Raw genomic sequence first — 144,179 nt, forward strand, 5'->3', positions numbered from 1 at the left:
TGTAGGGAGTTAACAGTGATTTGTCAGGATCAGCTGCAAAAATCCTGATCCTTTTTTGTTTTTTTTGGTAAATGTTGTTCCTTGGTATTCTGAAATCATACCAGCAAAGTGATTTAGGGAGCAGTTTGGGAAAGGGAGCTAAGCTTTTAGAGCTGATGTTAAAATCCTTCAAAGCCTGTATAGATTTGGGCTTGAAGAGAGCTGGCATGCAGCCAGAATGACCATTTAATATCCATCACATGTTTTCTGTTTATATTTTTACTCTTGTTAGGATCTGTAATATCCGAAAAATCTACAGAGAGAAAGACACCAAAGTGGAGGCTTTGAGAGGTAAGGCTTCCCACCTGTATCCAAATCGTGGCACTTCTGTATTTATGAATGAGCAATATACTTCCTCTTGGTCCGTATTTATGGATCTTAGGACTAAATTGCTTCTTGTATGCTGCAGGTAAAATGACAAAAAGCCATTTGCAATCCATTTTACTTTTATAGTACTAAATGTCATAGTACACTTGATTGGTCCTAGTTTTCTTATGACTAGAGACTTCTGGTTTTGACGTGTAGGTGAATGTTTTGTGTTCTGCTTGTCATCTAAAGGTTTGACTTTTGACATCTATGAGGGTCAGATCACAGCCCTGCTGGGTCACAGTGGAGCAGGGAAATCCACCCTCATGAACATCCTGTGTGGCATCTGCCCTCCTACAGAAGGTCAGACATGTGATGCATAGATGCAATTTTCTTGAAAATTACTTTTTTATAAACTCATTTTCCTCTTCTTGAGTACCTAGGAAAGATTAAATATTGTACTGCTGCCACACACTCTGTTATTGTGTGATTTACGCATAGGCACGGCAACCATCTATGGCACTCCAGTGGCGGAGATCGCAGAGGGGGCCGAGATGAAACAGCTGGTTGGTATATGCCCCCAGTTCAACATCATCTTTGATGTGCTCACCGTAGAGGAACACCTGAGGATCTTTGCTGCCATCAAAGGGATCCTGCCCTCTGATATTGACGGTGAGGTAGGAACTCCCAGTAGATCTAGAGACATCAGCTGACTTCATGTTGACTCATTATATGGGAAGTTCAAAAGCAAACCAAGGACCTATCAGCTCTCTTGGTGCGCATTTGACATCAAGTCCACCCCCTGCATATTTAATTACGTCTATTATAGAGTGCAACAGTGACCGTACACTTTTCAGTGTTCTTGGTTCTAGAAGTGTTTTTTTTCACCATAGATGCATTACTGTTCAAAAGTCAGTACAATTAGTTGTTGTTGTTTAAAAAGAAGTCTCTTACGCTCACCAAGGTTGCATTTTTCTTCCCTCAAAAATACAGTAAAACGGAAATATTGTGAAATATTATTACTGTTTTCTATTTTAATATATTTTCAAATATATTTCTTGTGATGGCAAAGCGGAATTTTCAGCATTATTACTCCAGTCTTTAATGTCCTTCAGAAATCATTCTAATATGCTGATTTGGTGCTCAAGAAACATTTCTTCTTACCAATGTTGAAAACAGTTGTGCTGTTTAATATTTTTGTGAAAACTGTGGAACAATTTTTCCAGGATTATTTGAATAGAAAGTTCAAAACAACAGCATTTATTTGAAATAAGAATCTTTTGTAACGCTATAAATGTCTGTACTGTCACTTTTGATCAATTTAATACAGCCTTACAGAATAAAAGTGTTAATTTAAATACTGACAACAAACCTTTGAACAGTAGTGTATTTAAAAAGAAAAATTCAGCTCCATCCAGTTAGCTTAATCCTTGTGTTTTGATGTCATTTCTGTTTTAAAATATTTCTCTTTTAAAGGTGAGGAAGGTTCTAAAGGATCTGGATTTGGAAAAGATTATGGATGCCCAGGCGAAGAACCTGAGTGGAGGCCAGAAGAGGAAGCTCTCTGTGGGCATAGCAATTCTTGGAGACCCAAAGGTAAATGTCTGACCGCATATACCTTTTGATTTCTTGATCCGTTTGTTTATTTATCCCGCTCCCTCAACGTCTGTCTTTTTGCTAATGAATCAGATCCTTCTTCTGGATGAGCCTACGGCTGGTATGGACCCTGTGTCTCGACATCAGGTTTGGTCCTTACTGAAGAGCCGTAGAGCAGGCAGAGTTACTGTACTCAGCACTCATTATATGGATGAGGCAGATATACTTGCAGGTACTTTTCTCAATTTTCTCTTCTCTTCCATCAGTCATCTCCATCTCAGTCTTACACACCTCTGTGTGTTTTCTCTCATGCAGATCGTAAAGCTGTCATCTCTCAAGGACAGCTGAAATGTGTTGGCTCCTCTATGTACTTGAAGACCAAATGTGGGGTTGGCTACCATCTTAGGTCAGTTCTATTTTAAGAAAATTTTATTTTTTTCCTGTCACCCAGGACATTACTACATTTAACATTGTTGTTCCAAACCTCCTGTAGAATGTCTGTGACCGAAGGCTGTGAGGTGGACAACATCACATCACTGGTCAAGAATCATGTTCCCAAGGCTCAGTTGTCAAGGCAGCAAGAGGCTGAGCTTACATTCACGTTGCCTTTCGAGAGCATGGACACTTTCCCAGGTCTTGCTTCTATTTGCCCTCATGTCACCATCTGCTATGTGTCATGCTGCCATATGCCCTGCGGAGCAACAGATTGTGTCATGCTGTCACCAGGACTATGTTGGCGTTTTATTGGGGCAGTTTTATTTAATTTTATATAGGTTTGTAGTCTGTAGTGTTATTTGGTTGAGTATTTACTTCAAGCTAAGTTTGATGTACTCTCCTTCATGTCATTCCAAACCTGCATTACTTACTTGCTTTTGTCTAGCACAAGGTGTGGGAGGTTTCTTTCTCATTATATGAACCTGAATGTTCTTCAAAAATCCTTTTTTGTTCTGTTAAAGAAACTATATGGGTTTTAAATGACATCAGGGTTAGTAAATTATGACAGAATTTTTTATTTTTGTCTGAACCATATTCAAAAAATCTGAACAATTTCTATGGTTACTAAACTCTTCTCGCCTCTCACTCACGTTGCACTCCAGGGCTGTTTGCGGAGCTGGACTGTCGACCTGACCTGGGTGTCATTAACTATGGCGTCTCCATGACAACGTTAGAGGATGTATTCTTGCGTCTAGAGGCAGAAGCAGAGGTGGATCAGGCTGGTAAGAAAACCACCTACCTAAACCGATTCAGACCATTTCACTTCAAAATGAAATGGGGAAAAACTGAACTGTGTTACAATGAACCAGCATAGTGAAGTGCTCAAGATGTATAACACCCACTCTATGTGTTATATTTTTTTTTTTCACTGGTAGACTACAGTGTGTTCAACCAGGATAAGGTGGAAGAAGAGGCAGACACATGCTCTCTGGATGACACGGACCAGAGGCTGCTGACGTTTTCAGACAGTAGGCAGGATGCAGTAAACGGTCATGCCCTCTGGAGGCAGCAGTTTTGCACGGTAGCCTGGCTGCACATACTCAACCTGCAGAGAGAGAGAAAACCTTTCATATACAAGTGAGCAAATGCTAATAAGTACTAGGCTGCGTTCCACTCCAGTTTTAGACACGCACTCGCAAACTTCCCTACACACTTCCCCTCGGGGGAATCCCTGCCGCCATTTTGAAGTGCGTTCCACTTCGTGAAGTGGACGAGGGAAGTTTACATGGACAGACCCTCGCTCCCTCGATTTTAACCGAGGGAGCGAGTCTACTTCACATGTACACTTCAGGCAGCTCCATAACCCACAATGCAACACGATTATGACGTCACCGCATATCGCGTTTAATTTACCCTACCACAAACAATTCTATGATATATTAATTATTTTTTTAAACATTTAAAACACACATATATGCATATAGAATGCTGTATTAAACAAATTTGTAAGGGGAAAAAATAAATAATAAATCAGCTCCATTGCGGATTCCAAGTGATCAAGGGCTTAGGACGTTCCAGTTCAGCCCATTGCAAAGGTTCCGCCAGAAGTGGGCACTCGTGCAACGTAAGCAATGACGTACATCCGAGTCAACGAGACCGAGGGAAGTTAGCGAGGGAAGGGCATTTAAAAACCGAACTGGAACGCAGCCCTAGTTGATCATGTTTGCATTTCAGTAGTACACATGCATTCACTGCATGCTCTTATATTAGAGTGTATGAATAAAGCCTGTACTGTTTAATTATTGCAGCAGAGCTGATACATATACACCTATGATTGTGTATTATATTTGTAAAGATATATGTAATGTTACTAAACGTTTCTATTTTAAATAAATGCTGTTGTTTTGCTGTGATCGTATGATGCTGAAGACTGGAGTAATGGCTGCTGAAATTCAGCTTTGCCATCGCAGGGATATAGTGTTTTTTAAAATAGACAACACTTATTTTAAATTGTAATAATAATTCAATATATTCGATTCAATATTACTGTTATTACTGTATTATGGATCAAATAAATTCACCGTGGTGAGCATAAGAGATTTCGTTTTTAAAACATTAAGGCCCGGTTTCACAGACAGGGTTTAGTTTAAGCCAGGATTAGGCCTTATTTCATTTAGGGTTTATAAGTAGCTTTTATAAACGTACCCTAGAAAAAAACATTACTGGTGTGCATCATGATACAAAACAATGGCTCTGACATATTTTAAGATATGTCAGTGCAAGTTACTTTCAGTTAAAACGGCACAAACATGCATTTTAGTCTAGGACTAGCTTAAGCCTTGTCTGTGAAACCGGGGGTATAAGATCTTACTGAGCCCAAACTTTTGCATGGTATATGGAACATGACCCTAGACCATACTCAAACCCATACAATTACAATTGATGGCGTCTGGGGGAAATAAATGTTGCAAATGAATCATAAAAGTAGGTTAATTATCCATATGACTCAGGTGTTATACATAGATATAAGTCACACTTTTGTCTTTTCTCTTTTGCTCAGTTTGACGCTGTTCCTGGTTTTCTTGTCTGCAATGCTGATTCTGTCCGTGGCCACAGGAAACATTCAGATTCATTCTCCTGAAAGACTGTTTTCACCTATATACCTGCTGCGCCGCAATGAGGCTCCTCATAAATACACCACCAGCCTGCTTGTGCAAAACTCCACTGGTCAGAAATACTTTATGTATATAATTTTATTTATTTATATTTTTATTTATTTTTAATTTTATGTTTGTATTTATTTAGTTGTTGTTGTTGTTGTTGTTGTTGTTATTGTTATTGTTAATAATAATAATAATAATAATAATAATAATAATAATAATAATAATAATAATTATTATTATTGAGCTGCAAAGCTTGTTTGAGGACATTTGAAGGTGGTGTTTGTTCAAGTTGATTTGATACCGAATTGACTTGGTTAATGTGAAATATGTGTGTTGTGGTAGATTCTGACCTGTCAGGGTTTATCCACAATCTGGAGTCTCAGGACATTAAAGTGGAAATGATGAAAAAACCAGACTACATGTCTGCTGCACCTGTCAGTGCCGCCATCAACGTGACAGGATTCGGTAAGGTGAGTGAGAGAATTTTCTTACCAGTATAATTGGTTATTCCTCTCTACACTTTTGAGTTATAGTAATGGATTTGTTTTATTTTTTTTTCCTAATTTTTTTTTTTTTTTTTTTTTTTTTTTTTTTTTGAAAAATAATTTAAACAATTGCTGTTGTTCAAAATCTTTCTTTCTCTCTTTCTCTGTGTGAATTCCAGGATTTTACCTACATTTTAGCATTTAACAGTACCACTGTGCACTCCTTGCCCATGGCTGTCAATGTACTCAGCAACGCCCTCCTCAGGGGCTTTAATGGCACTGGACACATTAGAACATGGACTAAACCTTTTGACTATGTAAGTGCAGTGCATTAATACATCGAAGTCACTGCACATACATTACTGTTGTTTCTTACGAGTGTCTATAGCTGTATTCTGTCTGCATTTTAGCAAATCCCAGATAAGACATCCTACGCCCTGGTTTACATTGAGGCTGTGATTCTTGGGATGCTGGCTGCTGGGATGCCAGCATACTTTGCAATGGACCACACAAGAGACAGAGAGGTACATATGTAGATTGTAACTTCATATAGTGATGGTTTGGCTATAAAAAGTTTAGGGTCATTGTTTTACTTTTATTCAGCAATGAAGCATTAAAATGACAGACTTATGCATCGTTTCAAATGAATTCAGCTTTTCCATCACAGGAATACATTTTCTACTTCTTAAAATGCTATTTTAAAATGCAGTTATTTTAAATGGTAATACTATTTCACAATACTACTGTTTTTACTGACCAAATAAATGCAGCTTACCAACCCCTTAAATATAATCTCCTTAATGAGCGTGCTGTAAATGCTCAATTTTTTTCAGAATGTCCCCATTTCAGAGTTGTTAAAACAATGTTTACATTGAATGCAACCAGTCTGTCTTTCCTGTATTTTTATCAGTTGAAGTGTCGCTCAACCCTGAGGATCTCTGGTCTTGTTCCTTCGGCGTACTGGTGTGGTCAGGCAGCTATTGATGTCCCTTTCTATTATCTCATCTTAACCTGTATGACAAGCACCCTGTTTGCCTTTCATTCTACAAACCTGCTAACCTCCCATAACATCATGTCTGTGGTAAGAAAATGCTTCACCTTACAGAGATTGGCTGCCACTAGACTTTTTGTAACAGAGAAGTTATTTAAGCTTAAACAACAGAGCAGACAATAACTAAAAAACATAATGGCTCTCTTTTCTTCATTTTCAGGCTCTGTGTCTGATTGGCTTCTCTCCAGCCATGGTTCTCTTCACATATTGCGTGTCCTTCATGTTTGTCAGAGTCCAGAGCAATAGGGACTTCTTCTCAGTGGTCTCTATGATGGTAAGTAAAAAAAAAAAAAAAATAATAATAATAACAATTTCACATTCGTATGGAAAACCTGGAAATATCAAGCCATTTTGAAATTGATGATTAATCAACTAAAAAAATATATGTAGTAGTATTGAAGTATCTAGCTCTAAAAGTCATGGAAAGTGTAGAAACATGGTGTAGAAACCCTGAAAACTATCTTTCATATTCAAACGTGACTGTAAGAGGGTATTAATGCTTTTTTTTTTTTTTTTTTTTTTTTCCCTTCTTCTTTCATATCTTTTGTTTTTTGTCCATAGTTGTGTGTGGTTTCTGCATCCATAGTCCAGCTGGCTCTTGTGAATGAAGATGCTGGTATTGCTCGTCTCCTGCACAATGCACTGTGTTTCTTCAGTCCACTCTACCCTCTTATGGGCTGCCTTAACTGCATTACCATGGTAACACTTTACTGCTCACAGGACTCCATCTATTCGGTGTTTGAGAGCATGGATGAAATGCAGTCAATCAGCTGAAGTGGAATTTACCCTAGTATATGTTGAAATGTGTCTTTTTCATTCTAGGCCACATTCCTTCAGTCCCCTCATGATGATTTCCTGTGGAAGAACCTCTTCATCTCTGTTGTGGCTGTAAGTTAAATATCATTTTGCTATATCAAAGTCCATTATACTTTTGTCTTTTATGCTGAATCTTTGTTGTGGTTTCCATAGCCGTACATCCAGTGTATCCTGCTGCTCTTCACCTTGAGATGGCTGGAGATCAGATATGGAGGGAAGACCATGAAAAATGACCAGCTCTGCAGGTCTGACTTCATAAACTAAATGTTGAAGTACATTTTTACAAAAGCCTCCAATCAGGAGTAACGATTGGAATAAAATGACAGACCATTTGAATTACATCTAGGAGCTCATGTTTTATCTGATTCATGAAAATTCTTTATACAAATATTTTTTTTTTTTTTTTTTTTTTTTCTTTCCCCCATTGATACAGTTCCAGAATATTAACATTTTAAACAGGATAAAAAAAAAAATCATTTTACTGGTTTGTTGTACAGTTGCACTACCATTCACAGGTTTTGGGTCAATAAGATGACTCGTTAAGTAAACTTTTATAATGTTACAAAAGATTTCTATTTCAAATATTTTCTTTTTTAACTTTATTTTCATCAAAGAATCCTCAAAAAAGTTGTATCAATGTTTCCACAAAAATAAGAATTATTATAAGAATAATAAGAAATGATTCCTGAGCGACAAATCAGCATATTAGAATGATTTCTGAAGGATCGTGTGACACTGAAGACTGGAGTAATGATGCTGGAAATTCAGCTTTGTCATTGCAGAAATAAATTACATTTAAAAATGCATTCAAGTATAAAATTTTAAAATTTTTCACAATATTATTGCTTTTACTATATTTTTCATTAAATAAATGCAGCCTTTGTGATCTGAAGAGGGGGGGGAAAAAAACATTATAAAAAGTCTTACTAACCCCAAAATTTTCAACTCTAGTGTACATGAAGCAGAAAACATTTGCATATTATTAGCACATAATTTAAACATTAACCATAATTTCAAACCAATGCACAACTTTTCAATATTGCTTCCTCTTAAAGGTCTAAAATGGTCTTTAAAAGGATTTAAAGTCTTAAATTTACCTTCATAAAACCTGCAGAAACCCTGATTCAGAATGTGGTTCAAACAATTTCAGTACCAAGTCAAAGCAGTTACTAAGCACATAGTGTGAACTGTTCTAATTTAAGTGAGACCTCATGAATACATACGTCACTAACAAATGGAATGTGATCTCTGTGTTCTAAAGGATTTCCTCCCAAGCGAAGAGCAAAGCTCAGCGGAACCCAGAGGAGAATGTGAGTGAGGATGAGGATGTTCAGATGGAGAAAGCTCGAGTGAAGGAGGCGTTGACCTGTCAGTGCTGTGAGGAGGTACACCCCACTTTCCTATAAATCTCTTGTCACAAATCACATAGTTGTCTAACAACATTAAATATGGAAAAATAAAACTCTTTTATATATATTTATTTTTATTTTACAGAAACCAGTGGTGGTGGTGAGTAACCTCAAGAAACAGTACAAAGGCAAGAGGGAGGGCTTCTCGCTCAACAAGAGAAGGAAAGTGGCCACTAAGAACATCTCCTTCTGTGTTCGCAAAGGTAGTATTTTCCTTGACTTGCTGTACTGTAAATGATGTTAGAGAGAACGAGCAGATGTTAATGAAAATGGCATGTTCTCAGGTGAGGTTTTGGGTCTGCTGGGACCAAATGGTGCAGGAAAGAGCACCATCATGCACATGCTGTCTGGAGACACTGAACCCACTGCTGGACAGGTTTGTGCTCAATCTGTCACGTGTCAATGTTTTGTTTTGTTTTTTGTTTGTTTTTTCTGCTTATGAGTTATTTTGAACACATGAGGCTTGGTCAGTGTGTTCTGACTTTAGTTTGATACTGATTTTTAGATTCTGATGGGAGATTATAGCACAGACTTCCAGCCAGTGGAGAACCCCTTGGATCATATAGGGTACTGTCCTCAGGTGAACCCCCTGTGGCCTAGAATCACTCTACAGGAGCACCTGGAGATCTATGCTGCCATCAAGGGACTACGTCAACGTGATATCCCAAACATCATTAAGCGGTACAAAATCTTAAAAAAAAAAAAAAAAAGCTACTTTTGCATATTTTTTTTTTTTTATGTTTTAATGTATCTTATTATGTTCACAAAAGCAGCATTATGCTGCGTTCACACCGAACTAGACGAATTAGACGCCCCAGACTCGTCTAGTTGGACGCTTGAACATTTTGAAGTCAGACGCTTCAGACACGCGTAAAATTCGCTCAATTCGCGCGTCTAAACAAAGTGTGTTCAGATGCGAATTTGCGTCATGGGAGGGGCTTTCATCTCTTTCTGCACAGATCCTCTGAATAAACACATAATCTCGTCAGTTGGAAACCTGTAGCGGCAATTTAACTCGGTTATGCCGGCTGACTTTTGCTTGCTAGAAGGTGGGCTAGTATCAACGGCTAAAATCATGCAAAAAGTTTTACAACTAACCAGATTGTCCGATTTCTTCGCTTATTCTCTTCCAGGCAAGGTCCTTTTTATTCCTGTCTCGATAAAAATATAATGAGACATAGAGCTCAGGGTGGCCACACACAGCGACATCTTTGTTCTGGTCTCCACCACTGATCACATCATAAACACGTTACTACCAAAGCAGAGTCCCTGATTGGTTAACGCGCCGCGAATTTACGGCAAAGTTCAGATTTTTCAACTCGGGCGTTTGGGCGTCAGACGCTCAATTCGCGCGTCAGCCGCGTGAACGCTCAATTCGCGCCGCGCTATTCGCGCCGCGCTATTCGCGCCGCGCTATTCGCGCGTCAACGGCCGATTCGCGCCGCGCTAGACGCTTGATTCGCGCCGCAGGGCACCTAGACGCGCGTTTACATTGACTTAACATGTAAATCAGACGCCTCAGACGCGCCAGACGCGTTCGGTGTGAACGCAGCATTAAGCAGCATTTATTTGAAAAAAAAAAAAAGAAAAAAAAATAGTTTTAAAGAAATATGAAGTTTAAAGTAACTGTTTAGTTGTACTATTTTAATATATTTAAAATATAATTAATTCCTGTAATGGCAAAGCTGAATCATTACTCCTCTTCCTCCTCTAATGAATATAAAGTTCAAATGAACATGAAATAAAAATCCTTTGTAACATTTAGAAATGTCTTTACTGTCACTTTTGATCAATTTGCTAAAAAAAAAATCTTACTGGCCTCAAATGTTTTACTCTAGAAAATCAGGGTTAAACGTTGCATATACACTGTGTTCCAAATTATTAAGTGACATCAGTACGGTTTTAGTACAATAAACATTCAGATTTTAGTTTTTCAAAATAAGTGTTTATGTTTTAGTTCTCATATCTTTTTAAATAACTGGTATCAGTCTCAGACAGGTTTAGGTAGTTTGCCAGGTCTTCTTAGGTAAATGGAAAACATGCTTTAAGAGGTTGTTCCACATTATTAAGCAAGACACAGTTCTCATGCAATATGAGGAGGAAGAAAGATCTTTCTGAAGATAAAAAGCATGAAATGGTGCAATGTTTTGCAAAAGGCATAAGAACAACTAATAATTAGCAAAAACTGAATAGAGATTGTTGAACTGTCAATAGATTTGTGAGTGATTTAGAGCACTGAAGAACCCGATCAGATAAAGGCTTATTTAGGGAAGTTTTGTCAAACAAATTACTACATTTTTTTTTTTTTTTTTTACTAAAAAAGTCCCAAAATCCTCTCCATACAGGCTGGCAGTTATGCATAAAGTTAGATTTCAGCCACCTCTAACCAAAGCTCACAACAAAAAATGTTTACAGTCGGTTTAGAAATACATGAAGCCTCATTTGTAAATAGTTTTATTCACTGAATGCCGTACTACAATGGATGGTCAAGATGGATGGATATCTAAAAAGATATGAGAAATAAAACAAACAAACATTTTCTTTAAAAAACTAAAATCTGAATGTTTATTGTACTAAAATCCTACCCATGTCACTTGCATAATAATTTGGAACACAATATATATATATATATATATATATATATATATATATATATATATATATATATATATATATATTATTATTATTATTATTATTATTATTATTATTTATATATATATATATATATATATATATATATATATATATATATATATATATATATATATATATATATATATATATATATATAATTTTTTTTTTTTTTTTTTTTTTTTTTTTTTATTTATCACCACAGCTCCAACGATTTACAAATCAAATTAAAGCATTTTTTTATTGGCAGTGTAGTGTAATTCTACAGGTGACCTGGCCATTGCTGCAAATATTCAAAGGGAGTAAAATGTAAGAGAATTACATTGTCATGGGGGGAAAAAAAGACTATAAATGCACTTTTGTTGCCCATTAAAGGATTAGTTCACTTTGAAATGGAAATGAACCCAAGCTTTACTCACCCTCAAGCCATCCTAGGTGTATATGACTTTCTTTTTTCTGATGAACATAATCGCAGAAATATTAATAAATATCATGATGCATCGATCTTTATAATGGCAGTGATAGGGATCAGTGATATGAGCTGAAGAGAGTGCTTTCATCCACATCTATCCATCATAAACATGTGCTCCACATGGCTCCGGGGGGTTAATAAAGGCCTTCTGAAGCGATGCGTTTGTGTAAAAAAATCCATCATATGTGAAGTAAAACATCTAGCTTCCGCACAAGCCTCTTTCCGTATTCAACATGACACCAGTTTACACTTTCTTCGTAACTTCGATACGGAAGGCGGTCTGGCATATTTATGATGGTTGGATGTGAATGGAAGCACTTTCTTCAGCTCATATCACTGATCCCTATCACTGCCATTATAAAGCTCAGATGCATCAGGATGTTTATTAAAATTTCTACGATTGTGTTCATCAGAAAGAAGAAAGTCATATACACCTAGGATGGCTTGAGGGTGAGTAAAGCTTGGGCTAATTTTCATTTCAAAGTGAACTAATCCTTTTAAAAACAATTTTATTTTATGGCTGGAAAATGTTCTCAAAATTACTGTGGTGGTCACACTGTATAATGTGAGGCTGGTGAATTCAGTTTTTAAAGATTGTGTGTGTTGTCTTTATAGTGTTGTGAGTGCTCTAGAGCTGAAGGATCATCTTTACAAACAGGCAAAAAACTTGTCTGCAGGGCTAAAGAGGAAGGTAAATCAAAAATACATATAATTTAATATAGAAAATTGAAAACTGTACTTTGTCATGTACTTTAGGTGTTTTTTTTTTTTTGTTGTTGTTTGTTTGTTTTTCATGCTAGTTGTGCTTTGCACTAAGCATGCTGGGAAATCCTCAGATAGTTCTGTTGGACGAACCATCTACAGGGATGGATCCCAAATCAAAACAGCGCATGTGGTAAAATTTACTACACTACATGAATGTCCATGACTTCTGTTCACTGTTTTTTTTTTTTTTTAGTTTTTGTATGATGCATACTATGATATACAGACATTTAATAAAAGTGTAGATTTAAAACAGAGGGCTGCAAAAATGAACATTTCAGTGGTTCATTCCAATAGGAGGGCAATCCGTGCTGCCTTTAAGAACAAACAGCGAGGGGCCCTTTTGACCACCCACTACATGGAAGAGGCGGAGGCTGTGTGTGACCGTGTGGCCATCATGGTTTCTGGTCAGCTGAGGTGAGAGGCTGGGACAGATAAATTTGTCAATTAAAAACTAGCTTGACAAGCATTGTCAAGCTAGTTCCTCGCTTTAACATAGATATATTGAGAATTAGGAGCAAGCAATTAAAGCAGAAAAAAAAGCATATAACATTTTTTTTGTCGCCCCCTGCAGGTGTATTGGATCAATTCAGCACCTGAAGGGGAAGTTTGGAAGAGGCTACAGCCTAGAGATTAATCTCAGGGAGGAGCTCACAGGTCTCCAGCAGGTAGCACTTTTGCACAAAGAGATACTGAAGATATTTCCCCATGCTGCTCGTCAGGACAGGTGAGACGTGTATGCATTGGATTTGAAATTAAATGGGACTCTTGGGAGAAAGAAAAAATGTGAAGTGAAGCACTAAACTGCAAATGTATGAAATAAAAGTATGTAAAACATCTGGGAGTTAGAGATTTATATATAAACAAACAAATGTTTTGGATCTTTGCAGTTTTGCCACTCTGATGGTGTATAAAATCCCAATGGAAGATGTGAAGTCACTAGCCAAGTCCTTTGCCCAGTTGGAAAGTGGTAAGAAATGGACCCATAGCAACCAGAGTTTTTGAAGAGTTAAAAATACTATTTTGATCATTCACCTTTGTCTTCACAGCTAAACAGAACTTTAACTTTGAAGAGTACAACTTCTCCCAGTCAACCCTTGAACAAGTATGTCACTATTGGATGTCCTTTAAAAATACTGCAAAAAATGTTTATTTGAAAAAAAAAAAAATACTGAATTATGGCTTATTTAATTACAAACTTCCAGTGTAGGGATGTCACAGTGAGGAAATTCACACCATTAAATAAACTTGCAACACCAGTATTACCAATAACACGGGGGTGAGGTGGGGGGGGGGATATTGTATAGTTTACGGGCATCAGGGCACCACTATCGGTGGCTACGTTCACACTGCAGATCCAATTTATTTATTTATTTATTTTTTTGGTATAACTGTTCACGTTGTTTTTAATGTGACCAATATCAGATTCCATTGTGAACAGATCATGGTCCTGGACTGACTCAAAAGAGCAATAAAAAGAAATCACGTAAAGTGATTATGCATTTATTTATAGTGTGATCTACCGCCAAAGCCAGTGAATCTAGGTGCAGACAACATAAAAACCAGAGGAGTATGCGAAAAAAGAGCTGTTTTTTAAACATTTATGATACGAGCCCTCATATTTTGCTTTTATATAGAGCTGTCATTGTAATACTAAGTTCTGACACATCACTGTCCTTCCACTGACTACCTTTTGCAACTGTCTTGATAACGTAAACTAGGGCTGTCTAAATGGCTGAAAAGCTAAATTCGAAATTCTTTCTGAAATATTTGCAAAATTCGAATTATATTCGAATTCTAAAAGGCAATACTTAATGTTAGAGGAAAAAGTACTTTATTGTCTGCTATGCCCACAAGAGCGCAAGTGAGTGCAATAAGCAAATATAGACCAAATCAAGCATCGCATCTTTTATTGAAATGAAATGACATTCACTTTTTTTGAATAAAATGTCATTAATGTGCATGCAAAGTAACAAAAAGTGCATAAAAACTGTAAGTACATCGCAACACTAACCTGAGAAAACGCGCTTCAACAGACAGCGTAATGTTAATGTACAATCCGCTCACTACACATATTGCTCGTTTTTTTTTTTTTTTTTTTTTTTTTTTTTTTTTTTTGAGACAATGTTTCCAGTTGATGAAAACACGCACTCAGCTCTGGGGTGTGTTTCCCGAAAGCATCGTTAGTCAGCTATGGCCGTAAGTCCCACTGAACTCTTTAGGAAACGACGGAACTTGCGACCATAGTTCCCTTTGGTAAACACACCCCTGACCGATGTGGCAGGTATGGTCAAGTATCTTCGCCAGCAGCGCAATATGTGGAAACAAACATACCGCACGGTTTTTGCCACCAACTGAGAGGGTTTTCGTCAGCGGGTAGCGTAGCTTCTCTTTCATACATATCCATCTGCTCCAAAGGCCTTCTTCAGCACTGCTTGGGGTCTGACTGCATATGCAGTCGAACTGGTTGGCCATAGCAGACAGCGCCTTTTTTTTTCTTGCGTCAGCATCAGCGCGCTCACTTTTTGACTCCTCCATTTTATTTATCACATTAATGCACCCTGCACCGCGCTGTACTGGATAACATAAACAAGCCGCGTCAGTTACGTCATCATGGCTCTTGACACTGCAGAAATTCGAATGTGCCTTTTTTTTTTTTTTAAAAATTCGACGAATATTCGAAATTCGAATATTTTTTTTTTTTTTTTTTTTTTTTTTGACAGCCCTAACGTAAACTAGGTAAAATCTTTGAAGTGACTCCCATGAGAGCAGAATTGTGACAGATGTTGATCTAGAGTGACGTAAAAGTCACATGAGTTCCGATACTGACAGTTCAGACTGAGGTCACATTGCAAAACATTGGATTTACTACCACTTATGGAAGTGGAACAAATCGGAACTAAAAGATCAGATTCCATGTGGTTTGTGCTGTTCACACTGTCATGAGAAAAACAGATCTGAGTCACATCTGAGCAATTTGGGCCACATTTACCTGCAGTCTGAACGTAGCCCTATAATTTACAGGCATGGTACGTAGGGTATTGAAATCTCTTTTGAATGCACGCTCGCTTTTTACGTTTAGTGATAATGCGTACTCTGTGTATAGCGAGCGCCGTTACCGACCACACATTTTACACGATGAGATATTTGTCAGTGATGTTCAGGGTCTCTTGCTCACCAAATCCTCTTCCGTCTTGTCTCTGCAGCTCGTGCTGTGTGGAGCAGAGCAGATCCTTTCAGTTTGTAATTGTAGCATCTGTAGTCCAAATGAACTAAATGATTTTTATTTTAATAATGAAGAAATGGCATATCGTTAGCCTCATAGCATAATTGCCTAAGTCATTCATTTTCAAATGATACTTAGGCAATTATGCTATGAGGCTAACGATATATGGATGGCAGTGGGGGCGGGGCGGGGCAAGTAATGTAATCGGTGTATGTCCAAACACTATGTAGTAAAACAGGTAACGCCAACTTCCGCAGCAAGCCTATGACAGTGAAGTGTATTAGATGAATTTAAGGCTCATTTCCAGAGAATACAGTTAGGTTTTTGTGGCCTGTCTATCTACATGCCATGGCCAGATCATAGTTAATTGAATTTTATTTGAAAGTGTGTACCTGTTTTGCAGGTTTTCATGGAGTTTGCTAAAGAGCAGGAGAACGAGGAAGAGGAAGTCGGATCGCTCAGCACGACTTTTCAATGGCAGAGACTGAGACAGGACGGCCCTATATCCATCAATCACGCTGACAGCATAGTGCACCAGCTATGAGCCAATCCTGTCCTGCCTTCCCTGAAGCAGTGTGCCCTTTTCTCTCTGTCTCTCTCTCTCTCTCACTCCGCATGTGCCGTCCTTTGCCTTAAGAGCCATTAACTAATGGGACTCACGGGACAATAGAGTGTGGAGACTCCAGTGGCCGCTAGCACACATACATGTGTGGGCTGTGATACTCGCTTTGGCTCTTGTACTGGCACTCGCTCAGATATGATCTGACACACGACTGGCGTGTCGGCTGTAGATGCCGAGCTAGACTTGGCGGTTCTTTTTTTTTTTTTTTGTTATTTGTTTTTTATGAAGATATTTTATTTTTTAAATTCTCACTCTGTAACTTCTTATACCTTCTTTTCACCTGTTGTTGCTGTTGTTGTGCATTGTGCTCACATTCTGTTGTTCATATACACTACGTCAGTCACTGGGAAATTAGTTGCATGGAGCAGGTTCCACATTATCGAAACGGTACCAAAGTCTCACTCACATCGGCGCCAAAACAGTACTTTTTGGTGTCTGTAGCATGGAATATAAACTTGTGTCTGTGTGTGTACAGCTATATAACGTTATTATCTATGTGTACTGTTGTAAGTTCTCAGACAGGAGAATCTCATAATGGCTGTGTGCAAACCTTCAGGCAGCAAAACGCTGAGATTTACCAGCATGTAGTGGGCTGCTCTCGGTTCTTGTAAGCCTTTTTAGGGCGAAGCGGCCCTGCAGGTGCATGAAGCCTCTTCTGTCTCTGCTGCACCCGGGAGATCTCCAAGACTCCTTTCTAAAACACCAGCACGCATTTCAGGCTTTCACACTGAGCTCTCCAAAGAAAAACAGGGCTAAGCACTCAGTCAGTAAGCGAGTGGGTTGAAATCAAGACAATGAAGAGCTTCTCTCTGTCATCCTTTTTCCATCCCGTCGTCAGGTGGCCTTCCTTTAGGAGCAGTTTAAACGTAGCTTCTTACAATCCATACCAAACCATGTAGCACTCCATATTAGTTGCATACTTCTGAGTGGTCTGTATTTTATTGTTGTCGTTTTGTTTTTAAATGAAAATAACAATGCTTAATGAACCGTGAGCTTTGAATGTACAGTGGTACTTTTTGCTGACGTTTCATGGTGAGCCATGTGGTTTAAGTCTTCGCTTTTGGAAGATTTTGGGCATCAGGATGAGATTAGCATTCAGCTTGGGCTCATTTTAAGTTGGTTGGTTCTATCTTTTGTATCTTTTCTATCTAAATTGATTTCTCTGTAGTGCAAAGGGCCGCATTGGAGAATACTGTACTTTTCAAGAATAAATCATTTACAAAAATGTCTAAACTACAGGCACAGTATTTTATTTTGGGGGGTTATTTTCTTTTCTTTTTTTTCTTTTTTTTAATAGGTAATACTTTAAAATAAGCTTCTATAGATTAGTTAATGCAATAGCTAGTACGGAATAACAGATACTTTATACTTTTTTTTTTTTTTTTTTTTTTTTTTTTACGTTTAATTAATTTAGTTAATATCTTATGACCGAACATGCATTAACTAATGATAACTAATAGAAGATTATTGTAAAGAATTGCCAATTAAAGCTATTTTTTTTTATTAGCGAGAGTGAGTCGCCTTTCTCATTTCTCTTTATGTTGGTTGAAGAAGCTATTACACCAATGTATTCTACTCTCAACCGAAAGTGTTTTCATTTCTGAACTCTGATTTTTCCTCATCCAGCTCCAAGCGAAGGTGATGCAGAACCGTACGTTGTTGGCATAAAGAACTCTGCCCCAAGTGCTGGTTCTCTTGTTGGTAGAACTTCTGAAAGATAATGTTTGCTAGATGTTTCATGGATACTCTTGAGCAAATCTGTTGTAGATGGTTAAGTTTACTGATTATACTCAGTTGGAAATGGGTACTTGGACATTTAACCTTAGTTGAATGTGAAAGGGTATATATAGCGTTGTGTGGAGCGGTCCTCAAAAATTGTAATCGATGCCAAGTTGGCATGTTGTTATATGGACTATATGCATTTTATTTTTTGGTTTCATCTTCCTAACAAAGTTTGATTTACAGCAAATCAAACTCTTGTCTTGTCTACTTTTAGAGACACACAATGCAACTTCTGTAGCATCTGGGTACCGCAAAGTTTTTAAATGAACAAAAATATGTCTTTATGATTGAAATGGATTTAATGGAATAATTATGGCTGACAGAGCAGACACGGTGAATTTTTAGGGGGAGATAAATGTAATTTTTGCACAAATATAGCCTGTCATGTCAATAATGTATAACATTTTTCTGTAATGTTTAACACTGACCAGTTTAGTCTTTGCTGGACTGGGTTGGAATGGGATGATTATGTTGAACACTATCTAACATCTATTTAACCAAGACCTTTATTTACCTCCAAAGTGCAATATACGAATACTTGTGCGTGTGAGTAATTAATGCATTATGTAGACGGTGTCATTGCAAACTGCAATATTAATGTTGTCTCTCTTGTGAACTCAGATGTGTTTTGCAGTACAATGTAGCCACAAATATATAATCATTTAGAATGCTTTGCACTCTCTTCCTCTAGTGCCCATTTCCTGCCGTTTGTATGCAAAGATTCTGTTTGAAAATAAATTGTATTCAGGATGTTAATTTTTGGATGTGAATAAATTGCACATATTTCACTTGAGATATAAGATTAAATGCACTGATTATAATAATTTTTTATTTTTTTATTATTATTTATTTAAGCCTGTTTTACAAGTGTTTTTCACCACTCGGATGGTTAAATCTCCTACGGTAATTCTTCACCCTGAGTGTTGAAATAAATGGGGTAAAACTTAAACAGCTGCTGATGCTGTTTTCCTCATTTAACCTTGAGATCTCAGTGAAAAACAAAATAAAAAATACGTTTCATTCACTACCCAAAATGCAGCGTGTGAGCTGAACGGCTGTAAATCCAAACATGAAGAGTTACAAGAGTGCTCTGGTTGTTTCTCTTTCCTTATCTTGTACAGAACAAGCTGTATTTAATGTCTGGTTTAAAGGTCCCGTTCTTCGTGATCCCATGTTTCAAACTTTAGTTAGTGTGTAATGTTGTTGTTAGAGTATAAATAAAATCTGTAAAATTTTAAAGCTCAAAGTTCAATGCCAAGCGAGATATTTTATTTAACAGAAGTCGCCTACATCGAACGGCCAGTTTGGACTACATCCCTCTACTTCCTTCTTTAATGACATCACTAAAACAGTTTTTTGACTAACCTCCGCCCACAGGAATACACAAGAGTTGCGTTTGTAGAGTGTGTTTGTCGCCATGTCGTCGAAACGCTGTTATTTTCATCCCGCAGTCCAATCACCGGGTCTGATTCCGGCTCAAATTGATAGGGTAAAATTAAAGACATGTTTACAATAACACTGAGCGCGTGCATCTCCACGTTATGGTAAGAGGCGTGACCTTTCCGGGCAAGGTTCGCTAAGCTGCTGTCGAATCACAACACAGGAACCGCTGGCACAATCAGAACTCGTTACGTATTTCTGAAGGAGGGACTTCATAGAACAAGGAAGTCATCAGCCCGTTTTTATGACAGTGGAAACAGCGGTATACAGATAAGTAAATTATGTGAAAAATACTGTTTTTTTTTTTTTACACGCGAAACATGAACACATGTTATATTGCACACTATAAACACAATCAAAGCTTCAAAAAACCACGAAAAACGGGACCTTTAAGGTTTTACCTGGCAGCGACGATAGTGGCCAGGATGGGTCTTGAACTTGGGGAATAAGCAGATTCAAAATATCTGTGGCCATATTCACAAAGAATTTTATCAGAGTCCTCCTACGAGTTCCTAACTAGGAGTTTTAGCTTAAAACTTACAAAACTCTCAAGGGCAAGTTTTACTAAGGAACACTTAATATAAGAGAGTGTTGACTGTGTTGCTATGGATGTCACTTTATGAGCATGCAGACAATGGTAGAGATGTGTGAAGGAAGGAGTACTCTATTATTTATATATTTGTGTGGATGTGGATAATTCTATTAGTTTTCAATTAAACTAATTAAAACCACATTTTTATATATTAAAACCACATTTCAAAAATACTGTATGCATATAGCGATGGATAATGCAGAACCACCAAAGATAAAGGGAAACTGAACTACACTTAAAACTAAGAAAACATCTTCGCCATACAGGTGATACCTTTTTAAAAAGGCCGATGTCATTGTAATATTCCAATATATTTACTCGGTTGTGACGTGGATCATCAGGAGGATTTCTAAGCTGTCCCAAGTTTAGGAGTTAAATTTAGCATTAAAATTTATGTAGTACACTTGGATGAAGGAAAAAATTAAGTTTTAAAATTTGGAGTGACACGCCCCCTAACTTTAGATGCTCCTAAATTTCCGCATTAGGAGGAACTTAGAGCCTTAAGGTTTTTTTTTTTTTTTTTTTTTTTGGGACGGTTTTTTTTGTCATACAGGTATTTCCTGCTGATGTTACACCTCAAAGGACCCAGTTGAACAGGAACAGTTTGGAATGGCAAAAAAGTTCCATTTTCAACAAATGCTACATGTCATGTGGTATTCATTCTGTACATCTTAATAGTTCTGTATTGCATTTTGCATTCTGTATTGTTCTTGGTCCTGTTGGATGTTGTAATCTGTTAGCCCGGATAAGTTGAATTAACTTAAATTTGAGGAAACTGGTTTCCCTAAAAAAATTAAGTAATGTTAACTTAATTCAAGTTCATTTAACTTAAAATGTTTTGTAATATTAATTACTTTGTAGTTATTACACCAAGTACATTTAAGTTCAATGTACTAAACAAGTTAACTTGCCGCCAATCAAAATTCATCCATGCCTCCCATCATGCATTGCTGCATGAATAAATTATGAGCTGAATTGTCTTAGTAATTTTCTTTATTCTCTCTATTTAAATTTTGCTGTTTTTCTGTGACTTTTTAGTAGCTTGTTGTCTAATGTTCAGAGTTGATCTGTTTATCAGAATATGTTGCTTGTCACCGTTGTTGAGATTCATACACTGATTCTTGATGTCTGTGTGTGCCTAATAAATAAATATATATATAGTTTTTTTTTTTTTTTTTTTTTGTGATAAGGACAACTTTTTAAATAAAAAAATGTATTGTAAAAGTATATCTTCCGCTGTCGAATCACAGTGCTGCTGTAATCAATAATGTAAATCTAACTCAGAGATTGGGCTCTAAATCAGTTCAGTGATTCAGATCAAATAATGATTATGTGAAAACATAATCAACACCACCTGATCATCTTTTAACTTTGCTTGTCTGGTTGGTTTTAATGCAGTTAAAACTGCCCAAACAAAATCTAATATTAAAAAGTCAAGGGTCAAGAGCTCAACTAAAACAAACCTTGACCTCGATGATGGTAACTTAAAAATTGTGATTTTCTCCTTTGGTGAAAAACTATAAAAGGTAAATGTTTGGAAAAAATGTCTGTAGAACAGCCAAAACAAATGTTCCAACTGCTCATCAACAGCTCCTTGAATTCACACACACCACGACAAAATGGCGTCATTACCTGCAGCAAACCAGTGTGTAGGAGGCGTGGTCAGAAGAAAAACTTGATAATTTAAGTGCATTTAACTTACATTTATTAACACATTCAAATACACCCACAAATTAGTAGAATATACTTATATTTTATAAGTAATGCAACCAAACTTAAATATTTTAAGTATATTGTAATTATATTTTTAAGAAAATATAAAATCCGGGCTAAGAGTGTACATTCTTGTACTTAGTGGCATGAGTTGTGACATAGCTGCCCTCATTTGCATTTTTATTTCCCCAGAATCAAAAACAAAATCTAAGATGACTTGCATACTAAACATTTGACTTTTGTTGCATTGCAAGCACTAGTTTTTACTGGTGTATATACCCTCAAACCCAGTACGATGTATGAAAATGGAGATGAAATTCCCCCAAATTCAGACACACACCAAATGTATGTAGTTTAAATCGGGATATAATAAAACTGTTACTTACAGTTGACAAATGCATCACAGTCTCCTTATTCATATGCAAATGAACCATCCTGCTGGTCAAGGCACATGTCAGAATCAGGATGCTGAATTCCCCAACCTGTGAATATGGAGCTGAAGAAATAGATTTTTGTGGAAGTTCGTGTTGATGGAGTCGACAGCCGTCAATTTTCCTCAGTGACTGACACATGTTGGGCTACACCTGTGAATGATCCTCATTGCTCTCTCCTCCGGGACCTTGTTGTTGGAAATTAAGAGTTTTTCATCTCCCTCTGTTTTGCTCTGTAAAGAAAATGCAGTTTTCATATTAAATACAAGTTCAGCTTGTTGGCATGAAATTATGATATAGTACTGCCAAAGCATTTTAAGTATATTTAAATACAGAATTATACCACCAAAGTAATAACAGAAATATAAAAAAAAAAAACAAGAAAAAAAAAAACATTGCTATCCTAATATCAATTATAAATAATTAAAATTATATACAATAAAGAATATGTAAAATATAGCAAACAAATACAGTAGATTAACCATTCCATATGTTGCATATGCATATACATATTTTGCAACTAGTTGGCTGCCACATCATCCTCTCCAAACATTTAGTGGAGTTTCTCTGAGTCATTTACAAAGAAAGTTTTTTCTCTTTCTCTTATGTGTTCTTAGAAATATGAATAAAAAATCTTGCTCAACCAGTCACAATCAATTATGATTAGAAGCTACACTTCCGTCGTTATGCTGAAAGTTGCTTTGCAACATTTTTTAACCAGGACTTAATTTGTGATAAGTCAGTTGTCACTCATTCGTCTACATCATGTTCATGTGTGTCCATATTTAGATTTTTGTACTTTTTATAAGATTGTGTTTTAAGTTACACAGTACAAATTTTTGATCATTTTTTTTTTTTTTAAACATTTGATCATTTTGCACATCCTATTTGCAAAATGGCTACAAAATATACATAATTAAATATTTTATACATTTTTGTAATTTGAGCAAAGGCATTTCTAACGCTGTTCTTCCTGTGCAGGATGACTTCTGATGCAATCGGTACCCATTTTTTCCAAGTCAGAAGTAGAAAGACTTTTTTTTCATTTACCTTAAGCAGAAACTGATTTAAAATGTATAGTAAAATAAGACTCATTAAACAATCAATAGGTAATATGGCACATACTGTAACTACATGTGTAATAATGATGTACCCGTGTACAGTAAATACAAAGATGTATTCATTATATGCAAACATAGATTTTTGTGTTTGTGCATGAATGCAATTCTTAATTGGGATTCAATTGAACATTCATCTAAAGATATACTGTAACACACAGAGTCTCTGTCTAAAGTAACGCTATATTACATCGGTAACTCTTAATTTGTTAACTAATTATTGTATTAACACGAACTAACAATGAGCAATACATTTGTTATTTATTCATCTTTCACAGTGCATTAACTAATGTTAACAAATACAACGTTTGATTTTTAATAATGTATTAATGTTGAAATTAACATTAATGTAAGATTAATTAATAAATGCTGTAGAGGTATTGTTCATTCTTAGTTCATGTTAACTAATTAAAAACCTTATTGGAAAGTGTTACCAATACAAGGAAATAACCCCACTGGATGACAGGTCAATGACACACAAAATGCCATGCATTAAATAAATGGAAAAACCGGTTCATTGAGAGTTCTTTTGGTTCTAGTCACGGTCCACCTACGTTTATCAGGACTACATAAGACTGGGATGTGCGGTTCAGCATCACTGTGTTCTGGTTTGAACCGTTGCAGAGAGAATCACTGTGGTTCAGCAGCATTTCATCTCAGGTGAAATTACTTCTTCATTCATCCCATCTGCTCACTCTTTCTACTGCTTCTTGTTATCAATCGTTTTGTGATATTAGCTAATTATGTCAATATGAACATTTTAATTTGGGATTTTGGGGATTCTCTGGCTTTGTGGAATACACACTGTAAATACACTATACTCAAATATTACTTAGTTTTTACTTAATAATAATAAAAAAAAGTTATGTGAACTCAATAACTGATTGTATTAAACAGAACTCAAAATGAATGAGTTACATCAGATCTAGTTCCCAGCTTTGCTTCCAACTTTTAAAGGAGAGTACAATTTTAAAATTGTGTTATTTTATGTTTTTGCTCAAGATTAATACAGGGGTGATCTGTTAGTGTTTAATGTTCTGTTATGTCTTTGGGGGTTACCCTTGTGAAGAAGAGTAGAGCCTGTGGATAGCTTGAGGATTGGCCGGGTTACATTAAGACTGTTGCTTTAGCTGTTAACAGAAAGAGATTTGAGTTCAATTAAAGACTGTGATTTTATTATGCACTTCTAATCCTGGTTCTGGAGACACCGCTCTGAGTGTCATAGGGGAGACAAACAAATTTGCAGAGCGGTGGGTCCCACTACTGGTCTAAATTAAATATTATTGGTGCCACTTTAGTTTAGGATCCAATTCTCACTATTAACTAGTTGCTTTTAAGCATGCATATTACTAGGATATTGGCTCTTTATTAGCACTTATAAAGCACATATTAATGCTTTATTCTGCATGACCTTATTCTACATCCCTTAATCCTACCCAATACAACTACCTTAATAACTATTAATAAAGGAGTGATTAGGAGTTTATTTAGGCAAAAGTCATATAGTTTATAGTTAATAGTGAGTGTTACCCACTTTATTTTAAGGGCTCCTTGTTACAGTGTAATTACATTTAAGTAATGAATATTGATTAATAACATGTCCTTACTATAGGGTTTGGGTTAGGAATAGGGTTTCATTTAGAGTTAGTTGCATGTAATTATTTGTAATTCACTGTTATTACAACGTATATGTAAAAGATGTAACAAGAAACACTTTTAAGGCAATCGGTTTGCTCAAATGGTTTGAGTTACCTTGAACTCGTTGGGTTTTACAGTGGTAGCTGCAGCTTTATTAAATGTAAACAACAAAGATTTTGCAAAACAATCTTCTAAACAGCAAATGCACAGATTTGAAATGTTATAGGTAATTGTGCAAAATATATTTTTAGCTATTTTAAGAGTGTATAAAATACAGCAATATAATACAATAAAAATATGATACAGTAATATAGTAATACACTATTGCCAAAATGGCTCTATCTATCTATCTATCTATCTATCTATCTATCTATCTATCTATCTATCTATCTATCTATCTATCTATCTATCTATCTATCTATCTATCTATCTATCTATCTATCTATCTGTCTGTCTAATATATTTTATATATATATACTTTATAGGTAACACTTTACAATAAAGTTAATTTGTTAACTTTAGTTAACTACATAACATTAGTTAAGTTGTTTTTGTGTGAATTAAAAAATGTATTAATACATTATTAAAATCAAGAGTTGTATTTGTTAGCATTAGTTAGTGCACTGTGAACTAACATGAACAAACAATGAACTGCTGTATTTTTATTAACTAAGATTAACAAATATTAACAAATAAAATTTTTTTTTTTATTGCTCTTGGTTAGTTCATGTTAGTTAATATACATTACAATAAGATTCATTTGCTAACATTAGTGAAAGTGTTACCACAAAGCATGACAGGTATTCATTTCCTGCAAGTATATATACTTATATACATTATATATACTTTGTTCATTTCACAGATCAGTTTGAAGTTTTCAGGAGCAGTCTGTCACAATGAGGTTCCTAATCTCGCGTGCGTCACTACTCCTGTTGACTAATGGTAAGAGTTTCATTAATTAAAATCCTTCAATTTCTTACACTTTCAATTCTTTACTTTCATTTACAAAGAAAAAATGTGTGTCAAACTTTCAATATGAGATGAGGTAAAAGGCTTCTCTGCCACAATGTGTTTGGAATGTGAAACCTTCATCAGCTGCACACCTTAAGGAAATTAATTAATGCTGGCATGTGTCACATCATCTAAAAAAAAAAAGAATGGTGCACGGCAGGTATTCATTTCCTGCAAGTATAATTTGAAATGATTATATTGTATTGTATTATCTTTCAATAATAAAATTACTTTTTTTTTTTTTTTTTTTTTCAGTCTTCATTGGGAAAAAAAAAATTGTTCAATTTACTTAATTATAATGAGTAATTAATTATATACAGTACAGTCCAAAAGTTTGGAACCACTAAGATTTTTAATGTTTTTAAAAGAAGTTTCGTCTGCTCACCAAGGCTACATTTATTTAATTAAGAAATACAGTAAAAAACAGTAATATTGTGAAAATATTATTACAATTTAAAATAACTGTGTACTATTTAAATATATTTGACAAAGTAATTTATTCCTGTGATGCAAAGCTGAATTTTCAGCATGGTTACTCCAGTCTTCAGTGTCACATGATCCTTCAGAAATCATTCTAATATGCTGATTTGCTGCTCAATAAACATTTCTGATTATTTTCAATGTTGAAAACAGTTGTGTACTTTTTTTTTTCAGGATTCCTTGATGAATAGAAAGTTCAAAAGAACAGCATTTATCTGAAATACAAAGCTTCTGTAGCATTATACACTACCGTTCAAAAGTTTGGGGTCAGTAAGAATTTTTATTTTTATTTTTTTGAAAAGAAATTAAAGAAATGAATACTTTTATTCAGCAAGGATGCATTAAATCAATCAAAAGTGGCAGTAAAGACATTTATAATGTTACAAAAGATTAGATTTCAGATAAACACTGTTCTTTTGAACTTTCTATTCATCAAATAATCCTGAAAAAAAATATTGTACACAAATATTTTGTACAATTGTACACATTAAATGTTTCTTGAGCAGCAGATCAGCATATTAGAATGATTTCTGAAGGATCATGTGACACTGAAGACTGGAGTAACGATGCTGAAAATTCAGCTTTGCATCACAGGAATAAATTACTTTGTGAAATATATTCAAATAGAAAACAGTTATTTTAAATTGTAATAATATTTCACAATATTACTGTTTTTTACTGTATTTTTAATTAAATAAATGTAGCCTTGGTGAGCAGACGAAACTTCTTTTAAAAACATTAAAAATCTTAGTGGTTCCAAACTTTTGGACTGTACTGTATATTTTTTTGAAATTCAAGTTTTCTGTGATGGGTAGAATGATAGAATATATTTTTATACTTAATATTTTTGTGGGAACCATGACAGAATTTATTTTTCAGGATTCTTTCTTGAATAGAAAGTTCAAAAGAACAGCATTTATTTAAAATGGAAACCTTTTGTTACACTTATAAATTATTGCCACTTTTGATCAATTTGCATCCTTGCTTAATAAAATATACATTTCTTTAAAATTGTTCTAACCCCAATCTTTTGAAAGTTAGTGTAAAATTTCTAAATGAACTTCATCTTTTCCTTCATGACAGTTGCTTTCAGCATCAGTGTTGATCCTTGTTCCAACTATGAATCCCTGGATCGTCCCTGGAGAGCCACAAATGAAAGTGGATTGTGGATTTGTGATGACTCTTTCTCCTGGAACAGCTGGTACCGATTTTTCTACAATGGAATGGACATCCGAATGCCAGAGAGCTGTGTTAGTGGAGGCAGCTGTAACACGGACATCAGTCTGTCGCTCAACGGTTCCCATCCTCGGATAGAGGATGGAGTGGTGACCAGGGAGATCTGTGGGGCGAGTTTTTGGAACGGTTGCTGTGATGATCGATTCTCACCCATCAGAGTCAAAGCTTGTCCAGGAGATTACTATGTCTATGAACTTGTGAAGCCGCAATATGGGTGTTCAGCATACTGCACTGGTACTGTGTTTTTTCCAGCTTTTCATAATGTAGCCTATGTGTTTTGTGAATTTTAATTTTCACTAATGCCATAATTTTTACACTCATTTTAGATATCAGCACAGTATCCCAGACCGCTTCCACTGCAAGTCCAGCTATGATTACTGAATCCAGCCTTACCATGTGTAGGTTTCCATATACACTTATATGCCATAGACAATTTTTCTTTTGAAATTTGTTCAAAAGAAATTTATTCATCCTTATTTCTTTCCAAAACTGTATGCATTTCTTTCTATATGGAACACAGAAGAAGATATTTTGAAGAAAGTTGGTAACCAAAAAGTTGATGACCATTGACTCACATATGGACATAAAAATAATAATAATAATAATTAGATGTTTCTCAATTATCTTATTTTATGTTCCACAGAAAAAAGAAAGTTAATAAAAGCTTCTAATTCTAAGAGAAAATCATTTTAACTCTATAAGATATAGACGGGACCACACACTAATATATATAGTGATTGTTGTTGGTGTGAATATGACTTTAGAGTCACGAGAACTTGTTACCATAGTATAGTACAGTGATCTTTTCACTTTTCACAAGGTGTTTTACTTTTCAAACAGTAGGCTACCAAAACTTTTTATCTGCTCAAGTGCTTAAAATCTAAAATGTATTACTGTATTCGCTTAATCTAGGCCCAAAAATATGCAAAATCAATTACATGACATACAATCAATGGGACATTAATTAAATATACACCATATTGTTAGCATGTAATTTTTTTTTTCTCCCCAGCTTATCAAATCACACAACTTATCCATGTTGGCACCTGCTAATTTCACTAGCTTCAAGCAAGTGACATGAATTTGCACCACAGTGACACATTTAGCATTTGCTTTTCTTTGTTGTGTGTGACTAATATACTGGTGTATACATGTGTAAGAACCTCTCACTGGTACTAAATTGTCAGGATTTGAACTTGTTTCTTTTGGTTTCATCAGCTGCCATCAACTCAGATTATGACCAATGCTACAGCTACAACATTCTCGACAACTACTGGAGAAACACACTCAATTACTGGTATATGTATGGATATATATCTGGACATGATGACACTCTAGTTGAATGGAATGGCTGGTATCGGTTCTACATTAATGGATCGAGTGCTCAGATGCCTGAGTGGTGTTTCAGTTCAATGTCATGTGGAGGTTATAGTTCTCTGTGGCTCGATGGCTCTCATCCTCGGCTAGAAGATGGAGTTGTTTCTCGTGACGTCTACGGCTCTGTTAATGGACAGTGCAGTTCCTACAGATCTGACCCAATCCAAGTCAAAGCTTGTCCTGGAAATTACTATGTCTACAAACTAATAAAGCCAAAGCCATCAATCCCAGTGCCTGTATATTGTGCAGGTACAGTAATTTCTCCTTCATGCCTTTCATACCATGAATTATATTGTCCCCTTTCATGTGACAACTGCATTTACAGACTTGTTAATGCTAAATGGTTTTAATCGTGTAGTCTTGGACTTATTTAATCCACAATACATATAATTCACTCTTTATAATTTCACTATAGTTACATTCAACACTCCGAATACTGATCCCTGCTACAACTACACCAGTCTGGATGAGCCTTGGAGAGCCACGGACAATTCTTACATCAGTAATATGTGCGATTATAATGTCAACTGGAATAGGCTGGTACAGGCTGTTCTACAACGGTCAGAGCGTCCAGATGCCACAGTCATGTGTTAGTTATGGCATGTGTGGCACTTCTAACCCACTGTGGCTCAACGGCCCTCACCCACAGCCAGAAGATGGAGTGGTCACCCGGCAAGTGTGCAGTTCCACAAGGAGTGACTGCTGTGGTTACAGATCTCATCCCATACAAGTCAAAGCGTGTCCAGGAAACTATTATGTGTATGAGTTTGTCAGGCCACTATTGTGTGCATCTTACTGTGCAGGTAAATGTATTTTCATCCTTGGTTTGGGAAATATTTTTTTAGGTTGTGTTTGAAAATGATGGACTTTAATGTAAAAAAATGTTCCTGGTAACAGATGTCACAAGTCTTAACATCCCTTCTGCGTCTACGGCATCATCTACAACAACAGTGCCAATCCTACCCCTAAAATCCATTACTGAGTCTGTCAGTGTCCCAGGTAAGGTATTGTATTTTTTCCTAATGCAAAAAAAAAAAAAAAAAGTCTTTAGATTTAGTTATAACTTTAATTTTCCCAGAGGGGATTTTGTGTGATAGTCTGGTATATAGACTCCCAAACTAGTTTTTGTTAATACAATAAAGTTAATACAATAAAGTAAGTTGGTAGCCACCCACCACAGTCATTAAACAAAAAATACAAAAATAACGCAAAGTTAAATTATTATTATGGGGTTATGGAAAATTACCATGGTAGTCAGATGCACAATGCTAACATGAACTGTTAATGAAACACGAACACACTGATCCTGATGAATGAATGAGCATCATACCCTTCCCAGCTAACACACGAAGTACAAGTTACATAACAGGTACATTTTGGTAATTAAATGACTTAATTTACAACATTACTACGACGTTGCATATTTGTAAATTATTTTGCTCTTAAAGGTGCCCTAGATTATGTTTAAAATACCCCATAGATTTTTTTTAATTAATTTTTTTAACTGCCTATTTTGGGGCATCATTATAAACGCACCGATTTTATGCTGCGGCCCCTTTAAATCCCGTGCTCTCCGCCCACAGAGCTCGCGCTTGCCTTAAACAGTGCCTTAACAAAGTTTACACAGCTAATATAACCTTCAAAATGGATCTTTACAAAGTGTTCGTCATGCATGCGGCATGCATGTATGGGATTATGTGAGTATTGTATACTGTTATATTGTTTAACGGGTAATGCTACACTGTTGGAGAGATTTATAAAGAATGAAGTTGTGTTTATGAATTATACAGACTGAAAGTGTTTAAAAATTAAAATAGCGACGGCTCTCTTGTCTCCGTGAATACAGTAATAACCGATGGTAACTTTAACCACATTTAACAGTACATTAGCAACATGCTAATGAAACATTTAGAAAGACAGTTTACAAATATCACTAAAAATATCATGTTATCATGGATCATGTCAGTTATTATTGCTCCATCTGCCATTTTTCGCTATTGTTCTTGCTTGCTTACCTAGTCTGATGATTTGGTTGTGCACATCCACACGTTAATACTGGCTGCCCTTGTCTAATGCCTTTTATAATGTTGGAAACGTGGGCTGGCATATGCAAATATTGGGGGGTGTACACCCCGACTGTTGCGTAACAGTCGGTGTTATGTTGAGATTCGCCTGTTCTTCTGAGGTCTTTTAAACAAATGAGATTTATATAAGAAGGAGGAAACAATGGAGTTTGAGACTCACTGTATGTCATTTCCATGTACTGAACTCTTGTTATTCAACTATGCCGAAGTAAATTCAATTTTTCATTCGAGGGCACCTTTAAAGCTGCTGTCCGCGATTTTTGGCCCTCTAGCGATTAATAAACAGAACTGCACGCGTCTTGCGGAGGAACATTCTAGCCGGATCTACTTTTCTCCTTGTATGTCTATGGCGAGTCACGCAGTTACTGTGATACTCTGCGGCGAGTCCTACCAGTCTGGTCTGAAATAGTCCGAATATAAACACTTATTATAAGAGTACCATAATGATTCAGGATAAGACAAAAACACGGTTTGGAAAATGGATTCATGTTGTATATTCTCATTATATAATTTTTGTAAATTTTTAACACAAAAAAGTTGCGGATTGCAGCTTTAAGTAATATGTTGCGCGTGCACTCACAGGCCAGGAAAGTTTGTTTTTCTGAGGTGAGAGACTTTTTTATTTCGTAACAAGTTACGAAAATAACGTTGGAACTCACATTCGTTTATTAATTTCTTGAGGTTGTTGACTAAACACTGAATTTAGATGTTAAGGTTAAGTTAAGATTAATTGTTTTAAACGTTACTAAAATAATTAACGTGTATGAAGTCGAACAGAACAATGTTTAAATGGATGAAACTGAAATTTTTTTAGTTTCTTGACTAAAAATTTAGTAAAATTATGTTGATTACATTTGAATGTAAGCTTATTCCATTCTTAATGTCAATGTTTTTAATGTTTTAAAAGCCATAGACTGTTGTGAGGGCACTGACTTTGTGGAATAGGTTAATTTAGCCTACTTTTTATTATATACAGTAATAGGCCTCTATAGGCCTTGTATGGTGCAGAGGTAGGCTACAGTATAAATTTCGGAAACATAAACGTTAGTTGGCTCCTTTTGAATGATTCATTAAACAATGGATCAAAACTGTAATGTTGCAGCAGGTTTGGAGAAATATGTTTTAGAATTTATCTGTTAAAGAAACATTAGCTGAACATTGTTATAATCATGCAAAACTTGTTAGGCTTGTTTGCTTTTCTAAATTGTCTTTTCTAAGTGAAAAAATTCTCTATAATTTGCTGTATAGACATACAACTCACGTCTATAATTTCAATTATTAATTTATTTATTTATTTATTTATTTTTTCACAGCCCTCCCCTTTGACCCCTGCAATAACTACACTGTACTGGACGATCCTTGGAGAGCAACAGACAATCGATATACCTTCAATTTGATGTGTGACACTTCTGTCAACTGGGTTGGCTGGTATCGTCTCTTCATTCACGGCCAGAGTGTTCAGATGCCAGACACATGTGTTGATCAGCTAAGCTGTGGCACTCATGCCCCACTGTGGCTAAATGGTTCACATCCACGAGTCGAGGATGGAGTGGTCACCCGAGGAGTCTGCGGTCACTGGATGAATGACTGCTGCTATTTCAAATCCAATCCTATTAAAGTTAAAGCCTGTCCAGACAATTACTATGTCTATGAGTTTGTAAGCCCAAATTTCTGCTTTGAGGCCTACTGTGCAGGTAAGCATAATTTGCATTCACCTATGTAGGCTATCTGTTTGTGTAGTATTGTATTACATCTATAGTTTGTTAGACCATCTGTGTGTTTTGGTATATTGTAGAGGTACAGTAAATACATTAACATGCAGCTTTTGTACATATGCATTTGATATTTGTATCTGTTTATTAATTTATATTGATTAAATGTTTTGCAGATGTTAGGAACATTAGCATCAACAATCCTACTGTCACTCCAGAGACAACCATGGCTGGTAATGTAGTATGCTTAGCAATGCCCTCTACTATGGAGTGCCAAAGCTGCTATAATTAATAAATAAATAGATAGATAAATAGATATATAATGAAATATACAAAGAAATATAAAAAAGTGTATGTATACTTTTCCTTATTTATGTATAATTGTATTTTGTCCACATTTATTTTTTATTTATTTCTATATTTATTTATGTTCATATTTATTAATTTCTATATTCATTTGTCTGCATGGTAATGAGGGGGGCGTGTTTTACCTCAGACATAGCAATCAAGCTCAGAGTGGCAAGGGCAAAGCTTTGAGGCCACAGTGACACCTTGTGGTGTGACTAAACAAAATGCAAGAAATGCAGACACCTCTTTGCATGCCCCTTTCATCTGATTAGTCAACAAAATACTGCAGTGAAATACCGTCAATGAAATACTGTCTTCTTTCTGCAACCGCAAGCTAACAATACATTTTCAGTGGAAGAGACACGACAAGTGTGCCAAACTGTTCACGCGAATCAATAAAGAAATCTTTACTCGGCTGCTGCTTGTCATTGACAAAGTACTTTATATAGGTACTTTAGTACTTTATATAGCCAAGCAGATGAGTCCAGAATATAAACGAAATGTGCTAAGCACTTTGTGTTCATATTCTGGGCTCATCTGCTTTCCTGTACATAGGCCCTTTATTAACATACTGTACCAATGAATTTACTTCAATATCACCGTCTTGGTCCATTAAAGGATTAGTCCACTTTCAAATAAAATTTTCCTGATAATTTACTCACCCCCATGTCATCCAAGATGTCCATGTCCTTCTTTCTTCAGTCGAAAAGAAATTAAGGTTTTTGATGAAAACATTCCAGGATTATTCTCCTTATAGTGGACTTCAATGGCCTCCAAACGGTCATGAAGGTCAAAATTACAGTTTCAGTGCAGCTTCAAAGGACTTTAAATGATACCAGATGAGGAATAAGGGTCTTATCTAGCGAAACCATCGGTCATTTTAAAAAAAAAAATGTAAATGTATATGCTTTATATTTAAACAAATGATCGCCTTTGTAAGTGTTTCTGCCATAAACCGCATTTCCGTATTCTTCAGAAAGCTTATGCTGTATGTCCTACGCCTTCCCTATTCTACTTACGGAACGAACGCAGCGCCAGTTACATTTTTTCCGTAAGTAGAATAGGGAAGGCGTAGGACATACAGCATAAGCTTTTTGAAGAATACGGAATGCGGAAGCACTTACAAAGGCAATCATTTGTTTATATAAAGCATATACAGTTGTATTTTTTTTTTTTTGAAAATGACCGATTGTTTCGCTAGACAAGACCCTTATTCCTCGTCTGGTATCGTTTAAAGCCCTTTGAAGCTGCACTGAAACTGTAATTTTGACCTTCAACCGTCTGGAGGCGATTGAAGTCCACTATAAGGAGAATAATCCTGGAATGTTTAATTTATTTTCAACTGAAGAAAGAAAGAAAGACTTGAACATCTTGGATGACATGGGGATGAGTAAATTATCAGGAACATTTTATTTGAAAGTGGACTAATCCTTTAAGCCACGTTAAAATTTTTCTATGGTTTTCTCTACAAGAAAAATGTTTAACATGCAAATTAACTTGTTGCGTTCATATTCTGGGCTCTTCTGCTTGATTGTACATAGTATGCTTTTTTAAAAGGTTGTGTACTGAATTTGGTCTTGTATACCGTCTTAATGCACGTGCTTCTGTTATTAGATCTGATTTTAGAATGGTCATGTCAAAGAGTATGTATGGTCATCATATATTCATACAGTTACGGTGATATTAAACAACTTAAACCATGATATAGGACTTTGGCCATATTGCTCATCTTATTTCCTGTGTGACTTGCAAAGGCACATCCGCACATCTCTTGCATTTTGTTTGGTCACACCATAAGGTGTCAGTGCAGCCCTTGCCTATGCCAGCACTCTGAGCTGGACTGCTGTATCTGAGGTAAAACACGTCCCCCTCATTACCCTACGGACAAGGTCATGTAGAAATAAATAAATGTAGACATAAATACATATATACATAAAAGTGGAAATAAATACATGTATAAATAAATGAAAAAATAAATGTGGAAAAAATACAATTATACATAATATAAAAGAATGAATAGTTATTTTTGTTTTTTTTATTTCTTTGTATATTTATTTATAAATTTATTTATTTTTTGCATTTCTTTTTATATTTATTTATGTATTTATTTATTATTTCGGCAGCTTTGACATTCCATACTCTACTGACTTCTGATATTTTGACAGGCTGTATCATGAAGATCTGTTATTCATTACTGGTGTGTTTGTGTCTGTACATTAATACTGTAGATAAAACAGTGTTTTACATGCAACTAGTTCCTTTGCAGACCTTCATGTACAACTTATTTACATTTTTTTTTTTACATATACATATGTCATTTTAACACTTGATTTATTGAAAAATTGTAAGAAATGTAACTATACAAAATCTTTATATATATATATATATATATATATATATATATATATATATATATATATTATATATATATAAATTAATTCTATTTTTTCTGTTTTTGGTTTTCGTAACAGAGGCTGTCCGCATTGACCCCTGCTACAACTACACAGCCCTGGATGAACCTTGGAGAGCAACCAACAATAGCTATTCATACAATTGTGATGCTAATGTCAATTGGGTCGGCTGGTATCGTCTCTTCATTCAGGGTCAAAATGCTCAGATGCCAGAAACATGTGTTAAAGAGTTGAGCTGTGGCACTGTTGCTCCCAATGTGGCTAAATGGTCAACACCCAAGAGTCGAGGACGGGGTGGTCACCCGACATGTCTGCGGCCACTGGAACAATCACTGTTGCAATTATGAATTTAGGTCAATGAAAGTGAAAGCCTGTCCTGGCAATTACTTATGTATATGAGTTCATCAACCCAAAGTTCTGCTATACGGCATACTGCGCAGGTAAATGCGTTTACGTTCACCCTTGCTATGTAAGTGTATTTTATAAATGTGACTAATATTTATCCAAAACTTTTCAGGAACAAGTCTAGCTTGTGTCTCTGAGTAAAGTTGATAAAACAGAGTAGAATCTATAGTCTCCAATTTAGCATAATTACCAAAGGAAACTTGATGAAGGAAATCGTGACAATAACAATGATTACTTAAACAACTAAATCAATAGCAAATACCATAAAAATATTAATAATTAAAGCTACACTATGTAATTTAAAATAAATAAAACTAGACATCTTTTGGTTGTGCTTCAACTGGTCCTCTGCATAGATGAATGTGTTTTGCAGCTCGTTCATACACATGTAAATTGCTATTGTTTTTACTTATTGGAAACACTGATGTTTTTAAATTAAGGATGTAACAAAAGTTTACATTTCAAGTCCTTGACATTAGACACGATTGCTAGTCAGGACAAGGCCAAACGTTATATAATGAACTCATGCTACTCTTAGAGAGCTAGATCAATTCAGTAAAAAATCTTACGAAAATAGTACCCATAATCACAGAGATAAAGATTCACCAATCAGAGGATCGTAGCTAACATTGCCCTTAAGTCAATAGTTTTATTTTTTTACAGTTATTGATTTATTTTATTTTTTTTAATTGTCATTCACATTGCTACATGGAAGTGTAGTACATAGTAGTATTGTACCCTTTTTCTTGATTTCTGTTTTTAAAAATGTTTGCTTTAAATCAAAATTTGTAATGCTGGAATGATTGTGGTGGTTTTAATCCTTCATGGAGAAAATGAATAGGAAATACGCTTCCAGAATCAAGGCCACTTAAAAGGTGGACGATCACTGTTGCACTCTGTAGGTATATCAGACTTGGCGTGTAATATGGTAAAACATTTTCTTATTTTTCTCTTTACAGAGGAGAGCAACACACGCATGACCACCACCAGATCAACCCTTCCCTCAGGTATTTTCATATACGTTTTTGTAAGGTTATGATTTTTCATTAGAAAAATCATTAACTTGTGGCTTAGAACTCTACTGAAGAACTTTTTCACATCCTCATGGAGACAGTGAATAGGAAAAATGGACAATCACTGTTCCGCTCTATAGGGATTGTTTCATTGTCCAATGAAATGGAGGACTGTTTTAAGTATATGCAGCCATCAGTCACTGTAATGTCAACTAAATAAAGTTATAATTAAAAGGTAAATTCAAGGTGAAGAACTAAAGTAGACTACCCATAATCACAGAGTGAAGTTGGCGTAAAATGGCAAAAAAAAGTTTTTTTAAGTTTTTTTTTTTTTTTTTTTTTCCAGAAGAGAGCACCACACACATGACCACCATTGCATCAAGCCTTCCCTCAGGTATTTATGAAACAATTTTTGGGGGAAAATGGCCACTGAAAAGGTGGACGGTCACTGTTGTGCTCTGTATGCATATGAGAGTTGATATGTAAAATGGTAAAAAAATCTGTTTTTATTTTTTTTTTTCCTTTCCAGAAGAGAGCACCACACACATGACCACCAGATGCATCAAGCCTTCCCTCAGGTATTTTTGAAAAGATTTTTGAGGGGAAAAAATGGCCACTTAAAAGGTGGACGGTCACTGTTGTGCTCTGTATGCATATGAGAGTTGATATGTAAAATGGTAAAAAATCTGTTTTTGAATTTTTTTTTTTCCCCTTTCCAGAAGAGAGCACCACACACATGACCACCATTGCATCAAGCCTTCCCTCAGGTATTTTGAAACAATTTTTGAGGGAAAATGGCCACTGTAAAGGTGGACGGTCACTGTTGTGCTCTGTATGCATATGAAAGTTGATATGTAAAATGGCAAAAAAAATCTGTTTTTATTTTTTTTTTTTTTCCTTTCCAGAAGAGAGCACCACACACATGACCACCATTGCATCAAGCCTTCCCTCAGGTATTTTTGAAACATTTTTTGGGGGGTAAAAATGGCCACTGAAAAGGTGGACGGTCACTTTTGTGCTCTGTATGCATATGAAGTTGATATGTAAAATGGAAAAAAAAATCTTTTTTAATTTTTTTTTTCCCTTTCCAGAAGAGAGCACCACACACATGACCACCATTGCATCAAGCCTTCCCTCAGGTATTTTTGAAACAATTTTTGAGGGAAATGGCCACTTAAAAGGTGGACGGTCACTGTTGTGCTCTGTATGCATATGAAAGTTGATATGTAAAATGGTAAAAAAATCTATTTTTATTTTTTTTTTTCTCTTTCCAGAAGAGAGCACCACACACATGACCACCATTGCATCAAGCCTTCCCTCAGGTATTTTTGAAACAATTTTTGAGGGGGAAAAATGGCCACTTAAAAGGTGGACGGTCACTGTTGTGCTCTGAATGCATATCAGAGTTAATATGTAAAATGGTAAAAAATCTGTTTTTGAATGTTTTTTTTTCCCCTTCCAGAAGAGAGCACCACACACATGACCACCACCATTGCATCAAGCCTTCCCTCAGGTATTTTTGAAACATTTTTTGAGGCGAAATGGCCACTTTAAAGGTGGACGGTCACTGTTGTGCTCTGTATGCATATGAAAGTTGATATGTAAAATGGTAAAAAATCTGTTTTTGAATGTTTTTTTCCTTTCCAGAAGAGAGCACCACACACATGACCACCATTGCATCAAGCCTTCCCTCAGGTATTTTGAAACAATTTTTGAGGAAATGGCCACTGTAAAAGGTGGACGGTCACTGTTGTGCTCTGTATGCATATGAAAGTTGATATGTAAAATGGCTAAAAAATCTATTTTTATTTTTTTTTTCCTTTCCAGAAGAGAGCACCACACACATGACCACCACCATTGCATCAAGCCTTCCCTCAGGTATTTTTGAAACAATTTTTGGGGAAATGGCCACTTAAAGGTGGACGGTCACTGTTGTGCTCTGTATGCATATCAGAGTTAATATGTAAAATGGTAAAAAAATCTGTTTTTGAATGTTTTTTTTTTTCCTTTCCAGAAGAGAGCACCACACACATGACCACCATCGCATCAAGCCTTCCCTCAGGTATTTTTGAAAAATGTTTTAGGGGAGTGAAAAATGGCCACTGAAAAGGTGGACGGTCACTGTTGTGCTCTGTATGCATATGAAAGTTGATATGTAAAATGGTAAATAAATCTATTTTTAATTTTTTTTTTCCTTTCCAGAAGAGAGCACCACACACATGACCACCATTGCATCAAGCCTTCCCTCAGGTATTTTTGAAACATTTTTGAGGGAAAAATGGCCACTGAAAAGGTGGACGGTCACTGTTGTGCTCTGTATGCATATGAAAGTTGATATGTAAAATGGCAAAAAAATCTGTTTTGAATGTTTTTTTTCCCCTTTCCAGAAGAGAGCACCACACACATGACCACCATTGCATCAAGCCTTCCCTCAGGTATTTTTGAAACAATTTTTGAGGGAAATGGCCACTTAAAGGTGGACGGTCACTGTTGTGCTCTGTATGCATATGAAAGTTGATATGTAAAATGGCAAAAAATCTATTTTTTAATTTTTTTTCTCCTTTCCAGAAGAGAGCACCACACACATGACCACCATTGCATCAAGCCTTCCCTCAGGTATTTTTGAAACAATTTTTGAGGGGAAAAATGGCCACTGAAAAGGTGGACGGTCACTGTTGTGCTCTGTATGCATATGAAAGTTGATATGTAAAATGTAAAAAATCTGTTTTTAAATGTTTTTTTTTCTCTTTCCAGAAGAGAGCACCACACACATGACCACCATCGCATCAAGCCTTCCCTCAGGTATTTTTGAAACAATTTTTGAAGGAAAAAATGGCCACTGAAAAGGTGGACGGTCACTGTTGTGCTCTGTATGCATATGAAAGTTGATATGTAAAATGGCAAAAAAATCTTTTTTAATTTTTTTTTTTTCCTTTCCAGAAGAGAGCACCACACACATGACCACCATTGCATCAAGCCTTCCCTCAGGTATTTTTGAAACATTTTTGGGGAAAAATGGCCACTGAAAAGGTGGACGGTCACTGTTGTGCTCTGTATGCATATGAAAGTTGATATGTAAAATGGAAAAAAATCTGTTTTTAATTTTTTTTTTTCCTTTCCAGAAGAGAGCACCACACACATGACCACCATCGCATCAAGCCTTCCCTCAGGTATTTTTGAAACAATTTTTGAGGGAAATGGCCACTGAAAAGGTGGACGGTCACTGTTGTGCTCTGTATGCATATGAAAGTTGATATGTAAAATGGTAAAAAATCTATTTTTAATTTTTTTTTTCCTTTCCAGAAGAGAGCACCACACACATGACCACCATCGCATCAAGCCTTCCCTCAGGTATTTTTGAAACAATTTTTGAGGGAAAAATGGCCACTTAAAAGGTGGACGGTCACTTTTGTGCTCTGTATGCATATGAAAGTTGATATGTAAAATGGTAAAAAATCTGTTTTTAATGTTTTTTTTCCCCTTTCCAGAAGAGAGCACCACACACATGACCACCACCATTGCATCAAGCCTTCCCTCAGGTATTTTTGAAACATTTTTTGAGGGAAATGGCCACTTAAAAGGTGGACGGTCACTGTTGTGCTCTGTATGCATATGAAAGTTGATATGTAAAATGGTAAAAAATCTGTTTTTAATTTTTTTTTTCCTTTCCAGAAGAGAGCACCACACACATGACCACCATTGCATCAAGCCTTCCCTCAGGTATTTTTGAAACAATTTTTGCAGGAAATGGCCACTTTAAAGGTGGACGGTCACTGTTGTGCTCTGTATGCATATGAAAGTTGAAATGTAAAATGGTAAAAAATCTGTTTTTGAATGTTTTTTTTTTCCCCTTCCAGAAGAGAGCACCACACACATGACCACCATCGCATCAAGCCTTCCCTCAGGTATTTTTGAAACATTTTTGAGGGAAATGGCCACTTAAAGGTGGACGGTCACTGTTGTGCTCTGTATGCATATGAAAGTTGATATGTAAAATGGTAAAAAATCTGTTTTTAATTTTTTTTTTTCCTTTCCAGAAGAGAGCACCACACACATGACCACCATCGCATCAAGCCTTCCCTCAGGTATTTTTGAAAAATTTTTGGGAGGAAAAATGGCCACTGAAAAGGTGGACGGTCACTGTTGTGCTCTGTATGCATATGAAAGTTGATATGTAAAATGGTAAATAAATCTATTTTTATTTTTTTTTTTCCTTTCCAGAAGAGAGCACCACACACATGACCACCACCATTGCATCAAGCCTTCCCTCAGGTATTTTTGAAACAATTTTTGAGGGAAAAATGGCCACTTAAAAGGTGGACGGTCACTGTTGTGCTCTGTATGCATATGAAAGTTGATATGTAAAATGGTAAAAAATCTGTTTTTAATTTTTTTTTTCCTTTCCAGAAGAGAGCACCACACACATGACCACCACCATTGCATCAAGCCTTCCCTCAGGTATTTTTGAAACAATTTTTGAGGAAATGGCCACTGAAAAGGTGGACGGTCACTGTTGTGCTCTGTATGCATATGAAAGTTGATATGTAAAATGGCAAAAAAATCTGTTTTTAATTTTTTTTTTCCTTTCCAGAAGAGAGCACCACACACATGACCACCACCATTGCATCAAGCCTTCCCTCAGGTATTTTTGAAACATTTTTTGAGGAAATGGCCACTTAAAAGGTGGACGGTCACTGTTGTGCTCTGTATGCATATGAAAGTTGATATGTAAAATGGTAAAAAATCTGTTTTTAATTTTTTTTTTCCTTTCCAGAAGAGAGCACCACACACATGACCACCACCATTGCATCAAGCCTTCCCTCAGGTATTTTTGAAACATTTTTGAGGGAAATGGCCACTTAAAAGGTGGACGGTCACTGTTGTGCTCTGTATGCATATGAAAGTTGATATGTAAAATGGTAAAAAATCTATTTTTATTTTTTTTTTTCCTTTCCAGAAGAGAGCACCACACACATGACCACCATTGCATCAAGCCTTCCCTCAGGTATTTTTGAAACATTTTTTGAGGGAAATGGCCACTTAAAAGGTGGACGGTCACTGTTGTGCTCTGTATGCATATGAAAGTTGATATGTAAAATGGTAAAAAATCTGTTTTTAATTTTTTTTTTTCCTTTCCAGAAGAGAGCACCACACACATGACCACCACCATTGCATCAAGCCTTCCCTCAGGTATTTTTGAAACAATTTTTGAGGGAAAAAATGGCCACTTAAAAGGTGGACGGTCACTGTTGTGCTCTGTATGCATATGAAAGTTGATATGTAAAATGGTAAAAAATCTGTTTTTAATTTTTTTTTTCCTTTCCAGAAGAGAGCACCACACACATGACCACCACCATTGCATCAAGCCTTCCCTCAGGTATTTTTGAAACAATTTTTGAGGAAATGGCCACTTAAAGGTGGACGGTCACTGTTGTGCTCTGTATGCATATGAAAGTTGATATGTAAAATGGTAAAAAAATCTGTTTTTAATTTTTTTTTTCCTTTCCAGAAGAGAGCACCACACACATGACCACCACCATTGCATCAAGCCTTCCCTCAGGTATTTTTGAAACATTTTTGAGGGAAATGGCCACTTAAAAGGTGGACGGTCACTGTTGTGCTCTGTATGCATATGAAAGTTGATATGTAAAATGCTAAATAAATCTATTTTTATTTTATTTTTTTCTCTTTCCAGAAGAGAGCACCACACACATGACCACCACCATCGCATCAAGCCTTCCCTCAGGTATTTTTGAAACAATTTTTGAGGGAAATGGCCACTGTAAAGGTGGACGGTCACTGTTGTGCTCTGTATGCATATGAAAGTTGAAATGTAAAATGGTAAAAAATCTGTTTTTGAATGTTTTTTTTCCCATTCCAGAAGAGAGCACCACACACATGACCACCATCGCATCAAGCCTTCCCTCAGGTATTTTTGAAACATTTTTTGAGGGAAATGGCCACTTAAAGGTGGACGGTCACTGTTGTGCTCTGTATGCATATGAAAGTTGATGTAAAATGGTAAAAAATCTTTTTTTTAATTTCTTTTTTTCTCTTTCCAGAAGAGAGCACCACACACATGACCACCACCATCGCATCAAGCCTTCCCTCAGGTATTTTTGAATAAATTTTTGAAGGGAAAAATGGCCACTGAAAAGGTGGACGGTCACTGTTGTGCTCTGTATGCATATGAAAGTTGATATGTAAAATGGTAAAAAATCTATTTTTATTTTTTTTTTTCCTTTCCAGAAGAGAGCACCACACACATGACCACCACCATCGCATCAAGCCTTCCCTCAGGTATTTTTGAAACATTTTTTGAGGGAAATGGCCACTTAAAAGGTGGACGGTCACTGTTGTGCTCTGTATGCATATGAAAGTTGATATGTAAAATGGTAAAAAATCTGTTTTTATTTTTTTTTTTCCTTTCCAGAAGAGAGCACCACACACATGACCACCACCATTGCATCAAGCCTTCCCTCAGGTATTTTTGAAACAATTTTTGAGGGAAAAATGGCCACTTAAAAGGTGGACGGTCACTGTTGTGCTCTGTATGCATATGAAAGTTGATATGTAAAATGGTAAAAAATCTGTTTTTAATTTTTTTTTTTCCTTTCCAGAAGAGAGCACCACACACATGACCACCACCATTGCATCAAGCCTTCCCTCAGGTATTTTTGAAACAATTTTTGAGGAAATGGCCACTGTAAAGGTGGATGGTCACTGTTGTGCTCTGTATGCATATGAAAGTTGAAATGTAAAATGGTAAAAAATCTGTTTTTAATTTTTTTTTCCTTTCCAGAAGAGAGCACCACACACATGACCACCACCATTGCATCAAGCCTTCCCTCAGGTATTTTTGAAACATTTTTGAGGGAAATGGCCACTTAAAAGGTGGACGGTCACTGTTGTGCTCTGTATGCATATGAAAGTTGATATGTAAAATGGTAAAAAATCTATTTTTATTTTTTTTTTTCCTTTCCAGAAGAGAGCACCACACACATGACCACCACCATCGCATCAAGCCTTCCCTCAGGTATTTTTGAAACATTTTTTGAGGGAAATGGCCACTTAAAAGGTGGACGGTCACTGTTGTGCTCTGTATGCATATGAGAGTTGATATGTAAAATGCTAAATAAATCTATTTTTATTTTTTTTTTTCTCTTTCCAGAAGAGAGCACCACACACATGACCACCACCATCGCATCAAGCCTTCCCTCAGGTATTTTTGAAACAATTTTTGAGGGGAAAAAATGGCCACTTAAAAGGTGGACGGTCACTGTTGTGCTCTGTATGCATATGAAAGTTGATATGTAAAATGGTAAAAAATCTGTTTTTAATTTTTTTTTTCCTTTCCAGAAGAGAGCACCACACACATGACCACCACCATTGCATCAAGCCTTCCCTCAGGTATTTTTGAAACAATTTTTGCAGGAAATGGCCACTGTAAAGGTGGACGGTCACTGTTGTGCTCTGTATGCATATGAAAGTTGATATGTAAAATGGCAAAAAAAAATCTGTTTTTAATTTTTTTTTTCCTTTCCAGAAGAGAGCACTACACACATGACCACCACCATTGCATCAAGCCTTCCCTCAGGTATTTTTGAAACATTTTTTGAGGGAAATGGCCACTTAAAAGGTGGACGGTCACTGTTGTGCTCTGTATGCATATGAAAGTTGATATGTAAAATGCTAAATAAATCTATTTTTATTTTTTTTTTCCTTTCCAGAAGAGAGCACCACACACATGACCACCACCATCGCATCAAGCCTTCCCTCAGGTATTTTTGAAACAATTTTTGAGGGAAATGGCCACTTAAAAGGTGGACGGTCACTGTTGTGCTCTGTATGCATATGAAAGTTGATATGTAAAATGCTAAATAAATCTATTTTTATTTTTTTTTTTCCTTTCCAGAAGAGAGCACTACACACATGACCACCACCATTGCATCAAGCCTTCCCTCAGGTATTTTTGAAACATTTTTGAGGGAAATGGCCACTTAAAAGGTGGACGGTCACTGTTGTGCTCTGTATGCATATGAAAGTTGATATGTAAAATGGTAAAAAATCTGTTTTTAATTTTTTTTTTTCCTTTCCAGAAGAGAGCACCACACACATGACCACCACCATCGCATCAAGCCTTCCCTCAGGTATTTTTGAAACATTTTTTGAGGGATATGGCCACTTAAAAGGTGGACGGTCACTGTTGTGCTCTGTATGCATATGAAAGTTGATATGTAAAATGGTAAAAAATCTGTTTTTATTTTTTTTTTTCCTTTCCAGAAGAGAGCACCACACACATGACCACCACCATTGCATCAAGCCTTCCCTCAGGTATTTTTGAAACAATTTTTGAGGGAAATGGCCACTTAAAAGGTGGACGGTCACTGTTGTGCTCTGTATGCATATGAAAGTTGATATGTAAAATGGTAAAAAATCTGTTTTTATTTTTTTTTTTCCTTTCCAGAAGAGAGCACCACACACATGACCACCACCATCGCATCAAGCCTTCCCTCAGGTATTTTTGAAACAATTTTTGAGGGGAAAAAATGGCCACTTAAAAGGTGGACGGTCACTGTTGTGCTCTGTATGCATATGAAAGTTGATATGTAAAATGGTAAAAAATCTGTTTTTAATTTTTTTTTTCCTTTCCAGAAGAGAGCACCACACACATGACCACCACCATTGCATCAAGCCTTCCCTCAGGTATTTTTGAAACAATTTTTGAGGAAATGGCCACTTAAAGGTGGACGGTCACTGTTGTGCTCTGTATGCATATGAAAGTTGATATGTAAAATGGCAAAAAAAATCTGTTTTTAATTTTTTTTTTCCTTTCCAGAAGAGAGCACCACACACATGACCACCACCATTGCATCAAGCCTTCCCTCAGGTATTTTTGAAACATTTTTGAGGGAAATGGCCACTTAAAAGGTGGACGGTCACTGTTGTGCTCTGTATGCATATGAAAGTTGATATGTAAAATGGTAAAAAATCTGTTTTTATTTTTTTTTTTCCTTTCCAGAAGAGAGCACCACACACATGACCACCACCATCGCATCAAGCCTTCCGTCAGGTATTTTTGAAACAATTTTTGAGGGGGAAAAATGGCCACTGTAAAGGTGGACGGTCACTGTTGTGCTCTGTATGCATATGAAAGTTGATATGTAAAATGGTAAAAAATCTGTTTTTAATTTTTTTTTTTCCTTTCCAGAAGAGAGCACCACACACATGACCACCATCGCATCAAGCCTTCCCTCAGGTATTTTTGAAACATTTTTTGAGGGAAATGGCCACTTAAAGGTGGACGGTCACTGTTGTGCTCTGTATGCATATGAAGTTGATATGTAAAATGGTAAAAAATCTTTTTTTAATTTTTTTTTTTCCTTTCCAGAAGAGAGCACCACACACATGACCACCATCGCATCAAGCCTTCCCTCAGGTATTTTTGAAAAATTTTTGGGAGGAAAAATGGCCACTGAAAAGGTGGACGGTCACTGTTGTGCTCTGTATGCATATGAAAGTTGATATGTAAAATGGTAAAAAATCTGTTTTTATTTTTTTTTTCCTTTCCAGAAGAGAGCACCACACACATGACCACCACCATTGCATCAAGCCTTCCCTCAGGTATTTTTGAAACAATTTTTGAGGGGGAAAAATGGCCACTGTAAAGGTGGACGGTCACTGTTGTGCTCTGTATGCATATGAAAGTTGAAATGTAAAATGGTAAAAAATCTGTTTTTGAATTTTTTTTTTTCCTTTCCAGAAGAGAGCACCACACACATGACCACCATTGCATCAAGCCTTCCCTCAGGTATTTTTGAAACATTTTTTGAGGGAAATGGCCACTTAAAGGTGGACGGTCACTGTTGTGCTCTGTATGCATATGAAAGTTGATGTAAAATGGTAAAAAATCTTTTTTTAATGTTTTTTTTTTCCTTTCCAGAAGAGAGCACCACACACATGACCACCATCGCATCAAGCCTTCCCTCAGGTATTTTTGAAAAATTTTTAGGGGAAAAATGGCCACTGAAAAGGTGGACGGTCACTGTTGTGCTCTGTATGCATATGAAAGTTGATATGTAAAATGGTAAAAAATCTATTTTTATTTTTTTTTTTCCTTTCCAGAAGAGAGCACCACACACATGACCACCACCATCGCATCAAGCCTTCCCTCAGGTATTTTTGAAACATTTTTTGAGGGAAATGGCCACTTAAAAGGTGGACGGTCACTGTTGTGCTCTGTATGCATATGAAGTTGACATGTAAAATGGTAAAAAATCTGTTTTTATTTTTTTTTTCCTTTCCAGAAGAGAGCACCACACACATGACCACCACCATTGCATCAAGCCTTCCCTCAGGTATTTTTGAAACAATTTTTGAGGGAAAAATGGCCACTTAAAAGGTGGACGGTCACTGTTGTGCTCTGTATGCATATGAAAGTTGATATGTAAAATGGTAAAAAATCTGTTTTTGAATGTTTTTTTTTCCTTTCCAGAAGAGAGCACCACACACATGACCACCACCATTGCATCAAGCCTTCCCTCAGGTATTTTTGAAACAATTTTTGCAGGAAATGGCCACTGTAAAGGTGGACGGTCACTGTTGTGCTCTGTATGCATATGAAAGTTGAAATGTAAAATGGCAAAAAAATCTGTTTTTAATTTTTTTTTTCCTTTCCAGAAGAGAGCACCACACACATGACCACCACCATTGCATCAAGCCTTCCCTCAGGTATTTTTGAAACATTTTTGAGGGAAATGGCCACTTAAAAGGTGGACGGTCACTGTTGTGCTCTGTATGCATATGAAAGTTGATATGTAAAATGGTAAAAAATCTGTTTTTATTTTTTTTTTTTTTTTTTTTTCCTTTCCAGAAGAGAGCACCACACACATGACCACCATGCATCAAGCCTTCCCTCAGGTATTTTTGAAAAATTTTTGGGAAAAAATGGCCACTTAAAAGGTGGACGGTCACTGTTGTGCTCTGTATGCATATGATAGTTGATATGTAAAATGGTAAAAAATCTATTTTTATTTTTTTTTTTCTCTTTCCAGAAGAGAGCACCACACACATGACCACCATCGCATCAAGCCTTCCCTCAGGTATTTTTGAAACATTTTTGAGGAAAAATGGCCACTGAAAAGGTGGACGGTCACTGTTGTGCTCTGTATGCATATGAAAGTTGATATGTAAAATGGAAAAAAAATCTGTTTTTAATTTTTTTTTTTCCTTTCCAGAAGAGAGCACCACACACATGACCACCATTCGCATCAAGCCTTCCCTCAGGTATTTTTGAAACATTTTTGAGGGAAATGGCCACTTAAAAGGTGGACGGTCACTGTTGTGCTCTGTATGCATATGAAAGTTGATATGTAAAATGGCAAAAAAGTCTATTTTTTAATTTTTTTTTCCTTTCCAGAAGAGAGCACCACACACATGACCACCATTGCATCAAGCCTTCCCTCAGGTATTTTTGAAAAAATTTTTGAGGGGAAAAATGGCCACTGAAAAGGTGGACGGTCACTGTTGTGCTCTGTATGCATATGAAAGTTGATATGTAAAATGGTAAAAAATCTGTTTTTAATTTTTTTTTTTCCTTTCCAGAAGAGAGCACCACACACATGACCACCACCATTGCATCAAGCCTTCCCTCAGGTATTTTTGAAACATTTTTTGAGGCGAAATGGCCACTTTAAAGGTGGACGGTCACTGTTGTGCTCTGTATGCATATGAGAGTTGATATGTAAAATGGCAAAAAAATCTGTTTTTATTTTATTTTTTTCCTTTCCAGAAGAGAGCACCACACACATGACCACCATTGCATCAAGCCTTCCCTCAGGTATATTTGAAACAATTTTTTGAGGAAATGGCCACTGTAAAGGTGGACGGTCACTGTTGTGCTCTGTATGCATATGAAAGTTGATATGTAAAATGGTAAAAAATCTGTTTTTAATTTTTTTTTTCCTTTCCAGAAGAGAGCACCACACACATGACCACCATCGCATCAAGCCTTCCCTCAGGTATTTTTGAAACATTTTTAGGGAGGAAAAATGGCCACTTAAAAGGTGGACGGTCACTGTTGTGCTCTGTATGCATATGAAAGTTGATATGTAAAATGCTAAATAAATCTATTTTTATTTTTTTTTTTCCTTTCCAGAAGAGAGCACCACACACATGACCACCACCATCGCATCAAGCCTTCCCTCAGGTATTTTTGAAAAAATTTTTGGGGGAAAAAATGGCCACTTAAAAGGTGGACGGTCACTGTTGTGCTCTGTATGCATATGAAAGTTGAAATGTAAAATGGTAAAAAATCTGTTTTTGAATTTTTTTTTTCCTTTCCAGAAGAGAGCACCACACACATGACCACCACCATCGCATCAAGCCTTCCCTCAGGTATTTTTGAAAAATTTTTAGGGGAGTGAAAAATGGCCACTTTAAAGGTGGACGGTCACTGTTGTGCTCTGTATGCATATGAAAGTTGATATGTAAAATGGCAAAAAAAAATCTGTTTTTAATTTTTTTTTCCTTTCCAGAAGAGAGCACTACACACATGACCACCACCATCGCATCAAGCCTTCCCTCAGGTATTTTTGAAAAAATTTTTGGGGAAAAAATGGCCACTTAAAAGGTGGACGGTCACTGTTGTGCTCTGTATGCATATGAAAGTTGAAATGTAAAATGGTAAAAAATCTGTTTTTGAATGTTTTTTTTTTCCTTTCCAGAAGAGAGCACCACACACATGACCACCATCGCATCAAGCCTTCCCTCAGGTATTTTTGAAAAATGTTTTAGGGGAGGAAAAATGGCCACTGAAAAGGTGGACGGTCACTGTTGTGCTCTGTATGCATATGAAAGTTGATATGTAAAATGGCAAAAAAAATCTGTTTTTATTTTTTTTTTTTTCCTTTCCAGAAGAGAGCACCACACACATGACCACCACCATTGCATCAAGCCTTCCCTCAGGTATTTTTGAAACAATTTTTGGGGGAAATGGCCACTTAAAGGTGGACGGTCACTGTTGTGCTCTGTATGCATATGAGAGTTGATATGTAAAATGGTAAAAAACCTGTTTTTGAATGTTTTTTTTTTTCCTTTCCAGAAGAGAGCACCACACACATGACCACCATTGCATCAAGCCTTCCCTCAGGTATTTTTGAAACATTTTTGGGGGGAAAAATGGCCACTGAAAAGGTGGACGGTCACTGTTGTGCTCTGTATGCATATGATAGTTGATATGTAAAATGGAAAAAAAAATTGGTTTTGAATGTTTTTTTAACCCCTTTCCAGAAGAGAGCACCACACACATGACCACCATCGCATCAAGCCTTCCCTCAGGTATTTTTGAAACAATTTTTGAGGGAAATGGCCACTTAAAAGGTGGACGGTCACTGTTGTGCTCTGTATGCATATCAGAGTTGATATGTAAAATGGTAAAAAATCTGTTTTTGAATGTTTTTTTTTTTTCCTTTCCAGAAGAGAGCACCACACACATGACCACCATCGCATCAAGCCTTCCCTCAGGTATTTTTGAAAAATTTTTAGGGGAGTGAAAAATGGCCACTGAAAAGGTGGACGGTCACTGTTGTGCTCTGTATGCATATGAAAGTTGATATGTAAAATGGCAAAAAAAATCTGTTTTTATTTTTTTTTTCTCTTTCCAGAAGAGAGCACCACACACATGACCACCACCATCGCATCAAGCCTTCCCTCAGGTATTTTTGAAACAATTTTTGCGGGAAATGGCCACTGTAAAGGTGGACGGTCACTGTTGTGCTCTGTATGCATATGAAGAGTTGGCATGTAAAATGGTAAAAAATCTGTTTTTCAATGTTTTTTTCCCCCCCTTTCCAGAAGAGAGCACCACACACATGACCACCATTGCATCAAGCCTTCCCTCAGGTATTTTTGAAAAAAAATTTTTGGAGGTTAAAAAATGGCCACTGAAAAGGTGGACGGTCACTGTTGTGCTCTGTATGCATATGAAAGTTGATATGTAAAATGCTAAATAAATCTATTTTTATTTTATTTTTTTCTCTTTCCAGAAGAGAGCACCACACACATGACCACCATTGCATCAAGCCTTCCCTCAGGTATTTTTGAAAAAATTTTTGGGAGGTTAAAAAATGGCCACTGAAAAGGTGGACGGTCACTGTTGTACTCTGTATGCATATCAGAAATGAAATGTAAAATGGCAAAAAAAAAAATCTGTTTTTATTTTTTTTTTCCTTTCCAGAAGAGAGCACCACACACATGACCACCATTGCATCAAGCCTTCCCTCAGGTATATTTGAAACAATTTTTGCAGGAAATGGCCACTGTAAAGGTGGACGGTCACTGTTGTGCTCTGTATGCATATGAAAGTTGATATGTAAAATGGTAAATAAATCTATTTTTATTTTATTTTTTTTCCTTTCCAGAAGAGAGCACCACACACATGACCACCATCGCATCAAGCCTTCCCTCAGGTATTTTTGAAAAAAATTTTTGAGATGAAAAAATGGCCACTTTAAAGGTGGACGGTCACTGTTGTGCTCTGAATGCATATGAGAGTTGGCATCTAAAATGGTAAAAAAATCTGTTTTTCAATGTTTTTTTTTCCCCCTTTCCAGAAGAGAGCACCACACACATGACCACCAATGCATCAAGCCTTCCCTCAGGTATTTTTGAAAAATGTTTTAGGGGAGTGAAAAATGGCCACTGAAAAGGTGGACGGTCACTGTTGTGCTCTGTATGCATATCAAAGTTGGCATGTAAAATGGCAAAAAAATCAGTTTTTTTTTTTTTATCCTTTCCAGAAGAGAGCACCACACACATGACCACCACCAGATCAACTCGCCCCTCAGGTATTTTCATATTCTTTTTGTAATGTTATGATTTTTCATTAGAGGTGGTTGGCTTGGCTTAGATTTCTACTGAAGAACTTTATCACATTCTCATTAAGACAATGAATAGGTAAAGTAGACAATCACTGTTGCATTCTAAAGAGATTGTTTTTTTTTTTCTCTTTACAGAAAAGAGCACCACACACATGACCGCATCAAGCCTTCCCTCAGGTATTTTTGAAACGATTTTAAAAAATAACATTAAATGCAAAGATGTAGTCATGTGAGGTGATATAAGTAATGGTAGTTTTTCTCTCATAAATTGCCACAGGTCTATTTTATCAATTTAGTGCTTTATTTATTCATTTAAAAAACCCAGTAGATTCTGTATAAACCTTTCAAGACAGACTTACCATCAACCTCCAAGGTTTTTAAGTATATGCCACTGTTGAAGCCATCAGTCACTGTAATGTCAACTGCATTTGCAAAATAAAATCATATTTAAAAGGCAAATTCAAAGTGAAGAACTAAAGTACACTACCCATAATCACAGAGAGAACTTGGCATGTAAAATGGCAAAAACAAAACAAAACACTTGGTAACACTTTCCAATAAGGTTCATTAGTTAACTACATTAGTTAACATGAACTAATAATAATGAACTGCACTTATACAGCATTTATTAATCTTTGTTAATGTTAATTTCAACATTTACTAATACATTATTAAAATCTTGTTAACATTAGTTAATGCACTGTGAACTAACATGAACAAACAATGAACAGCTGTATTTTCATTAATTAACGTTAACGAAGATTAGTAAATACAGTAACAAATGTATTGCTCATGGTTAGTTCATGTTAGTTAATACATTAACTAATGAACCTTATTGTAAAGTGTTACCAAAAACTTTTTTAAAGGTTTTTTTTTCTTTACAGAAGAGAGCACCACACACATGACCACCACCAGATCAAACCGTCCCTCAGGTATTTTAAGATACTGTTTGTAATGTTATGATTTGTCTCAGAGGTGGATGAGTTGGTTTATAATTATTGAAGATCTTTTTTACATTCTCATGGAGACAATGAAAAGTACTTTCAGAACCAAGGCTGCTGAAAAAGTGGACAGTCACTGTTGCGCTCTATAGGCATTGTTTTTTTCTTTCTCTTTACAGAAGAGAGCACCACACACATGACCACCACCAGTTCAAGTCGTCCCTCAGGTATTTTCCTATACTTTTTGTAATGTTATTATTTTTCTCAGGGGTGGATGGCTTAGTTTACTTTTTCACATCCGCATGTAGAGAATAAATAGGAAAATTACTTTCAGAATCAAGGCTGCTGAAAAAGCAGACAATCACACTATAAAAACTAAAGGTGCCTCAAATATCCCGTCAGGTACTCAAGGAACTTCAAAATGTATTTTAAGTGCCTCAAAAATCTTTCTTCTATAATAGGGTCACTGGTGGAACCTTTGACAGTCTTTGCAGTTCTTGCTGGAACTTATGGGATCCTTTAAGCACTGCATTCAGTTCTGAGGTTCTGGAGTCACCTTTTCATTACCACAAGACCTTGAAGTGATTTGAAGTTAGAGGAACTCAAATTGCATAAAAGGGTTATACAAGATCTGTAAACATTTAAGTTGTTCCTGGAAGATGTCTTTTTTAAAAGCCAGCATTTGGAGGAACCCAAAAGTTATCTGAGGCCACAGTAAGATGTACAGCCTTGTACATTTATTATTAGTGCTGTTGTTGTTGTTAGTATTACAAGTATTATTATTAGTATTAGTAGTAGTGTTGTTGTTATTGTTATTATTATACTTAAGGTTGACCCCGGTGGCTTTAGGGAACCTGTGCACGGCGAGAAATATGTTTTAAATTGTGTAAATACAAAAGGACTATGTGAAAAATGCATACGCCACATTTATTGCAACGAGCTGGTGCCACTATGACCTCAAAGTCCAGAAGTATTTATCTTAAGGTTTTTTTTATAAACCTAATTATTAAACTAATTATGTATGTTGTCAGTTGAACTGGTTCTACGCCTTTATTTTGTCATTAAAACTGATAGAAAAATAAGGCGTAAGAGATTTTTTTTTTTTATCCTGTAATGTAGGCAAAAGCACATATCAATGAATGGGTTAAACTCTAAACCATTAAGTAGGGTTGGGCCGATAGATGATGCCATCATCCATCGCCTATGGCTGACAGACATAATGATGTTGAGCCGGCATCGTAATTATCCCCCCACCCCCCGGAACCTGCCCACAAAAAAACATCTTAATTAATCACATTATATTGTCCAGTGCAATGCATGCTTTCAATTTCCATGCAGTTACTTCAAGTAATTAAGTTTTTTTTCTGATTAGGTCAACAACATAATGAAGTTGTTCACAATCACAATACATATTACGTTCAAAACAGTTCAGTGAACACAATTTAAACAGTAAAGATTTTATTGTGCAAAAAACTGTATATGAATTATAGGCTACTAGATTTTTTACTAAAACTAAACCACTGATATTCAAATGCCGGACTGACAGTCTGCATCCGGACCCCGGCATGTTTCCATCCGGACCGTGAGACAAAACGGTAGCACCATTGTACTGTTTCTTGTTGAAGTGAGCAGTGCTTCAAAACAGTGGTGCTGTTTAAAGGTGCTGTAGAACGTGTTTTCAAAAGATGTAATATAAGTCTAAGGTGTCACCTGAATGTGTCTGTGAAGTTTCAGCTCAAAATACCCCATAGATTTTTTTTTTTTATTCATTTTTTTTAACTGCCTATTGTGGGGTATCATTAAAAACGCGCCGGTTCAGGCTGCGGCCCCTTTAAATTCTCGTGCTCCCCGCCCCCGGTGCTCGCGCTTGCCTTAAACAGCATAAACAAAGTTCACACAGCTAATATAACCCTCAAAATGGATCTTTACAAAGTGTTTGTCATGCAGCATGTCTAATCGCATAAGTATCGTATTTATTTGGATGTTTACATTTGATTCTGAATAAGTTTGAGGCTGTGCTCCGTGGCTAACGGGCTAACATTACACACTGTTGGAGAGATTTATAGAGAATGAAGTTGTTTATGAATTATACAGACTGCAAGTGTTTAAAAAATTAAAATAACGACGGCTCTTGTCTCCGTGAATACAGTAAGAAACGATGGTAACTTTAACCACATTAAACAGTACATTAGCAACATGCTAACGAAACATTTAGAAAGACAGTTTACAAATATCAATAAAAATATCATGCGAAAACACAAAGGAAAAATCTTTCTGTTTTTAGTACATCTTTGTCATGTAAACAGCCCCTTAGTCCTACCCTCCACCAAGACATGTCATGAAGAGAGTCGTTTCGATGGAGGGGGGAGGTTAACATTTTTGATTAAAGATTATGTACACGGATAAATAATTAATAAACATGGCAACATTCTGTAAAAAAAAAAAATGAATCGTCCGTTTTAATTTCACGGTAACTTTTAAGTTGTGTGTGTGTGTGAGAGGACATAGGGGTGAGAAGTCATGTGGCTCACCTTACTGCGTGCCTAATATTTATATATGCCATATATTAATAATAATATAATATTTAGAACCGCTATGAAGAGCTGTACAGGCGAAAACAATGGGATTTCGGATGTATGAGCATTGCATTACAGTTGCTTCGCCGCTACTAGAACCACCTCTGATTTGCCACGTTTTTTCATGTCTCTCTCATTGAAAATGAACTAGAGACTTGTGCTTTCTACATCCTGTGTGAAACTGCCTTTTATGTCAAAGTGGTGCTGCCAGCCCAATTTATGCGTGGCCCACTGGAAATTCTCCTTCAGGCCTGTGTGTGTGTGTTTGTGTGTATCAGTCAAGGGAAACTGAAACCTCCAGTAATTTTGAACTTGTACCAGCCCTGCTTAGGGCATGAAAGTTGTTCGGCATTCATGAGATCTATAAGTGTATGAAGTTTGGTTACTGTAGGTGAAAAGGGGTGTGCTACAGAGACTCTCAAATACAACAAAAGGGTGTGCTACGGAGCCCCCCATGACAACTTGTGCCTGGCCCTGATGGCCCATGATTCCAACGTGTGTGCAAAGTTTGAAGAGTTTTTGAGCATGTTAAGGGCCCCAAAACCTTGAACAAAAAAAATAATAACAATAAGCAGAATAATCTTAAAGAAAACAAGAGGGCCTTCGCCCTTTCAGTTGGGCCCTAATAATTAGAAGAAGAAGCAGCAGCAGGAGAAAAGTTTTGTCATCGCTTCAGATCCTCATGCTGCTCCCACAAAAAAAGCTCAGCTCATTATCTCCTTCTCGATGCCTCCCACCACTTCTGCGGTTCATTCTGCTCTCCATTATGAGGTTTGTGAAGTTCACAAAAAATACAAATACACATTCTACTAACTATATGTTCAAACGCATACATATATATGCTTAATTTTTATACATACTATGTTTTACAGTGTTTACCATGCATTTAACAGTGTTTACCATGCCATACTGTGCATGTATTGCACAGTATGGCCTCTGATGAAGCATTTGGACCCCAGAACAGTGACGCCAGACTCAACAAGTGGATTGAGACACATAAATGTTTTCAAGTTGAGTATACAAAAAAAATATTTGATGCACTTTTAATTAGTGTAGTCAAGATGTTGTATGGAACACATTGTTTCCATGCATTTTGTTAAGATGTATTTCAGCCTATTGTATCTAAATAGATTATTTATGTTGCTTCTGTATTATACAATTTTTTTTCTATGTATTCATTGTTATTTAACCTATTACTACATTTCTCCAAGTTCATGCAAGTGTATGTATCAAAATGTATCTATCATATGCAATAAACAATTCTTATTTTGTATTTGGTTCGGTTTTTCAGTGTGTTTATTATAATAGAAGTAAATGGTAACCATAGTAACAACAAGAAATTAAAAAGGATCGTAGCAGATAAATCAGTGCAAACGGTGACTTGAAGTCAATAGTTTTTGTACCATTACTGTTTTTTTAAATTGTCATCGCAATGCTTCATGGAAGTGTAGTTTTTTAGCTTTAAATCAAAGATTGTAATGCTGGAATGGTTGTGGTGGTTGGCTTGGTTCATCACTCTTTAATGGAGAACATTTTTAATCCTTCATGGAGAAAATGAAGAGGAAAAACACTCTTCCAAGGCCACTGAAAACGTGGACGATTACTGATATGCCTACAGAGCGCAAGAGTTGGAATGTAATATGGTAAAAAAAAAAAGGTTTATGTATTTTTTTCTTTACAGAAGAGAGCACCACAAACATGACCACCACCAGATCAAGCCTTCCCTCAGGTATTTGATACAATTTTGAAAAGAAAGAAAGAATTATTCAATAAGTTTTATATATGACCCAGCTATTGTCATTAATCCTGTGGTTCTCCTCTTAGGTGAAGGAGACCGCTGTTCTGAGCTCAACTGCACTGCGGATGAACGCTGTGAAAAGAAACATGGTGTTTACGGCTGTTTCTGCAAGGACAACCATCACAGATCTCAGCGTGACTCCTTTGGTTAGACTTATTTCACAACCACATTTCAAATGTATGTTCATCATTGATTACATTATTATTATTTTTTTATCACTGACATTATTTTGAATTTTTTATTTTCTCTCTCAGATTTCATTGAAACCTGTGAAAGCAGCTCTGGCTCCATGTCTCTGTCTCGCTGTCAGCTCTTTGAGGCTGGTTTTCCTTCTGACATCTTACACCTCAATGATCCCAGCTGCAGAGGAACAGTCCGGAATGGCAGAGTGGAGTTCTGTTTTGACAACAATGACCACATCTGTGGTACAAGTCTTGTGGTAGGAATCATTACGTACATGCTCAAATGGTCAAAATGATTCTTTCAAAAATTGTCCCTTAATGTACAAATGTTCAAATTATATGTGCCTACAGGCCAATGGCACCCACTTCATCTATGAGAACGTTATTGTGGGAGAGCCAAACACAGTTGGGCATCTCATCAGCAGGAAGAAAATTCTGAAGCTTCCTTTCAGCTGTGTGTACTCACAAACCCAAACACTCTCCATGGACATCAACCCTCTGGAGAGGTGGGACGCACTAAATTCAGCCAACTTACTATTTAAACTATTAATTCTCTCTATTAGCCTTATTTGTAGTTGACACATCTCGTGTAAAATTATTTCAACAGCATTGTGCACAGGATCCTTCCTGCTGGTCAAGGGACCTATCAGGTCAGGATGATTCCCTATCTGGATGCTGAATTTTCACACCCCTTCACTGGTAGTGTGAACATAGAGCTGAGCAAGCGTATTTTTGTGGAAGTTCGTGTTGATGGAGTCGACAGCCGTCAGTTTGCTTCAGTGATTGACACATGTTGGGCTACACCTGTGAATGATCCCCATTACTCTCTCCGCTGGGACCTCATCGTTGACAGGCAAGTCAATTTTTTTTTTTTTTGATTGTTTGTCTTCCTCAGCACTTATGAATTGTATTTTGCCAGAAAAAAAACAATGATATTTATTATTTTTAAACCTACTTAAGATCTTAAAAAGATCTTTTTTTTTTTTTTTAAATTTACTTACCATCATGTCGTTTCAAACCTGCATTTGTTTAAAGTGAACTTAGCAAACCTTATAATTTCTTTGTTTTTTTTTATTATCTTTATAATATCTTTATTATACTGTTCCAAAATGCTCAGGTGTCCCAATCCAGATGACAATACAGTGGACTTGCTGCAGAATGGTGTTTCCACATCCAGCCGTTTCTCCTTTGAGATGTTTATCTTCACTGCAAACTCCACAAAGGTTTACCTGCACTGCGCTATTCACCTTTGCCTTCAGACAGACAATCGCTGCTCAGTGGTGAGTGTACAAATTCACAAGTATTTTCAGATTTTACTTATGGACATGGGTATTGTTGTTGGTACTAAATGTATCAAATTTTCAATGGAGAAAAATGTCAGTTTTGTACAGTAGTTACATCAACTACCGGTAGGGGGTCTGACCGGGCCATGCTGACCTTGATTCCTTGGTTGACAGAACTTGGTTGTCTTTTCATCTGTATTTTAGAATTGTGACTCTGAACACCACCGGAGAGAGGGCAGATCTGTGAAATTCCATGACAGTGCTTCCATATCCATGGGTCCATTGATGTGGTCTGACAGTAACAAAGGTGACTTACAAAACAAGAAAAAAATGATATGCTCACATTTTCTGGTCTGGAACACAGTGGATGCAATGGAATGATACAGTAAAAAAGTCTCCTAGTGCTGTTAAATGAAACATCAGCGCTCTTGAACCACTGCTTGCCAGTGTTGGGCACGTTACTTTAAAAAAGTAATTAGTTATAGTTACTAGTTACTTCTCACAAATAGTAACAGAGTTAGTAACTGAGTTACATCATTATAAAAGTAACTAAATACCAGGGAAAGTAACTATTGCGTTACTTAAAAAAAAAATTAAAATATGTCAAATAACTTAATGCCCCCAATATTAAATATAAGTCTAAGAATAAATTATTCTTGAACCGACTCGTGACTCATGATCCGCTCTTTGTTATGAAATTTCTCTGTAATGTACATAACCTGTTGGTAGCCACTAAAGAAAATGTAGTTTCATATATATGTTTAAATAGTCCTATGTTATGTTTTAAATTAATTTACTTGATTATGAAAAGTGAACAGCATGAATAAGATGCATCATAAGATGCGCAATATATCGGGAGTCATGGAGTGGGTCAGACATGATTTTAAACACTTCATTAAGTTTTGATTGGTAGAAAGCCTCTCTTTAAAGTGAATTTCGTTTTGTAAAAATTGTATCTTAATTTTAATCAATGTTTCATCAACCAATTGCCTGGATTTAATAAATAAGAAGCAAATATAGCAGACAATGTAATTATGGATGCGCGGGCGCGATCACTGGTGCGTGAACTGGAGCGCGACTTATAAGCTAAATGAACCGAAACTCAGCAGCTCCTTGCCTCGCAGACAAGAGAAATATATCTATAGAAAGCTTGAAATATCTAAAAACGAAAAGAAATAGGCTACTCTGATTATGTAGCCAACATTCTCTCTCTAGGCGCGTCCAGTATATGCGGAGATGATGAGAGTCAGCAATGTCAACTTCATCTTTGCAGCCGACACTGATTAAGAAAACATTACTTTATTAATAAACAATTAAAATGTCTCCTTGCTGTTTTTTGTCATATTCATAATTATTACTTTTGCCGGTTCTTTATGGCAAGCTTTATGCGTGCGCTGGAGTGCATAGCATAGCCTATATAACATAAACACTCATTATTAGTTTATTCTCTCCAGTATTTAAGAAATTAAAATAATATAAATGTGATTAGTCAACTAATGGCTTAAATGAATAACTACTAGTCGACTAGAAAAACTTATTTCACATATTTCCGATCCAGCATGTCACAAAGGGTATTCTGGTTTGAGCTCGCGCTCAGCTCGCATGCTCACAGACACACACAGAGCATCGTTCATTATTATCAGTTTAAAATTAGCCTATATTTGTGTAGGCTATGACTAACCGCAGCACACACCAGAGAAAAATCTTTGCAGGTCCTGTATGGCTGAGAGAGAGGGCTACTCGGATGAAAACTGCATCAGTGAGCTCAATTATAGTAACACGGCATTTTTTTGCCAGTAACGGTAACGGCGTTGTAACGGGAGAAAAAGTAATTAGTTTGATTACTTGTTACTGAAAAAAGTAACGGCGTTAGTAATGCCGTTTATTTATAACGCCGTTATTCCCATCACTGCTGCTTGCCCAATCAACTTACTGCTGTGTAATCTCTGTTCACAGATGCGCAGGTGCCACGCCAAGTGCAAGTATCCAGGGCTCCATGGCTGTGTGGTTCTCTATCACTTATATCTCTGATGAGTGTCCTGATATTCTTCTAGAATATTTCCACTAAGGATCACCATGATTTTTTTTTACACATCTAATATAGTCTTGTCTCTTTCTCAATTAATGTGGCACTGATGCCATACTGTTGCAAGCTTTCTATATGTGTGACCTTTGGCTGTTTATGGAGAAAATCACAACCTTTAAATTAGTTTTAGCTATAGTACACTGATAGACTGGTAATCTGACAGAATGATCATTTTATAAACCAAGTAATTTTATAAATCAAGTCTAATTACTATTGTGAGAATAAAGCATATAATAATGAGATTGTGATTGTGCATGAATTTTGGTTACATATGTAATTTGTGTGTGTGTGTTTGGTCCTGGTAAAGCCATACGTTATGGGGAAAAAAATGACATTTGGTTCCTATGAGGAAAACAGCTAATAAATAATACAGAATAATGTTTTTGTTTTTTGAAAATGTAAAAATGCAGAAAGTTTACTGTGATGGGTAGGTTTAGGGTTAAGGGATACAATATACAGTTTGTACCGTATAAAAATGATTATGTCTATGGAAAGTCCTCATAAAACATGGAAACCCAACATTTAAATTTAAAGTTTAAAGTTGCTCAACCAGTCATGTCAATCACCAGAATATTCATACAAACAGTTTATCCACCAAAAGCTGTTTTGCAGCATTTTTTCTGCAGCAGTCAAACTTAATGACAGAAATATGTTGTAATTTTCTTGCATATATGTTACTTCTGCAAATAACTTTGAATTTGACTGGTTTCTCTTCATTTTTTAGTGATACAAACATGATTTCACCACTGATTTCTGTACGTTTAAAGGTGACCTATTATGCAAGATGTAATACTATAAGCCTCAGGTGTCCCCAGAATGTGTCTGTGAAGTTACAGCTCAAAATACCCCATGGCTTTTTAATTATACCATGTTTTAACTGCCTGTTTTTGGGTAGGAGAAAAAAATGGGCTGATTTTGTGTGTGTACCTTTAAAGGTGCCCTCGAATGAAAAATTTAATTTATCTTGGCATAGTTAAATTCAGTACATGGAAATTACATAAAGTGAGTCTCAAACTCCATTGTTTCCTCCTTCTTATATAAATCTCATTTGTTTAAAAGACCTCCGAAGAACAGGCGAATCTCAACATAACACTGACTGTTACATAACAGTCGGGATCATTAATATGTACGCCCCCAATATTTGCATATGCCAGCCCATGTTCCCAACATTATGAAAGGCATTAGACAAGGTCAGCCAGTATTAACGTCTGGATGTGCACAGGTGAATCATCAGACTAGGTAAGCAAGCAAGAACAATAGCGACAAATGGCAGATGGAGCAATAATAACTGACATGATCCATGATAACATGATATTTTTAGTGATATTTGTAAACTGTCTTTCTAAATGTTTCATTAGCATGTTGCTAATGTACTGTTAAATGTGGTTAAAGTTACCATCGGTTATTACTGTATTCACGGAGACAAGAGAGCCGTCGCTATTTTAATTTTTAAACACTTGCAGTCTGTATAATTCATAAACACAACTTCATTCTTTATAAATCTCTCCAACAGTGTAGCATTAGCCATTAGCCACGGAGCACTATCAAACTCATTCAGAATCAGAAGTAAACAATATAACGGTATACAATACTCACATAATCCGACGCATGCATGCCGCATGCATGACGAACACTTTGTAAAGATCCATTTTGATGGTTATATTAGCTGTGTGAACTTTGTTAAGGCACTGTTTAAGGCAAGCGCGAGCTCTGTGGGCGGAGAGCACGGGATTTAAAGGAGCCGCAGCATAAAATCGGCACGTTTATAATGATGCCCCAAAATAGGCAGTTAAAAAAATTTATTTAAAAAAATCTATGGGGTATTTTGAGCTGAAACTTCACAGACACATTCAGGGGACACCTTAGACTTATATTACATCTTTTAAAAACATAATCTAGGGCACCTTTAAAAGCAAATGAGATTGTGCTCCCCACCCCCCAAAGCTCGCGATTCCAATACACTGCATAAAAAGAGGAGAAGCTCACAGTCACACAGCAAATATAACTTAAAATGGATCGAAAAAGTAGGTTTTTCGTAAAATTCAAGATGTCATAAGGTGCAAGGAATCAGAGGAAAAAATAATTTTGTTTTTAGCCCTTACGGTTCAAAAGTTATTAGCATAAATATGAGTGAAACTTTGGACAGGTGGTGGTGCTAGAGGGATTGAGTTAGAGACTTGCTATGGACACATTTCAGACTGTCCTCTATCAGTGTGCCAAATTTCACAACTTTCTAACATACGGTTCTATGGGCTGCTATAGACTTCCAGAGCGAAAACTAACGATTTCAACAAATTCCTCAGTTCTCGCCATCTCTGAAAACTGATGTTGATTCTTGTTTTATTACGAGCTCTGATGCATTCTCTGTTCACCATTGTAATGTCAACTGCTAAAAAAAAAAAAAAAACTTGTCTCTTTCTATGAGGAAAACAGGACTCACTGTACAAACTAGACACGATACTAAAGCCATTTTGACTCTAAAAAGTTAACTAAAGGCATTTGTAAGCTCATCTAATTTTTTAATATCAAAAAGGTTAAATCAGTAAATCAGTTTATCAAAATAATTTGATAATGGTTTAAGTATGTTAATCTTAGACTGAAGAATTTGTCTAAACACCAGCACCATGACTGACATACCATAGATCTCCTCAAACAACAGTATTATTAATGGAAAAACTGGTTTTCTTCTGAGAAATAACTCCTAGGCCCGCCTACCAATTTAAAATTATAAGAATCTGAGACTTGCAGTTCAGCATCACTGAATTCTGTTTGAACTGTCGAAGAGACGATCTTTGCAGCCACATTTCAGCTCAGGTAAAAGTTAATCTCATCTGGCTCTTCTCTTTCTGTTAGTTGCTTTTGATATAGGTAATTTTACAACAATTATTGGAAACACTTTATTTTGATGGTCCTTTTTGAACATTCTGTTGATTATAAGTAACTTTGCAACTACAAGTCAACTAACTGTCATTAGAGTATTAGTAGGCTGTCTGGTTGATATCTGCTGACTCTTTATTCTGATGGTCCCCCAGCAGACAAGTACATTTGCAAGTACATGTCAAGTGATTCTAACTCTAACCCTAATACTCTACTAACACTCTAAAGAGAGTTAGTAGACAAGTAGGTGCAATGTTACTTATAGAGAATGTGTTAAAGGGACCATCAAAATAAAGTAAATAAAATAAAATATAAAATAATTTTTTCCTTTTGTCTATCCTTTAATACTGCATTTTATTTATTTTTCGCAAATTCTGATACTTTAAATAAAGTGAAGTAGCTATTTATAAATGTACACAACCAAAAATGTTAATGCTATAGGATGCTTTGTGTGTTAAATGTGCGATAAAGTCATTGAGAGATTGTTCCAAATGTCACAAAACTAAACAATTTGGCAGATAACAAAATTATAAGAGTTTGCATATCCATTGGCATATTTTATATGATAGTCTAGTTGTATTTGTTCAGCAAAATAATCAGTAGCACAATACTAATTGTTTTATCACCACTGAAAAGTTTACAAGTTTCGTAAGTTGAAATATTTATATGTGCTGTATGCAATAAAGCACTCTGGTAATTAATGGAGATTCAATTTATGATAAAGATCTTACAAATAAGGTCTTGACGATTAACGTGTTGTGATTGACAGGATTAGATGAACATTCTCCTTCCAAACCTTCATTTAGAACTAAGAGTATCACATGTTTAACATTGAATAGTGTTATTTTATCAAGAAAATGTTTTTACAGATAAGTTTGACGTCTTCAGGAGAAGTCTGCAGCAATGAGGTTTCTAATTTCATTGTGCGTGACAGTACTGCTGCTGAATAATGGTAAGCTTTACACCTATAAAAATGCAAACTGACAAGATACGTGACTGAAAGTCAAGAAAACTGATGGGAATCTGTTGTATTTAACAGTTGAAAGGATCAATGGACAAACATCAGGTAGGCTAATCATTCTTCTGCTTGGGGTCAGCTTCATCATGAATTACAATGCTTTAGTTCTTCCTTTCAATCCCTTAAATAAAAAAAAATACTAGTACTAGTCAAGATGTCTGGGTTCTGGACTGACAAAATGCTCCAAAATTAAAGGTGCCCTAGAACTTTTTTTCAAAAGATGTAATATAAGTCTAAGGTGTCCCCTGAATGTGTCTGTGAAGTTTCAGCTCAAAATACCCCATAGATTTTTTTTAATTAATTTTTTTAACTGCCTAATTTGGGGCATAATTAGAAATGAGCCGATTCAGGGTGTGTGGCCCTTTAATTCTCGTGCTCCACGTCCCAAGAGCTCGCGAAAATGGAATATTTGAAATGTGTATGGATTTAGTATACATTATATATGGATTTACCCCTCATTAATTTTGTCATTGTTTCTTTTGTTTGATCTCAGCAGCTGCAACCAACACAGATGATGACCCATGCTATGACTACACCATTCTTGACAAACATGATATAAGCCCAGATGATTTCTTTGCTGTGTATAATTATATATATGGATATGAGGACACTCTATTTGAAAGGGATGGCTGGTATAGATTCTTCTTTAATGGATCGAGTGCTCAGATGCCTGAGTGGTGTTTCAGTTCAATGTCATGTGGAGGTTATAGTTCTCTGTGGCTCGATGGCCCTCATCCTCAGCTAGAAGATGGAATTGTTACTCGTGACGTCTACGGCTCTTATTACGAATCGTGCAGATACTACAGATCCTACCCAATCCAAGTCAAAGCTTGTGCTGAAAATTATTATGTCTACAAACTTGTAAGACCTAATCGAATGATCCCAGACCCCGCATATTGTGCAGGTACAGTCATTCTCCATCGTAATGTACAATAGCGAGACACGACGTCACAATAAGAACTTGCCAATTTTAAAAGGCTGTTATAGGTTCCCCAGCAACATTTGAACAACTGTTATTTTAGAATCATATATATACTATATAAAAAATATATACTATTTTCAAATTTCAGGTTTTTTTTTGGGGTCATTTTTATTTTTGTTTTAAATATTTCTATTTGTTTAGTTTTTGTAAATGTAGTACTTCAATGTAAAATTTCAGTTAGTTGCTTTATAGTTACCTTTATAATGTAAAGTTTAAGTTTTTCATGTGATATTTACATTTTATACCAATTTCAATGAAAATATTTTTTATAGTTTTAGTTAACAATAACAACACTGATTTTAACAGTAAAACAATTCATGAAACAGCAAAATATAAAAAAATATGGCGCCACTGAAGTGACATTTGAAACTTCTTAGTGTGCATTAAATACTTGTTAAAGCTAACTCCAAAAAATAAAAACAAAGTACTATACTCGCATGCTATTGAGTTCAGTGTATGTAGTGCACTAGTTTTCACATGCAGTCATTTTTCATAGGCATGTAACATTTCTAGTGTACATATGAAAGTCTTAGTGTTTGAAAAACCAAAATAAAAAATCACTCACATCTGATTTTTAACTCAAAACCTCATTTGTCAACTAGCGAACTGCTGTGAGTAGAAATCAAATAACTAAGTTGTCTCTTTAATTTTCCTTAACAGTTGTTGTCTCCAGTCCACCGAGTGTTGACCCCTGCTACAGTTATAACAGTCTGGATGAGCCGTGGAGAGCAAATACAATTTTGACTGATGATTACAGCAATTTAAGATGTGATGGTGATGTCAACTGGAATGGCTGGTACAGGCTGTTCGTCAATGGTCAGAGTGCCCAGATGCCACAGTCATGTGTTAGTTATGGCATGTGTGGCACATATCACGCAATGTGGCTCAACGGCCCTCACCCACAGCTAGAAGATGGAGTGGTGACCCGGCACGTCTGTGGTTCCACTTTGAGAAACTGCTGTGGTTACACCTTTCGTCCCATTCAAGTCAAAGCTTGTCCAGGAAATTATTATGTGTATGAGTTTTTCAGGCCAATAAACTGTGCAGCTTACTGTGCAGGTAAACACATTGTTTTCTTTTTTAATTTATATGTAATTTAATTATAATTCTGAAACTGATTGACATTAATTTATAAACATTTCCCATTTCAGAAGTCACAAACCCGACAACAATGTACACAACAGCAGAGGCAATCCCAGTCACAGAAATCAGTGGTAAAGTATTTTGATCAGAGATTTGAGTTTGTCATTTATTGACATAAAATTTTCTCAATATCAGATGTCACCAACATTAACTCAACACCAGTGTATCAGGGTTATTATTGAAAACTAAAACCATCTAAAATGTTTTCATTACTTGAAATAAAATAAATGTTAAGTGAAATAAAATATAAAAAAAAACTTTTTTTAAAATTATTTATTTCAATGAGTTGCCAAATGCATTTTTATGCCTAAACACCTAAATAAATTAATATCAAATTAATTTCATTAGAACACCCAGTTCAACATTTATTCCAGCAGTGATTGTGAAACTAATGTCTAAATATGGGATCATGTAAACTTTGCCCCAGCTATAGTCATTAATCCTGTGGTTCTCCTCTTAGGCGAAGGAGACCGCTGTTCTGAGCTCAACTGCACTGAGGATGAACGCTGTGAAGAGGAACATGGTGTTTACGGCTGTTTCTGCAAGGACAACCATCACAGATCTCAGCGTGACTCCTTTGGTTGGACTTATTTCAAATATGCTTCTCAGTGATTATATTTTTGTTGTTGATCACTGCTAACATTCTCTTGACTTTTCTCTCTCAGATTTCATTCAAACCTGTGATAGCAGCTCTGGCTTCATGTCTCTGTCTCGCTGTCAGCTCTTTGAGGCTGGTTTTTCTTCTGATATCTTACACCTCAATGATCCCAGCTGCAGAGGAACAGTCCGGAATGGCAGAGTGGAGTTCTGTTTTGACAACAATGACCACATCTGTGGTACAAGTCTTGTGGTAGGAATCATTATGTACACATGGTCAGAAGAACAACAAACATATAATTATTAGCAATTCTTTAAAGTACAAATATTATGCAAGCATTATGTCCCAACAGGCCAATGGCACCCACTTCATCTATGAGAACTTTATTCTGGGGGTTTCTGGATCTGGGAATATCATCAGCAGGGAAAAATATCTGAGGATCCATTTCAGCTGTGTGTACCCACAAACCCAATCACTCACAATGGACATCAACCCTCTGGAGAGGTGGGACTCACTTATTTAGAATAAATAAATTCTAAATACATAAAACCAAGAGACTCTAAATTGCTTTAAAATTATTTGTTTGTTATTTCAACAGCATTGTGCACAGGATCCTTCCTGCTGGTCAAGGGACCTATCAGGTCAGGATGATTCCCTATCAGGATGCTGAATTCTCACACCCCTTCACTGGGAATGTGAACGTAGAGCTGAACCAGAGTATTTTTGTGGAAGTTCGTGTTGATGGAGTCGACAGCCGTCAGTTTGCTTCAGTGATTGACACATGTTGGGCTACACCTGTGAATGATCCCCATTCCTCTGTCCGCTGGGACCTCATCGTTGACATGTAAGCAATGTTATTTTATTTTATTATTATTTTTTAATAAATACATCTTAAACTTCAGGTATGCAAATGGTTTGGGCCAAACTCTGAGCTCAGAGCCCTCCCCTTGGACAGCACACCAAATACTCATAACCTTTACTCTATTTAATTAAATGTTAGTGAAACATGTGAAAGTTTATTAATACATTTTCACCAGTCAGGTCTTCATCAGGCACAAACCTGATGAATGAGACACAGCTCTTTATGAATTAATATATTTATTTTCATTTACAACTTATATTTGAAACTATGCGTCACGCCATAGATAGTCCAACTGGGGAGGGAGGAGCAACCCTGGAGTTGTGGTAGGACACAGGCAGGTGACCAGAGCAGTGGCAGCAGGCTAGGGATCCTCCAGGGCGGTGCCGGCAGTGCAGGTGACCAAAGAGGCGCTGGTGGCTCAGGGAGCCAGGGAGGCGCTGGCATTTCAGGGGACCAGGATGGATTGGTTTCCGTGGCCTTGCCAAGGGAGCTTGGCTCGATCACTATGGCCAGGGATGTACTGTATGGCCCAGACACACACAAATGCTAGCGCCATTATGGGCAATGCAGTGTTCTCTGGGCTGAAATCCACATTGTGACCGTCTCTGAACTTTCTGGGAACGTTACTAAGTGACAGGTTACCCCGCTAGAACATTCTCAGAACATCCCTATTGTGTTAAGGACGTTGTCTAGTAATGTTCCCAGAACGTTCAGAGATGGTCACGATGTGGAGTTCTTTTAAGGTTTGGGGGACGTTATTTGGTGGCCCTTCAGGGAAGATTCAGGACGTTCTGTAAATGTTTAGGGGATTATTACTATAGGATGTTCTGCTAACTTCCCAAATGTCCTCTTTGTAACGTTCTCGTGCGACCATAAAATAACCAAAATAGAACGTCCCCCTAAACTCATATCGGGAACGTTATTAAATGACTAACAGAGGACCGTGTGGGAACATTCTGTTAACGTAAAGTTGTAGAAGTAAAGTTTGAAGTCACCGTTATGGAGGTGAGCATTTGCTTTAGATGGGCTCTTGAGTCTCGATATTTTAACACTAGATTTTCTCTGGCTATTTTAATTGTATTTTCACAAATTGTTTGTTACAGCAAAAATTACAAGAGAAATTATTAGATGAAACTCTGATCAGATGGCTTTGGTTATACATCTCAAATAATAAATGACAGTGGTTCAATCCTCATGGAGTGTTCTGATTCTCTCCAGAGACTAAATTCTGAGTGTATTAACAGTTAGATTTACGTCAGTGAACAGTTAGTTTTTGTTTTTAAAATTCATTATACAGACAGTTCCTTGCCGCTGTCGCCTTTGGCTTGCTTAGTTGGGGACACTTGACATTTGATATTCAATAGTATTCTTGACATTTATTCAACAATGCTTCTGATCTGCCTGCATTGACACTATTATTTAAGAGCTGCTGTGCAGCCAAATTATGTACCAGTTATCAATGTAAAGCTGCTTTGACACAATCTGCATTGTAAAAAGCGCTATATAAATACAGGTGACTTGACTTGACTTGACAGAGTTTTGAGCAGTGTCTAATAGACACACAGACATCATGAATCAGCATATGAACCGCAACAATGGTGACACTAAACAAAAACCTTTTTTGTGACTTTAGTAGCTTGTTTTGTGATGCTCAGAGTTGATCTGTTTATCTGAAAATGTTGTCACCATTGTTGAGGATCATACGCAGAATCTTGATGTCTGTGTTAAGTCTACCTGATGCTGTCTGAATATTTTCTACACAATGATGAAAACTTTCCAATTAATAAAGCGAGACAGGATTGTATGCATTGTCATAGGACTACAACATAAAAGAAATACAACATTCAGAGATCAGTGAATTAACAATGAACAACCAAGTTTTTTTTTCCCTCACAATTCTTTTTGCAACAAATGTGCTTTAAAAACACACTGTGACAATAATTGGAAAAAATATCAAAGTTAAAACATCAAGGGTCAGGAGCCCAACTAAAACAAGCGCTTACCTCTGTAACGGTGACATTTATACATTTTGATAAAACATTAACACTTCATTAAGAAGATTTGAATGAAAGAAACAAAGTCAGAGTGGTTTGTAATAAGTGAAGATGCTGAGATCTAGAGAGATCTGTTGGTGTTTAATGTTCTGTTATCTGAGTTTTGTGGGTCACCATTGTGCTGGAGAGTAGCGCCTGATGATCCAGAAACACTGATGATCTGCTGCATGTTGCTTTATTTAAAGGCTACAGTAATTGTATCGTTGCTGATGCAGTGATACAGCAGTTAGCTCATGCATGTGCTGTTGTCAGCTAATGACTTACTGCAAGAGACTTGCGTTTTAAAGAAAAGGTTTCATAATAATAATCCGGTAAATACCTGTAAAGAGCTTTTTTTTTTTTGTAAAAATGTCCCCATTAAGGATGTTGTTTAGTAATGTGTACGTTCACAGCATAGACTGTAAAAGGTTCACAGACGGTCACGATGTGGAGTTCTTTTAAGGTTTGGGGGATGTTTTTTGGTGGACCTTCACAGAACATTCAGGACGTTCTCTAAACATTTAGGGAACCATATTTTATTTGGAAATGTTCTCAGAACGTCCTTACTGTCCTTGTCAAAAAATTGAATTGAAAATTAGAGTTAAACTGACTAACAAATGTGGCTGTTCAAACAAAACACTATTTTTTTCTTTAATGTCTTACAGAAAAGAACAAAGCTCTTTACTGGATTATTATTATGAAACATTTTCTTTAAAACGCAAATCTCTTGCAGTAAGTCATTAGCCGACAACAGCACATGCTTGAACTAATTGCTGCATCAGCAACTACACAGTTATTATCTTTAAATAAAGCAACATGCAGCAGATCATTAGTGTTTCTGGATCATCACTGACTGAAGCACAGGCGTTACTCTCCAGCACAATGGAGACCCATAAAACTCAGATAACAGAACATTAAACACTAACAGATCTCTCTAGATCTCAGCATCTTCACTTATTACAAACCACTCTGACTTTGTTTCTTTCATTCAATCAAATCAAAATTTAAAATGTCACCGTTACGGAGGTAAGCGCTTGTTTTAGTTGGGCTCCTGAGCCTTGACGTTTTAACTCTAATTTTTTTCCACTTGTTATAACTGTGTATTTTTAAAGCACATTTGTTATAAAAAAAATTGTGAGAAAAATAAAAACATCTTGATTAAATTGATAATTGGAACGTTTTCATCATTGTAGTAATTATTTAGACAGGATCACATGGACACACAGACATCAAGATTCTGCGTAAGAATCTCAACAATGGTGACAAAATTTTCAGATAACAGATCAACTCTGAGCATCACAAGCTACTAAAGTCAAAAAAAGATTTTAATTTATTGTCACCATTGTTGAGATTCATATGCTGATTCATGATGTCTGTGTGAGTCTAAAAGATGCTGCTCAAATCTCTGTCTGAATAATGAATTTAAAAAAAGAAAAAAAAATAATTAATTAATGCTAAACTAACAGTTAATACACTCAGAGTTTAGTCTCTGAAAAAGATCAGAACACTCCGTTATGATGATTGAATCACCCTCACTAAATAACCAAGTCAATCTGATCAGAATTGACCATTTGTCGTTCATTTTTTGCTGTAACAAGCGTGTTTTAAAAAACAGTTAAAGCAGCCAAAGAAAATCGAATAATTCTATAATTGCTTTTATCGGCTGAGACCTATTATTGGCCTATACGTCGGTGTATCTCACTGATGTTCCTTTTTCTTTCTTTTTTTTTTTTTTTTTTTTTTACATTTATTCATGATTATCATTCTCAATATGCCCAGGTGTCCCAGTCCAAATGACAAAGTGGAGCTTCTGCAGAATGGTGTTTCCACATCCAGCCGTTTCTCCTTCAGCATGTTTACGTTCATTGCAAACTCCGCGAAGGTTTACCTGCACTGCTCTATTCACCTTTGCCTTCTGTCAGGCAATCGCTGCTCAGTGGTGAGTTTACAAATCCTGTAACAACATAATGTTTCATAAAGTTCACACCCATAATGGATACTTGTGGTTGTCTTCTGCTGTGGATGCTTGTGACTAAGATGATAATTATTTGATGACATAAATTGACATACAGCTTGAATGTCCTGTCTTTGTTACTTTTAGCACTGTGACTCGGAACAAAGCGGGAGAGAGGGCAGATCTGTGGACATCCATGAGAATACTTCCATATCCATGGGTCCATTGATGTGGTCTGACAGTAGCAAAGGTGATGGAATAAAAAGAAAAAATTAGTTTTAGTTGTGTAGTCTATTGTTCATGCATATCTGACATAGTTGATGTTTGCAATTGATCACAAAACACACGCTACTTTTCATTCATAGGTGAACAGCTCCCATACCAAGTGGAGGGATCCAGGGCTCCATGTCTGTGTGCTTCTCTGATGATGTTACTCATTTCTATCATGAGTGTCCTGATATCCTTTTAGAATATTTCCACTAAGAATAATTTTAGGAATTCTCCCTGTAATCTCTTTTTGATTGTAATTTCCTTTTGGTGAACATGCTGACCTTACCATATGTTACTAAATCTCCTTATGTTAAAAAATACTATGGTGCTTTGTGGACATTGTTGAATTGATTTTACTTTGATAAATGTAACAAGTCTTTTTACTCATGGGATGGAATATTCAAAAAATATTTTAAAATGACTAAGCAAACTGATTTCTGTTTGGTTTTGGTGATTTATGTGTCAGTTCAAAATCTTTGTGTTTTCATTCATGAGGCAATAATTAGTATACCTATTGATTTAGGCTATATCTCATGTTTCAGACACTACAAATGCATGTGTCATTTACTGTGAATAACTAATGCTTGACCAGCCATGGCTGTGTTTCACAAAAGCATTGTAAACCTATAGCAAGATCATGAAACCATCATTCTCTATGATCTACTCATGATGCTTTTGAGAAACTCCATGTCAATGGGTTGTTTGCACATGACGTCACAGCAGCAGCGCGAATGAGTCTGGAGGGCAGGGAGTGATTTTTCTATAGGAATCCTATAAAAAACTCAAAATTCTTAGGTTTTGCGTCGTTTATGGTTGCTCAAATCGATAAAATCGGGAACCCAGAAGGTATTTATATCGTTTACATACATTACCGTTTTTTATAACTTATATCGTTTTTTAACTTTAAAAGTTGTCGCCTTTAATAGCGTTTTGCGTCTGCTGATACTGAAATGAATATGGATACCTGCTTACCTCATTTGTTTTTGACTTGGTTAAATATTCACATTCTTCATGGTATCATTTGCAGGGAAGATAAGCTATTTTTATCCCACTGAATAATAATTTGATGTTTTCACTTCAGTTTTGTAGTTTTCCGTTCACAATGTTGATCTGGTTACCATGAGAACAGTGTCACGCGCTGCTGCTTCATCCATCAGAAAATGACCAAATAAATAAATGTTTAAAAAGCTGACAGACGTCGATTCAACAACAAAGACAACACTTTCAAAAACACTCAGCTATGTGATTATTTTATTGAGTGATAGGAAGAAAAGGTTCAATCAGTGACATTATTAGATTTGATACGGCGTCTTACTTTCACCTCCTCAACCTGCTTCCCTTAGTTTGTTTTTACACGTATAAGGCAACAATTGTATTACAGCGTCCACTTTTTTTCTTTGAACGACGATGTGAACTCCTGTTGCAATTCTCGATTCAGCATAAATGACCTACAATGGCGACATTTTTCACAATCGCGACAGAAAATCAAAAATACTGCCCTAACTTCACTAGCAGAAAGGCAGCGAGATATAAACAAATCCAGACTAGAACTGAACACGGCATGACGGCAGCTTCACATTCTCTATATCTATCTTCTCGATGGCAGGAAAGTCTTTCAATTCAGTGGAAAAGTCACTCATCTACATAACATAAAGAGCACGTCCAACATACGTTATGATTTTCTGTTTATACCTTTCTAAATCAGCACAGAAAGGACTTTTCTCCATCTCTTCCATTCTAATTTTCACTGCTTGCCCTCCACCGGTGTTTCGCGCGTCACCAGAACCACGTGATTGCAAACAACCTATTAGAAAACTTGAAAAAATGCATTGTTTTGATGCATTTTGCAGCAGTTTTGTCCTGAAGTCAGGTTATTTCTGGAAACAGAAACGTGCTATACGTCATCCTGCATTCCACACTCTAAACAGTAAAAGAAGAATAGTCAGGTTTACTAATTCATTATGGGGTTCAGTGGAAGCTTTAAGGTCTTTTTCATCACAATTGCAAGAATTCCTTTCATCAAGAACACAAAACAACAATCAATCAATCAATCAATCGTTTGTCATAATTAAGCAAAGTAATTTCAGTTGATGATCTGCATTTGCAGGACTTATGACAGACATGGGTGGTGCAAGAAACAAGTTGATCCAATAAAGGCATTTCTTGCTGTCATTTAAGCGGCAACAGAATGTGCTCAGTCCACCAACTTCTGTTGAACACATTTCTGTTAAGAGGCTTGGGTTCATTCGTGAAAGTTGGGGTTAAGTGTCTTCCTCCAGGGCTCAGTGGTGATGGCTCATGCTCATGGCTTGTTCATTAGTGGACTTAGTGAACTTGTAACCTTCAGGTTATCATTCAGACATTTTACCTGTGGGTCTGGTAAACAAGCAAACAAACAAAAAATGTAGTATCAAAGGGCAAGACAACTGCAAATACAACACAGTTAAACTAAAATACACTTAAATAAAACTAAAATAAAAATGATAATGACTAGGAATTAAATTAGTTTTATTTTGTGATGCACAGTATATTATAAAAGATTTTGCAGTCCATCAGTAACCATTATACAATATTTCTTTCTAAATAGCAATGCACACAGAAACAGACTGCTCATATCATGGGAATTCTGTCATGTCACATTAAAAGGAAAATGAAAAACTGCTTTAGGTGTTGAGAAACTTTCCAGACAATATTTTCACAATAAATTTGCAGATATGACTTGAATGAATTATGCTCATTTAATAGCAAATATTCTAAAAGTATCATGTATTTCAAAATTATAATTTCAAGATATGCTAAATCTGTAAATGATGTTTGCCACAAAATTGGATCTCAGATATAGTTGCTTCTATTCATTCAATATGACTCAACTTATTTTGTGATATTAATTTGTTTTGTATAAACTACCATCCATCTCTATTCCAATTTCATTATCAAAATCAAGTCGATTTGCAGCGGAAGAGTATCCTTTGACCTGACGCACAATGCAATGACAAATGCGGAGGTGCAGAGGATAGAGCAAAACAAAAAAAGTCATAATTAAGATTATAATAATTAAGGTAATTTTTAAAAAGAAATGTCGGAGGATTTCGATGTAAGAGAAGAGGAGCTTAAATTTGTTGCACAGCCCTATTTGTTTGAACCGTGAGAGGTGTCTAAGCTTACAATACTCCTACATCCTGCGTCATACATCGCATCAGGGGTTACTCATTTGGCGCAAGTCAACTTGCACATTCTGCGTATACGGTTGTCCGCCAGAAGCTAGTTATTTGAATTTCTAAAGTTTTAAAAATGGATTTTTTTTTTTTTTTTTTTTTACAAAAATGCATCGCTTCGCTTCAGAAGGCCTTTATTAATCCACTAGAGTCTTATTTTTTATGGATGGATGCATTATTTTTGGCTTCAAAACGTGTCCCCCCATTCACAGCCATTATAAACCTAAGGATATTTTTAAATATATCTCTGTTTGTGTTTGTCTGAAAGAAGATAGTCATATACACATAGGATGGCTTGAGGGTGAGTAAATCATGGGATCATTTTCATTTTTGGGTGAACTATCCTTTTAATATAATTTTTACTTCTAAAACATTTTGTGCAGTATATATATTGCTTTTTCCCCCACAGTGATTTATCTCATATATTTAATGTGAAAGTTTGTGTATCAACTTCTAATTAAAGAACTAAAAGTGATGATACAGGGCAACTTTTTGAGCAATATTGATTATGCGGGTCATTATGTAGGTCATTATGCACATCTTTGTCTTCTCAGGTGTGAATCACAGCATTATTCATTAAGATTCATGCCTCCCACATACTGTCCTTCTTGACAAAAAGTGTCTTACAAAATTTAAATCAATATTTTGTTTTATGTGAACGAGTAGGCAGGATCATTTTTACATCATTTTGAAGCAAATATTCTAGTCTACAACCTCCAATACCCAGAAGTCTTGTGAACACAGATTTAATATTTGTTTTGTGGCCGTATTTCAGTGACTTAAGTTTTTTGTATTTCAATAACCATGCATAAAGGTTATTCTCTCAAAAATACAAACATGTACATACATGTTGCTCACATATGGTAGCCTAGTTGTGCTGAATACAATATAGTGACACTTTTGCCATTAATATGTTTATAAGCAACTGAAAAAAGCACAAATGTCAGGGCATGTCAAAACTTCTCCAGGGACCCAAAAATCCTCAGACTCCAGAGGGTTAATCCTCCGGAGCCACGGAGGATGTGGATGGATGCACTTTCTTCAGCTCATACTCGTTTGGTAACGCATTACTGCCATTATAAAGCTCGGATGTGTCAGGATATTTATTAATATTTCTCCGGATGTCTTCGTTAGAAACAAGAAAGTCATATACACCTAGGATGGCTTGAGGGTGAGTAAAGCTTGGGGTAATTTTCATTTGAAAGTGAACTAATCATTTAAAATTTCTGTCATTCTGTTTTTATGCTTTTGTAATTCCAGAATCCACCTGTCCGGCAAATACCCATTATGAATTATGCAGCACATCCTGTCCTGCATCCTGCCCCAGCCTCTCGTTTCCATTTCAGTGCAGCTTGCAGTGCCAGGAGGGATGTCAGTGTAATGATGGAAATGTGTTAAATGGAGATCGCTGTGTCCCCCCCACTGGTTGTGGTTGCCACTACTCTGGGCGTTATCGGCAGGCTGTAGTTTGATGTGGTTCGGGATTGGTAAAAAAAAGCTGGTAATAGTGCCACGTATATACGTGTACCTTGAAAGGAGAATTGTTGTTATTGGAGAGATTGAACAACTGATAGTCAGCTAATGCTGAGCTACACAGCAAAATCCCCAGAGTTAAATCAACTCTGCTCAGAGTGCATATGGTCCCTCTCTAAATAGTGTTAAAATAACACTGAAGCAGAGTTAAAGTTAAGGAGATAATTAAGAAATTAATAAGGCTGTGACTTAAGTCACTTGTAGTTCTTGTGTTTTTTATTTCTTCAGTGATTCTGCTTGTTAATAGCAGGTGTTCATCACTACTGCACAATCATTACTTAATTAATTGCTTAATTATCTAACTAAATTGAACTCTGCTTGAGTGTTATTTTAACACTATTTAGAGAGGGACCATATATACTCTGAGCAGAGTTGATTTAACTCGTGGTCTGCCTGAACTAATACTTGCGCAAGATTTGTTTAAACTGTACAACACTTGAACTTAGCAAACCTTATAATTACTTTGTTTTGTATTATCTTTATTATACTGTTCCAAAATGCTCAGGTGTCCCAATCCAGATGACAATAAAGTGGACTTGCTGCAGAATGGTGTTTCCACATCCAGCCGTTTCTCTTTTAAGATGTCTATCTTCACTGCAAACTCCACAAAAGTTTACCTGCATGCACTGCGCTATTCACCTTTGCCTTCAGACAGACAATCACTGCTCAGTGGAGAGTTTACAAATGAGTTTTTTCAGAAAGTATTTTCAGATTTTACTTATGGACATGGATATAGTTGTTGGTATTAAATTAATCAAATTTATCAATTTATAAAGTCAATGGAGAAAATGTCAGTTGTGTACAGTAGTTACATCATCTACCAGTAGAGGGCCTGATGGACCCATGCTGACCTTGATTCCTTGGTTGACACAGCTTGGTTGTCTTTTCATCTGTATTTTAACATTGTTACTCTGAACACCACCAGAGAGCAGATCTGTAAAAAAATCATGACAGTGCTTCCATATCCATGGGTCCATTGATGTGGTCTGACAGTAACAAAGGTGACTTATAAAACAAGAAAAAAAAATATTGTTCATGTATATCTGAATTTGAAAATAGCAAGTGTTGTAGTTCTGTACCGCTCACATATTCTGGAACACAGTGGATGCAGAGAGTAAAAAGTCTCCCAGTGCCATTAAACATCAGCGCTCTTAGACCACTGTTTGCCCAATCAGCTGACTGCTGTGTAATCTCTGTTCACAGATATTCGTGTGCCACACCAAGTGCAAGTATCCAGGGCTCCATGGCTGTGTGGTTCTCTGACTATATCACTTATATCTCTGATGAGTGTCCTGATATTCTCCTAGAATATTTCCACTAAGAATCACCATCATTTCTTTTACACATCTAGTCAAAATCTTTTACTTATCCTTATCTCAATGATTGTGGCACTGATATCATGCTGTTACAAGCTTTATATATACATGACCTTTGGGTGTTAATGTAGAAAATCACAACCTTTAAAATATTTAATACACTGATAGACTGCTAATCTGATGGAATGATCATTTTATATAACAAATAATTTTATAAATCTAGTCTAACTAATGTTGTGAGAATAAAGTGTACAATATGAGATAAACTGATTGTGCATGAATTTTGCTCGTTTTTTTTAATAACATATTTGTCATTTGCTGTGTGTGTGCATTTAACATACAATCTGATTAAGTGTTTGGGATCCTCATGTTTGCATCTTGTTTTATAGTTTAAATTTGCTCAACAGGTCATGTCAATCACCAGAATATTCACACAGACAGTTTATATGTCAAAAGCTGTTTTGCTGCATTTTATTTGCAGCAGTCATAATAACAGAAACATGTTGTAGCTTTCTTGCATATATGTCACTTCTGTAAATAACTTGGAGTTTGACTGGTTTCTCTTCATTCTTTACTGATACAAACATGATTTCACCACTGATTTCTTGTATATTTGTACTTTTACTGAAAAACGTTTTGCACACTCATTTGTTAAAGGTACTCTATGTAACTTTTGGCCCACCTAGCGGTTAAAAACAAAACTGCATGCATTTTGCTGAAGAACATTGTTTTGGTTTTGCTTCTGCTCTGTGTGACTGCGGATGAATATGGTTACCTGCTGCAACGTAATGAAATGACTCTTCACAAAAACCATCCCGTCATTTCTAGTAGGCTTACCATTAGTCAATCTGGGTAAGTTCAATGAATAAATATAAATGTAAGACAGCAACATTGTGCTTGCTTAAAAACAGCAGCGAACATCATACCATGACAAACATACCATAGATTCTCCTCACTCAACAGTATAAGAAATTAAAAACTGGTTTAAAGAACACTGCTGAAAAATAACTCCTAGTTTCAGTTGTAGTCCGCCTACCGTACCATTATAGAATTATAAGAATCTGAGACATGCAGTTCAGCATCTCATTATTCTGTCAACTTCTGAAGAGACAATCTCTGCAGCCATTTCAGCTTAGGTAAGGTTCATCTCATCTGGCTTTACTTTTACACTTTTTCAGTCATTTTATGTTTCTTTCCCCCCCCCCCATACATCCTTGAATACCATATTTCATCGATTTGTTTGGCGAAATCTGTTACTTAAAATAATTAAAGTGAAGTAACTTTATTAATTTACACAACAAGTAACGCTAATGCTAAAGGATGCTATTCTGTCTATATAATAAAATTATAAAAAGTTTACATATTCATTGGCAAATTTTATATAGTAGTTGTATTGGTGCAGTAAAATAATGAGTGGCACAATATCACCACTGAAAGTAGAAATGTTTATATGCACTGTATGCAATAGAACTCACTGTTCATTAATGGATGTTAAATTTATGACAAAGAAATTACAAACTAAGATAGTGATTGATAGGGTTGCATGATCCATGACTATTTTTCACAGAGAAGTTTGACATCTTCAGGAACAGTCTGCAACAATGAGGTTTCTAATCTCATTGTGCGTGACAGTACTGCTGCTGGATAATGGTAAGTTTTGCATCTATAAAAATACCAACCCGTGGCCAAGAATTTAGAATGTCACACAATTAAATACGTGAATTGACAAGATGCTTGACTGCAAGTCAAGAGAACTGACAAGAATCTGTTGTATTTAACAGCTGAAAGAATCAATGGACAAACATCAGGTAGGCTAATATTTCTTCTACTTGGTGTCAGCTTCATCATGAATTACAATCCATCAGTTCTTCCCCTTAAAATATATTCTTTCAAAAATAAATAAGCAAACAAACAAACAGTAGTAGTCAAGATGTCAGGGATTTACAAAATGCTCCAAAAGTATAATCATTTTTGCAGTCTTTTTATCTTTATTTTACAGTCTGAGCACACATATTTTCACTTTTTAGATTTTTAATCTGCAATACATTTAATGAACTTTACACTGAAATCAACAAAACCCATCAGAGGTTATACTGAGGCTCCTAAGGGGTAGATGAAGTCAAGATTCTCAGTAGTTTTGGAAATTTTGTATAGGAATCGAATCATTAGTATGCTACTCGGTTATTTATTCATTAGCAAATCAAGCTGCAAAAATAATGCCAGTTCAGAAAAGCAATTGTAATTGTACAATTTGTCATGTTTTTGTCTCTCTATTAACTAGCACCTTTTGTCTCTTTTGACAGAAGCCACAACTTTGAGTACTGACCCATGCTTTGAATACACAGTACTGGATAACCCATGGAGAGACATTCGTGCTGATCAACATAGAGATTATGATGACAGCCTTGTTGAATGGAGTGGCTGGTATCGGCTGTATTTGAATGGAAAAAGTGCTCAGATGTCTGAGTGGTGTGTGGGTTTCTCAGGATGTGGTGGTTTTGAAGGACTGTATCTCAATGGTTCTCATCCACAACTTGAAGATGGGGTGGTGACACGTGAAGTTTTGGGATTTCATCCAGGGGGTCAGTGTGATGAACATAGTTCCGCCCCCATCCAAATCAAAGCCTGTGGAGATTATTATGTCTATAAACTTGTCAGACCTGATGAGTCACTCTCTGGTTCATACTGCGCAGGTGCGGCATTACATGTTTACATTCTGCTCTGTTAAAGACTTGTCATTAGAGTCATTAGAACAATGTGCCTCTCTAACTACATTTTTGCAAAAACAAACTGCAGTTCACTGCGGTTTCCAGCTGAAATAAACAGTAGAGGCTGTAGAATGGCAAAAACTTTTATTCCTTTTCAAACAAATTATGAGGGTCAGATTATGGATTAAAGACTTATTTTTAAGTGGTTCCTTGCTCTTTAAAACACTTTTACAATAGTGCATTATTTGTACACTAATAGCTACATTTTGATCTTTATATCACATGGGCAGCTCTGTTTATATGAGTTTAGTCACATTTTGAAGACAAAAAAAAAAAAGCATCCATCCATCATAAAAATAATCCATACGCTCCATGGGGGTTAATAAAGGCCTTCTGAAGCGAATTGTTTTTGTAAGAAAAATATCCATATTTAAAACTTTATTGACTATAATAACTAGCTTCCAGCAAACATTCGTACACATCGATTTGCGGTGGAAGAGTAACCTCTGACCCAACGCATGAAATAATGACAAATACGAAAGTGCAGAGGACAGAGCAAAACAAAAACACTGTTCACTGTTCACACTGTGTATTAGAAGTCTAAAACGAGAAATTTTAAAGAGAAATGTTGGAGGATTTCGATATAAGAGAAGATGAGCTTGAGTTTGTTGCCCAGCCCTATTTGTTTAAATCACGGGTTTCTCATTTGGCGCAATTCGACTTGCGCAGTATATGGACAGTTGTCTGCCAGAAGCAAGTTATTTGAATTTAAAGGATTAGTCCACTTTTAAATACACTTTTCCTGATAAATTTACTCACCCCCATGTCATCCAAGATGTTTATGTCTTTCTTTCGTCAGTCGAAAAGAAATGAAGGTTTTTGAGGAAAACATTCCAGGATTTTTCTCCTTACAGTGGATTTCAATGGCTACCAACAGATTGAAGGTCAAAATGACAGTTTCAGTGCAGCTTCAAGGGCTTTAAACGATACCAGATGAGTAATAAGGGTCTTATCTATCTTATCTATTCAAGTTACGGAAAAAAACGAAACTGGCGCCGCGTTCGTTCCGTAAGTAGAATAGGGTAGGCGTAGAACATTCAGCGTAAGCGTTATGAAGAATGCGGAAGCGGAAAGTACGTTCAAGGCGATATTTTGTTTATAAAGCATAAACGGTTGTATTTTTTTTGAAAATGACCGATCGATTCGCTAGATAAGACCCTTATTACTCATCTGGTATCGTTTAAAGCCCTTGAAGCTGCACTGAAACTGTAATTTTGACCTTCAACCTGTTGGTAGCCATTGAAATCCACTGTAAGGAGAATAATCCTGGAATGTTTTCCTCAAAAACCTTCATTTCTTTTCGACTGACGAAAGAAAGACATGAACATCTTGGATGACATGGGGGTGAGTAAATTTATCAGGTAAAGTGTATTTAAAAGTGGACTAATCCTTTAAGTTTTAAAGGTGCCCTAGAACTTTTTTTTTTAAAAGATGTAATATAAGTCTAAGGTGTCCCCTGAATGTGTCTGTGAAGTTTCAGCTCAAAATACCCCATAGATTTTTTTTAATTCATTTTTTTAACTGCCTATTTTGGGGCATAATTAGAAATTGAGCCGATTCAGGGTGTGTGGCCCTTTAATTCTCGTGCTCCACGCCCCAAGAGCTCGCGCTTGCCTTAAACAACATAAAAAAAATTCAAACAGCTAATATAACCCTCAAAATGGATCTTTACAAAGTGTTCATCATGCAGCATGTCTTATCGCGTAAGTACAGTGTTTATTTTGATGTTTACATTGATTCTGAATGAGTTTGAGGCTATGCTCCGTGGCTAATGGCTAATGCTACACTGTTGGAGAGATTTATAAAGAATGAAGTTGTGTTTATGCATTATACAGACTGCAAGTGTTTAATAATGAAAATAGCGACGGCTCTTGTCTCTGTGAATACAGTAAGAAACGATGGTAACATTAACCACATTTAACAGTACATTAGCAACATGCTAACGAAACATTTAGAAAGACAATTTACAAATATCACTAAAAATATCATGTTATCATGGATCATGTCAGTTATTATTGCTCCATCTGTCATTTTTTGCTATTGTCCTTGCTTGCTTACCTAGTCTTTTGATTCAGCTGTGCACATCCAGACGTTCTGCCCTTGTCTAATGCCTTTCATAATGTTGGGAACATGGGCTGGCATATGCAAATATTGGGGGCGTACATATTAATGATCCCGACTGTTACGTAACGGTCGGTGTTATGTTGAGATTTGCCTGTTTTTCGGAGGTCTTTTAAACAAATGAGATTTATATAAGAAGGAGGAAACAATGGAGTTTGAGACTCATTGTATGTCTTTTCCATGTACTGAACTCTTGTTATTTAACTATGCCTGAGGTAAATTAAATATTTGAATCTAGGGCACCTTTAAATATGGATATTTTTTAAATCTACTGTATCTCTGATTGTGTTTGTCTGAAAGACAGGTATCATATATGTCTAGGATGGCTTGAGGTTGATTAAATCATGGGATAATTTTCATTTTTTGGGTGAACTATCCCTTTAATTTCCAAACTGCCGGGATATGTAGAACAACCAATGTCATAAAATGCTGCAGAATTACGTTTATCAAATTCAAATAACACTGAATGCACTTTTAGCATTGGATATTTCACTTTGACTGTCTTGAAATGGGCAAAAACCAAGGTAATGTCACCATGGGCATGTTTTTCCCAATGTGCCTGGATTGGACTTTTTTGTATATGACATATTTATTCTTTCTAAATCGAAAGCTAATGTTAGTATTTTTTATTATATTATTTTAACATTATTATTAGCCTGTTAGACTTGACATGCTAAACATGGTCACACTACATCATTGTGCATTTAAGACACACTTATAATACTGTCATATTTACTCTGAAAATTGTGGGGCAACGTCACCAACATTCACATTATTTTAGCATGTTGTATTTCAATGTAAAACCCATGTGTCTTATTCACCAAGCACATGAAATTTCAATTTAACCATGGGCTAAATGCACTGAAATAGTGCTGATCCATGCGTCATTTTTTCTTTAGTGAAGTCAGGTGATAAAACAACGCAAATATAGCTGTCACCATGCTCGATTCAGTTTTGATGAAGAAGCTAAGATTTTTTTCCCTTCCTTAACAGTTGCTTTTGACAGCTATCAACGATGATCCTTGTCACAACTATCAATCTCTGGATAATCCCTGGAGAGCCACTAATGAAAGTGGACTTTACCTTTGTCATGAATCTTTCCCTTGGAATGGCTGGTACCGACTTTTCTACAATGGAATGGACATTCGAATGCCAGAAAGCTGTGTTAATGTATACAGCTGTAACGCAATCCGCAGTCTGTGGCTCACTGGTCCTCACCCACAGATAGAAGATGGAGTGGTGATCAGGGAGGTCTGTGGGGTTGAAGATTCAGACTGCTGTGGTCGCACTTTTTTCCCCATCAGGGTCAAAGCCTGTCCAGGAAATTACTATGTATATGAACTTGTAAAACAATTCCATTGTGCAGGTTACTGTATAGGTACACTATTTTACCTCATTTTCCCTTAAATAATCTTTGAATTATTTCTTTATTCTTTAAGTCATGTCTTCAAATTTCTTCCTTTCAGATGTCAACACTATATCACCGACAGTGTCCATTACAGCTCCAGCTCCAGCTCCAGTAACTGCATTCGACATGACTTTGTGTAGGTTGACAATGACATTCAGTCAAATTTTCATGTATTAATCACTTTTTGTATTGCCAATGTGTGAACAGCTTGTAACAAAACTTGAAAACAAGACCTCCCTAGACAACTAGATTGTATATGAAAGCCTGATTTTTATGTGAAGGACACGGGCCGGTTTCACTGGGAAATTCAAAGAATGTGAAGGTTACACGCACTCCCAAGAACCTCTCTTCTGCATTAACATATAACAGAGCACCAGTCAACGTCCAAATCCTTTGCTTGAGAATCCATCTCCGCGTACTTGCGTACTCCAACATTCAGTACTCCTACGTCTGCTTAGAACCTGACGTGGAGCTAATATGGCAAAAAACATTTGGACTTTTATTCATTCTCAGGATATGAATTCTTGATATCAACAATTCAATTGTTGATATCAGATACTTCTTGATACTAGTAACAGTGGCAATTTTTAAAATCAGGAATTACATTTCCACTAGAAAACAATGTTAATTCTTGATATCAAGAATTCAATTTTCACTAGTTAAAATGCAAATTTTTGATATCAAGAATTACATTTCCACTAGTAAAAACGTCTCGGGTTACTTGTGTAACCCTGGTTCCCTGAATAAGGGAACGAGACGCTACGTCATATGATGTTATTGGTTCCCATAATGTCATATGACGTAGCGTCGACAGTTCCCATGAAAGGGAACGTCTCGGGTTACTTGTGTAACCCTGGTTCCCTGAATAAGGGAGCAAGACACTACGTCATATGATGTTATGGGAACCCATAACGTCATATGACGTAGCGTCGACAGTTCCCATGAAAGGGAACTAGAATTCTTGATATCTGTAATTGTATTTTCACTATAGTGAAATGTCACCATAGGCTGCCATTCAAATTCAGTTGTTGATATTAAGAATTGATTTCTTACTAGTTGAAATTCCAATTTAAAAAAAACAGAAATACAGTTCTTACTAGTAGCCATACGCACAGCCAGCAGCCATTTCACCCTGTAGCCCAAAACTGGTTGCCCACTGAAGCTAAGCAGGGCTGAGCCTGGTCAGTACCTGGATGGGTGACCTCCTGGGAAAACTAGGTTGCTGCTGGAAGAGGTGTTAGTGAGGCCAGCAGGGGGTGCTCACCCTGTGGTCTGTGTGGGTCCTAACACCCCAGTATAGTGATGGGGACACTATACTGTCAAGAAGCACCGTCCTTCGGATGAGATGTTAAACTGATGTCCTGACTCTCTGCGGTCGGTTAAAAAAAAACAGGACGTCCTTCGAAAAGAGAAGGACTAGAAACAATCACATTCATGATATCAGAAACTAACACTGTCACTAGTGACAATCAAATTACTGACATCAAAAATTAACATTGTTACTAGTAGCAATTCAATTGTTGATATCAAGAGTAGATATTTGCTCTAGTAACAAAGTAATTAATGATATCAAAAATTATGATTTTTCTAGTAAGAATATGGGGCCTCATTTATAAAATGTTGCGTAGAAACGTTTGATCTAAGATAATTTCTCAAATGTGTGTACGTGTGATTCCGAAAAACGAACATATGCACACTCTAAGATCAAATTTGTGTGTACGCACGTTTTATAAATGAGGCCCCTGATATGTGAAATTTGAATTTCAACTAGTAAGAAATCAATTCTTGATATCAACAATTGAATTTGAATGGCAGCCTATGGTCACATTTCACTAGTGAAAATACAATTACAGATATCAAGAATTCTTTTTGAAACATTGAAATGTAATTCTTGATATCAAAAATTAACATTTTAAAGGTGCCCTAGATTATGTTTTTAAAAGATGTAATATAAGTCTAAGGTGTCCCCTGAATATTTCAGATCAAAATACCCCATAGATATTTTTTAATTAATTTTTTTAACTGCCTATTTTGGGTCATCATTATAAACGCGCCGATTTTATGCTGTGGCCCCTTTAAATCCCGTGCTCTCCGCCCACAGAGCTCGCGCTTGCCTTGAACAGTGCCTTAACAAAGTTTACACAGCTAATATAACCCTAAAAATGGATCTTTACAAAGTGTTCGTCATGCATGCGGCATGCATGCATCGGATTATGTGAGTATTGTATACTGTTATATTGTTTACTTCTGATTTTGAATGAGTTTGATAGTGCTCCGTGGCTAACGGCTAATGCTACTCTGTTGGAGAGATTTATAAAGAATGAAGTTGTGTTTATGAAATATACAGACTGCAAGTGTCTAAAAATGAAATAGCGACGGCTCTCTTGTCTCCGTGAATACAGTAATAACCGATGGTGACTTTAACCAAATTTAACAGTACATTAGCAACATGCTAACGAAACATTTAGAAAGACAGTTTACAAATATCACTAAAAATATCATGTTATCATGGATCATGTCAGTTATTATTGCTCCATCTGCCATTTTTCGCTATTGTTCTTGCTTGCTTACCTAGTCTGATGATTTGGTTGTGCACATCCAGACGTTAATACTGGCTGCCCTTGTGTAATGCCTTTTATAATGTTGGAAACGTGGGCTGGCATATGCAAATATTGGGGGCGTACACCTCGACTGTTACGTAACAGTCGGTGTTATGTTGAGATTCGCCTGTTCTTCTGAGGTCTTTTAAACAAATTAGATTTATATAAGAAGGAGGAAACAATGGAGTTTGAGACTCACTGTATGTCTTTTCCATGTACTGAACTCTTGTTATTTAAGAATGCCAAGATAAATTCAATTTTTCATTCGAGGGCACCTTTAACTAGTGAACATTGAATTGTTGATATCAAGAATTTACATATTTAATAGTGGAAATGTACTTATTTCTGATATCAAAAATTGCTTTTGTTACTAGTGGAAATGTTCCTCTAGTTCCTCTAGTAATTCCTGATATCTAGAATTGAATTGTTGATATCAAGAATTCATATCCTGAGAATGAATAAAAGTCAAAACTGCTTGCCATAGTATGAGCACTTGTCTAAAGACCGTTATAACATTGGTGTGGATTTTAGCATACACACACTATGAGGCCCCTATGTCAATGTATCATGCAAAGAAAATGGATTAATTTAAACTATAGTCTTTATAAAATTTATAATTAAACTATCATAACAGTGTAATTTTAATTACCTCATCTGTTGACATGATGCCAGCGAATTGCAGAGCTGGTGTAAACATATCCACATCATGATCAGATGCTTTCTTAACCACCGCTTTCTCCGCGCTGTGATTTTTGTTGTGTGTTTATTTTGTCATTGAGAGGAACATATTCATCTAACCGTCGCTCTCAGCAGCGTGGATGGCATCTGGATGTTCGCTGCAAAGGTATTTCCAAATTTTTACTTCTAAGCCAAGAACAAAAAACATCTTCGCCGTGAGTAAATCACGTCACTGAATCAGGTTCAGACTGATGATCTTGTACGGTGCACGAATGTGAGCAAGAGCAATAATTTGTGGCTGCAGTTCACTTAAAGGCCACAAGGTTTCTCAATTCGACATATTAAGTCCCAGCTGAGTAGATATAAAGTAATTGGGGATCATTACACTTTTAGGATTGTTAGAATGTGGAAAGATTTACAAGCTTTCTATGCATGTATCATATTTGGGAGATGTATGTGTCTTTGACTGCTCCAAGACGTCAAACCTCTCATTGATTTTGTGATTGTTCCTTTTGTTTGATCTCAGCAGCTGCAACCAACACAGATGTTGACCCATGCATTGACTACACCATTCTTGATGAACATAAAAGAAGCCCAGATGATTTCTTTAATATTTATGAACATATGCATGAATATGATGACACTCGTGTTGAATGGGATGGCTGGTATCGATTCTACATTAATGGATCGAGTGCTCAGATGCCTGAGTGGTGTTTCAGTCATATGTACTGTGGAGGTTATAGTCCTCTGTGGCTCGATGGCCCTCATCCTCAGCTAGAAGATGGAGTTGTTACTCGTGACGTCTATGGCGGTAATCTTGAAGTGTGCCGTTACTTCAGATCCAACCCAATCCAAGTCAAAGCTTGTCCTGGAAATTATTATGTCTACAAACTTGTAAGACCTAATCGAATGATCCCAGCTCCAGCATATTGTGCAGGTATAGTCATTCTCCATCATAATGTACAATAGCAAGGCATGATGTCACAATAGAAACTTGCCCATTTAAAAAGGCTATTATAGATTATTATAAAAATTATAATTTATAAAAAAAAATATTAAAACACCGCTCTTCATGAAACAGCGAAATATAAAATATCAGTCAATTTTTTGACCAATAGTTATTGTAGTTTATGAAGTGTATAACATTACATTTAAAGTTATGGTGCCACTAAAATGACATTTGAGCACGCACAAGTAATATTATGCTTACGCACAAGAAACTTCTTAGCACGCATTAAATGCTTGTTATTTGCATGCATATTATTGTGTTTCGGTTATGTGTATGGTCTGTTTTCTTGTATGCAATTGTTTTTCATAGGCATGTAAAATGTCTAGTGTAGCCTACACATTTGTTTGAAAAAGGAAAAATCACTGCTAGAGGAAAATACACATCTGTGTTCTCTGATTTTTAACTCACAACCTCAGTTATTGTTACTGTATATACTTTGTGACAACTAGCAACTTGATGTGAGTAGAAATCAAATAGCTAAGTTCTCTCTTTAATTTTCCTTAACAGTTGTTGTCTCCAGTCCACCAAGTGTTGACCCCTGCTACAGTTATAACAGTCTGGATGAGCCGTGGAGAGCAAATAAAACTTTAACTGATGATTACAGCAATATAAGATGTGATGGTGATGTCAACTGGAATGGCTGGTACAGGCTGTTCGTTAATGGTCAGAGTGCCCAGATGCCAGAGTCATGTGTTAGTTATGGCATGTGTGGCACATATCACGCAATGTGGCTCAACGGCCTTCACCCACAGCTAGAAGATGGAGTGGTCACCCGGCACGTCTGTGGTTCCACTTCGAGAGACTGCTGTGGTTACACATTTCATCCCATTCAAGTCAAAGCTTGTCCAGGAAATTATTATGTGTATGAGTTTATCAGGCCAAGATACTGTGCAGCTTACTGTGCAGGTAAACACATTGTTTTCTTTTTTAATGTATATATAATTTAATTATAATTCTGAAAATGATTGACATTAATTTATAAACATTTCCCATTTCAAAAGTCACAAACCCGACAACAATGTACACAACAGCAGAGGCAATCCCAGTTACAGAAACCAGTGGTAAAGTATTTTGATCAGAGATTTGAGTTTGTCATGCCAATATATAGTACGGGTAGACTCAAAGTTTATAGTGTTCTTTTTATGTTTTTTTTTTTTTTTTTGTCAATTATTGACATTAGTGTGTAAATTTGGTCACACTTTAGATTAGGGTCCAATTATTAACTAACTATTAACTATGACTTTTGTCTTAATAAACTCCTAATTACTGCTTATTAAATAATCCAAAATATGGGTTAAATATGGACAAACTCATCGAGTTGTTTGAACCCAGTGGTTGGGTTAAAAATGACCATATTAACATTTATTAATATGTTTAAGAAATTCAGATTTATTAATATGTTTAATCAATAACAATTAGATAATAAACATGTATTAAATTGCTTATTACTAAATGCTCACCTTTTGATTATTATAAAACATATTTTGGCATCATTTTAAGCTAGACATATATTAAATCAATTGTTAAAATCTAAACTACCCAGCAGGTTGGTCAAACATTTAACCCAACTGCTGGGTCAAAACAACCCAATCACTGGGTTTGTCCATATTTAATCCAATTTTGGTTGTTTTTAACCCAGCATTTTTTAGAGTGTATAAGGTACTTGTTAAGTTACCTTGTATTAGTTAGGATTAAAGGGATAGTTCACCAAAAAATGAAGATCATTGACTACCATAGTACACTCTAAAAAATGCTGGGTTAAAAACAACCCAAGTTGGGTTGAAAATGGACAAACCCAGCGATTGGGTTGTTTTAACCCAGCAGTTGGGTTAAATGTTTGCCCAACCTGCTGGGTAGTTTTACTTAACTCAACTATTGTTTAAAAATTACAGTATTGCTTACTTAAAATGAACCCAAAATATCTTGAAAATTAACATTTATTAATATGTTTAATAAATGAACATTTTAATTTCATTTTAGATTCATTTTAAGTCAGCCATATAGTCATTTTCAAACAATAGTTGGGTTAAGTAAAACTACCCAGCAGGTTGGGCAAACATTTAACCCAACTGCTGGGTTAAAACAACCCAATCGCTGGGTTTGTCCATTTTCAACCCAATTTGGGTTGTTTTTAACCCAGCATTTTTTAGTGTAGAAAAAAAAAAAAAAAACTCTGGCAGTCAGTGGGGGGCGAGATCTGCTTAATTACAAACATTATTCCAAATATCTTCCCTTGCGTACAGCAGAACAAAGAAATTTATACAGGTTTGGAAGAACTTGAGGGGGAGTAAATGATGACAGACTTTTCATTTTTGGGTGAACTATCCCTTTAAGGGGTGTAGAATATGGTCTTGCAGAAGGCATTAATATGTGCTTAAACAGCCAATATCCTATAAATATGCATGCTAATAAGCAACTAGTTAATATCGAAAACTCAATCTCAAACCATCAAAAATGTCTTCATCGCTTGAAATAAATTGAATGTTAAGTGATATAAAATATCAAAAAAGTGAATTCTCCTCTTAGTTGAAGGAGACCGCTGTTCTGAGCTCAACTGCACTGAGGATGAACGCTGTGAAGAGGAACATGGTGTTTACGGCTGTTTCTGCAAGGACAGCCATAACAGTTCTCAGCTTGGCTCCTTTGGTTGGACTTATTTCAAATACATCATTGATTATATATTTGTTTTTGATCACTGCTAACATTCTCTTGACTTTTCTCTCTCAGATTTCATTGAAACCTGTGAAAGCAGCTCTGGCTTCATGTCTCTGTCTCGCTGTCAGCTCTTTGAGGCTGGTTTTTCTTCTGACATCTTACACCTCAATGATCCCAGCTGCAGAGGAACAGTCCGGAATGGCAGAGTGGAGTTCTATTTTGACAACAATGACCACATCTGTGGTACAAGTCTTGTGGTAGGAATCATTATGTACACATGGTCAGAAGAACAACAAACATATAATTATTAGCAATTAAAATATTCAAACAATATGTCCCAACAGGCCAATGGCACCCACTTCATCTATGAGAACTTTATTCTGGGGGATTCTGGATCTGGGAATATAATCAGCAGGGAAAAATATCTGAGGATCCATTTCCGCTGTGTGTACTCACAAACCCAATCACTCACAATGGACATCAACCTTCTGGAGAGGTGCGACTCACTTATTTAGAATAAATAAATTCTGAACACGAGTCTCTAAATTGCTTTAAAATGATTTGTTTGTTATTTCAACAGCATTGTGCACAGAATCCTTCCTGCTGGTCAAGGGACCTATCAGGTCAGGATGATTCCCTATCAGGATGCTGAATTCTTACACCCCTACAGTGGGAGTGTGAACGTAGAGCTGAGCAAAAGTATTTTTGTGGAAGTTCGTGTTGATGGAGTCGACAGCAGTCAGTTTGCTTCAGTGATTGACACATGTTGGGCTACACCTGTGAATGATCCCCATTACTCTGTCCGCTGGGACCTCATCGTTGACATGTAAGCCATGGCTATTTTATTTTATTTTATTTTATTTTTCTCTAAAACTTCAGGTATGCAAATGGTGCATTTTAGGTATATTTTTTAAAATCTTTTATTTATTGGACATAAATTCATTTGACAAAAAGGGATAGATATCTGCACACTAAAATAACAGCTCCACAAAGGTAATTGATAAAACCAGTCAGGTCTTCATCAGGTACAAACCTGATGAATGAAATAACTCTTTGTGAATTCATTTTCATTTACAACTTATATTTGAAGGAACAACTTACACTCACCTAAAGGATTATTAGGAACACCTGTTCAGTTTCTCATTAATGCAATTATCTAATCAACCAATCACATGCCAGTTGCTTCAATGCATTTAGGGGTGTGGTCCTGGTCAAGACAATCTCCTGAACTCCAAACTGAATGTCAGAATGGGAAAGAAAGGTGATTTAAGCAATTTTGGGCGTGGCATGGTTGTTGGTACCAGACGGGCCGGTCTGAGTATTTCACAATCTGCTCAGTTACTGGGATTTTCACGCACAACCATTTCTAGGGTTTACAAAGAATGGTGTGAAAAGGGAAAAACATCCAGTATGCGGCAGTCCTGTGGGTGAAAATGCCTTGTTGATGCTAGAGGTCAGAGGAGAATGGGCCGACTGATTCAAGCTGATAGAAGAGCAACTTTGACTGAAATAACCACTCGTTACAACCGAGGTACGCAGCAAAGCATTTGTGAAGCCACAACACGCACAACCTTGAGGCGGATGGGCTACAACAGCAGAAGACCCCACCGGGTACCACTCATCTCAACTACAAATAGGAAAAAGAGGCTACAATTTGCACGAGCTCACCAAAATTGGACAGTTGAAGACTGGAAAAATGTTGGCTGGTCTGATGAGTCTCGATTTCTGTTGAGACATTCAGATGGTAGAGTCAGAATTTGACGTAAACAGAATGAGAACATGGATCCATCATGCCTTGTTACCACTGTGCAGGCTGGTGGTGGTGGTGTAATGGTGTGGGGGATGTTTTCTTGGCACACTTTAGGCCCCTTAGTGCCAATTGGGCATTGTTTAAATGCCACGGCCTACCTGAGCATTGTTTCTGACCATGTCCATCCCTTTATGACCACCATGTACCCATCCTCTGATGGCTACTTCCAGCAGGATAATGCACCATGTCACAAAGCTCGAATCATTTCAAATTGGTTTCTTGAACATGACAATGAGTTCACTGTACTAAAATGGCCCCCACAGTCACCAGATCTCAACCCAATAGAGCATCTTTGCGATGTGGTGGAACGGGAGCTTCATGCCCTGGATGTGCATCCCACAAATCTCCATCAACTGCAAGATGCTATCCTATCAATATGGGCCAACATTTCTAAAGAATGCTTTCAGCACCTTGTTGAATCAATGCCACGTAGAATTAAGGCAGTTCTGAAGGCGAAAGGGGGTCAAACACAGTATTAGTATGGTGTTCCTAATAATCCTTTAGGTGAGTGTATATTTGGTTCATATAAATTAACAAAAAAAGTATTGATCATTTTGAATTTGCTTTAGATTCAGGGAAATGTAGCAAGTACAAATTGGAGTAGGCAAAATCCATGAACCTGTCAACCCTGGCTAGAAATATGTGATTCAGAGCCTGCTTCAACGTCACTATTTTTTAACTGTTAATGTGTTATTTTTGTGTTAACTTCGACAGCCCTAAATTCAACACAAGGACCGTTTTCTACAGTCTGAGTTGGAGTCTGACACATTTTTTGACTGGGTATAATCAGCCCCGATCCTCGGCTGTTTTTAAATAGTGAAAACAATCACTTTTATCAACCGATTATCTATTATTGGCAGATACATTGGTGCATCCCTAGTGCCAAGGCACCACCGCCCCAAATATTCCCCCTTTTTTCCAAATTTGTTGATGATTATCATTCTCAATATGCCCAGGTGTCCCAGTCCAAATGACAAAGTGGAGCTTCTGCAGAATGGTGTTTCCACATCCAGCCGTTTCTCCTTCAGCATGTTTACGTTCATTGCAAACTCCGCAAAGGTTTACCTGCACTGCTCTATTCACCTTTGCCTTCTGTCAGACAATCGCTGCTCAGTGGTGAGTTTACAAATCCTGTAACAACATAATGTTTCATAAAGTTCACACCCATAATGGATACTTGTGGTTGTCTTCTGCTGTGGATGCTTGTGACTAAGATGATAATTATTTGATGACATAAATTGACATACAGCCTGAATGCCATGCCTTTGTTACTTTTAGCACTGTGACTCTGAACAACACGGGAGAAAGGGCAGATCTGTGGACATCCATGAGAGTACTTCCATATCCATGGGTCCATTGATGTGGTCTGACCTTAGCAAAGGTGATTTATGGAATTATAAAAAGAGACTAATTTAGTTGTGTGGTCTATTGCTGATGCATATCTGACATAGTTGATGTTTGCAATTGATCACAAATCACACGCTACTTTACATTGACTCTTCATAGGTGAACAGCTCCCAAACCAAGTGCAGGGTTCCAGGGCTCCATGTCTGTGTGCTTCTCTGATGATGTTACTCATTTCTATGATGAGTGTCCTGATATCCTTTTAGAATATTTGAACTTGGCATTCTTCCTGTAATCTCTTTTTGATTAATGTTTTATAATCTCATTTTGGTGAACATGCTGACTTGTGTTATTAAATCTCCTTATGTTAAAAATACTAATTTGCAGATATTGTTGAACTGATTTTATTTTGATAAATGTAACTAGTCTCTGTACTATGGAAGCTTGTTTCTGCCACTAAATAAAAAAAAATGTAAAAGGTAATTGAGACTTTTTTTCTCACAATTCTGACTTTTTTCTCAGAATTGTGTTATATCTCGTAATTCTAACTTTATAACATGCAATTGCGAGTTATAAAGTCAGAATTGTGAGATATAAACTCAAAATTCTGACTTTTTTCTTGCAATTCTGACTGTATAACTCACAATTGTGAGTTTATATCTTGCAATTCTGGGAAAAAAGTCAGAATTGTTAGATATAAACTTGCACTCATGACAAAAAAAAAAAGTTGCAATTACCTTTTTTATTTCATGGTGGAAATACTTTACTCATATGGGATGAAGTATTATAAATAATATATAAAAGTGAAATAAGCAAACTGATTTCTGTTTGGTTTTGTTGATTTATGTGACAGTTCATTCATGTTGTATTTTCATTCATGAGCCAATAATAAGTCTACCTATTGATTTAGGCTATATCTAATGTATCAAAAATTAAAAAATGCATGTGTCATTTACTGTGAATAACTAATATGCTTGACCAGCCATGCGCAAAATCACTATAAGCTTAAGTAGATCATAGAAATTATCAATCTCTACGATCTACTTATGATGTTTTTGAGAATCGCAGTCCATGTCGATTAGATCAGTGCAAGCTTTAAGATTGTCTTTCATCACAATTGCAAGAACTCCTGTCAACATTGCATTCACACGTCAATAACCCATGCATGCCAGAATTTCTCATATATTTGTCCTTGCACTAAAGATTATATGTACATTTTTTTTTACAAATGTCTCACAATGCATAAGCACAACACCATATAACTATACACATAAAACCTTGAACATAATTTCAAATTTGTTTAATTTTATAGAACACAAGAAAATAATCAACATAGTTTATCATAAACAAAGTCATTTCAGTTGATGATCTGGATTTACAGGAAGACTTCATGATTCATAACAGACATGGGTGGTGCAAGAAGCAATTTTTTTTTCCAATGCCTGAAGGGCATTTCTTGCTGTCATTTTACTGTCATTAAAGCAGCAACAGAATGTGCTCAGTCCACCATCTGCTGTTGAACACATTTCTGTTACAAGGCTTGGGTTCATTCGTGAAAGTTGGGGTTAAGTGTCTTCCTCCAGGGCTCAGTGGTGATGGCTCATGCTCATGGCTTGTAGTGGACATAGTGAACTTGCAACCTTCAGGTTATCATTCAGACATTTTGCCTGTCGATCTGGTAAACAAAACAAACAAACAAAAAATGTAGTATCAAAGGGCAAGACAACTGATAATACAACACAATTAAACTAAAATACACTTAAAATAAAACTAAAATAAAATTATAATAACCAGGAACGAATTTAGTTTTATTTTGTGATGCACTGTATATTATAAAAGGGGGAAATTTTGCAGTCCATCAGTAACCAATACAGTATTTTTTCTAAATATCAGATGCACACAGAAACAGACTGCTCATATCATGGGAATTCTGTCATGTCACATGAAAGGAAAATGAAAAACTGGTTTAGGTGTTGAGAAACTTTCCAGACAATATTTTCACAATGAATTTGCAGATATGACTCAAATGAATTTCAAGTTATGCTAAAATTGTAAATAATGATGTCTGTCACAATATTGTATCTCAGATACAGTCGCTTCTATTCATTCAATATGACTTGACATTTTAATCACTGAAACTTATTTTGTGATATTAATTTATTTTGTATAAACTTGGTTATTACTCTTCTATCCATCTCTACTAATAACATTTTTTGAATTTGTAGCATGCATAAACTTCATGCTTCTTGAAAATCCCCTAAACTTGTTAGTCCCGTTTCTTCCAAATATTACTGAAGTTAACTTCATCTTTTCAGGAGGATATACAGTACACTCCAAAAGTTTGGAACCACTAAGATTTTTAATGTTTTTAAAAGAAGTTTCGTCTGCTCACCAAGGCTACTTTTATTTAATTAAAAATACAGTAAAAAAAAGTAATATTGTGAAATATTATTACAATTTAAAATAACTGTGTACTATTTAAATATATTTGACAAACTAATTTATTCCTGTGATGGAAAAGCTGAATTTTCAGCATCGTTACTCCAGTCTTCAGTGTCACATGATCCTTCAGAAATCATTCTAATATGCTGATTTGCTGCTCAAGAAACATTTATGATTATTTTCAATGTTGAAAACAGTTGTGTACTTTTTTTTTCAGGATTCCTTGATGAATAGAAAGTTCAAAAGAACAGCATTTATCTGAAATACAAAGCTTCTGTAGCATTATACACTACCGTTCAAAAGTTTGGGGTCAGTAAGAATTTTTATTTTTATTTTTTGAAAATAAATTAATACTTTTATTCAGCAAGGATGCATTAAATCAATCAAAAGTGGCAGTAAAGACATTTATAATGTTACAAAGATTAGATTTCAGATAAACACTGTTCTTTTGAACTTTCTATTCATCAAATAATCCTGAAAAAAAATATTGTACACAAATATTTTGTACAATTGTACACATTAAATGTTTCTTGAGCAGCAGATCAGCATATTAGAATGATTTCTGAAGGATCATGTGACACTGAAGACTGGAGTAATGATGCTGAAAATTCAGCTTTGCATCACAGGAATAAATTACTTTGTGAAATATATTCAAATAGAAAACGGTTATTTTAAATTGTAATAATATTTCACAATATTACTGTTTTTTACTGTATTTTTAATTAAATAAATGTAGCCTTGGTGAGCAGACGAAACTTCTTTTAAAAACATTAAAAATCTTAGTGGTTCCAAACTTTTGGACTGTACTGTATCTCTTATTAATTCTTCTCTAGTTATTTTTTTTTTATTCTCGGTTCAGGTTTAGAACTAAAACTTTTCAGGTACTAAAAAATAGAATAAAAATAAAAGAATTGTTCAAACTGCAACAGATAAAATAGGCACAACAAGCAAACTCGACTTTTCAGCAGGAGTAGGAAAGTGTTCCACCTTGTGGTTTCTTGGATAAGTGCAATCAGTGTATGCCTGAGGTGCTGTTTATGTAGGCCTATCACACACAGTTGCTGCTGCTAGACCAAATGTTCTTGTGTCTTTAACATTTTTACTTCTAAAAACATTTGTGCAGTATATAAATTGATTTATCTCATAGACTAATATTTAGTGTGAAAGTGTATGTGTATCAGTTTCTAATTAAAGAACTAGTGTACGTTTATACAACAACGAACAATGCCAGAAAAGTAGTTGGCGATGTCACTTTGTAAAGAAAGACTACGCGCCTGCGCATACGCATTCTTTTACAGACACTCGCGCATGCCTATCCACCTTATTTTTACAGTTAAAGGGTTAGTTCACCCAAAAATGAAAATAATGTCATTTATTACTCACCCTCATGTCGTTGTATGCCCTAAGACCTTCGTTCATCTTCGGAACACAAATTAAGATATTTTTGATGAAATCCGATGGCTCAGCGAGGCCTACATAGACAGCAATGGTACTTCGTTATCAAAAACTTGTAGGTTAATAACGTACTTTGAAACCCATTTTCAGGCCACCAAAACTGCGTTGTCATGTAAATGAATGGCCAAAACGCATAAGAAGTTTTCAGTTTTTAGCTTAAAACTGTGTCGTGTAAAAAGGTCCTACATATTGTGAAGGACAAGAGCTATTGGTACAAACACTTCAAGCATAACTGAAGAAGATGATCCATGTTGATCATTCTGGTACATCTATCTACTACTAGAAGTCTGTATAGCCTTTTATATAAATATATACATGACTGCTTAGTTTTAATAGCCTAGTTTTTATTAGTTTTAATTTTCAATTCATATTAAATAAAAGTACTTTGATGATAGGCTGTTAATGATATTGCTTTTTACTTGACTCTTGAAGGAATCCAAAAGTAATCAGATTACAATACTTTCATATTGTGGTGCTTGGATTATGTTACTGAATACTTTTTAATGAAGTAATTTGTAACTGTAATGGAATACATTTGAAAATAGCCCTCCTAACCCTGATTATTTTATATGATATTATATTATTATACAACTTATACTATTATATCATTGTACTTCACTACTCACTATTTTATTTGCTATTTTTTTTATTTTAATGGCTATATTATTTTACAATTTTTGCTATATATATACTATTTTATTCATAGATATTATATTAGATATTATTAATTATAATAACCATACTCAATTGTATTTTTAGGCTATTAATGATAATAATAATAATAGGCTAATAATAATATCGCCCTACAATCCTTCACGCTCTTTAAGATCACAAAACTCTGGACTTCTGGTTGTACCTAGGATAGCTAAGTCCACTAAAGGAGGGAGAGTGTTTTCACATTTGGCTCCGAAACTCTGCAATAGCCTTCCTGATAATGTTCGGGGCTCAGACTCGCTCACCCAGTTTAAATCTAGATTAAAGACGCATCTCTTTAGCCAAGCATTCATATAATGCATCTCATATCAGATCAATTGAACATGACTATATTTGCTTAAAGGTGCCCTAGAATCAGTTTTTACAAGATGTAATATAAGTCTAAGGTGTCCCCTGAATGTGTCTGTGAAGTTTCAGCTCAAAATACCCCATAGATTTTTTTTAATAATCTTTTTTTAACTGCCTATTTTGGGGCATCATTAACTATGCACCGATTCAGGCTGCGGCCCCTTTAAATCACGCGCTCCCTGGTCCCTGCCCCCCGAGCTCTCGACTATAACACAGTGCATTTACAAAGTTCACACAGCTAATATAACCCTCAAATGGATCTTTATAAGATGTTCGTCATGCATACTGCATGCATGCGTCGGATCATGTGAGTATCGTATTTATTTGGATGTTTACATTTAATTCTGAATGAGTTTGAGGCTGTGCTCCGTGGCTAACGGGCTAACATTACACACTGTTGGAGAGATTTATAAAGAATGAAGTTGTGTTTATGAATTATACAGACTGCAAGTGTTTAAAAATGAAAATAGCGACGGCTCTTGTCTCCGTGAATACAGTAAGAAACGATGGTAACTTTAACCACATTTAACTGTACATTAGCAACATGCTAACAAAACATTTATAAAGACAATTTACAAATATCACTAAAAATATCATGATATCATGGATCATGTCAGTTATTATTGCTCCATCTGCCATTTTTCGCTATTGTCCTTGCTTGCTTACCTAGTCTGATGATTCAGCTGTGCACAGATCCAGATGTTAATACTGGCTGCCCTTGTGTAATGCCTTGAACATGGGCTGGCATATGCAAATATTGGGGGCGTACATATTAATGGTCCCGACTGTTACGTAACAGTCGGTGTTATGTTGAGATTCGCCTGTTCTTCGGAGGTCTTTTAAACAAATGAGATTTACACAAGAAGGAGGAAACAATGGTGTTTGAGACTCACTGTATGTCATTTCCATGTACTGAACTCTTGTTATTCAACTATGCCAAAGTAAATTAAATTTTTGATTCTAGGGCACCTTTAATATTATGAACAGCAGGTATGCTAATTATTCTCCATTTACTTTTCTATTTTACCTTGGGACACCCGTCCCGAGGTGACTAGAGAGGACATCAGCTTCAGTTTCAGCATTCAATTTCTAAATATCTTAATTAATGTTAATATGTAATTCATTTTTCCAGGAGCTCATTGCTTCTACCTTCAGTCAAACTGCTAACAGTGATTGTAAATTAATTGCCTAAATTATTACATTATTTGCTAACTGCATCCTTTAAATTGCGATGTTGACATGCATTCTCTGTAAAGCTGCTTTGAAACGATATGTATCGTGAAAAGCGCTATACAAATAAATGTGAATTGAATTTTAATAATAATAATTAATATGCTATAGAATAAAACTGCATCATACTGTATATTGAACTATTAAATCTGACCTTATGTTACACTTATATTTCATACAATTTATATTGAACTGCAGTACTATAAATGTTCTACTGCTGTAAGTTAAATGTTTTTCTGGATCTATTAAAGGTGCTAAAGAGGATTTTTTCGTCGACTAAGAATCCAAAGACTGTTACTGAGTTTTTGAAATGAGCGCATGTGTAAGAACAGCCCCCCTCCTTCACAGCTCATTTCAAAGGAACGTCTCCCAAAACTCATGCACGAGTATTGGAACACGTGTGTTTACTACCGGCATTCGCTGTGTTGTGTTAGTGGATTATGTCGGACTCACCGCAGGTAACTCATAATCTGCAGTTGTTACTCCTGTCTCCTGACAAAAACATTGCATGCGGCGCCTGTGGAGTGTGGAAAGTTACTGGAGCACACAGCCGCGCTCGTCTTTCACAAGGAACGTCATGGCAGTGATAGACAAGCCAGAGGGCCAATCCGCGCACGTCTCTCACAAGGAACGTAATAGCAGTGATTGACAAGCCAGAGGGCCAATCGTTTACGCGATGATCGATTGGCTGATGTTTTTAAGGCCCTACCTCGTGCACAGATGATGTATATTAATATTATTACTTTCAGTGCACCTAATAAATAGTCTTTTATCAGTTAGTAAAGACAGTTTCAAGTAATATTGCAAAAATGTATAAAACAAAACATCCTCTTTAGCACCTTTAAGGATTGTCTTATAATCAGGGGTCAAAGCTGTGCTATTATTTTGTCCACTAGAGGGATCCACAGGATAAGGAATCTTTTAAGCCCAATCCTTCTCTTAGATATAAACAAATAAATAAAAGCTTTTAGTACATTTGTATAACCATGGTGTACTAACAGTAAAATGCTTATAGATAATTAAATGTTTAAGGCCCCAATAAAATACATTCTTCAGGTTGCCAGACACAAGCTGCAAGCATAAGGTTAGGAGACAACACGTATTAGAAATAAATTATACAAATGAAAAGGGCCTTAAGATAAATGCTTCAGATAAATAAGTTTTTGAGCTGCAAAATATCTTTACATTAATTTGAAACTGTTCTGGTACATCCTGTGAAGTGATTCAAGAGAAGACGCTAAAGGGACGAGAGAGACAGCTACAATGACGGTGTTCCATTTCCATAATTCAAAACAATGTGCATTTCATGTACATTAAATTATATTACATTAGGGACGTCTCCACAATTATTAACCAAGAGAAATAAACCAAATATAATATAGCATATTGATGCAGACATAACATATCTGTTCTCTTTTCAGGAACAGATGCAACACCACAAGAATGGGGGAAAATAACTTTGTTAATTACTTTTTAACCTCCGCCCAAACAACAAGCTTTTTAGTTGTGATATAAAGCTATATCGTTTTAGGTGTTTTAGGATGGAGCGCCCTCCAGTGGCAACAGGTAAGGTTGAATTAAAGGGTTAGTTCACCCAAAAATGAAAATTCTGTCATTTATTACTTACCCTCATGCCGTTATATCATAACAAAAACCCTTTCCACACCCGTAAGACCTTTGTTAATCTTCGGAACACAAAATAAGATATTTTAGTTGAAATCCGATGGCTCCGTGAGGCCTCCATAGGGAGCAATGACATTTCCTCTCTCAAGATCCATAAAGGTACTAAAAACATATTTAAATCGGTTCATGTGAGTACAGTGGTTCAATATTAATATTATAAAGCGACGAGAATATTTTTGGTGCGCCAAAAAAAACCAAAATAACGACTTATTTAGTGATGGACGATTTCAAAACACTGCTTCAGGAAGATTAGGAGCACAAATGAATCGAATCTGCTGTTCGGAGCGCCAAAGTCACGTGATTTCAGCCGTTGGCAGTTTGACACGCAATCTGAATCATGATTCGATACATTGATTCATTTGTGCTCCGATTCTTCCTGGAGCATTGTTTTGAAATCTGCCATCACTATATAAGTCGTTATTTTGTTTTTTTGGCGCACCAAAAATATTCTTGTCGCTTTATAATATTAATATTGAACCACAGTATTCACATGAACCGATTTAAATATGTTTTTAGTACCTTTATGGATCTTGAGAGAGGAAGTGTCATTGCTCCCTATGGAGGCTTCACGGAGTCATAGGATTTCAACTAAAATATCTTCATTTGTGTTCCGAAGATTAACGAAGGTTTTACGGGTGTGGAACGGCATGAGGGTAAGTAATAAATGACAGAATTTTCATTTTTGGTTGAACCCTTTAACTCCAAAACATCACAAAATCTATGCTTTAGAAGCGTGAGTTTTCACAATTCCTTATGACAATGAATAATTTTAAAGTTCTAACTAGCAAGATTCTGAGCAATTCGAGACAACATTTTTCATACTCCATGCAGATCATAAACCTTTGAAACAGTTTGAGAAATGTAAACTTTATTGTGCTTTTTGTCCAGAAAAGCTGCAGGTCTCTGTGTACTTTCATTTGTTTATTGAGCAGTCTTGCCCAGAGCAATATAGTGGACTCGTTGACATATTGCAGCAACGGTCCAAAGCAGCCAGTGATATCCAGCTTTCGCCAGACCGCCTTCCGTATTAAAGTTGCAAAGAAAGTGTAAACTGGCGTGGCGTCAGTTACACTTTATCCGTAAGGGGAATAAGGGAAGGCGTAGGGTGTAGCGTAAGCGTTTTGAACTGCAAGAGTTTGTACACTTTGTTCGTATGCTGAATATGGTTAAATATGGACGCATCACTTCGCTTCAGAAGGCCTTTATTAACCCCCCGGAGCCATGTGGAGCACATGTTTATGATGAATGGATGTGGATGGAAGCACTTTCTTCAGCTCATACTCGTGACCCCTGTTCACTGCCATTATAAAGCTCGGATGCGTCAGGATCATAGACTGTAAAAAAATATGGATGTAGTGTCTGACGTCACCCATAGATTTCTGAAGAGCAGTTTTGAGGTGAAAATGAGGCCGCTGCCATCTTAGCTGCGCGTCACCGCACGTCACTCCCGGATAACTGAAAATGGGCAAAGAGGCGGGACGTGGTTGAACTGAGTTGCCATGGTTACTGAAACCACGCCCGCCTAGCTGGACGTGACCATGTTAGCAGGCAAAGGGATCTAAAATATGAATATTCTAATGATATAAGTTATCTTTATTAGTTAATAAAGATAAGTTTTATCATTAGAAACTTATAAAGGTTTACTGTCAATCTACGGCGTCTTTTTTACGATATGCTCCAGCACCAGTAATTGAAATTTGTGTCAGGTTTGCACATGACAACACGAAAAATCAAACGGGACTTCATACCTTTATAATGAAATAGTGATCGCAAAATTAATCCAATCCGTGGCACTTGAGTAAAATGTCCATGAGTGTCCACTGAAAAACAAAAAAAAAAACAGTACTTTTTGTCCACAAAAGCATTAAATCCATGAAATATTAATATATTATCCATTGTTTGCATCACATTTCTTCTGAATGATCTGCTCTCCATCATCATCATTATGCAATCTGGGCAGCGTTTATGTTGTAAAACTGTATATATCTCACAAAAAAAAAATTAGCCTGCGTCCAAAATGCAGCAGTTTTAGTTATAATATCCAAGCAGTGCTGTCGGAGTTTGTGGTGTCTTGAGAGGGATATTCTCCAGCCTTTGTCATAGTAAATCTCACGAACAAAACTTTTAGCCAATGCCAAGATGATCCTTTCCTTCCGCATGCATGCACATCTACACAGACGCACATCTGTCTCGACCATTAACGCAGCAAACCATATTATTTTATAACTGTATAAAATAATCCCGAAAAAAGCACAAACACGGCAGAGATGCCAAATTCAGCGGCTGGAATTAGCTGAGGTAAAGTGACGGCTCACAGACAGCAGCGCGATCCACCTGTCACTCAAGTGACCACGCCCTTAATTATGCAGAACTTTAAGGCTTAATATAATTTAAACGGATGAGTTAAAAAAAAATTCACCCCCCTCAGAGTTGTCATGAAGGGCAAAATGATCAGTATAGACCAAAACCACAATTTGTACCAACTTGTAAACATGTTTATTTCTGCTGTAAAGTTAGGCACTTTAACATGAGACTCAATGAGATTCTGCTCTCTTTTGGAGCCTGTCCCTAGCGGCCAGTCGATGAATTGCAGTTTAATCCACGTCCGTATTGGCCTCACGCGAAAAGGAGAGAGGTTGCCGCTTGGTCAGGATATTTACTAAAATATCTCTGATTGTGTTCATCAGAAAGAAGAAAGTCATATACACCTAGGATGGCTTGAGGGTGAGTAAAACTTGGGCTAATTTTCATGTGAAAGTGAACTAATCCTTTAACTGTACACTTATTCTTAAAAAAATATGTTAAAGTTATTCAGCCATTTCAGCATTTTCTATTTTCTTTTGTTGTTTGATTAACATTAATCACACAGACAGCAGCTGGTTTATTAGGCTGCTGTCATTTTAAGACATGCACAGACCCAATACACTGGAACACATCCACTATGACAGTTCACAGTCTATATTTGACTATGTTTACGTGAATACTCGCCAGGATGTGCATTTTAACATTTTTTTTTGACCATTCAAGGGCAATAATCCGCGAAAGAGACCTGAAGCTGCGATTGCGTCTGTCTATATGCAGCTTTCGGTGTCTGGCAGCGCTTTATTTTCTCATGCATGCATGTTTCTTTGTTGTTTTCTATATTTTACTCACTGCAGGTTGTGGAAGCAGAGCTCTGCACAGATGTCCTGACTCCTGCTGTCATACATCGAAGCAAATGAAGAAATATGGCTCTTATTAGAATCCTTTCATTCTTAAAGTACCGGTACTAATAAAATTTCTTATCGTACCGATTTTATAGGCAGGGTATCGCAATACATTTCTAATACCTCTATAGCTCTTTTTTACAGAACCTAAATTTAGGGTCTTTAAAATCGACCTGGGCTGTTTCTCACACCATAAACTGTAGAGACAATTGGTGTAAAGTAGTTGTAATAGATTTACCTAATACCTTAAACTTTTGAGCTGTGTTCACAGGGACCCTTACAATCTCAAGGTGTGGTAGTACAATATTTAGTTTTAGGCTCCGTTCTCCTGTTTTCACAGATGATGGAAAATTGTCATGCATATTCAATTTTTGTTTATTTCTTTAATGCTCACTGGGCCATGTCCTACCCCATATATATTTGGGCTCCAGAACAAGGTGTCTAGGACCCTAGGTCTGTGTGGTTCCTTATTGATTTCATTTTTCCATGAATTGTTTCTGTATTGACAGACAGACAGACATAGTCCCCAGTATAGCTGCATCTTTAAACTGCATTCTGAGCAATGAACATTAGATGGCACTGCATGCAAACACTTGCTTGCTGAGTCTGGAGTCACTCGGAGGCAGGGAGTTTTACATTTGTATCAGCATAATTTTTTCAGTTCTCTGCAGAGCAGACATTTGTATCTTAATGGTGCAGTGTGTAACTGTGTGTGAGTCTCTGGCGCTGAAAGAATCATGTTTGTCTAACATGATCGATATGCATCTCACCTCGTCAAGCTGGGGATGAAATTGAAATTGATTTGTGAACAGTGTTATTCAAAAGATCCACCCTGTGATGCAGCTCCTTTGTCTGCAATGACACAAGTCTGGGGGATATAAAAGGGTCATGATGATTTCTTTGAGACTTCACTTCCTTGACGTTTCAAGTTTTGTTGTACTCTAGCATGGACTATTATCAAACCACACCTTCTTTTACATACATTTTTCAACAGCAGATATTATTCCATCTGTGGTTCCATTACTTTGAGTAATGTGTCCTAATTAGCTAACTATAAAGATGAAACACTTTCATTTATTATGCATTATGATTTTTGCATTTTTAAAATGTGAGGTGCACCTCACTCCATTAGGAAAATGAGAGCCCATGTTGTTCTTTTGACACAGAATCACATATGATATGATGCCAACAAGCCCAGCATTTGCTCTCTGGTTCATTGTCTGGCACACTGATGCCCAAACGCTCGCCAAGGCTTTCAGAAAGCATATAATTACATCCATGCGTTCCGTATCCTCATATGAATGTGTTAACATTGTCAGTGCTTTAAAGGAATACTGAATACAGACCACAAAAGGAGATGTCAGGCAGGATGTTCATGCTGCTCTTTTCCATACAATGAAAGTGAAGGATGACCATGATATAATACAACAGTCAATTATGACTCATCGACTGTATGTCCTCTTAAGCCATACTGTATGTTAGCTTGTTTACTGATCAATTTATTTCAAATCGAATTCATGCAAATTGAAAGTGCATATTTAACATCAGTGGACACAAGATACACAAAGTCCGATTTGCTATCATTTATTATTGCGTCATCAGTGCGTTACATGTCTTGATGTATCATGTTGGAATGCAAGAACTGCGAATATTTATTTTGTAGATCTAACACTAAAGAGATGGCAATAGTTTATAGCAAAGATTTAACCCTTTAAGAGCACTACTTTTTGAAGAGCGCTTTGCCTTTAAGAGATGCTTTTTTAGCGTGCTTTATTTTTTTTCATTTATCAGTTTTCAGCCATAACCAGTGTTGAGGAAAGTTACTTTTAAAAGTAATGCATTACAATATTGTGTTACTTCCTAAGAAAGTAACTAAGTGCATTACTTAGTTACTTTTTATTTAAAGTAATGCGTTATGTTACTCTTGCGTTACTTTTACCCATCTGGGCTGGGCTTTTATATATAAAAGGGTTTCTTTGAGACTTCACTTCCTTGATGTTTCAAGTTTTGATAAAAGCAAATTTTCACACTATCGGCTATTGGCCGATAGTTTAAAAACAGCCGATAGTCAGGCCTGATATATCCTGTAAATCAAAAGAGGGCAGGAAAATGCACTGAATTTGGGCTTTGTGTAAAGAAAATGCTAAGAAACCAGTTTGATGTTAAATATTAATAGTAATTATATGAAATTAATAACATTCGGAAAGTTAAGAAATATTAATTTAATCATCAGAATTTAGTTAATGTGTGTTAATATTAATTTGAGTAATGTGTTTGTTTATAACTGATACCAGTTACTCTGAAAGTTGATTGAAATGGAGAAAATAAAGTTTTTATTTGCATTTCTTTCAAAATATAACAATTAAAAATATAATGATGCAGAACAATATAGGAAGCAGGAGAAGAAAGTTCAACACTCTTACTTAAGTAAAAAAAACAAAAAAATGAAACACAAATGTGATTTTCATCTTGAGCCATTTTTGCTTATTAGTATAGTTGATTTGGATCATAGAAGGTCAGCAGCAAAGACATTGGTTAATAAAGTGAGATTAAATACATAAAGTATATTTTTGTTATTTAACATTTAATTATTGTGGGTTTGTGTAATATTTAGAGTTTGCATTTCACTGTTTTTATTGATTTTGAGGAATACTGAATCAGTCTTTGTGCTAGTAAGTTGAATAAATTCTCACATTTAGTCTAGAACTATGATTACCATCATGCACAACACCTCTGCACTTACTCCTGATTTCTCTCATGAGGTCAGGAGAGCTGAAAGTCAATAAATGGGAAAACAAAGTAACTTGCATTACTTATTTGAAAAAGTAACTCAGATATTTTCTTGTAAATCTAAAAGTAATGCATTACTTTACTAATTACTTGAAAAAAAGTAATCTGATTATGTAACTTGCGTTACTTGTAATGTGTTACCCCCAATATACATGAAAATAATTATTGACTTATTGGTAATGGTCAGAATTGGTCAGTGCATGCTTACTTTCAATAAAGCACAAGAGATTAACTAATTTTATGGTGATATTTGTAATTTTTGTAGCCTGATAACTCCTTGTCATTCATTCACTTTCATTGCATGGGAAAAGAGCTCTCTACTATTGTGCTCCACAAATTAATTATAAAAATAATGATAAAAAAAAAACATACAGGATATGTAAGACTTGGTGAGTAAATGATGGCAGAATTTTCTTTTCTCAGTGAACTGTTCCAAACATATTCCATACATTACATACATATATATGCAGCTTGACTGGGCATGCCAAAGCCTGAACTGGGTGAATTATTATTTAAAGGCCAGAGAGATGAACTAATCAAACAGAGGACAAGGTCCATTAACCAGCCATGAGAGAGAGAGAAAGTGAAAGGGAGAGAAAGATTAATAACAAGCGCCTGTGATTCTACAAAAGCCTGTTAGTCTGAAACTCACTGAAGATTTTAACATATGATGTTACCAAATTGTTAACACGGATAATGAACACACAAAAAAGTTCAGCTCTGAGTTCAGTTTTTCTTTTGGTTGTTTACTTCAAGTATTTAGCCTGGAAACAGAGATGCTAGAACAGTGAAACAGTCTCATCACAGACGATACCCTCTCAGAATATACGAAGAAACTGATTTATGAATGATAATTAAACGTTCCCTGGAAGAACGAGCGGGAGAAGTCACTGTGTCACAGATGTACACACACACGCTCACAGACATGCACAGGACATTTGCTGATTGCTTTTGGCCCGGCCATTCATTCATGTGTCTATGTGGATTTTCTATCTGCATTTTCTCTATAATGAAATGCTGACTTTGTGGCATGTTTGATTTAAATGATTGTGACATACATTGATATCACTGGCTCAGAAATGTGATCTACGCAGAACTCATTAAAATAGCTGAAACTAATATCATGGAGACCAATAGGACATTACCTGTGTACCTGTCTCCTCCGGAGAGCAGAATTATCTAGGAAACAGAGTTGTAAACAGGAATCCAAGTTAATGATGCTTTAATGATTCATGAAATAATGGCCTCTGCTGCTGTATTTAACCATCACAGTGCAGATACAACCATTTTTGAATGAATGGTCTCTGAATCTCTGTTGTTTGGCAGTGATTCATAGACGCAAAATTAAGCTGTTTTCTCTGAGGAGGCAAAATAAAATGTACTCTAGTTGAAGTTAATCTATGCAGTGCAGTTTCCAGATTTGAGATGATGTCTCTGATCATGCATGGGGAGAATCCAGTACATTCCTGAGATTGTATGTTGCATGTTTGAGCATTTATTTTGTGTCTATGGCAGCAATGGCAAAGAGCACTCGTTCAGGTTTGTTATCATGCGTTATGCACTGGTGCAAGTTCTATACAACATTCCCTCCCAGAACTACTTTTTATTGGCATGGATCAACATCTTAGCAGTAAGGTCAATTGTTAGTATAGAGACACAGCATGCTTTTTACTCCATTTTTAACTAAAAAAAGTTTGACACTTTATGACTTGCTCTTAATAGAAATGCATGGGTAAAACATTACAATAAGGATGAAATCTGAATGCATTAGCTATCTGTAACACGTTGCTTGCGCAGGAACACACAACGAAGATGATAAAGTTCAAATAAGTCTTTACTAGGAAATCAAATAGGAAATACAGGTACAAGCAGGAACGCAACACAACAGCATACGAAACCAGACAATGAACTTAGGGAAGACTGGAACTTAAATGATTAACTAAAATGACATACAGCGGTGATGATCTTGTTAATGTCCGTGGTGACAAGATTGTGGTGGGAAAACGGAACAAAAGGAGCACATGTGACAGATGAAAACCAAAACAAACTGAATGTGCCGGAGACCGTGACAGTACATCCCCCCTCCGGCAAGGCGCGTCCTCATGCCGTTATGGAACATCCAAAGGGGAGGGCCAGAGGGGGTTCTGGAGGTGAGGAGTAGCCAGATGGTGGCCCAGGCCACAGCCAGGATGGTGGACCATGGTTGCAGCGCTGGAGGGAGGAGCCATGGTGGTGAAGGCTTCAGCACCACCTTGGGGACAAGCAAGGACGACGGCAATGACGGAGGAGGAACCCATGGCGCAGATGGAGGGCTGATGGAGTGGAGTGACGCTGAAGACCCAGACGACCACGATGAAGCCGCAGCGAGGGCCCCTTGAGATGGATGCAGGGATCCGGAGGGCTGAGGTGTAGCTGGAGCGACCAAGGGCGGAGGCGGAACCTGAGGTAGGGCGGAGCTAGCCGGAGCTGTAGGGGTGGAGGGCCGGAGAGCAACGGACGGCCTGCAAGTCCGTGGCGCAGGTGACGCGATGTCCGATTCGGGTAAAACCGACGGTTCGAGGGAGCTCTGTGGAGCCGAAGTCTCAAGGGTCCCAGCAAACATCGAGGGAGGGAGGAGCGTAGGTGGAGGAGTCAGGGCGAAAGGTCGAGGTGGAGAGACAGGGACAGAATCTGGAGGCGGAGCCACGGGATCCTCACGCCCAGAAGGAGGTGGCTCACAGTAGGCCCGCGATGTAACCGCGTCACTGAGAGGAGGTAACGGTGGTACAGCGGGACTGATGGGGGACAGCTCGGGCAGGACAGCAGACGTGGCTGGGGTCTGGGAAGAAGACTGGGACGACGGGCTGACCAAAACATTTAGAAGAGGAGGTGGGAGAGGGAGGCTGGGACGGACCAGTGATTCCAGAATAGAAGAGTTAAGCAGATGAAGGGTTGCATCTATGTTGTCCAGAAACTCACTGTCAGTGACGGGCGGGTGGGCGGGGCTTCTGACCAACCCCTCGACTCCCTCGGCACAGGATGGGACAGCCGACTCAGACCTCTCCACAAATGGACTCCCCTCAGGCTCCGGTGTGATGTCATGCTCACTCCATCTGCGGTGGGTTGTTGCGGTCTTTCCTCACCGTCCGTGGTTTTCTGGCTGGGCACTGGGTTTGGCTGGGTTCTGGATCGGGGTCGCATGCTCTTCAGACACATCAGCACAGCTTCCCTCCAGTTCAGTCCGGTGGTGTCTGGGAGGTTGTTGGGGTGGTGAAAGTTCACCCCGATCCAGAACAGGGTCTTAAGGGCTTCATCCTCCAGCAGGCTGGTGACGGCAAGACAGGAAAACTTAAACGTAAAAAAAGAAAAAAAATCATGGCTCTCCTGAGCCACGGTGATAAATTTAACCCATTCATCCACTGGGTGGTCTGGTCTTCTGTAACACGTTGCTTGTGCAAGAACACACGACGAAGAAGATAAAGATCAAATAAGTCTTTACTAGGAAATCCAACGGGAAATACAGGTACAGGCAGGAACGCAACACAACACAAAAGCATACAAGACCAGACAATGAACTTAGGGAAGACCGGAACTTAAATACACAGATGATTAACTAAAATGACATACAGCTGTGATGATCTTGTTAATGTCCATGGTGACAGATTGTGGCGGGAAAACGGATCAAAGGAGCATATGTGACAGATGAAAACCAAATCATGGTTATGAATTGAGCGGTTTAGTCCAAATTTGATGAACAGATTGAATTTAGGCTCAGTTGTGGTAAACGGAAGCTCAAGCATGTTTTGCTTGATGCGTATGAGAACCAATGAGGTTCATTCTCATGTGTTAGGCAGCATGTTTAAGCTTCTTTAAGAGGTTTGTTCTCGCTCGTTAAGCAGGTTCGGTTGAGCTTCTGTTTATGTTCGCTGATCAATGTTTATATGTGAATAAAAGCCTAAATTCAATCTGTTCATCATATAAAGTGACCCACACAGCAGGAGACTCCTACTGTATGCAGATCCGCATGACTGTCACATTCGTTTTGGCGCCGCCCAGATGATCAGCTCCACCTCCGGGCGGCGCCGTAAATTCTACTGTCAATCAGTGAATCCTGAGCGGACCCATGTCGGATCCGCAGACGCGCACACACCTTTACTGTAACGGTTGTATCCATTTGCAGGACCCGCCGCAGAGGTAAGGTTTTAATCGCGGATGCAGCGCGGAGCCACGGCGGGTCCGCGATCCGCCTTCGTTGCGGATCCGTCACTGCGCGCAAGTAGACACCGATACAGGTCCGTTCGCTGATACGTTCCGGAAGCCGCGATAGTTCTTTTGCTGTGAGGGGATCGCGTTTCTTCAGAAAATTTGGACTAAACCACTCAATTCATATGGATTAATTTTACGATCTCTTTATGAACTTTTTGAAGTGTCAAAGTTTCAGTTGCATAGCTGTTTATGGAGGGACAGAAATCGCTCACATTTCTTAAAAAAAGATCTTAATTTGTGTTCGAAACGACATTAGTAATTAATGACAGAATTTTCATTTTTACTGTACAGGCGTGAATTTGCATTTCCTTCAGCCTGAGGGTTACTCGTTTACTTTTTGTGTGAAAGGGCCTTTACATTTGCCAAAAATATAACTTTTTTGTTGTTATAACAAACAAACAAACAAACAAACAAACAAACAGCCCAGATGAGAAAAAGTAACACAAAAGTAATGTAACATATTAGTTACATAGTTCATTTTTAAGGAGTAATGCGATGTTGTAATTCATCCTTTTAAAAGTAACTTTCCCCAACACTGGTTACCACAATATAGTATAAACATGCCAATATAAAACAGTATTGGTTGCTTGTTAAAAGTATAAGTAAAACTGTATTTCAAATGGCCAGAAACCATGCAATATCAGTCCTAATGCTATAACTTGCAGTTCTCAGTGTCTGCTTTGATGTATGACCTCTCAGTTTGCAAAACTGGACGTCCTCATATGGACACTCACAGTTGCATGAGTGCTCATCGACGCTCACTTGTCTTTGTGCGACAGAAACGTTGTCATTTACCATCAGCTGTCTCTTTTCCAGCTTACAGAACATAGGTGAAGTTCTCTTCTTGCACTCCATCTCTCTCTGATGTGACACGGCTGACTAGCCTGACTCTCCCATAAAGGCTGCACATATACCCTGCTCTTCTCTGGCAGTCGTACTTCTTTCCTGCTCCCTCTCATCCTCCTCCTCTTTCGTGTTTCTTTGCATTGTGTCATAAACTGACGGCTACAGGTTTTTGTTCTGTCTGTTCTGACAATTGAAGCAAGCAAGAAGACATTCAAGGCAAGAGTGGGCAGGCATATGTCAGACTATGCTACACTTTTCGTTGAGAGGCAACAACTTAGGAAAATACAGAGAGCAGAGCATATAGTATTGTTGTCATTATAAATGTTTGACTTTCTCTATAGACATTGATTAACATAAGAATCCACAAAGATGCACTTGCTTTAAATCAAATACAAACATTTTTCATAGATTACCATGATGAAAATTATTTTCTGGAATGATTCATCACCCTATTCTTATAATAGCTGTGCTTTATTTAGCTCTGAGTCTAATTACACCATTCCTTAGTGAATGAGGTGTTGTTCTTCAATACTTCTGGTAGTTTAACAGAGGGAATTGTTGGCTTCAGAGCAATATAAGCTTATGAATGATCACAGACCGGTCCAGATGCTAAGCTTATCCTTGGAAAGCCCTGGTTGGCATGGCAATAGGCCCTAAAGTACACCCTCCATCTTTGTTGGCGGCTAGGAGTTTTTTTGAGCTAACTCAACAGATGCTTCTTGGACTGTGAACTGCTCCAAGGGGGTTGTGGAAATGGGAACGAGGTAAAATAAAATGTTTTGAGGTTTATGACACAGTGTGTGTGTGTGTGGACCATATGGAGGGTCGCTAGTTTGAGAGGTCTCTTGGACCAAGCTCAACGTCTTTGGTGTTTTTTGTTGTTGTTTCATCATGACTGAACCCAAGCTCAGAGAACTGCTTTCTTCTCACAGTCTTGATCTGTTCACTTCAGTCTAAAACAACTTAAAGGTATACCTGTATACAGTAGTTCACCCCAAAATTATTTTTTTTCTATTGACTCACCCTCATTTGTTCATTAATTTCATATTATCAAGCTTGAAACATGACAAATGCACCATAAAATACTCAATTTGACTTTTTTTTTAAGTCAAATAACAAGATTTGTGTGAGGAAATTGTAATTTTTCATCCATAAATCAAATACTCCATTCATCTTATTCGTACAAGTATGTCATATTTGATTCAGTGTTATTTTAGTATTATTTATATACTATAGTATTTATTAACATTTTGAATTAGCTTTTATTTTGTTTTAATTTTTATGTAATTTATTTTATGTTGTAGTAATTTTGTTATCTGCTTTTGTGATTTTATTTATTTTTGTACCTCAACGTAAAATTACTCAACGTAAGTCAATATTTCTAATTCTCATGTATTTTTCAGTTCTCCATATTATATTATATTATATTATATTATATTATATTATATTATATTATGTTATATTATATTATATTATATTATATGTAAGCAATAAGGTACAAGAGGCTGTGCTATATCGTGAATAAGTCATGGCTGAAGGGCGTTGTTAGGCACGACGCAAAGCCGAGGGCCTGCAACCCCTTCAGCCATGACTTGTTCACGATACAGCACTAGCCTCGAGTACCTTATTGCTTTTATAAAACAGTTACCCCACAATACAAATATTAAAGCCAAAAATATGTATCAATGCAACTTTCATGAAGTAAACTTTCACTAAAGCCTTTCCTCTGCTGGAAAAAATAGTTCCCTGACCATGAACAGCAAGAGAAGTTAAATTATAATGCCATTAGATGGCAGCAAAGATTGTCTTTATGAGTGTGTCAGTCAGTAGTGAAGACTTTTAAATTGAAAAGATTGAATTGTTGTGAACACGGAACCAGACGCAACTGACAAATGCTTTGACTAGCGCCGTCAGTCATGGGAAAACCCCTTAACTGTTAAAAGGACAAGATAATACATCGGACATTTAAACAAATTTTTTATTATGAACATAGGACTGACCTGAAGGAAAATACTAAATCTGAATGCAGGTAATAAACTCGCTCACTCGATCTCTTTCTCACAATACTCTTTTACATAATACAGTACGCTTCAATGAACAATATCTATTGAGAGCAAACAGTTTACGTTGCTAAGAGTGGTTGCTAAGGGTGTTGTGTAGTGATACACTGAATCGTTGGGTGAAATGGTCCTAGCCGTGTTTTATCGTGAATAAAACACAGCTATTAACCAATCAGAACCAAGGACAGGAACTAACCATTTTATATTATATTATATTATATTATATTATATTATATTATATTATATTATATTATATTATATTATATTATTGTGACAGTCACCAGATCATCATCACCCGCACCTGAAGACCATCACCATCATTACCACTCATCAGCACTCCCTTTATAAGCAGTAACCATCTTCACCACTGTGTCCGGTCACGTATGTTTATTGTGTTGTGTTCATGCCTGTTCCTGTATTTCCCATTGAATTGCCAAGTAAAGATTTCTTTGATTGTATGTTCTTCATCGTGTGCTCCCTACACAAGCAGCGTGTTACAGTTAAATATTATATTATATTATATTATATTATATTATATTATATTATATTATATTATATTATATTATTCTAATATTTTTATTTTATTTTAGCTTTATTTTACTTAATAAAAATAATTTTTAATAGTTGTAGTTTTAGTTAATTACTGGTTTGATTACAACATGGGATCCAATAACTTTTTGTCATTAACCAATGAAATTTTTTAAAAAAAAGTTCACAGACACAAATACAAAGATTATCATTGAATAAAAACTTCAGTTCCTCTGTTCTCACACAAAGCTATCATATGGATTCAGGGTTTGGAATGACATGAGGCTAAGTAAATAACATAATTTTCACTTTTACTGACATTTTCACTGTTGGATGTAGAGTGTCCAAATATTCAGTAGAAGAGTCAGAGAGACTATTACTCAATGTCAGTTATGGGGAGAGAATTGGGCCCTCTCATGGAGATTATGCTGACTAATGTCTGCTCTCCTTAAGTTTTGCAGAAGAAAACATTAGGACAAGCGCTGCTGGAATAATGAATGGCGCTCTGCGTGTTTCTCTGAGCTCCTCACCTCTCATCTCCAGCACCGTCAGCCGCACTGAGGCGTGTTTCATTTCAACCTTCCTTCAGCTGTCAATTCACATTCGCATGAGGACAATGACTGAAAGGGGCCGCCACACACCTACCTCAACTTTTAATTAGTCTTGACTGTCTAATTAACTAGATCAGCACTGGAATATTTTGTATAGCATGCTTGTAAGATGGAACCATGTATCCATGTTCCCACATAGAAACTCAAATCGCTGATATTGAAAAGTGCCGTAACTGAGCTTGTAATCACTACTAAGGGGAACGCAACCCCCAAATAATCAGATTAGTTATCAATAGTCAATGTCCAATTCATTCATTTATTCAAGACACATGATTTCAGCCATTTTGTGCAGATTGCAGTGGATTTCAGGTATGGGAGATTTTTTTTCTTCACCACTGAGGGACAGTGAGTACATCCTGCTCTCACTTGACACAGAAGCATTGAGAAGGGACCAAAGTAGGACATCCCTGGAGCAGACAGATGGGCACATGAGCAGTGGCTAAAGGCAATTTCCCAAGCAAGATTAGAACCTGAGCTTTTCTGTTCATGGGAAGGAACCTTTTCCTCTTTACCATAACCATTCACCACACCACTGAGGCAGCTCCCATTCCATTGACACCTGCTGTAAAGACATTTGAATTTCTAATGTACTAATTAACCAACTTTCTGTAGTGATTGATAAATATTTAACATGTTTGTTTAATTTTTTATCATGTTACTTGATGAATATTTTCCAAATGCTGTATATCACACAAAGGTTTACTTCTGAGGGAATTGTTGGCCAGAAATAACTTGTTTTGAAGTCTGCCACGTAGAAACAGTGCATAAGCAAAGGTGAAGATGATAACGACAGTTTGTTTGGGGTTGGTAAGATGTATGTATAAATGTATATATGTATGCATAAATGTATACTGAATCAGCTGAGCATCTGGCATTGAGATGAATGGGAAGGATAGATTTCCAGACCTGGGAAAGGTCACAGCAAAGTCATGGAATTTCTAAATCCTGTTAGTCTAATTCTATGTAATATTCCCTGGTTATTGTTGTCTGGCTATCTGGCTCAGTTCTAAAGAAGAAAAAAAAGAAAAGAAAAAGAAGCATATTATATTTTCATACATTGTCACTAAATTGCTCGAGTGAAAACTGCTGTAATTTACTCTGCTGGGTAATCCAGGCTTCATATCACATCATCCATGACTTCTAAAGTTCAGAGCCAGTCTGAAGTCTGATGATAGTCAGGGATTGCTCTGACAGACATCCGTCATTGTAAAGCAAAGCCAGACAAAACAAAATCCATCCTCGTTGAGTCTGTCAACCACCATTAGTTTGCTGTGACAGAGCGGATCACTGACAGTTTAACCAGCCTCGGGAAAGTGACGCAGCGGACTGGTGACACATCCGTCATGGAAGTTGTCGGATCTAACGTGGCAATGTGGAAAACCATGCGTTTGGCGCATACACGAGAGAAAGAAAGAGTGAAGGATTGATGGATTACAAAGAACAAAGTGACATTTCTTTTGAAAGGTGACTGAGGGCTTTTCATATAATTACTACACCGATCATTGTATTGATTGGCGGAACTTTTGATTGACAGTTCTGATTATCTTTCAGGACATATTTGGGACCTTGTAATTTTGTTTATCTGATTTTTTTTCTTTCATACCTGTCATTTAAGAGACATTTATCATGGTCACAGTGTAATTTGCATACCGATGTGGAATCATCTGAAGCACTGGTATTAATGAGGCTTAATTAGATTAGGTTCAGCCTTTCGCTCTGCATCAATTAACTATCAATTAACTTTGGCTGAGATGAAGGAATATTTCATTTATAATCCCTGTATCAATACATTTCTAAATTAATTATATTTAATCTGTTATCTCAATCATTAGCATTTCAATCAAAAAGTAGCAAGAGAATAAATAAATTATAATGTAATGATAGATTGAGGTGGGGAAAAATAAAGTTGTGTCCTTGTCTAGTTATAGAGAAGAGTGGGGTAAACTGGTCTGCTTTTTTACCCAAGTTGTCTTCTAGTCTAATGCCAAATTTACACTGCTACAGTGGCACAGAAACATTTCTGAGCTGGCATTTAGGTCAAGTCAAGTCAAGTCAAATTTATTTATATAGCGCTTTTTACAATTTGTAATTGTTTCAAAGCAGCTTTACATATTAGGAGCACAGAAAAAAGAGAAATGGTTAAAAATAAGCTGTACAAGCAAGCGTGGTAATATGTAACATATACAAGATGGTGCTACATTAAGCCAATGTCGGCTGACTCCCAGGGGTGGAAAAAAAACCCCTAGGAGAAAAACCCAGCGTGCTAGCACTGGGAAAAAAGTCCTAGGAGGGAAAAAACCCCTTGGAAGATATATATAAATATATGTAAATGGATATGGAGATCAAAATCTGAATTATACATTTTTATTATAGAGATTAAAAATAGATTATATATAAATATATGTAAGCGGATACGGAGATTTAAAAATCTGAATTATAGATGCAGCCAGAACTGGATCTGTAGGCCCATTGTCTCCTGGGCTACGTTGTAGTCAGGTCCAGACACAGGTTCTCCATCTGATCCGGATACGGCCTGGATCCAGCACCCGGAAAACCTCAGGATAAGCAGAGAGACAGATATTAGCGTAGATGCCATTCTTATTCTGATGTACAGGTATATCTAGTGTTATAGGAAATGTTCTCGGTTCCGGCCGACCTAATTATTGCAGCGTAACAATCCTTTAACGGATTTGAAAAATGTTAATGTTAATGTTAAGGTGTCTTAACACACTTTCTAATGCTGTGCAGAGGTTGCATAAATGCATTTTACACAGCAATTTCAACTGTACTGGGGGCTGAGGTGGGTCAGAGCAGGAATAATTTGGTCTGGCTTTTATGCAGCATTATGTCAGAATTTTGAGCAGGTAAGAGATTTTTCAAAAACGCTGTTGAAAAGTTGCTCGGACCGAGCACCACAACAAACGTGTAGCCAATCAGAATTAGGGGGCGTATGATGATGGAGAAGAGAGATTTAGTAGAGGGAGATTAGAAGAAAGACTGTTGAAAGAGAGATGAGCGACAAAACAAAAGAGAAAATCTCAGAGGAATATCACGGGGAAAAATGGTTCAGGTAGGAGCTTTAGGACCGCATTAATGTTAGAAAAGCTTTCCAGCACTGGAGAGACCGAGGTTGCGTTGTTTCTGCTCCATATGTGAGTAACATTGGTTTTGCGGTTTCACAGAACCATGAAATGCTGTTGTAGTAGCCTAATGCTGTAACAGGACAGTTTTGGTTGTTAGTTCATCATCTTTGCTTTTTCGTGAAGCATTATTTTGCTTCGCTTCTGCTAAAGATAAGTAAAGCTTCGAAGCTTCATGAAGCAGTGTTTTGAAATCGCCCATCACTAGATATTGTTGAATAAAGTTGTTATTTCGTTTTTGTGCCGCACAAAAAGTATTCTCGTCGCTTCATAACATTAAGGTTGAACTACTGTAGTCACATGAACTGTTTTTAATATGTCTTTAGTAGCTTTCTGGGCATCAGAAAGTGTTAATTATCTTGCTGGCAATGGAGGCCTCTCTGAGCCATTGGATTTTATCAAAAATATCTTAATTTGTGTTCAGAAGATAAACAAAGGTCTTATGGGTGTGGAACGACATGACGGTGAGTAATTAATAACAGAATTTTCATTTTTGGGTGAACTAACTCTTTAAATGGTTCATATACTAGTATATAACTGAAGCTATAGGTTTGTGAAATCAAGCATTTCTCGTTCTTACTGTGTTTTTAGTTAACTTGTACTAGCATCTACGCGACTAGACTGCTAGTTTAGCTTATTTTATATTAGGTGTGTTTTTTGCTTCTAATATCTGTTTCCAGTTTGTTTTATTATGCAATACATAGGCATTCATTTTATATTTCAAGTGTAACCCCTCTGACCCAGGTCCTACTCGCCCCGCTCTGCGTGGGCCTCGGACGCTCTAACGAGGAGGCTAAAGGCTGCAACCCCTAGCGTCAGTCGCTAGAGCATCTCTTGAGATCAGAGGAGTGAGGTTTACTCGCACAGCAACTACTAGCTGGCCTCCGACCTCACTCCCATCCGGGTCACGGCACCAATATAACCCCTCTGACCCAGGTCCTACTCGCCCCACTCTGCGCGGGCCTCGAACCTGGGTCTCCGGCGTGGGAGTCGGATGCTCTAACAAAGAGGCTAAAGGCTGCAACCCCTAGCGTCAGTCGCTAGAACATCTCTTGAGATCAGAGGATTGAGGTTTATTCGCACGCAACACAGCTGGCCTCCGTTACACAACTACTAGCTGGCCTCCGTTACACTCACCCCCTAAACCAGGTCACTCCCACCTGGGTCAAAAGGCGGGCCTCGAACCTGGGTCTCTGGCGTGGGAGTCGGACGCTCTAACAAGGAGGCTAAAGGCTGCAACCCCTAACGTCAGTCGCTAGAGCATCTCTTGAGATCAGAGGAGTGAGGTTTACTCGCTCTGCAACTACTAGGAGGCCTCCGTTACACAAGCATCTTGAAATTAATTTGTCAAGACATCACAATAACACCTTTTGATCAGGTATTGCCACCTGGGTCCTAAAGGAGACCCGATTCCTGGCCGCCGATGTCGATTTCTCATGACATCGGCGGCTAAGAGCCATGAATTATGGAGGCAAAGCAATGAAAAGAGGGGTGGGTTTGTTTGGGTTGATTTCAAATATCAGTAAAACAAATGCAGAACTAATTTCAGGGTGTCTCCACCATCTTGAATGTTTTTTTATTATTTTTTTTAACAGAGCTTGTTGCTTTGCATTCTAGATTGCCCTTCACAGAGCTTGTTGCTTTGCCCTTAATATTTTGCATCTTAGAAAGTAGCATCATGTTGCTGGTGACCTTTTGAAATGGGCTTCGCGTTGGGAGGGCTTCTATGATGCCTGAAAATGATGCCCTCATGGGCAGCTCTCTTAGGTTTTAGAATGGAGCACCAGATTTGAAAGAAACTTTTGTTATCATTCCTTACAACTTTACATACTGCAGGACATCATCATGTTAAGTGCAAGTATTAATGGCCTCTGACAGCTAGTGAAGTTTAAGTCCCATCAGTATTCCAGTCGAGCATGATGGGAAGGTCATTACTGAATGCAGATAAATGTTACAAGAGATAAAGCACTGACCTCAGATCAGCATAGAAAAATGAAGAAAGGTCAGATTTACATTTCTTCTCTCTCACATTCTTTCTGCACCACTTCACCTCAGCTTCTCTCTTGAGTTTCTCTTTCTTTTGCATATGTCTCTTTTTTAATCATATAAAAACATGAGGTCTTGGTGGATAATCAATGATGTTTATTACAAACTCCTCAGATTCTCCTGAGAAACTCTTACGGCTCAAGTAATATGACTGTTTGGATGCATAGATTCCTTTCTGCTAATGCAGCGCTGTAATATTAATATAATATAAAATATAATATAGTATATTATATACAGTGGTCTCCAAAAGTCAGAGACCATGCTGAATATCCTGAATATATATATATATATATAAATCTAAGAATATTAGATGACAATTCAGCAGCCATTACAGACTTCAGTGTCACATGATCTTTCAGAAATCATTCTAACATGCTGATTTGTTGCTCAAGTAACATTTCTTTTTATTATTATCAATGTTGAAAACATTGTGGAAACCATGATACATGATTATTGGATGGATAGAAAGTTCAAAACAGGTCATAGGTCAGGATCATAGATCAGTATAAGACTGACAGAAATGCTAGCTGATCATGCTGTGGAAAATTATAATTTATCTCTTAAAAGCTTTTGACTATCAAAGCTGCCATCATCAAATATAGTCAAGACAGTTTAAGATGCCATCAACTGAAAAAAAAAAAAAAAAAATCTATATATATATATATATATATATATATATATATATATATATATATATATATATATAGAGGTTCAATTTGTAAAACAGCAGAAAACACAATGAAGGGAAGCCTGCTGTGTGAGATATTTGTACACTGGCGGTCTGCTCAGTCTTAACATCTTTAGTGCAGTGAGAATAAACTGTGGCCTGCTGATCAAACTAAATGTCTTGGGATTTACTAGGTCACATGGTCAAATAGTAGATAAAAGAAGGAAATAACCTTGTGCTCTTTTCTCGCTCTATTTTTTCTGCTTTCTTCTTTTGGCTCGTCCTTCCATGGCTCTCTTTCTTAAGTGACTGAAGGTGGACAGTTCATGACAACCTTAAAATAGATTCTTATTACCATTTCTTATAGTATTCCCTAGCCATTTTAATGGTAATACATTTTATCTATCTATCTATCTATCTATCTATCTATCTATCTATCTATCTATCTATCTATCTATCTATCTATCTATCTATCTATCTATCTATCTATCTATCTATCTATCTATCTATCTATCTATCTATCTATCTATCTATCTATCTATCTATCTATCTATCTACCCAAAGAAATTCCAAAAGAACTTGTGTGACCGCTGTTTGGTTCACATTATACATGGCCTTAAAAATAGTCCTTATGGATTGAAATGCTTCTTTTATGTTTGTGTGCTTTATGTTCCATGTATTTTTCACCCTTTAATATTATTATTGATATTGTATTTAGAGCATCAAAAAATCTTTTTTTGTAACTAGGTGTTTAATTTTCTATTTATTTATTTATTTATTTATTTATTTATTTATTTATTTTTTTTTAATTGAACTCACACCTCTTTTAAAGGATTAGTTCAATTTGGAATTAAAATTTCCTGATAATTCACTCACCCCCATGTCAGCCAAGATATTTATGTCTTTCTTTCTTCAGTCGAAATGATCGGTCATTTTCTAAAAAAAAATAAATAAAAAATTTCTATACCTTTTAACCATACATACTTGTCTTGCACTAGCTCTAATAATCGTAATCATGTATGGAAAGGTCACGTGTGACGTAGGCAGAAGTATGGAGAAGGAGGACCATTCAAAAGTTGTTGAGTATGTTGAATGACACATATTTATCTGTCTTTGTGTTAATTTATTGTTTAAAATGGTCCTTTTGTGTGCATATCCTGGATGTTTAAAGGTGCCCTAGATTCAAAAATTGAATTTACCTCGGCATAGTTAAATAACAAGAGTTCAGTACATGGAAAAGACATACAGTGAGTCTCAAACTCCATTGTTTCCTCCTTCTTATATAAATCTCATTTGTTTAAAAGACCTCCGAAGAACAGGCGAATCTCAACATAACACAGACTGTTACGTAACAGTCGGGGTGTACGCCCCCAATATTTGCATATGCCAACCCACGATTGAGGCATTACACAAGGGCAGCCAGTATTAATGTCTGGATGAAAGGCATTAGACAAGGGCAGAACATCTGGATCTGCACAGCTGAATCAACAGACTAGGTAAGCAAGCAAGGACAATAACAAAAAATGGCAGATGGAGCAATAATAACTGCCATGATTCATGATAACATGATATTTTTAGTGATATTTGTAAATTGTCTTTCTAAATGTTTTGTTAGCATGTTGCTAATGTACTGTTAAATGTGGTTAAAGTTACCATCGTTTCTTACTGTATTCACGGAGACAAGAGCCGTCGCTATTTTCATTTTTAAACACTTGCAGTCTGTATAATGCATAAACACAACTTCATTCTTTATAAATCTCTCCAACAGTGTAGCATTAGCCGTTAGCCACGGAGCATAGCCTCAAACTCATTCAGAATCAACGTAAACATCAAAATAAACACGGTACTTACGCGATTAAACATGCTGCATGACGAACATTTTGTAAAGATCCATTTTGAGGGTTATATTAGCTGTTTGAACTTTTTTTTATGTTGTTTAAGGCAAGCGCGAGCTCTTGGGACGTGGAGCACGAGATTTAAAGGGCCACACACCCTGAATCGGCTCATTTATAATGATGCCCTAAAATAGGCAGTTAAAAAAAAATCTATGGGGTATTTTGAGCTGAAACTTCACAGACACATGACCTTTCCAACATGATTACGTAATGCATGGCGCATCGCAGAGCAGTGCAAGATGAGCATTTGTGGTTAAAAGTATATACAGTTTTTTTTTTTTTTTTTTTTAGAAAATAATAGATCGCTTCGCTAGATTCGCTTTCGCTTATTCCTCGGCTGGGATCGTGCAGAGCCCTTTGAAGCTGCACTGAAACTGTAATTTGGCCCCGCTGAAACCCCATTGAAGTCCACTATATGGAGAAAAATCCTGGAATGTTTTCCTCAAAAACCTTAATTTCTTTTCGATTTAACATGAAGACAAGACTTTGATGACATGGGGTGAGTAAATTATCAGGAAATTTTAATTTTGAAGCTAACTAATCCTTTAAGTCCTCTTTTCACGAATTGAGTGCCCATAATATTATGCTATGTTAGCTGTCCTTACCTGTCTCCCCCCGCAATATTACAAAGAATTAGTTGAATTAATTGTGTGGAGAATGAGTTGACACAAGTTTATTTAGATCTTTCACATACAGTATATGCCATTCTAAGCCTTGCATGTGTGTCTGGCTCAACGCTCGAGACCCGAACAAAGAGCCAATAAGAGTCACACCTCATCAGCTGTTTTTTTCACATGTTCTTCAAGCTCTAATCAAATGTGTGACTTCTAGTGTGCATATTGCTTCTAAACAAGACCATCTCTTGTCAAATACCAATCTGTGAAGGGCCACCTGCCACGGTAGTAGGTAGAATAAGCAAAATTACCCACATTAGGCTGGTGGTGGGTTTAAATAACTCTAAGGCTCTGGGGATTGTGCTCACTGAGTCTTACTGAAATGAGTTGGAGGTTCCTTCAGTCATTCTAGCCTTACAGAACAAGAAGAATCGTGCTATATTAATATTGGGAGCTTGCACCAACTATTAAGATTTAAAAAGAAATACAATTTCTTATGATGGACAATGAAGGATTATCCAAAATTTCACAAGTTTATATTTGACCTTGCAAACCTCGGCAGAGAAACCTTGATGTGTGAATTCCAAAATAAAAAAATCCCACTGAAAACAATTACGAGCCTCATGTTCTGACATACATTTTTAATATTGCATTGATTTTTATCCTGTTAAAAGGAACTGAAATGTAATTCATTGCAACCACTGTGTTTGAGCGCACAAGCCATGTAGGCGTCTTACTTGAAAAGTTATTTTCGGGGGTTTCCGCCACTTTCCACAAGCTCTTTCTGATGTTCCTGTCACTAAGAGTAAAGCACCTTTAAATTACTGTCAGTATAACGCAATTACCTTACAGAGAAAGATAGGGAGAGAGAAAAATAGAGCTACAATGCCCATCTGCTGTTTCTCTGCTGTACATGTAAGACCTAAAATGGCTCTTACAAACAATGTAAGACACAACAGATGTGATACAGCCGTATGGCATGTTTTTTTTTTTTTCTTTTCTTTTTAAAGCAGAAGTTCTGTTGATAAGAGCTCAAACTCCTAAATGAGTTAGAATTGATCTGTCTCTGCTTACTCGATCTGTACTCCTCCTCTGCGACAACTTGAGAATACTCAACCCGACATATGCACACAACCTGTTTTGTAATTAACCGTATCCCCACATGATCAGACTGACATATACCTGTATGTTTTGCAGTGCGCTCAAAGCTGGGTTGTCAAGGCGTCATACATCTTGATGTGAGAGTTTATTACTGGAGTCTGTAAATCTGCACAGTTTAATGGAGAGGGGGGAGCTGAAATAAACCTGGCATCTTGAAATCCAGAAGACACTGAATGTCCGTGTGAGCCATAGCACCTGTAACAGTTGATGTTGTTGTAAACACAGTTTTAATTAGGAGATAAATAGTGTCAGGGGTCAAATGAAGTAGGCTGGAGGCTTCTGTGCTTTTTAAGGATTGCGAAAAGCTTACAATAACATATTTCTTTGTTTAAAATGCAATTTATTTTTCTGAATTTCATGCAAACACCTGTTCGTAGTTATAACAAAGATTCCACACCATATCGGATAATCAAAAAGTGCTTGCACAATGTATTATAGCGTGGATATGTGTTAAAGTAAACCAAAACATATCAGTGATTTTGCCACAAGTAACAGGTGTTCTTAGGTATAATGCAAAGTGCCTAAAATCTTTGGAAACTTAGTGTAATGCAATTTTTTTTTTTTTTTTTTTTTTGGCATTTTATATTAATATTGTTAACCAAATATTGCAAGGGAAAAAAATTTAAAATTAATCCAAAAATTACATTTCTGTCATTAATTACTCACCCTTATGGCCTTTCAAAACTAATTAAACCTTATTCAACCTTAATGTTATGAAGTGACAAGAATACTTTATTCAAAGCAAAAATAATGACTTTATTCAACAAATTCATTTCTCCCCTGTCATTCTCCTACACTTTTTACATCTAGCGCCTCCAGGTTCTACGTCAGAATGCCGGATTTCATCAAAAATATCTTAATTTGTGTTCCAAAGATGAATGAAGGTCATACGGGTTTGGAACGACATGAGGGTGAGTACTTAATGACAGAAATTTCATTTTTGGGTGAACTAACCCTTAATGAGTGCTTGAAATGGTTGAGGTTTGGTGGATAGCACATTCCATCCATCCATCCATCCATCCATCCATCATGGTTTTAATTAGGAGATAAATAGTGTAGACAAGTTTCTGTGCTTATGTTAACAAATGCTTTATATAAAATACATTTTTTCATCCATCCATCCACCCACCCACCCATCCAATCATCCATCCATCCATCCATCCATCCATCCATCCATCCATCCATCCATCCATCCATCCATCCATCCATCCATCCATCCATCCATCCAATCATCCAATCATCCATCCATCCATCCATCCATCCATCCATCATGGTTTTAATTAGGAGATAAATAGTGTAGACAAGTTTCTGTGCTTATGTTAACAAATGCTTTATATAAAATACATTTTTTCATTTCATCCATCCATCCATCCATCCATTCATCATGGTTTTAATTAGGAGATAAATAGTGTAGACAAGTTTCTGTGCTTATGTTAACAAATGCTTTATATAAAATAAATTTTTTCATTTCATCCATCCATCCATCCATCCACCCACCCACCCACCCATCCAATCATCCGTCCATCCGTCCATCCATCCATCCATCCATCCAACCATCCATCATGGTTTTAATTAGGAGATAAATAGTGTAGACAAGTTTCTGTGCTTATGTTAACAAATGCTTTATATAAAATACATTTTTTCATTTCATCCATCCATCCACCCACCCACCCATCCATCCATCCATCCATCCATCCATCCATCCATCCATCCACACATCCATCCATCCATCCATCCATCCATCCATCCATCCATTCATCATGGTTTTAATTAGGAGATAAATAGTGTAGACAAGTTTCTGTGCTTATGTTAACAAATTGCTTTATATAAAATACATTTTTTCATTTCATCCATCCATCCATCCATCCACCCACCCACCCATCCAATCATCCGTCCATCCGTCCATCCATCCATCCATCCATCCATCCATCCATCCATCCATCCATCCATCCATCCATCCATCCATCCACCCATCCATCCATCCATCCATCCATCCATCCATCCATCCATCATGGTTTAGAGATAAATAGTGTAGACAAGTTTCTGTGCTTATGTTAACAAATGCTTTATATAAATACATTTTTTCATTTCATCCATCCATCCACTCATCCACCCATCCATCCATCCATCCATCCATCCATCCATCCATCCACCCATCCATCCATCCATCCATCCATCCATCCATCCATCATGGTTTAGGAGATAAATAGTGTAGACAAGTTTCTGTGCTTATGTTAACAAATGCTTTATATAAAATACATTTTTTCATTTCATCCATCCATCCATCCATCCATCCATCCATCCATCCATCCATCCACCCATCCATCCATCCATCCATCCATCCATCCATCATGGTTTAGAGATAAATAGTGTAGACAAGTTTCTGTGCTTATGTTAACAAATGCTTTATATAAAATACATTTTTTCATTTCATCCATCCATCCATCCATCCATCCATCATGGTTTTAATTAGGAGATAAATAGTGTAGACAAGTTTCTGTGCTTTTGTTAACAAATGCTTTATATAAAATACATTTTTTCATTTCATCCATCCATCCATCCATCCATCCATCCATCCATCCATCCATCCATCCAATCATCCGTCCGTCCATCCATCCATCCATCCATCCATCCATCCATCCATCCATCCATCCATCCATCCATCCATCCATCCATCCATCATGGTTCTAATTAGGAGATAAATAGTGTAGACAAGTTTCTGTGCTTATGTTAACAAATGCTTCATATAAAATACATTTTCTTTTTCTAAATTTCTTGCAGAGACCCGCTCATTGTTAATAACAAAGATCCCATATTTGTGGTTTAATGCAGAGAACAAATAGGCAATTTTCCAACAGTCATTATTTTTCTAACTGCACAACAGGCAAGAAATAATTTACCTCCCAGGCTCGAGTAATGTAAAATAATGCACATTCTTATTGTTTTCCTGACCTGATTTAAAGATTTCTGCAAAGCTGCAGAGCTAGCGTGGAGGTCTAACGTTCAGTATGTTGTGCTTAATAGTGGTTTACATTACACTTGGCGTATGTGGTATTTGATAGAGCTATTCAGTAGCACATGTGTTCCCTTTTAGACCACTGTATTTATTGTGCCTCCTTCGGAGCAGAGATTACATGGACAACAGTGTCTTATCTGCTGTATTTACAACTACAGTCATATAACCCTGAAAAGCTTTAGCATTTTTCTCTTATGATAAGAACAGAGAAGCAGCATGGAACAGCTTCAGAATTCTTGCATCATCCTTCCCTCTGGAATACAGAGTAATATGTGTTAGCCTCTGAAAGAAGGTTCCAGACTTCCTCTAAAAATGTGTCGTATTTAGACTGGAGACAGCAAAATGTTACCCTGAGGTGTTAAAATGTAAGCGGCTTTATGGAGCCTTGGAAAACAAGCTCTGAATCCTTGTTCAGCACGAAAAGTGTAGATTCTGAGTGGTCTCATAGCTTGTGTGTGTGCGTGTGGTTTGCAATAGAGAACTTTTGAAATGAAACATGTATTTGAATGCTTTGAAAGAGACCATCAGTTAAGAGAGCTTTGGCTTGTGCATGATTTGTTTTTGTTTTTTTGAGAGCGTCTTAGATGGTCTCTGCTGCATTGGCATCAAGTCGTATTGGCTAGGTGCCCTGCTCTAAAGGGTTTTAATCACTGCCAACATGAAGTGCAGCTCCGTGCAACTCTGAAGCTCCGATGATAATGGACAGAAGGGAAGAATGACAAATTAAAGTCGGATTTAGGTGGCAACGCATAGCAAAAAAGAATAGTTCGCCAAAAAATGTAAAGTCTGTCATTATTTCCTCAACTTCACGTTGTTACAAACTGGTATGACCTTCTTTTTTCTGTGGAAGTCAAAAGATGATATATTTTTTTAAAAAGTCTCAGTGTTTTTCCCTCATACAATGCAGCCAGCATTGTGTTTGTCAAAACATTTTCTATTATGAAAGTCATACAGGTTTGAACGACATGAGAATGAGCAAATGATAACAGAATTTCTATTTTGGTTGTATGTGTAATGTTATGTTGATCGTATATGTAATATAGATTGTTGTGCTTTAAAACCATCTAAACAATCACATGCACACATACACATGCGGTATTGTTGCTATGGGTGATAATCGGTCCAATCGAGTAATACAAAGGAAGCAGTATCATGTCAACAGCATCTTGTTTTCTTCTATCTGATGGACCTATATATGTGAGCTGTGATGGCAAAATGAGTCAAAAATGAGCACATTTTCAAAAATGAGTTATTGATATTTTCATATTCTCTATTAAAAAACCTTTAAAATGATGTATGATTTGTCCATACAAAGAACAAAAAAATGAATCAGACAAAAAAATGACTGAGCTACACCTGTTTGAAGTTGATAGAGTCAGGAAAGTCAATTTTGAGAAAAATCGAGTTAAAGTTTTCTGAAGGTTCCAAAACAAAATCACCTAGCAACCATACCTTAAAATCCCTGGTAATACCACCAAATTTGGCACAAACCAAGTCAAAACCAAATATCTATAGGAAAAATATATATTCAACTTTTTCCCCATTATGCTGCAATTGTTCAATAATGAAACAGACAGCCTATAGCCTACAGTATATTAATACCTACTGTATCACACGGATCTAATATAATGTTACACATCAAATGTTTTTCCCCAAAAGTTAACCAAATGTTCACTTAAGACATAACAGATCATGTTTGCGTGAATACTCGTGAAGACAGATATTTCGAAATACTGTAATTCTGTGTATATGTGTATCTGGATCGCACGCTTCGGATCTGTCAGTCAGCGCGAGTAAGATGTAAACGGTTTTGTTTACATCAGCATGAGTCTGAAAATCACATTTCATTGGTTCAGACTCATGCCATCGAGAATTCGCTATGAATATTCACAAAGTTGGAATACCTGCGCCAGTAGTTGACCAGTGAGCAGAGAAAAACTGCATTTTTGTGAAAACCTCAAATTCGACCAAAATTGACATTTTTCTCTTGTTTTGCCTGTAGTTGGTAATTAGCATGTGCGCATTCAGACTCATTTTGCCAGCACGGGTCGCATATCATGAAGATGGATTGCGACTGAAGTAAACTTGTAGCCTATGTGGTATTATATGTCATCTGAAATTACATAAAGGAATTTGCTTTTCAAAGTTTGTCTAATCTTTGTACCGCAGTCATGACTCAAGTCATCTCCTCAATCAAGTTCACTAGTAGCTCTGTGATTTGTCCTTCATCTGTTCTTCAGTAATGCATGCTAGTATTCAGAGGAGTTTAATGTAAAGAGACATTTTTTTTATTTCGGGTTTTTTCTCTGACTTTCCCTTTACACTTACACTCTCAGATTTGAATCCTAACCCCTGTGTTGCTTTTTCTTCTTACCTTGGCATTTGTCCTTTTGATGGGACATACATTTGGGATTGCATTGGAATTTCTTTTAGTCTGACTGAAACACAATGTCAGTTTCATAATGTTTGAAGAGATTCTGTTACTTTACACTGAAGAGAAACAAAAACATTTAAAAAAGACAAGGCTCAAATTGAAAATACTTTTTATACAAGACGGAATCTGTTTTGTTAACTGTGTTCAATGACTTTTGGAGACTTGTATCTGATTTTCTGAAAGCAGAGCAGTAGTCATAATAGAACAATAGTGTAGAGTAAATGCAATTACACCATGAGTTGTGAAAATTGATGTTAGCCTTATCCTACACAAGACTGAAGGATGAAGATACAAAAATTGTTTCTTTCAAGGTAAAAAAAGCAAAACAAAAAACAAAACAATTCAAAGGCTAGATAAATTCTGCAATTTTTTTTTTTTTTTTTTTAAGTCTAAGGGATTATTTGAAAGCTTCCAGGGATGAGATAAGGCATGACATAGAGGGTCGCCGAGATCCTCTCATCACCCTGAGGAAACCAACTAAAACTATGCCATCGTACTGCGAAACATTTCAGATCGAAAGCTTGTGCTAAACGATTAGCAACTTAATATTCAGAGATAATCTTCTGCTGGATTCATTAATCTTTTCAGCATGTTGACACATTTACTTGCAATAACTTGCAATAAAAAATTGCTTTGAGGGGCATGCCAGAGGCACATACCCACCCAGGATGTTTGAAAGCAGTCAAAATTACAATATTTCTGTTGTTGTTGATTTCCTGCATATCTATTTATTCCCATGTTTTGGCTAGAAAGAGCTTGTTCCTCCATTTCAAGGATGCTTTTATTTCTTTATTTTTCCCTGAGCTCCGTGGGTTGGACAGAAAGATGAAATTGGAATAATAAAGACTTTGATTTATTATAAGAATAAAATGACCTGTTGATTATATTAGGTTTATTACATTAGGTTGAGAATGGGTTTGCTCAGTGCTGACCGATTACAAGCTAATGGCAACTGCAGATTGTTGCTCATTTTTTGTTTAAATTTAGAGATGAGCCTAATGGGGGGAAAAATCATTAAGGACTAAACAATTTATTATGCCTTCACAGTGCCTTTATTTAGAGCCCAGCTAAAACCATGCTCTCACCAAAATCACAATATGAAGACATACATTTTCAAGGGCCAGGGTACTTTTCTTTCATTTTTTTCTCTTTTAAAAAACCTTATTCGGTGCACCCACTCATAGATCTGAGTGCAAGTGTAGAGGATGAGGACAATTTAACAGAGTGTTTTTAACAGAGAGAGTTTAACCTCACTCTCATGTTTCAAAGCACTATGAAATGGAGTTGAATCCTATGAGTATGCTTTACACTGCTTCAAAAATGGCTAATGTAAAATCAATATTATGCTCTTCAACATATATGTTGCAAAAGGGATATTATTCTTTCAGCTTGTCATGATCTTATAGAAAGGATGTCATTGAATGTAAAGCAGGGTTAGAGATGTATCACATTCAATGTAATTCCACAACAAACTGTTCATTTATTTATCTTCTGAAAGGCTCGCCGCTCTCCGGTATTCATCGTGCCTTGAGATTTTATATGTTGAAGGACAACCTGTAGAGTGCTGGAGATATGAATGAATTGCAATTTTTTTTTTTTATTTCTTTTTTACACCTACTCTCATTCCCAATGCATTTACACAGTCACCTACCAATAAAACGGCCAAACAATCACAGATGACCCTTGAGGAAGCGCCAAGGCCACATGAGTGCCAAAGAAAAGTTCGCAAAGTTATTGATCCTGCAGTTAAACTCATCCTTGAGAGGCTTGAAAACGACCTCAATCCCTATTTGAGATGGAGGGGAGGTGTTGGAGAATGGGGACCATTTAATCTGCCCACTGGTGAGAAAGATGGGCAGAGAGACATCTATTAAACTGACTCTTTGTGCCCGAATATAGGATTGTGCTTCCTCTGAGACCCTACCTAAGGCTACTGCCAACAGTCACCGGCATCCCCAGGGAGCGCGACTTCCCACAGAGATTCCAGAGACCGTGAACGTGTCACAATATTCCCCGGTTCTCGATCACAGTCTAGGGTTTCCATGCGGCTCTTTCCTCTGGTATTTCTCTCCTAATTATGCAGGTGCCACGAGGCATGACCACTCGTTCTCGCCAAAACCGCATTGCCATAACCTTTAATTGGGTCTCATTATAAAAATACTCTACTCCCGGCCGATAAGATGTGAATACCTGCTGTTTCTCTTCTTAACATGTGTGAATCACTTTAAGGAAGGCAAATTATGAACGCAGAAAAATTCCAAAAGGTGGTGCAATGTATTTATGCACTCATGTCTCTCAGCCATCTTCTCCGATCATTAAGGAGCAATGCGGTGAGTGGTTGCGACTCTGGCAAGTTCTTACTTGTTTAGTAATTATGCATAAGGCTGTAAGTGAGTCTTTCAGCCCATCCCAGCTTCTGGCTGATCATTATGTGCATTGAATACTGAGAAGGCTCTTTCGGTTGGAGGCCGAGGGCCTGGTCAGCTTGTCCTCCACTGTATGAGTGAAATTTGATTAGGAGTCTAATTATGTGTAGCAGAGAATGAGGGGGGTCACGCTAGGCTGGCTGCTTTTCACAGTCTTTCTCTTTCTTTTTTTTTCTCTCCTTTCCAATCATTCCTCGCACTCTTGTAGGCTGCAGAAACGGAAGCACTCAACAAAACCAGAAGTGGCACATTTTCCCCCCTCTATTCAGAACGATTTAAAATCTTCAGCACCCAGCCATAATCTCTGTCTGTATATGATCATATGAGCATTTGTCTTGGAGGTAAAAAGAATTGATTTTTAAGAGAATGTTTTAGCAGGCTGCTTTTGCGTTTCATCAGTGCTGATTTTTTGATGAGATCCTATGTGGGATTTTATTTTTATGGTGACCTTTATCTTTGAGCGTCTTTGGGCGATCTTTCAATTTAAATCGCTTGTTCTGAAGTTTTGACAGGGCATATATTTTATCATGCTACTTACTGGAGATTAATTTGGAATTTTTTTTTAATGAGGGTTAATAGTTATTTAGTTAAAGTCCCCCTTTGTTGAAAACCAAGTTTTTAAAGTTGTTTATATGTCTATGTGGTATTTTTAATGTGCTTTAAGTCAAACCATGTGCAAACACACCATTGCTGAGTATTTTCTCCTTAAAAACTGAAGTGAACCAAAGACGGTCTGAAAAACACTGTTTAAAATGGCTAGTGTTTCTGATGTCACAAACTACCCTGTAACCAATCACGTCAATGTGTGATCATCAATGAGTGGATCTCTGAGCTGATGTGAGGGGAGGTGGGGCTATTTTGCATATTCATAGACCACGTATACTAAATGAGGCAAGGGTGTAGAGTTACATTCAAGCTATATTAAGGCATGAAGAATTGTAATTTTGGTGATCAAAGATGAGTTTTAAAGGGTTAGTTCACACAAAAATGAAAATTCTGTCATTAATTACTCACCCTCATGTTGTTCCACACCTGTAAGACCTTCATTCATCTTCGTAACACAAATTAAGATATTTTTGAAAAAATCCGATGGGTCAGTGAGGCCTCCATTGCCATAATAATTAACACTTTCAGATGCCCAGAAAGCTACTAAAGACATATTTAAAACAGTTCATGTGACTACAGTGGTTCAACCTTAATGTTATGAAGCGACGAGAATACTTTTTGTATCTCCCCCCCCCCCGACTTTAAGACTTTATCAACAATTTAGTGATGGGCGATTTAAACTGCTTCATTAAGCTGAAACTGCCAAAGTCACGGGATTTCAGTAAACGAGCCTTCGTTACGTTATAAGTGTTTTGAAAATTCAATGGTTCACGTGATTGCAGTTTGATACATGCTCTGAGCCACTGATCGAAACAAAAATCGTAACTTTGAACTTCATGAAGCAGTGTTTTGAAATGCCCATCCTAGATATTGTTAAATAAAGTTTTGTTTTTTGGCGCACAAAAAGTATTCTCGTCACTTCTACATTAAGGTTAACCACTGACATACTGTTTTAAAATGTCTTTAAGCTTTCTGGGCATTTGAAAGTGTTAATTATCTTGCTGTCAATGGAGGCATCATGCCATTGACAAAAATACATTTGTGTTCCGAAAATGAACGAAGGTTCTGTGGAACCATGAGGGTGAGTAATTTGACAGAATTTTCATTTTTGTGAACTACCCTTTAAGGGATAAAATGATTGATTCCAGGGGGACTTTAAATGTGTAGTTGTTATCATTTATTCATTACTAGTGTCGTTACAATATTTTAACCTGTTCTTTTTGTTTTTTGTTTTTTTTTTTTTTTTAAACTGGGTTTGGCTGATTTTGAATCAACTTTCTATTTGTAAGATTAGATTTGATGCAGACCATATCTTTTTTTCTCACTGTTGGGTGTTTCAGCATAGTGATAATGTGAGTATTGACAGTTTAAAATACAAATTTATTTAAAGGTGTGTCAAAGTGTTATGAGTTAACATGTACACACGTGCATCTGTGTATTTGTACAACTATCTTTGTGAGGACCGGATTGAGTTTTTAGACCATCTGAGTGAGGATGAAGAATCTAGACATTGCATTGTGTCAATGAATGTCCTCACAAAGATAGATGTATGAGAGTGTGTGTGTAATATAAATACAAAAGATAATGAGGGATAAAACAAGGCACAGGTGAGACTGATCAATCAACCAATATGAAACCATGGCAACCAAGGACACAGGGACTAAACATAGCTAAAGAAAAGAAACCCAAAGAACCCAAACACAGACAATATGTGGCATTATATCACATGCACATAGTTTACTTGTCAATGCCCTGGCCAAACAGATTTTCTTGCCCAGAATTTTCTTGTATTGTTTGAGCTAGTGTTGCTGTGTCTGGCTGGACATGAGGTTGCTAAATGGCTATATCCTGTCTCTGCATATTAAGCTGTGAAAAGTGTTTTACCAAAAAAACATTTACACACATACCCTGAAATCCTCCCACAGACAAAGAAAAATGAGACTTGATGATTTAAACCTGGAATGAAACATGGGAAATTATTTTACTGAGAGGACGTTTTGCAGACAGGCCTGTAATAAAAGGGTTTAATAATTCAATAATTATGAACTAATGATACCAGCTCCTATTAATACATTAGTTCATATAACATGTATTTTTTTTTTTTAATAATCTTTTATTTTATCTTATTTTTATTTTCACCCCTGAAGAACATTGACATGATTGAAATTTGAAATAAATTTTTTTACTCTGCAACCAGTGATTATTGTTAGCAGCCAACTGTGAAAATTTTAATTCTGTTAATAAATACATGCAGTCGATGCGTTGCTAATAACACGCATGTTTGGTTTTCCAACCTCAATGCTGAAGTTTCCCAATAGCGAATTTAGATTGAGACTTGACGTGCATGTAGAAATCTAATCTCAGTCAGACGGCAGCAGATATTGATATATGCTGTGCTGTGTTTTTCCATTAATGAAGATTACCTGCCTATTTCTATTTGTACATACAGGTGTCAGACTTAAATTTGATTCCATCAATTTGACTCTATGTGTTTGAGCTACTACAGCACACCCAGCAAATGGAATAGGTTCATTCAGCTGCTCTTAATATGCTTCTGTCAATTTTCAGCAAATTCAAATAAAGACAGGCAGTAATGGCAGAGATTTTTCAGCTCTTCTTCTCCCAGATGGTTTTACAACTTGAGGTTTGTCTGACTAGATGCAATTTAAATGAGAAATCGACACGGGACTCTTTATTTGTCAGGATCCTGTCTATTAATACGGATATCTGTATGCGAAACATATTCCCTGAGCATGCAATAACGCAGGGATTGATATTCTTCTTATTGTCGTTGTTGGGATCTTGTAACTCAGATTGATGAAGTGACACTGCAACCTATTAGCTATTTTCTGAATATACTGATGTAACCTCTCCTTAAAGATGACAATTTAATGAGACATCTTGGTTATAAAATGCAGTACAACAATCTGATATTGTTGACTACCTAGCGAAGCGTTGACATTTTAAAACGATCATCTTTCGACACTCCTTGACTCTTTCCGTTTTGCTTTTTTTCCCCTCATTTCTCTCCCGAGCGACCTTCACCGCCGACTTGGATAATTGTTGTCCTTCTCAAATGATGTGCAGTGCTATGTGTTTTCCTGCACACTTATAGGCCATCCAGCAGGGTAATATCCCTGAAAAATAACGGAGCAGTAGTTCTGCTGATCTATTATCCCTTTTTGTATTGTAATGAATATGTAAATTGCTCTCCACCAAGGTGAGGTTTTTCTTCCCACTAAAGCTTTAGTGCTGCACCAACAAGGTCAGGAAAGCTAAACGTTTGTTCGTGTACCCTCGTCTTTCTACGTTCACTGTCAGGTGGTCTTAAAAACAACCTTGTCGTTGCCGCCTCCATCCTAAGGAGCTCATATGAAATCATGTCAGCTTAGATCCTGTTTACCCCCCAATTAGATGCTACGGGTCTGGTAATCCGAGATGTCAACTTTCATTGCTTTCCTGTCATACTTTCTCGAAACCATCCAGTGACCTTTGCAGTCACTCGATATTAACTTGGTGACTGACTAAAGCTGAATTTCCCTCAGGACAAGCTAGCATCAGATAAAAACAAAGGACCATAAAGTATATGTTTTATTAAGCGATTGGCGCAATATAACTTTGGCATATCTGTCATCTGTTTGAATGGCTAAATCTATATTGTATAATTCAATTTAGCTGGTTGGAGGCCAAGCTCTGTTTGTACCTCCTGGATATTTTGCCACCCGCAATCATACAAAGCCGCAGCTACTCATGGGCCAATTTCATTAGTAAAACCTCTGAAAACATTTCTAGACGTCTATGAAGCGGAGCATTAAAACATCAAATAACTCAGACAGCCTTGCCCTCAGGAGCAAAAACGTTGTTTCAAAGTAGAAAAGATGCTTCATCTCATTCCAGGAATATTCGGAAGGATCCTCATGAGTCTCGCCTTTGCCAATTTTCTAGTGTTTCGCACTTCTTAAACTCTCTGCCATTTAAGTTGCCCAATGTCTTGCTAAAAACGTCTGCGTGAATCGCAGCATGGTGACCAATGCATAATTGCATTCCATTCACTCAGAAGCTATGGAGCCAACAGGGCATTATGGTAATTAGAAAGGGACAGAAAACTGGCAAATGAAATATGGCTGAAAGAATAAATGAAGGAGGGGTTTAGAGGGTACTTTAATCAGCTAGAGACCAGGTGCAGCCAAAAACAAAGTTATAGATTAAAAGAAAAAGTTCACCCCTTCCACTCTTGCCTGGGAAGGCAAATTAAGAAACTTTTAATGCAATATTGACTGTACTCTGTATTCTGTTGTGTCTCATTTCTCTTCAAAATATTCCAGACTTTCTTTACAAGCTCTCACACGTACCTGACGACCATATGCCTTAGTATCATGCAGCAAATGAGTATTGACTTGGTTCCATATGGTTGGACAGCCCTAAAATAAACACATGGGATCATTTTATGACTGCCGCAGGTGAGTAATGGATTGTGAAAGGTTAATTTAATGAAAGTCTTGCAATTGTATTAAGCAAACGTCTCTTTCCTGATCAGGCAATGCGGCTATAAACCGAAGAGAGCGTAATTGAATTTATTCTCTAAAATGGGGGCGGAGAGAGCAGCTGTAGGCCAGGTGATTGGTAGCAATATTGACTGACAGGTGTCGGGTTGCAGTCCTGTCCTAATGTGCATTAGCAAACCCCTCATGTTTCCTGAGCGGGCCTGGTGGCACATTCGGTCTCCCGATTAAATATGACCTATAGTCTTGTTGTTGTAGGCCTATCCTGTTGCTTTAAGGCCAGGATCATCTGTTTATGTGGACGAGTTGAATATCTGATACAAAATTCTCTTTCATTAATTGTATGTTTTTGTAACTCTGTGTATTTCTCGTGTATTTTGAAAAGAGTTTAGCATGAGATGCAGGTAAAATAACCATTGATCTCTACTGAGAACTCATGAATCATGCATGTGATGAAACTTTTAGTTTTTTAATGATGGCTCATGCAAGTAAAACACATACGAATATAAACGGCTCAACCGATAACGAGCAGACGCTACTTTTGTTCAACTAGTCATTTCTTGCTCGACACATATTGCATACCCCTTTGTGACTGAACTTTTCTTGAAGAGTTTGGTATGACTATGTTATTCAAGGCTGTTTTATACCCAGAATGTTAGTTAGTCTACCTCTGTTTGTTTAAAAATGAGGTATAGGCTTTTTTAATTCCGATGAATCCCATGCCTCTGATGCAATCTTGTAACAATAGTTAGCATAACCTCACTGCTATTCCATCAACCACTTGAAATATGCAGAATGAATGAAAAATCTTGCATTAGCAGTGTCAGGTCTGAGATCATTTGTGAAATTCATCGAAATGAGACATCCCTCTACCTCTAATTAGAGGCCCCTCGGCCTCAAGAGCAAGATGTTATGAGAATGCCAAAGAAAATAATGAATTCGTAATAGCTGAAGGAGATCAATGATATCCTGAGCAGTTAATGAAATTATCACCCCATGCCCAGCTACAGTATGTAAACAAAGGGCTGAGTAAACAGAGCCAAATGACTTATTATTCAACTGACATATGCTGCTCATCAGACGAGAATGAATAAGTAAAAAGTGCCTTTTTGGGAGTCATTTAATTTATAGAAGCATGCAGGGATGTCAGATGTGGCATTAATGATGAATATGAAATATCAGCTAAAGCCAGGTGTAGATATCATGCCCCTGCAATATGAGCTAAATTAATGTGAGTCTGTGTATTTATTGGTTTACTTTCGAATGATTTAATTCCTGCAGAATTAAACATGCTTGTGAGATTTATAGATTGCTTAAAATGGCAATATGTCTTCAGCCTTCAGGCCTCAGTGTGCAATTGACAAAATGCAATAAGTGCTTCCTATTGTCTTTTTTAATAAAAACGTTGCCCTCTTTAAAAACTAAAGGGCTCCCTGTTGTTGTTAGAAGAAAAAAAAAAATAGTAAACAAATAAAAGAGCAAATTTTCCCCTTAGCATTGCCATTTAAAAATAAGCCATCCACAGGAGGCACATTTATGTCATTACTCATTATAGTCTCCATGATTTTGTCTTGCTGAAATAATCATTTATAATTTTGGTTACAAATGCACTAGTTTGACTCGATGGCAAAGGTGGTTAATTCACGGGTAAAGAGGTGCACAACGCTCATTTTCATAATTCTAGACCTTTTTATATATCATTAAAATTAATTGTGCAATCAGTGATAAAGAGGATTACACAATGACAATTGGATTGTATGGCTATATTAATTTTCATTGTTTTGTAAAGACCATTAGTGCATCTTTATACACATGATCCCAAGTGTATACGCTCCACAAAGGCACAGAAAGAAAAGTCATCGTTTTCATTGATCTAAACAGATGCAAGGGTGCATAGTAATCATGCTTTTGACATGCAGCATGAGATGTTCCTGCAGTATCGCAATATTAGCCTGAACATACAGATGATAATTTCAGCCTTAGGTGTGATGTCAAAATTAAATTTTGAATATATTTAATAATATTAGCCGTTTTCTATTTGAATATATATATATTTAATAAAATGTAATTTATTCCTGTGATGAAATACTGAATTTCCAGCATCATTAGTCTTCAGTGTCACATGATCCTTCAGAAATCATTCTAATATGCTGATTTGCTGCTCAAGAATCAATGTTGAAAACGGTTGTGCGGTTCTATTCATCAAAGACTCTTTGATGAATAGAAAGTTAGAGAAATTCAAATCTTTTAGAACATACTGTCACTTTTGATCAATTTAATGCTATATGGTAAATTTTATTTTTAAAATATAAGATTAAATGTAAGATTAAAGTTTGAAAATCTCTTTTTGACTTTAATAGAATGTCTGCCACAACCTGCAGTCAGAATTCATCCAAATGCTTCCTCAAGCTAACCTACTGAATGATGTTTCTCTGATATAATGCATAATATATTTCTCATTCATAGCGTAATTCCTGCAATTTAAATGAGATTCATTCTGATTGCAGAGGCTTCCCTCAAGACTTCATTCCAAATTAGTCTGCCACATAAGGCCTTTTAGGATGTTTTGGAATGCTTCTATCTTAAATTTAGAAAATATTGAAGCTCTAAACAGGAGGAGTAGTGACATTTTCATTTTTATATAAATATTGCACTTGTGTACTATTAACCCTTTGATGAGCAATCACACTTGTGAGTTCTCTGTCAAGAACCCTGTGGTGGTCAGTGCTTAATTCCTGAAGTCATACTATATTATTTTTTAAGATTTATTCAAGGAAATAACTTCCTTTCGAAATTATGCCCATGAAAACAATCTAGGTATATTTACACAATAAAACTTAAAGGTGCCCAAGAATGCTTTTTCACAAGATGTAATATAAGTCTAAGGTGTCCCCTGAATGTGTCTGTGAAGTTTCAGCTCAAAATACCCCATAGATTTTTTTAAATTATTTTTTTTTAACTGCCTATTTTGGGGCATCATTAACTATGCACTGATTTTTTCAGCGCGCCGCCCCTTTAATTCGCATGCTCCCTGCCACACGAGCTCTCGATTATATTACAGCACATTTACAAAGTTCACACAGCTAATATAACCCTCAAATGGATTTGAGGCTGTCCTCCGTGGCTAACGGCTAATGCTACACTGTTGGAGAGATTTATAAAGAATGAAGTTGTGTTTATGAATTAAAAATGAAAATAGCGACGGCTCTTGTCTCCGTGAATTCAGTAAGAAACGATGGTAACTTTAACCTCATTTAACAGTACATTAGCAACATGTTAATGAAACATTTAGATAGACAATTTACAAATATCACTAAAAATATCATGGTATCACGGATCATGTCAGTTATTATTGCTCCATCTGCCATTTTCGCTGTTGTTCTTGCTTACCAAGTCTGTTGATTCACCTGTGCAGATCCAGACGTTACTGGCTGCCCTTGTCTAATGCCTTTCATAATGTTGGGAACATGGGCTGGCATATGCAAATATTGGGGCGTACACCCCGAATGTTACGTAACAGTCTGTGTTATGTTGAGATCTGCGTGTTTTCCGGAAGTCTTTTAAACAAATGAGATTTACATAAGAAAGAGAAAGCAATGGAGTTTGAAACTCAATGTATGTCTTTTCCATGTACTGAACTCTTTTTATTCAACTATGCCAAGGTAAATTCAAATTTTGAATCTAGGGCACCTTTAACATTGAGTGTGCCAAGGCATGGATTTTTTCCCATTGAAAACACTGAAACAAATCATAACCTCTGTCCTTATGATTTAGTTTGCACATGAATAAACTCACTCATCATTTCTGTAAAACATCCCAAGGTGGAGAGACAGGAGCTAAATATTAGAAACTCAAGAGTGTTTGTTGTAAGTGCTGCCACCAAACGGGCTCAAAACAGCTCTTAAAATTCAAGCATTTTCTAGGCTGTTAACCTTACACACATTCAGGCAGGTTTTCTTTTCCCAAGAGTTCAAGACACAAATGATGGGTTGGGTGAGTGTTATCAAAGCAATGACAGGAAAATATTGAATGAGTGTGACACTGATGCTACCAAAGCTTGTTAACACAATATTAATCTGAGTTACTGATCTCCTATCGACACTTCATAACAAGCAAGAGATAGATACTAGATTATGTCCAAGATAATCCAACATAGTCCAGTACCAGGGGCAGCCGTGGCCTAATTGTAAACGAGTCAGACTGGTAACCTGAAGGTTCCGAGTTTGATTCTTAACCTCTTAAATAGAAGATCGAGCGCGAGTGTGGGAAGT

The 144,179-nt window shown here is 36.6% G+C and overlaps 5 protein-coding genes across 54 annotated transcripts in view; all 5 read left to right on the top strand.

Annotated features, from left to right (window-relative positions):
- abca5 (ATP-binding cassette, sub-family A (ABC1), member 5) overlaps window positions 1-19,088 on the top strand; it is a 30,121-nt gene extending 11,033 nt beyond the window's left edge. Inside the window, exons 11-39 of the mRNA XM_048169717.1 lie at window positions 272-330; window positions 598-708; window positions 847-1,022; window positions 1,822-1,941; window positions 2,035-2,173; window positions 2,257-2,347; window positions 2,435-2,574; window positions 3,039-3,158; window positions 3,312-3,513; window positions 4,937-5,103; window positions 5,382-5,509; window positions 5,704-5,841; window positions 5,935-6,048; window positions 6,435-6,605; window positions 6,736-6,849; window positions 7,137-7,274; window positions 7,398-7,463; window positions 7,545-7,636; window positions 8,653-8,776; window positions 8,886-9,003; window positions 9,085-9,176; window positions 9,306-9,481; window positions 12,519-12,594; window positions 12,704-12,798; window positions 12,963-13,082; window positions 13,240-13,392; window positions 13,556-13,635; window positions 13,715-13,770; window positions 16,295-19,088. Coding sequence (XP_048025674.1) covers window positions 272-330; window positions 598-708; window positions 847-1,022; window positions 1,822-1,941; window positions 2,035-2,173; window positions 2,257-2,347; window positions 2,435-2,574; window positions 3,039-3,158; window positions 3,312-3,513; window positions 4,937-5,103; window positions 5,382-5,509; window positions 5,704-5,841; window positions 5,935-6,048; window positions 6,435-6,605; window positions 6,736-6,849; window positions 7,137-7,274; window positions 7,398-7,463; window positions 7,545-7,636; window positions 8,653-8,776; window positions 8,886-9,003; window positions 9,085-9,176; window positions 9,306-9,481; window positions 12,519-12,594; window positions 12,704-12,798; window positions 12,963-13,082; window positions 13,240-13,392; window positions 13,556-13,635; window positions 13,715-13,770; window positions 16,295-16,435 — 3,517 coding nt within the window. The 3' untranslated portion in view covers window positions 16,436-19,088. The remainder of the gene's footprint in view (window positions 1-271; window positions 331-597; window positions 709-846; window positions 1,023-1,821; window positions 1,942-2,034; window positions 2,174-2,256; window positions 2,348-2,434; window positions 2,575-3,038; window positions 3,159-3,311; window positions 3,514-4,936; window positions 5,104-5,381; window positions 5,510-5,703; window positions 5,842-5,934; window positions 6,049-6,434; window positions 6,606-6,735; window positions 6,850-7,136; window positions 7,275-7,397; window positions 7,464-7,544; window positions 7,637-8,652; window positions 8,777-8,885; window positions 9,004-9,084; window positions 9,177-9,305; window positions 9,482-12,518; window positions 12,595-12,703; window positions 12,799-12,962; window positions 13,083-13,239; window positions 13,393-13,555; window positions 13,636-13,714; window positions 13,771-16,294) is intronic.
- Window positions 19,089-27,738: 8,650 nt separating this feature from the next.
- Window positions 27,739-61,409, top strand: LOC125255170 (mucin-3A-like). Its single transcript, XM_048170203.1, is given in 87 exon segments — window positions 27,739-28,188; window positions 28,281-28,352; window positions 29,173-29,580; window positions 29,747-29,865; window positions 29,867-30,134; window positions 30,229-30,330; window positions 32,729-33,109; window positions 33,304-33,360; window positions 35,947-36,229; window positions 37,251-37,298; window positions 38,767-38,817; window positions 38,952-39,040; window positions 39,132-39,182; window positions 39,319-39,366; window positions 39,507-39,554; window positions 39,692-39,739; window positions 39,873-39,920; window positions 40,059-40,106; window positions 40,245-40,292; window positions 40,427-40,474; window positions 40,608-40,655; window positions 40,793-40,843; window positions 40,977-41,024; window positions 41,162-41,209; window positions 41,342-41,389; window positions 41,526-41,576; window positions 41,712-41,762; window positions 41,896-41,946; window positions 42,079-42,129; window positions 42,262-42,309; window positions 42,444-42,494; window positions 42,631-42,681; window positions 42,814-42,864; window positions 43,000-43,050; window positions 43,186-43,233; window positions 43,367-43,417; window positions 43,554-43,604; window positions 43,738-43,788; window positions 43,925-43,975; window positions 44,107-44,157; window positions 44,290-44,340; window positions 44,476-44,526; window positions 44,664-44,714; window positions 44,851-44,901; window positions 45,035-45,085; window positions 45,220-45,270; window positions 45,404-45,454; window positions 45,588-45,638; window positions 45,772-45,822; window positions 45,960-46,010; window positions 46,144-46,194; window positions 46,327-46,377; window positions 46,516-46,563; window positions 46,696-46,743; window positions 46,878-46,928; window positions 47,068-47,115; window positions 47,248-47,295; window positions 47,430-47,480; window positions 47,612-47,662; window positions 47,800-47,850; window positions 47,985-48,035; window positions 48,359-48,406; window positions 48,724-48,771; window positions 48,909-48,959; window positions 49,096-49,143; window positions 49,277-49,324; window positions 49,462-49,512; window positions 49,650-49,700; window positions 49,841-49,891; window positions 50,030-50,077; window positions 50,220-50,270; window positions 50,407-50,454; window positions 50,595-50,642; window positions 50,781-50,828; window positions 50,969-51,019; window positions 51,159-51,206; window positions 52,319-52,360; window positions 53,068-53,115; window positions 53,304-53,351; window positions 57,382-57,429; window positions 57,525-57,644; window positions 57,753-57,937; window positions 58,032-58,186; window positions 58,288-58,533; window positions 58,798-58,960; window positions 59,168-59,270; window positions 60,920-61,409. Coding segments are annotated over 87 exon segments (6,735 nt in total). The 5' UTR covers window positions 27,739-27,773; the 3' UTR covers window positions 61,018-61,409.
- On the top strand, window positions 36,187-52,303 carry LOC125255439 (mucin-3A-like). Of its 50 annotated transcripts, none has more exons than XM_048170700.1 (77): window positions 36,187-36,326; window positions 37,251-37,298; window positions 37,651-37,698; window positions 38,024-38,071; window positions 38,210-38,257; window positions 38,396-38,443; window positions 38,579-38,626; window positions 38,767-38,817; window positions 38,952-38,999; window positions 39,132-39,182; window positions 39,319-39,366; window positions 39,507-39,554; window positions 39,692-39,739; window positions 39,873-39,920; window positions 40,059-40,106; window positions 40,245-40,292; window positions 40,427-40,474; window positions 40,608-40,655; window positions 40,796-40,843; window positions 40,980-41,024; window positions 41,162-41,209; window positions 41,342-41,389; window positions 41,526-41,576; window positions 41,712-41,762; window positions 41,896-41,946; window positions 42,079-42,129; window positions 42,262-42,309; window positions 42,444-42,494; window positions 42,631-42,681; window positions 42,814-42,864; window positions 43,000-43,050; window positions 43,186-43,233; window positions 43,367-43,417; window positions 43,554-43,604; window positions 43,738-43,788; window positions 43,925-43,975; window positions 44,107-44,157; window positions 44,290-44,340; window positions 44,476-44,526; window positions 44,664-44,756; window positions 44,851-44,901; window positions 45,035-45,085; window positions 45,220-45,270; window positions 45,404-45,454; window positions 45,588-45,638; window positions 45,772-45,822; window positions 45,960-46,010; window positions 46,144-46,194; window positions 46,516-46,563; window positions 46,696-46,743; window positions 46,878-46,928; window positions 47,068-47,115; window positions 47,248-47,295; window positions 47,430-47,480; window positions 47,612-47,662; window positions 47,800-47,850; window positions 47,985-48,035; window positions 48,359-48,406; window positions 48,542-48,590; window positions 48,724-48,771; window positions 48,909-48,959; window positions 49,096-49,143; window positions 49,277-49,324; window positions 49,462-49,512; window positions 49,650-49,700; window positions 49,841-49,891; window positions 50,030-50,077; window positions 50,220-50,270; window positions 50,407-50,454; window positions 50,595-50,642; window positions 50,781-50,828; window positions 50,969-51,019; window positions 51,159-51,206; window positions 51,350-51,397; window positions 51,541-51,588; window positions 51,725-51,772; window positions 52,103-52,303. In XM_048170700.1, the coding sequence occupies exons 2-77, from the start codon at window positions 37,268-37,270 to the stop codon at window positions 52,179-52,181; spliced, it is 3,813 nt and encodes a 1,270-aa protein (XP_048026657.1). In that variant the 5' UTR covers window positions 36,187-36,326; window positions 37,251-37,267; the 3' UTR covers window positions 52,182-52,303. The 50 variants fall into 50 exon arrangements, with proteins under 50 accessions (XP_048026657.1, XP_048026646.1, XP_048026647.1 ...); XM_048170689.1 differs by having other exon boundaries at window positions 40,793-40,843; window positions 40,977-41,024; window positions 50,410-50,454; window positions 52,103-52,302; XM_048170690.1 differs by having other exon boundaries at window positions 40,793-40,843; window positions 40,977-41,024; window positions 49,099-49,143; window positions 52,103-52,302.
- A 2,375-nt stretch (window positions 61,410-63,784) lies between the features above and the next one.
- LOC125255171 (pancreatic secretory granule membrane major glycoprotein GP2-like) lies at window positions 63,785-73,220 on the top strand. The gene is made up of 13 exons (XM_048170204.1): window positions 63,785-63,863; window positions 64,796-64,878; window positions 64,966-64,992; window positions 65,438-65,848; window positions 66,587-66,985; window positions 67,078-67,140; window positions 67,530-67,649; window positions 67,711-67,919; window positions 68,020-68,171; window positions 68,266-68,511; window positions 72,342-72,501; window positions 72,664-72,766; window positions 72,882-73,220. The coding sequence occupies exons 2-13, from the start codon at window positions 64,830-64,832 to the stop codon at window positions 72,983-72,985; spliced, it is 2,043 nt and encodes a 680-aa protein (XP_048026161.1). The 5' UTR covers window positions 63,785-63,863; window positions 64,796-64,829; the 3' UTR covers window positions 72,986-73,220.
- A 6,714-nt stretch (window positions 73,221-79,934) lies between these two features.
- Window positions 79,935-95,734, top strand: LOC125255443 (pancreatic secretory granule membrane major glycoprotein GP2-like). The gene is made up of 16 exons (XM_048170717.1): window positions 79,935-79,986; window positions 80,418-80,500; window positions 80,632-80,658; window positions 81,154-81,543; window positions 84,733-85,117; window positions 85,206-85,283; window positions 88,952-89,362; window positions 89,942-90,340; window positions 90,436-90,495; window positions 91,961-92,080; window positions 92,162-92,346; window positions 92,434-92,585; window positions 92,670-92,915; window positions 94,856-95,015; window positions 95,178-95,280; window positions 95,406-95,734. The coding sequence occupies exons 4-16, from the start codon at window positions 81,442-81,444 to the stop codon at window positions 95,507-95,509; spliced, it is 2,505 nt and encodes an 834-aa protein (XP_048026674.1). The 5' UTR covers window positions 79,935-79,986; window positions 80,418-80,500; window positions 80,632-80,658; window positions 81,154-81,441; the 3' UTR covers window positions 95,510-95,734.
- The last annotated feature ends 48,445 nt before the right edge of the window (window positions 95,735-144,179 follow it).

The sequence above is a fragment of the Megalobrama amblycephala genome, linkage group LG20 (assembly GCF_018812025.1).
Source record: "Megalobrama amblycephala isolate DHTTF-2021 linkage group LG20, ASM1881202v1, whole genome shotgun sequence".
Lineage (NCBI taxonomy): Eukaryota > Metazoa > Chordata > Actinopteri > Cypriniformes > Xenocyprididae > Megalobrama > Megalobrama amblycephala.

Bases quoted from the DNA above. Each gene is read 5' to 3' on its own strand.
- LOC125255443 (XM_048170717.1), top strand. From the start codon at position 81,442: ATGAACATAGTTCCGCCCCCATCCAAATCAAAGCCTGTGGAGATTATT. The intron at 92,081-92,161 runs GTTGGACTTATT...TTTCTCTCTCAG, and splicing joins TTCTCAGCTTGGCTCCTTTG to ATTTCATTGAAACCTGTGAA. The intron at 95,016-95,177 runs GTGAGTTTACAA...TGTTACTTTTAG, and splicing joins CAGACAATCGCTGCTCAGTG to CACTGTGACTCTGAACAACA.
- LOC125255439 (XM_048170665.1), top strand. From the start codon at position 37,268: ATGACCACCACCAGATCAACCCTTCCCTCAG. The intron at 38,072-38,209 runs GTATTTTGAAAC...TTTCCTTTCCAG, and splicing joins TGCATCAAGCCTTCCCTCAG to AAGAGAGCACCACACACATG. The intron at 43,789-43,924 runs GTATTTTTGAAA...TTTCCTTTCCAG, and splicing joins TGCATCAAGCCTTCCCTCAG to AAGAGAGCACCACACACATG.
- LOC125255171 (XM_048170204.1), top strand. From the start codon at position 64,830: ATGAGGTTTCTAATTTCATTGTGCGTGACAGTACTGCTGCTGAATAAT. The intron at 67,920-68,019 runs GTAGGAATCATT...ATGTCCCAACAG, and splicing joins TCTGTGGTACAAGTCTTGTG to GCCAATGGCACCCACTTCAT. The intron at 72,502-72,663 runs GTGAGTTTACAA...TGTTACTTTTAG, and splicing joins CAGGCAATCGCTGCTCAGTG to CACTGTGACTCGGAACAAAG.